A 118491-nucleotide genomic window follows, 5' to 3' on the forward strand; every position below is an offset into this window, starting at 1 on the left:
GATTTTGAGTTCTGCTTCGACTTAGTGATTTATTTAAGTTGCTTTGTCACTTAGAGAGAGGATTAGATTGGAATTATAACTATATTTTGGGGTTTCGGATTAATTTGGGTTCCAAACTATAAGGGTTTCGGCATCAGAGTACAAGTTCTTCGGTTTTGAGGACCGCTAGACTGCCAAGAGTGCAGCTAGTCAAGCCTAAGTGCTTGATAGACTTAGTATTTGGGTTTCAGAGTTCATTGGGTTTCGGAATACTCTAAGTTGGTTTGGAGCACAATTTAGTGTTGATTCTAAGTCCTAATTATACTTAAACATTGCTATAAACTACTCTCACGAGTATTGCATCTTTGAAAGCAAGATAGAGTTAAATAACTGTCTTTATTGACTGTTTCTGTGATTTTACTTAAGACTGCAAGAGTGCTTCTATCGTACTCAAAACAACCGACCTCAACTGTATTTGGTGATTGTATATTGAGTGGTTAGGCATTGATGATTGAGAGGTCATTCCTCATTCACTTCTCTTAGTCACTTAGCTGTTACCAAGCACATCAATGTGCTATTCATTCCTGGGTAATATTCCTTTACTTATTACTTTGTTGTCATCAGTCTATTTCTCTGTTCAATACCCATTTACTCAGATACCTTTCTTTGGGTCTCAGTTCTCTGTTCTAAAGCATGTACCATCAGTGCATCAATGGCTATGCATCTTTGATCAATGTGATCAGACTTGCTGATCATATTTCGATCGTAGTCTTTTTATTTTTAGCATGTCCTCTTGTAATAGTATTGGTGCATTTAGGGCCAAGTGCTGGGACCTCACATGCAGCCTAACCCCTCTGGTATTAGTCTGTTACTAGGCCATGCACTCTGCTTATTGTTACTTCAGTTTATTATTATGATAGCTAGGTTTCTGTGTGTTCTAATCCTATTTTCTGTTACATGCTTACTGGACTGGAATGCAGTCCATGTATTCGCAATTTTCACAATTTTACATGCCTGAACATGGAGAGGGTGTGTCATTGGGCTCAGAGAGAGTGAGAGTGCTAGGTTTCCAGAATGGAGGGTCAGGAGAGTCAACCAGAGTTCTGTTGTGAGTGGAGGTACTGGGGCTCTCTGAGCCCCTTCTCCAGTCTGCTGTATCTCATGCTTGGAGATACTGCCCAAAGAGGGTGTCCTCTCTGACTGCCTCATACTTGATTCATGTCTGCTCCTGGATGTACTCAGTAAGGGAATCAGTGTGTTGAACTTCATCCTCTGAGAGGAGGATTAGGTCAACAGAGTCAGCTGGTTGTGATACCTCTGATGGCATTTGTATACCTTCTGTTCTGTTTGACATGCTGCCAGCCCAGCAGTACTCCATTTGGTCAAAGGTGGCTGCTACAGCTTGCCAATATCTTTCTTCATCACTATCATCTGTGAAGAATATGTTGTCAGTTCTGATGACACTGGTCCTACCTCCCTTGCTGTTGGTGCTCTGGTTTCTGACATATAGCTCAGCAGGAAAACTCTCTCTGCTTCCTGTCAGTGTTGTGTATAATGAGTCATGGCCATCATTTGGAGAGGTACTTCTACTCCTTTGAGCCACTCTAGTGGCATCAAGAGAGTCTCTGGCATGGCATCCAATGCTAGGCTCAGAGGGTGCAGTTGAGGGGGTTGCCTTTGTCATATAGATGTGGGTGGAGATGTCTGTGTGCTTGATGCATGAGATGGGCATGTTGGATCACAGTCTTCAAAACCCTGTAGCCTAAGGGTTTGTATCATCTGAGACAATTGCCATCAGAGATCAGAGCAGGTATCTGTAGTCTGTTTCTTTCTCAGGATGCTGTATATGCATATTTTCAGGGTTGGTTTTGGATATGGTTCCTTCCATGGGCTGGAAGGACTGTTAGGTGGAGGGAGGGATGTCATGGAGGGGGAGGTTAAAGGTGACATTTTATAGAATTTAATGTATATGCTGAAATTCTTGATAATAATGAATGGCCCAGGCAGTGATTGATTAGCATCCATGGCACAGCTGTATAATCACCAATAATCCTAATAAAGTTCCAATGATAGACACAAGGAGTTCAAAGAACTCATGGGTGAAGCTCAGATCTGATGAGTTGATGATAGGGGGCATTCAGTTTCTCAGCACAATTGAATTGGGCTTGAGAAAGAGAAGCTAGAAGCTTTGAGCTAATTGTTAAGCCCAAATGACATATGATCTAAACACATGATAAACTGACACTGTCTTGCACTTTTGTCCAGTATCATTAAGCTACCTACAAAAGGGTATCATCTGTCATCCAGCAGTTACTGTCACATCAAAGAACAATGACTGACTATGCATGTTGTGATAACTAAGCTCTATCCTATGGTTCTAAGCACTGGTTTAAGTGCTATGACTAAGCAAAGATAGAGGTCAATTCCTCAAGGTAAAAGATAAAAATAAGGAAAAATCATAACAGCCTGATCACTGATGACAATTTGCTCCATTCCTTCTCTGGACCACTCAGAAAGGTGCTATCCTTCTATGAATATCTAAACTTGATGGAGCTGCTAGCTAATGATGCCATCCTCATCTAGTGTAAACCAGATCTCATGCAAAAGCCATATCTCTCCAAGAGACTCTCTGAAGACATCAACTGCTTTCTCACAGACTGCAAACAGTATTTCAAGGTCTATTCCACATACATGACTGCTAACATCTACCAGATCACCTTCACCATCTTCTATTTTGAGGACAAGGCAAAAACCTAGTGGACTTTGAAGAGCCAAGACCTCTACTCCATGATCCAGAGGTATCATTGACTGCTATTCTGGGACACCTTTAAGCAAATAGTACATGACAAGTTTACTGACCCTGCTATGTAAAAAATATACAAGAGCAAGATAAAGGAGTTATGCATAAGCAATCAGATGGCCAGCAAGTACTTTGATGAGCTGGAACAACTCACCAAGCTAGCTGGACTGATCAATGATATCAACAAAGATGGATGACTGGTTGAAGCCCTGAAGAGAGGAGTATCAGCTTTCTACACAAAGATCATTTTGAATATCAGCTTCAATAGTCTGAAGGGGTACAAGGAGTGGAAGGAATGAATCACTATGATGAACAAGGAATGACACTGACAGAAAGCAGAGAATGCTTATCAATGAGATGATCAAAAGCCCAACCATCAGGGCAAATCCAACAAAGTGGTGACCTCTGTCAAGACTGGCACCTCTTTCTTGATCTTGACCCCTTCCTATTCCATCCAGAAGACCAATACTGGTATTACCTATACAGGGCAAGAGAAACCTATGAACATTGACTGAATGAAGAAAGAAGGCAAGTGTTTCAATTGTGGGAAGAAGAATCACTTGTCATAGAACTATCTGAAGAAGAAATGAACCTGTAAAGACATCAGAGCACAGATTGCTAAACTCCAGAAAGAAGCTGATGGATTGAAGGAGAACATAAAGGACATGAAGATTGAGGAGGTAAAAGACAGAGCCAATGAGTGAGTGATTCCACTCAGTCAGCCAAAAGACTTAATAGTGTGTCTCACATAGCTGCTGGTCAGACTTATGATACTTCTGTAGTTATAAATAAGTTATCTGAGCATTCAAATATACCCCATCTCACTACAACTATGATACTACCATTAGAATTGCCAACTAAGACTCAACTGCCTACAGGCTGAACAGAGAGAGTGACTCCCACTGGATGGCTAAAGCCATTAAAAATGCCAAGACTGAGGAGGCAGCAAAGGCAGTGCTCAAGAATTGAATACACCAGACTAAAGCCAAAGAAGTGATTGACAAAATAGTTGAAGGAATGAGAAAGACCAAAAGGAACCAGGCTCTAGAGTGGCTTGATGAGTTGAGGGGGCCCAAGAAATACATCTAAAGGCAAAAAACTATGAGACAGTACTTGACCACAAAGGCTCAAATTGAAACTCTCACCATATGGTCAACATATGCAGTGATAGCTCTGATCAACAGCAGCTGCACTGAAAGCTCAATCAACTGTGCTTTCATCACTAAGCACCACCTCTTGATATGAGCTATGTTAAGCCTAAGCAACATGTGATCTAAACACATGATAAATAAGCACTGTATCGAGTTTGTATGGTCATACCCAAGTTCACTATATGTGCTTGTGTGATATTGTATCTCAAGGCCAAGTACAAGTCAGCTCAAGATAAAATAGTGAAGATAAACTTTAGCTTAAAGCTGAGTATCTACAGCAAGAGCTACATTATTTATATACTGTTTGTCTGTCAAGATAAATATATTACTACTAATTGTATCTGTTTGAGTTGTTATGCTCTTTGTCTTTGGGCATCATTACTATCTACAAAAGAGTTGTTGTCTATTGTTGAGGGGCATCATTGCATCAAAAGACAATAATAGACTCAGTCTTGTTGAATGACTAAGCCTGTCCCATGGTCCTAAGTGCTGGTATAGGCACTCTGACTAAGTATAAATAGAGGTTAAAACAAAGAAGAAAAAGGAAAAATCATAACATTACCTCCTCCTTAAGACCATCATCCTGATGGCTTAATTTAGGGATAGTTCATAGTCATAAATGGCATCTGCAGCAGACATTCACTTCTCATTGACCCACTGGTTAGATTCTGGGCTGTAGCCCTTTCAACTAACTAGGTAGTCAATCATCATTGTCATTCCTCCTCTACAGGTACAGACTTTGCAAAGGTGATGGTTCAGTATCTGATTGATTTTATATTGTTCCTCATCATCAATCAGATCAGATGGTGGTGGTGGCAGACATTCTTGATTGGAAAAAGCAGGAGTAATGAATGGGATAAGGAGGGTTTCATTAAAGATGTCATGGACTTTCCAATTAGCAGGGAGACAAAGTTTATATGCCAAGGCACCAACCTTTGCAATAGTCAGAAAAGGTCTGGTGCACTTGTTGGTAAGCTTCTGTTTAGATTATAGTAGGTGTAGGTTGGTCATGTCCAATCAGACTTTGTCACCAATATTGTATGTGCAGACAGGGGTGCATTGCTTGTCATATTGCTTTTTCATAGAGGACACCACTTTTTGAAGGGTGATATGAGTTTCTTCATGGATCTTGGATATAGTGTGTGCAAAATCAGAGGATGCAGATGTTGTGATGTGAGCACACTCTGTTTGGGATATATTAGGATATTATTCATAGTAAATGAAAAATAGTGTTTTTCCAGTGGCTGAGTAGACTTGGTTATTGTGCTGGAATGCCATAAGGGCAAGCCATTCCATCCAGTCATCCTGCTGGTAGTTAATGAATAATCAAAGGTATTTTTCAAACTTCTGATTAACTCATTCTATTTGTTCATCTGTTTGTGAATGATATACTGTTGATGTATTCTGCTGAATGTTTAGAAGCTTATATTGATCATTGAGGAACTTCAAGATGAATTGAGGTCCTCAATCAGATATCATGGCTTGAGGCATGCTATATTTGGTATAGACTTTGTCACAGAGAATTTTAGCCCATCCTTCAGAGGTCAATTCTGTCAAGCACACAATTAAAATGATTGCCTTTGAGAACCAGTTGATGATTACTATGATTGCATCATAGCTATTGCAGTCTGATAGGCCAGTGATCATATTGATGGAAATGTGCATCCAAGGTGATTGTGGTACTTCATTTGGATGAAGGCAGGCAGCCTTCAGTTGAGTTGTGGATTTTCCCCTTTGGCACATTTTGCATCCTTTTATGTAGTGTTTAATGTCTTGGCTCATCTTTGGCTACCAATATTTGTGGAGGATGAGTTCCTTAGTCTTCATGATTCCTGAGTGTCCTGCCATAGCATGATTATGGCACATAGCAATAATCTTGCCTCTAAGTTGTTGATCTCAGAGAATATAGATCTGTCTATCATAGCAGATTAGTCTCCCTTCTTTCACCATTTCTTGCTCATGGTTGAGTGATGGAGCCACTCATTGATTCTATTTACTGTTGTCCCTCATGATGCTTTTGATCCTTTCATGGATTTCCTCTTCTGTTGGCATTATCATTGCCCAAAAATGTTCAGGCTTTAATAATATCATGCTGTTGTTATTATTTTTCCTTTGATTGTGATCTGCTCTCTGACTGAGCAAGTCCACCTTCTTGTTTGCAGCTCTGACTTTGTAGTGAAGCATGTAGCTGTATTCAGAGAGTTCTGTTACCTATCTGGCCTGTCATCAATTAAGTTTCTGGGGTTGCCAGAAATACCAGAGATTTTAATGATTGGTCCAAACCTTGAAGGTCTGGATTGCTCTGATCAGGTAATGCCTCCATTCCTCTAGGGCTAATGTTATGGCAAAGAGTTCCTTGTCATAAATTTCATAGTTGCATTCTATTATTGTGAGGGCTTTGGATAAGAAGACTATGGGCTGCCATTTCTCACCTTGCTTCTGAGAGAGTATGGCTCTGATTGCCTCTTTACTCAAGTCTGCTTCTATCTGGAATTTTCTCTGTTGTATTGGTATAGCAAAGACTATGTCTTCAGCAAGACATCATTTGAGATCATTGAATGCTTCTTCTTGTGATGATCCCCAACCCCAAGGGGTATTGCTGGTGAGTTGGGTCATTGGTCAGACAATCTTGCTGTAATCTCATATGAACCATCAATAGAAGTTTATGAATCCTAGAAAGGATTGCAATTTCTTTTTCTTTATTGGTATCAGCCATTCTGTTACTCTGAGAACTTTGATCAGATCCATTCAGATGCTCTCTTTGCTGATGATTACTCTGAGATATTCTGTTTCCAAGACCTTAAATTCGCACTTCTCAGCTTTGAGAAAAAGCTTGTGTTTTCTCATCAATATGAGTACCTGGCAGACCAATTGTCAATGCTCTTTCTGATCTCAGGACATGATGAGGATGTCATTGAGGTATATGGTGACTTTTCTGATGGCAATGAGATCCTTGAAGATATCATTCATCATCCATTGGAAGGTAGCTGGAAAGTTTATTAGTCTGAAGAACATCACTATGGGCTTGAACAGCCCTTGGTTCATTCAGAAGGCTGCCTTCCACTCATTGCCTTTCTTAATCCATACATTGTTATAGCCCATTGAACATCCAGCTTAGTGTAATATTTTGCTCCTCATAGTTTATTGATCAGTTCAGAGATAAGTGAAAGCAGATAGCAATTCTTAATTGTCATTTTGTTTAGGTTCTGATAATCCTGTACTGGTCAGAGTTTGCCATCCTTCTTCTTAACAAAGAAGAATGGAGAAGCCATGAGAGACTTTAATGGTCTGATTCATCTGCTGGAAAGATTTTTGTCCAAGAACTTGTCAAGTTCTTATTGCTCATGATTGCTGAGAGGATAGATTTTACAGTTGAGATTTGCACTTGCATTGGAGATAAGCTCAATGGCATGATCTCAGGGTTTCAGCTCTGGTAGCTCATCAAAACTTTCTTTGTTGAATAGGTCTCAATAGTCTTGGGCCCACTCCAGAACCATTTCTTCAAATGTCTTCTCCTTCTTGTTGGTATTAGCATTGGCTGCCAGGTTGTTTGCATGATGTACAGCCTGAATATATAATGCCTGCTGTAGGTCTATAGTGAGAATGGTCTCACCATCCTCCATCTCTTCATTCCATCTGTCCTTAGGATCTTCATCAGATAACTCAAAGGGAATTTTTTGGTATTTGCACTGTGTGAATGTGATTCATCCAGTTTTCCGATTGACCAGGGGATTATGCTGAATGAGCCAATTGTGACCTAGAAACACTTCTTTGGTTCTTAGATCAGTGATGGCCAGGTCAATTCATTCTGAGTGGTTGCTAATAGTTAGGCATAGTTTGATAAATTCAGTTATCAACCTGGTCTGATTCTTGGTCTCATCCACATTGTAAACTGATATGGAGGCAGTCATTGTGCAAGTGAGGAGATTGTGCTTGTTGACAAAAGCATGATTTATAGAGCTGCCAGTACAACTGCTATCAATCAGAGCTGTTACTGCATGTGTTGATCGATTCATGAGGGTTTCAATCTGGGCTCTGATGGTCAGATCTCATCATGGGATCTTGGTTCTCCTGACATATCTCCTGGGGCTCTGGAGTTCATTGAGCCACTCTAATGCTCAGCATCACTCTGCTTTTCTCATGTCCTTGACTATTTCATTGATTACTTCTTCAGCCTGGGCCTTGTGTATCCAATTCTTGAGTACTGCCTTGGCTGCTTCTTGCATCAAGGCATCCTTGATGGCCCACCATGTCCACTCAGTATTGAATGGCTTGAGCCATCTGGTGGGAGTCTCTCCCTTTGTTTGGCCTGTAGGCACTTGAGTCTTTATTTTTGGCAATTCTTTTGTGGTATGCATAATGATGAGAGATTCAGGTATATTTGAATGCATGCATAATTTAGGCATAGAGGTAACTACAGAGACACTATTAGTCTGCCCAGCAGCTGTTTGTGGCACACCATAAAGTTCTTTGGCTGACCTAATGGAATTGCATACTAGTCAGCCCCATCTTTTACTTTCTTCACTTTCATGTCCTTGCTGAGTTCTTCTTCCTCCTTCTGGAGCTCAGCAATCTGTGCCCATATGTCTTCATGGGTTTGCTTCTTCTTCAGGCAGTCTTGCAATAGGTGCTTTTTCTGTCTACAATTGAAACATTTTCCTTTCTTCTTCAACTGATCTACATCCATCAGTTTCCCACTTCTCATATAGGTCATTCCTGTCTCAGTCTTCTGGATCCTGTATGAGAATATGCTGGTTGTAGTACTTGGTTTGATAGTGCCAGTCTGATTACCAGGCTTTGAGTTCTGCAGCTGGCTTGGTTTGCAGTACTTCTGTAGGTTGGATTGTTCTGCCTTTTGTCACTGCTGCTCCTTATACATGTTTGTAATTTATTCCTTCCATGCATTATAGCCTCTCAGCATGTTCATCCCAATGTCTGATACCATCTTGATGTAGGATGGTGGTGCCCCTCATTTGAGTGCTTTGACCATTCACCCATCATTGTTCATATCATTGCATATTCAAGCAAGCTTGGTGAGGTGCTCTAGTTTGTCAAAGTACTCAGTAGCCACCTTATCACTCATCTTGTACTCCTTGATCTTTGATTTATATACTTCTTGTACCACTAGATCAATGAACTTGTCATTGAACATCTGTTTAAACACTGGCCAGGATGGCAGTTGGTGGTGCTGCCTGATGATAGAGTAGAAGTTTGGGGAGATAAGGATCCACCAAGTCTTGGCTTTATCCTTGAGATACAAAGATGTGAAGGTGACTTTGTTCATGTCAGTTCCAAGATAAGTGATATAAACCTTGAAGTATTGCTTGCAGTCTATAAGGAACTGATCAATGTCATCCAATATGCCCTTGAAAGGGTGGGGCTTTCAGAGTAGGTCAGGCTTGCATTGGAGAATAGCAGCATTCTCCAGCAATACTTCCATTAGGTTGGGCTATTGGTTGAAGAGTGGGCACCATCATTCAGTTGGTGGGCCTGAAAATGAATGAAGAGAATTGTCATCCATGATGGAGCTTCCTGCTGGTGCAGCTTTCTTTCATATGATTACCTAATTTCAGACTATGAATCTGAGTTTGATGGCCTTGGGATTGTCCTTGATGAGGTTCTTCCTACTTCCTTCAGCTTTATCAGATAGAGGTTGTCCTCTGAGGAGTTGGCTTCCTTTGCTGGTCCAAGGGTTTCAGAACCTGGTGAGTCTTGTTGTCAGCTGGAGTCAGGATTGAATAAGCTGAGTTGCTAATATCTGGACTAAAGAGATGGAGTATGAATATTAGTTTGTTGTAGTTCATATGAATGGTGCCATGTAGATAGCACATCTCAGGATTACTGAAGAGGTCTATGGCATCAGTTTAAGGTTGTACTTAGACTGGTATGCCAGGAGTCCCCTAAGTTGGTCTTCTGGATGTCTCCTGTTATAGGTTAATATAGTGTGTTTGATGGCAGAATATTGTAAAATATCCTGCCATTCTGTATCATCTGCATAAATATACTTCCTTCCTATGTCTGATGCCAACCACCTGGCATCCTGCCATAGGAATGCTGTACCCTTCTGGTATAGCTTCTGAAACTCCTTTTCCCTATTCTGCTGTATTGCTTCTTCCAATGCCTCCTCATCTGTGTCTTCCTTTGTGTATTCTATGAACCTCTCCAGCTTAAGAGAGACATCCTTGTTGCTGTCCTCAGCCTCATTGTCCCCCTCATCCTTGCTGTCCTTGCTGAAGAAGCTCTTGGGCTGGTCATAAATGGATGGTGCAGGAGCTTTGACAGTTGCTGGTGAACTGGTTGTCATTTTTGTGCTTGGTCTGGCCTCATTGTTGTCAGTCTAAGAAGAAGACTGCTCAAGAGGTTGGCCAGCACCAATCTCCATGTCTCCTCAGTGACTGCCACATGCTCTCTGTTCCTCCAGCTCTCAGCAATAGATGCAGAAGTTTCAGTAGTATTAGGGGTTAAGGAAGAGTGCTGCAACTCTTTCTCCCAGAAATTGCCAGAGGCTGTAGTCAGGAATGTGAGCATTAAGAGGGACTTGAAGCCCATAGACATTGAATATAGATTTGGAGTGGGAGGGAATGGTATCAGTGTCAGCAATACTGGAAGTTCTGAGATGAGGAGGATATGTGGTGTGTCAGACAGTCTCACTAGCAGTAACAGCCTCAGCTGACTCTGCCCATATGTTGGTTTTGCTTCTGGCTGGAGTGCCAGGCTCCCTGAATGGAGAGTCCAGGGTTCCTTGGCTGTATCAGACTGGGAAACTGAATCTCCAAGTGGTGGCCTCCAGCTGGCACTGCTGTCAGCACCACTGCTGGTCATATCATTCTTCTTCATATTTAGCAAAAGCTCAGTTGACTGCTTCCTCTGTGGCTTCCCAGGCATTGATAGAGTCATTGCTGGTCTGTCTATCTGTGTTATAGTTCTGGAGACTTCTTTTTGGTCTGATGATGTGCTTGGTAATGGCTAAGTGACTAAAAGAGATGAATGAGGAATGAACTCTCAAACACAAACATCTAACCACTTAATACACAATCACCAAATACAGTTGAGGTCAGTTGTTTTGAGTATGATAGAAGCACTTTTGCAGTCTTAAGTAAAATCAAAGAAACAGTCAATAAAGACAGTTATTCAACTCTATCTTGCTTTCTAAGATGCAATACTCATGAGAGTAGTTTATAGCAATGTTTAAGTATAATTAGGACTTAGAATCAATGCACAATTGTGCTCTAAATCAACTTAGAATATTCCAAAACCCAATAAACTCCAAAACCCAAATACTAAGTCTCTCAAGCATTTAGACTTGACTAGCTGCACTCTTGGCTGGCTAGTGGTCCTCAAAACTGAAGAACTTGTATTCTGATGCCGAAACCCTTATAGTTTGGAACCCAAATTAATCCAAAACCCAAAATATAGTTATTATTCCAATCCAATCCTCTCTAAGTGATAAAGCAACTTAAATAAATCACTAAGTCGAAGCAGAACTCAAAATCCATTGTCCTATAGACTAGCTACAGTGGGCTAGAAGGCCTGAACATGGGAGTGGGTCGCTTCCTTGCTATTTCCCCCCATTCCCTTCTTTTATACATCAACAACAGGTACACAATCTATAAATAAAGCATTCAAAATAGTATTTCTCCTGTTTAAAGTGGAATCACACCATTATTCCAGAATGGTGGCACTCCTGGACTCCCCTAGGCTTGCCCAGACCTGCCTGGCCACCGCACAGCTTTATTTTAAGCTTACAGTGCCTGTGGGTATCTAACTCCTTTCTGTCTACTCAGAATTTTAATCTTCTGAGTTATTTTTAGTAGCTCAATTGATCAGGCCTGGTCAGGACTGGTCAACCGGTCCTATCTACTCTATTCCTCTCAATTCTATGTCTCTTAGATCACCTGATACCTAGGAAATTCGGACTTAGGCATTTGAGTCAAAACTTGGAGTGCTAGCTACAGATTATTGGGTCCCTCTTTTATTGCTTCTGGATGATGCTGTCTTTACTCAATACTCCACAACTGGCTATGGTATTACACTCCTAGCTGTCTTAGAATATACTTGTCTTAGTGGCATATAGAATTGGCTCTATTTGAGATACCATTTCCAAGTCCAACTTGGACTTAGTATTTTCCAAGGTGTGGTGCAGAACTTTTTTAAGTTCAAATCTGACTAGGATTTTCATCCTTAGATCATATTATTTTACAAAGTCCCTTTTGGACTTAGTATTGGTCACTAGTATGACTATCAGCTTGAAGCCTCAGCTATAGTCCTCTACTAGCTAATAGTTCTCAGTTACTAGCATATTCTAGTATGTTATGAAGAATTGGCAAATTATAGAGCTGGACATGTACTCTGCATATCATTGAGCTGAGCACAAAGTCTTTAGCTCAAGTCAATCCTGGCTGTGAGCCTTTCTTCCTATGGCTCTTATAGTTTCTCATTGTTCAACCAGAGATTGGTGGCTTCATGGCTACTATAGTCAGTATGGATTGATGAGATAAGACTTTTAGCTGGCATGGCATAGAGAGAGTTATGGCCTGAGTTTGATAATACACTTTAGGATCTTAAAGCCACCTGAGGGGTATTAAGAGAGTTCTGAGTGTGGTCTCCAATCTCAGATTCTCACAGAGTGGTGGAGGAGTCAGAGGATGGCTCATCATTGAAGAAGTTGTTGGGAAGGTTCTCATCTTTGTGATCTGGGACCAGAGGGAGGTGCATCAGAATCCACAGATTCCTGAAGTCTATAAGTGTTAGACCCAAATTGTATGTGATTATATTCACATGATAAACTGACATCACTTTGTGTTTGAGTGTTCCATCAGAGTTCACTTGGTGTGAATATTGATTGTTATACATCAAGGCCTTTGCTATTGGCTTGAGAGTAGAATGGTGTGAAAATAAACTTTAGCTCAAAGCTGAGTTTTTACCAGCAAGTGTTGCTATGTTCTACAAAAGGTTCTTTATGCATCATCAAGCATTGTTGTCATGTTGAGAGACAATGACCAACTAGGCTTATTGTGCTGACTAAGCCTGTCTCATAGTCTCAAGCACTGGTTTAGGTGCTCTGACTAAGCATAAATAGGAGTTTAAAAGAAGAGAAAGTGGAAAAATCATAACAGTAAGCTGATTGTCATTGTTTTGATTTGTTTGCTGGGATCTGGAGGGGTATTGGTGTCTCTCTTCTTCTAAAGAGCTCCTTAGATTTGAGCTGCTAGACCTGGCTTTGAGTATGGGTCCTGGCAGGAGCTGGAAGGAGACTCTGGCAGAGGGAGGGATATCATAGAAGGGGAGGTCAGAAGTGACATTTCATAAAATCTGTTAAATGTGTTAGAAAGCTTGATAGTGCCTGACTATCCAAGTAGTAACTGATTGTTATTCTTGATAAAGTTGAATGATCACTAATAAGCCTAAAAGTATTCTGATAATGGCTGCTAATAGCTTAAAGAAGTCATCTGTGAGATTGGGGGTTGTAGTCTGAGCAGGTGGCATTTGGTTTTCTTTGCACTTATTGTGCATAAGGAAAGAGAAGTAAAAGCTTCAAGCTAATTGTTAGACCCAAGTCACACATGATCAGAACATGTGATAAACTAGCACTGTATCATTTTCATACAGTCATGCTAGAGTCCACTATTTGTGTCCATTGACCAAATGCTTCAAGGCCTTTGCAGATTGGCTTGAGAGTGAAGTGGTATGGAATAAACTTTAGCTCAAAGCTAGAGATATACAGTGAGAGCTAGCCTACTTATATACTAATTATTCATTGAGATATAAATACTACTACTTATTGTATCTGTCTAAGTCATTGTGTTTTTTGTCCTTGAGCATTGTTACTATTTACATTGTGCATCATCCAGCAACATTATTACATCAAAAGACAATGATGAACTTAGTTTGTTGTGATGACTAAGCTTGTCCCATAATCCTAAGCACTAGTATAGGTGCTCTGACTAAGCATAAATAGGAGTTAAAATAAGAAAGAAAAAGGAAAAATCATAACAGAGCATAGATTTTATAAAGACAATGATTAAGGACTTGATCAATTTCATAGTGTTCTTCACCATCAATTAGTTCAGGTTTGGGCAGTGGAGGCTGTTTCTGGTTAGAAAACACTGGTGCAACATAAGGAGTAAAGAGGGTTTCATTGAAAACATCATGGATTTCCATGTGGCAGGAAGACAAAGCTTGTATGCAGAGGTGCTGACTTTGGTCAGGATTAGGAATAGTCTAATATGTTTGTTGGTGAGTTTTTGTTTTGGATGAGGGAGGTGAAGGTTGGTTGTGTCAAACCAAACCTTATCATTGATAGAATAGGTATGAGTGGGGGTATGATGTTTGTCATACTGTTTTTTCATAGTAGTCACCACTTTTTTAAGGGCAATTCAGATTTTGTCATGAATTTTGTTCATAGTCTGTGCAAAGTCAGAGAAAGCAGATGTTGTTGTATGGATGTGTTTCATGTGTTCTATGTTGGAGTGATGACTGTAGTTAATGAAGAAAGGAGTTTTTCCAGTGGCTGAATGAATGCAGTTGTTATGTTGAAACATGGCCAAAGCAAGCCACTTAATCCAGTTATCTTAGCAATAGTTGATAAACAGCTAAAGATATTTTTTGATCTTCTGGTTAATATGTTCCATTTGGCCATCAGTTTGAGGATCATATGCTATAGAGGTGTTTCTTCAGATATTTAGAAGTTGGTACAAGTAATCTAAGAATTTTGAAATAAATTGAGGTTCTTAATCAGAAATAACAACTTGTGACATGCTATACTTAGCATAAACTTTGTCATGCAGAATTTTGACCCATCCTTCTGATGTTAACTCTGTTGGGCATATGACTGGAATGATTACCTTAGAGAATCAATCAATAATAATGAGAATAGTATTATACCCATTATATTCAGATAGGCTAGTGATCATGTTGATGGAGATATAGGTCTATAGTGATTGAGGGACTTCATTTGGATGTAGTGGTGCCACATATAGCTGAATTGACATCTTTCCTTATTGGCATATTTTGCATCTCTTCACATACTGTTCTATATCTTGATCTATTTTTAGCCACTAATATTTCTGTAAAACCAATTCCTTGGTTTTCATGATCTCTGGGTGTCTGGCTATCATATGATCATAACAGGTGGCAATGATTTCACCCTTGAGTTGTTGGTCACATGAGATATAGATTTGTCCATTGTAATAGATCATTTCTCTCTCTTTCTTCATTCTCCATTCATGATTGAGGGATGGAGCTACTTGTTGGTCCAATTTACTGTTGTCCCTTGTGACACTCTTGATCTGCTTGTGGATCTCCTCCTCAGTTGGCATTATCATTGCCTGAAAATGTTCAGATTTTAATAAGACCATTCCTTTATTATTATTGCCACCCTGATTATAGTCTGCTTGATGACTTAGTAAGTCTGCCTTTTTGTTTGCTGCTCTAGCCTTGTGATGCAATGCATAGTCATATTTGGAGAGCTCTGTTACCCAATAGGCTTGCTGTCAGTGTTACACGCATGCCACCGGCCTCTGTGTCACCTCAACCAACTGCAAATCCAATCACACTACCCACTGGACTCTGACTGCTTCCCATTACCTACTAATTTCATTTCACCAGTATCATTTCACATCTGTATTTCACATTGTAATATCTAGACCCCGAACTCGGTAACGAATACCGACACTGAAACCCAATGGAACCCAACTTGGAATTAGCTACCATTAGTATATAAAGCCATGTACATCATCATAGCTACTCAGTTTGAATATCAACTTGGATAAGCCATCTACACTTCGCACTCACCTCAACTCCTCCCTATCTCATCCACCAGATTTCGCTCTGAAGGATACTCCTGCTCACTTCTCTGATGGAACTCCAGTCTGTCCATCCAGATCCTTGGGCTCTGACTCAAGGGTGATGTTGCCAATAGCTTTGTCAATGCCCATGCACTCTGCCAGACTCTGCGCATGCACTCAAGCCCACTCGATTGGCACATTCCTAACAGTATATTCAAACTCAAACCCTTGAGTTGAAAATTTTATCATCACCACATTTACCGAACCCACAGAAACCAATCCCAAACAAACCCAGCCCACTCATCCAAACATATTTTCCATGGAAGACAATCTGGCCTCTGCCTCAAAGGAACAACCAGGCCTTTTTGGATCAGCCTCCAGTAGAGGACAACCTTCCCATAAGGAAACCTACAATCACTCTAGCTTCACTGCCTGCCAACCTAATTATGATGAATCCCCTAACCCTTTCGATGCCACCAGCATTCCAACCAATGGGGCCTGATGGACCAGCCTGATGTATGGTGTCTGAACTGACCCCCCAACAGACTCCTTATCTCTGAGCAACAACCATAGGAATCCAGACAGCTCAGACTCAGAGGGCAAAGATGAAGACACCCCTACTCATACTCCCATCTGACAGGAACCAGCTGGCAATCCACCAAACCCTTTTCCAGGTGGACCAGGAGGTCCAGGTGGTCCCAATGGCCCAGGCAGCACCAACAGCCCCACAGGAAGTAACAATCCAAACCAGCAGGACATGTTCCTAGAATTTATGAACCTGTTATGAGGAGTCTCTGCCTCCTAAACCAGCCACTGTCCATACCAAGATCAAGGAACCAGAACCATTTGATGGCTCTGACCCTCGCAAACTGAAGGCTTTCATTGTCTCTCTTCAGTTGAACTTCAATGACAGACCTACTGCATTTGCAATAGATGCTAACAAAGTTAACTATGCCATTTCATTTCTGGCTGGCACCGCGCTCAACTGGTTCAAACCAGACATTCTTAACCCCAATCCATGAAATCCACCAGCCTGGCAATTCTCCTATGCAGCTTTTTTAGATGAGCTTCATAGCAACTTCAGCCCCTTTGATGCTATCAGAGATGCTGAAGATGCATTAGAACACCTTTGGATGCACGATAGTGATCAGATCATGAAGTATATGATCCAATTTAATCAGTACACTTCGCAAATTGGGTACAGAGATAACTCTCTCTGCCATGCCTTTTACTGTGGCCTCTGCACCCATATCAAGGATGACATGGCACACTATGGGAAGCCAAACAACCTTCATGATATGTGCTTCCTTGCCCAGAAACTTGATGCTCGCTACTGGACCCAGAAGACTGAAATTGCCTGTGAAAACTGGGACAATAAATTCCTCAACCCTAAATCCAAGGGGTCTAACACTTCTTCCTTGGACTCCAGCTCCACACCAAAATCTACCACCTCTAAGCCCTATGCTAACAAGCTAGGCAAAGATGGCCATCTTACTCAAGAAGAAAAAGACCACCGGCACCAGAACAACCTTTGCATGTTCTGTGGAGCCAAACACAAGACCAAGGACTGCAACAAGTGGAAGGCAGCAGTCTCCACCAAGAGGTGTGCAGCAGAGGTCGACACCACTCCCATGGAACCAGCCCCGACAGAGTCAGAAAACTAGGAAGCAACCCTGTTCCCTCCATGCAAGTTCAGGGTTGCATCGACTGTATTTGCACACTGGAGGTCATCACTCTCAATGCAATATCTCTTTCCAATCACTCCTTCCACATTCCCCTCTCAGCAGAATTGCTGACTACTATGGAACCTGATGGTTCCCCAACTTGTATCATCTTATGTTTTCTTGCCCTTATTGATTCTGGCTCTAGCCACTACTTTGTTGACACTAAGTATGTAGCTGCCAATGAAATCCCCATTAAAACCATCTCTAGTGTGCAACTTTGATTATTTGATGGCTCTATCGGAAGCTGTATATCTCAAATTGCAACCATCCCCATCTGTTTCCCATCTGGAGACACCTTTCCCATCAACTTCTATGTCACTCCTCTGGATTCGTCTTGCAATCTTGTCCTAGGATACAACTGGCTCTCCCGCTACAATCCACTGATTGACTGGGCTGAGAACAGTATCATTTTCTGTTCAAGCCACCAGGACCTCACTCCAACCAATTCCATGGCCTCCACTGCATCCCAGGGACTTCTGTGCCCACAGGACAACAGTTCACCCCTCTCTGAGCCTTTCAGCTCAAATCCAGGACTTCCATGCCCACCAGACTCCACCAGTCCAACTCCCGGGGCTTCACCCCATTCCAAATCAACTCCAGGTAACTGGTGGACTCCATTCCTGTATAAACCCATCTACTCCTATCCTTCCTCAGAGTTTTTTACTATGAAAGCATATCTAAAGATCTCCATCATGTCTACTGCTGCATTTGTCTGAGCCAGTGCAGAAGAAGGCACTCAGCAGTTCACACTGCAGCCTTCCTTGCCTAATATTGGAGCCAAAGCTGCATCTGCAGAACCAGCAGATCTTTCACCAGTGCCAGTAGAGTACCACAATTTTGCAGACATCTTCAGCAATACCCTCTCTGAAAAACTACCCAAACACAGGCTATATGACCTCAAAATCAACCTCAAGAAAGGAACCTCTCCACCGCTTGGACCCATTTATTCTCTCTCAGAATCTGAACTCAAGGCCCTATGAGAGTTTATTGATGATAATCTGTGCAATGGGTTCATTACTCCATCCTGCTCTCCACACAGGGCTCCAGTTCTATTTGTCAAGAAAAAGACCAGTGAACTCCGACTTTGCATTGACTACCATGGCCTAAACAAAATCTCCAAGAAGGATTGCTACCCTCTTCCTCTCATTTCTGATCTCCTTGAATCTGCCCACTCTGCACACATCTACACCAAGCTCGACCTTCGGCATGCCTACCATCTTGTTTGCATAGCTAAGGGGGATGAATGGAAAACAGCCTTCCAGACCCGTTATGGTTCCTTCGAATGGCACATCACATCTTTTGGCCTCACAAATGCTCCAGCAGCATTCCAATGATTTGTGAATGATATATTCTCTGACATGCTCAACATATCAGTAGTAGTCTACCTCGACGACATCCTCATATATTCTGACAACCCAGAAGATCACCAGAAACATGTTTGTGAGGTCCTATGCAGGCTTAAAGCTAATGGACTCTATTGCAAAGGTTCCAAATGCGAATTCAACTGGGATTCCATGGAATATCTAGGCTACATCCTATCACCTGAAGGACTTTGCATGTCTGAAGAAAAAGTCAAGGCCATTGTCAACTGGCTGGTGCCATGAAAAGTCAAGGACATCCAATCTTTTCTTGGCTTTGCCAACTTCTACCATCACTTCATACATGAATATAGTGATATCGTCCTCCCCCTTACATGACTCACCCGCAAGGGAACTCCATGGAAATTTGACAACAAATGCTTGGCCACTTTCAATGAGTTGAAACAGGCCTTTACACACCCCCCCATCCTTATCCACTGGGTTCCTGATCAAAAGATAGTGGTGGAAACTGATGCCTCCAACTATGCAATTGCAGCTATCCTCTCCATCTATCTTGAAGATGGCGAAATTCACCCTATCGCTTTCCACTCCTGGAGCCTCCACAATGCTGAACTCAATTATAACACCCATGACAAAGAGCTTCTAGCCATTTTTGAAGCCTTTAAACATTGGTGGCACTACCTTGAAGGCTCCATGGACTCCATCGATGTCATAACAGACCACAAGAACCTTGAATACTTCACCACCACTAAGATTCTAACCCGCTGACAGATCCGCTAGTCCAAATACCTATCCCAGTTCAACCTAGTAATCCAGTTCTGCCCTGGAAAACTTGGTGGGAAACCAGGTGCGCTCACTAGACGATGGGACATCTACCCTAAAGAGGGGGATAGCCAATATGCCCAAATCAACCCTCACAATTTCTGACCTGTATTCACCCAAGAACAACTCTCTGTGTCACTCTAAGCAACCTATCTCGAAGGCCCCACCCTATGGGCTAGTGCCATCATGGATATCGACAAACTCCACACTAATATCAGACAAGCACAATCCTCTGATGCTATATCCTCTGATGGCCTCTGCCAGGCCAAGGCTGCTTCCGAATCCTCTCCCTCTCAATGGTCCATTGATGAATCCAACATCCTTCACTTCGAAGGCTGCATCTATGTCTCAGACTCTGACGATCTCCATCTCCATATACTACAGAACAATCATGACCACATCTTGGCAGGTCACTTTAGTCAAAACCAGACATTAGAACTAGTCCAGCAGAACTACACCTGGCCAAAGATGCATGAATATGTCTGACACTATGTTAAATCCTGCACAGTTTGTGGATGCAACAAGGCACCCAGACACCACCCCTATGGGTTACTGAAACCTCTGCCAGTTTCTGAACGGCCATGGGATTCCATTTCTATGGACTTCATTGAACAACTATCAGACTCCAATGGATTCACCACCATCTTAGTAGTCATAGACCGAGGTAGCAAGCAAGCCATCTTCATTCCCACTCATGACACCATCAACTCTGTGGAGCTTGCCCAACTTTTCCTTATCCACATATTCTCCAAACATGGGGTATTCAGTCACATCACATCTGACTGCGGCTCTGAATTCATCTCCCAATTTACTCACACCTTAGCCATGGCTCTTGACATGGAACTCCACCTTACCTCTGGTTATCATCTGGAGGCTGATGGCCAAACTGAACAAGCAAACCAAACTCTGGAACAATACATCTGTATCTACTGCTCCTACCAGCAGGATAACTGAGACACCCTCTTACCCATTGCTGAATTCACCTACAATAATGCCCCTAATGTGTCTACCAGAATTTCCCCATTCTTTGCTAACAAGGGTTACCACTCCAATATCACCATTCACTCTGAAAGGGATATCACCTCTGCTTGGGCCCGAGATTTCATGGTCAACCTTGATGAACTCCATCAATTACTGAAGGATGAAATTTCTGAAGCCCAGTCTCACTACAAGATCCAAGCAGATAAGCATCAGATTCTGGCACCTCTGTTCACAGTGGGGAACAAGGTCTACCTCAGCTCCAAACATATCAAAACCACCTGCCTGACCAGAAAATTCTCAGAGAAATACCTTGGTCCTTTCAAAATCATAGCCCAACCTGGTACCCACTCCTTTACCCTGAGGCTTCCACCGGACCTCTGGTCCATTCACCCCATCTTCCATGTGTCACAATTGGAACCCATAGAAGAAAACACCATTCCTAACTGAATCCAACCACCACCACCTCTAGTCGAAGTTGATGGAGAAGAACATTTCAAAATAGCCCAAATCCTCGACTCTAAACTGGACCACCAGTTCCACTGCCCACTGCTGTACAAAATCCAGTGGCTAGGATATGAAGGTACCAACAAAGAATTTGCTTGGTTACTGGCCTCCGAGTTCTCCACTGATGAATTTATTGAAGAATTCCACCACTAATACCCAGACAAACCAGGATCCTTATCCAAAGTTATTCAAACATCCCATTCCTAATACAATGCTACACTGGACACCACCACCAATGCCCCACCTTACCATTTCAATTCTAACCACTAATTACCACCATTCAATCATCCTTCCTACACTTTCAAAGTCAAAAAATTTTTTGCATTTACATTTTTGTCCATCACCAACATCCGATGCCCTTTTCTATATACATTTTGTACAAAATATTTTACAAAGAAGCAGAATCCAATGAGCCTGCACCAGAACCCAAACTCTCCCTCTGCTCCTTCAACTCCTCTATATCCTCATCTAGCCTCTTCAACATCACCTCCTGAAGATCCTCCACCTTCTGATCCCTCTCATCCTTGAAAATCAGTCGGGCCTTCTTCCAGGCCTCCACCTTGGACTCTGAAAACAGCTCTGAAGGAGACGACATATCATCGGAACTGTAGTCATCTTGAAGACCTGCCACAGTATTGTGAACATCCGCCACCTCGTCTGCCAACTCATCCACATGATGCATCAACTTGCATATCAATTGTGAAAGTTGGTGGAGACCAGCGGAGACCTCCACACTGCTGATCATCTTGCTCACGGTGACCCTCTTGTTGAATGAACAGGTGGTTTTCTTGATCTTGCAGCGAGAGCAAGTCTGCCCTCAACCAGTGCCTTCGGTTACCAGGCATGCATAACACTGGGCACCATCTTGACAACAGCGCATACAACTCCCTAAAAACAAAAAAAAGCTAAGTTGAGCCATGAAAGAAAACCAAGACACTTACTTTCACCATCCAACAATTCCTCACCCCCTGCCAGTTCCGCCACTTCCAATCTTGCCTGCTTTTTGGGGCTAACAACCACCTCTGTCTCACTGCCATCCACTATGCTCTTCAACCTGAACTTGTGTTTATGGCCTTTCTCCACTGGACCTGCTGCCCTTCTCTTCCCCTTCCACACCCTCTTCCTCCTCTTCAGAGTCTCCTTGGATTTCTCGGACTCATCATCCCTCTCAGTCTCCTTGTCCTGTTCATCATCAGATTCTGAAGGCATAGGGTGAGTCACCTTCTTGAAGTGAAGACCAGAGCCAGAACCAAACCATTCTGCCAACACTCGACACAGCTGAAAATCAACAGCCTCCATGGGGGTCATTTGCAACTCATCCTCTGTAACCATCCCCTCCAGCTCCACCTCCTCAGCCTCAGCCCTCACTGCTGCCTCTGTGGCCTCCCTCTCCTCAGCTTCCCTCTGAGCTGCCTCTTTCAATGCCTCCTCTGTCTTCTTAGCCCGCCTCTCTGCAGCCTGCCAAACCTCCTCCCTCTTCCTCTCCAACTCCTCCTTCTGCTCCTTTTTCCATGCCTCTCAGGCCACATGGTCCGCTCAGACCCTTTCCTCCTGCTCCTGCTCCCCTTGCCATTCCAAATGGCTCTCCACAGCCTCTGTATATTCTTCCTCCATGGTTCGCCATTCCAGATGAAACAATTCCTTGGCCTCTTCAGGGCTATCAGAGGTGGATCCCCTCACCAAAGGCTTGGGAGTGCATGAGTGATGACATAAGTGAAGATGGTGGTTTCAGATCAAGCTGAAAAAACTCCCATGGCCACCAACAATCTTCCATGTGGCCCCACTGGCCATCAGGATCTGCACTCTTGAGGGCAAGAATGCTAAGAGGGGGATACTGTTATGCGCATGCCACTGGCCTCCATGTCACCTCAACCAACTGCAAATCCAATCACACTACCCACTGGACTCTGACCACTTCCCATTACCTATTAATTTCATTTCACCAGTATCATTTCATATCTGTATTTCACATTGTAATATCTAGACCCCGAACTCAGTAATGAATACCAACACCAGAACCCAATGGAACCCAACTTGGAATTAGCTACCATTAGTATATAAAGCCATGTACATCATCGTAGCTACTCAGTTCAAATATCAACTTGGATAAGCCATCTACACTTCGCACTCACCTCAACTCCTCCCTATCTCGTCCATCGGATTCTGCTCCGAAGGATACTCCTGCTCACTTCTCTGATGGAACTCCAGTCTGTCCATCCAGATCCTTGGGCTCTGACTCAAGGGTGACATTGCTAATAGCTTCGTCAATGCCCATGCACTCCACCAGACTCTGCATGTGCACTCAAGCCCACTCGATTGGCATGTTCCTAACAGTCAGTTGAGTTTCTGCAGGAGTCAGAAATAGCAAAGGTTCTGATGGTCAGTTCAGATCTTGAAGATTTGAACTGCTCTGATCAGATAATGTCACCATTCTGCAAGGGTCAACATGATTGCCAGAAGCTTCTTGTCATAGATCTCATAGTTCTGTTTAGTGACTATAAGTACCTTAGAGAGAAAGGCTACCAGTCACCATTTTCCATCTTGTTCTTGAGAGAGTATAGCCCCTATTGCCTCTTCACTTGAGTCAGCTTCTACTCTAAACTTTCTCTCTTGTGTCAGGATTGCTAGAATGATGTTTTCAGCAAGTTGTCATTTAAGATCTTTGAGAGAAGCCTGTTGGAAAAGTCTCCAGCTCTATGAGGCATTACCAGTCAACTGCATCATTGGATGGATGATCTTACTGTAGTTCTGAATAAACTAGAAATAGAAGTTGGTAAATCTCAGAAATGATTACAACTCCTTATTCTTTGTCAGCATCAGCCATTCTGTTACTCTGGCTACTTTTATTGGATCCATTCAAATGCTTCCTTCACTGATGATCACCCCAAGATACTCCATCTTTAAGACTTTGAATTCACACTTCTCCACCTTGAGAAAGAGTTTGTGCTTTCTCATCAACATGAGTACTGGTCAGACCAGGCATCAATGCTCTTTGTGATCTCATGATATGATGAGAATGTTGTTGAGATAGATGGTGACCTTCTCAGTGGTGATGAGATCTCTGAATATATTGTTCATCATCCACTGGAATGTCACTGGTGAGTTCATAAGTCCAAAGAACATGACTGCCAGCTTGAACAGTCCTTGGTTGGTTCTGAAGGCTGCCTTTCACTTGTTGCCCTCTTTGATTCATACATTGTTATATTCCCACCAGACATCTAGCTTAGTGTAGTACTGGGCCCCTCATAGCTTGTCCATGAGTTCTGAGATGAGTGGAAGTGGATAACAATTCTTGATTGTTGTTTTATTCAATTTCCAGTAGTCTTAAACTGGGTGAAGCTTTTCATCCTTCTTTTTGATGAAGAAGAAGGGGGAGGCCATGGAGGATTTAGAAGGTCAGATTCATCTACTAAAAAGATTCTCATTCAGAAACTTGTCAAGCTCCTGCTGTTTCAGATTCCTGAGGAGGTATGTTTTGTGGTCCAGATTAGCATTCACATTCAGAATCAGTTTGATTGCATAATCTCATAGCTTGGGCTCTGATAGCTTATTAAAGTTCTCTTTGCTGAATAGATCCTGATAGTCCTGAGCTCATTCAGGCACCATCTCTTTGAATGTCTTTTCTTCCTTCCCTGAATTGGCCTTTGCTACTAGATCATTGGCATGGTGTATCATCTGAATATGCAGGGCTTGTTGTATGTCCACTGTGAGAATAGTCTCACTATCCTTCATCTCCTCATCTCACTTGTCATCAGGATCTTCATCTGGCAATTCAAATGAAATTTTACAGCATCAACAATAGGTGAATGTAATCCTGCCAGTCTTCCAGTTGACAAGGCGGTTGTGCTGTATGAGCCAGTTATAGCCCAGAAAGATCTCCTTTATTCCTAGGTCCATGATGGCTAAGTCAATTCTTTCTGAGTGATCTCTGATGGTTAGTCAGAGTTCAACAAACTCATTAATAGAGCCTGCTTGGTTCTTGATTCTATCCACATTGTAGACTGGAATAGAGGCAGCTGTAGCTCTCATGGGTAATCTGTGTTTGATGATGAAAGCTTGGTTGATCAAGCTGCCAGTACAGCTGCTGTTGATCAGAGTGGTTACTGCATGCATCAAGTGAGATATGAGTGTCTCAATTTGTGCTTTGATGGTCAAGTCTCATTCTGACATTTTCATTTGTCAGATGTATTTCCAGGGTCCCCTGAGTTCATTGAGCCATTCTAAGGCTCAGCATTGCTTAGCCTTCTTCATCCCTTTGATCATCTCATTGATCACTTCTTTGACTTGTGTTTTGTGTACCCAATTCTTGAGTACCACTCTAGCCTCTTCTTCTGTCCTTGCATTCTTGATGGCATGCCAAGTCCATTTAGTATTGAAGGGCTTGAGCCATCTAGTGGAGGTTGCTCCCCCTTTTTGGCCTGTAGGTGATTGAGTTTTATGTTTTGGTGATTTATATGATGGTTGTGTGGTAATAGAGCAGGGTATATTTGAATGCACTGATAATGAAGGCATATTCATAACTACAGAGGTACTATCAGTCTGCCCAGCAGCTGTTCATGACACACCACTAAGTCCTTTGGCTGATCCAGCAGAATCACTCACTGGTCAGCCCTATCTTTTACTTTCTTGATTTTTGTCTCTTTTTCAAGTTCTTTGTCTTTCTTCTGCAGCTCAGCAATCTGCACCTGAATGTCTTCTGGAGTGCACTTCTTCTTTGGGCAATCCTTTGATAGGTGTCTCTTCTGACTGCAGTTGAAGCATTTGCCTTCCTTCTCAAGCTGATTGATGTCCATTGGTTTGCCCTGACTGATGTATGTAGTGCTGATTCCTATTTTTTGCACTCCATATGTGGGAGCATTGAAGAATGAGGTACTGGCCTTGGCAGGGCTCATCTGATTGCTAGATTTCATGTTTGTTGATTAAGAGGGCTTATGATTGCTCTGAAGATTCATTTGCTCAGCCTTCTGTTGCTGCTGCTCCTTGTACATCTTGGTTATCCTTTTATTCCATGCATTGTATCCTTTCAGAATATTCATCCTGATGTCTGAGATCATCTTGATATAGGAGAGAGGTGCCCCATGTTTGAGCATCTCAACCATCCTTCTGTTATTGGCAATGTCATCCTGAATCCCAGAAAGCTTGCCAAGTCATTCCAACTTATCAAAATACTCAGTGGCTAGCTTGTCTCTCATCTTGTATTCCTTTATCTTGCTTTTATGCACTTTCTGCATGGCCAGGTCAATGAATTTGTCATAAAGGAGTTGTTTAAACATCAGCCAGAACAGCAGGCAATGGTGCTGCCTGGTTGTTGATCAGAGACTAGAGAATAGCAAGGTCCACCAAACCTTGGCTTTGTCTTCAAGATAGGTGGAGGCAAAGGAGACTCAGTAAATGTCAAAGGAGAAGTACATGGAGTATACTTCAAAATACTATTCACAGTTGATAAGGAACTGATCAATATCATCAGATGTGCCTTTAAAAGGGCATGGTTTTCAAAGTAGATCAGGTCTACAGGTGATAGTGACAGCATCTGTAGGCAGTGCTCCTATTGGGTTTGAGTATTCATTGAATGGCAGTCATCACCATTCAGCAGGGGGTCTGGAGAATGAATATAAGGAATTATTGTCATGACTGGGGATCCTGTGGGCCCTGCAGTCTGTCATACAATTACCCTATCTCAGATCATGAATCTCAGTTGGATTGCCTTGGGATCATCTTTTACTGGATCCTTCCCACTGGATTCAGCCTTGTTCAGGGATGGCTGGCCACTGAGAAGGAGGCTTCTCTTGCTAGTCAAAGGGTTTTGGAATCCAGTGGTTTGAATATTCAGCTGAGGCCAGAATCATGCAAGCTGTATGACCAAACTTTGTGCTGATAGAGTGGAGTATGAATATTGGGTTCCAACACTTTGGATTGAAGGTGCCATATAGATGGCTTGTCTCAGCATGGTGGGAGGGGTCCCTGACATTGGATTGATTTTGTATTTTGACTGGTATACCAGTAGAGTCCCCTGCCTGTCCTTGGGGTGTGTCCTGTTATACATGTTAATAGCATGCTCTGTTGCAGTATATTGTAAAATGTCTCTTTTTTCAAGATCATATGCAGTAATATACTTCCTTCCTAGAGATGTTGCTAGCCAGTAGGTGTCTCTCCATAAGAATGTCATCCCCTCCTTGTACAACCTTAAGTATTCCTTCTCTCTTTTCTATTGAATTTCCTTCTCCAAGGCCTCTTTGTCAGTCTCTTTCTTGGTGTATTCCATAAATTGCCCTCACTTAAGAGAGACATTCTGCTCTGCTTCCTTGTCATTCCCTCTCTTATTATCCACCTCTTCCTTGCTGTTATCAGCAAGGAAGTTGTCAGACTGGTCATAAATAGATGAGAGGTTGGGCCTGATAGTTGTGGGTGAGCTGATCATTGTCCCTAGTGCTGAGTCTGACCTCATCAGTATTGGCTTTAGGAGAAGATTGCTTGAGAGGTTGGTCAGCACTGGTCTTGCTGTCTCCTTGGCAGCTGCCATATGCTCTTTGCTTCTCCAGTTCTCAGCAATACTGGCAGAAGTTTTGATAGAAGCATGAATTAAGGAAGAGTGCTGTGACTCTTTCTCTCAGGAACCACCAGAGGCCATAGTCAGAGACATATGCATTGAGATGCACTTGAGGTCCATAGGCATTGAGGATGGACTCAGCATGCAAGGGAATGGTATCAGTGTCAGTGATGCTGGATGTTCCAGAGGGAGGAGAATAAGCATTCCTCTGAGTAGCTTCTCTGGGAGTGACAGCTTCTGCAGACCCATTCTATAGGTTGGTTTCTGTTAGCATGCTGGGCTCCTGGAAGAGGGACTCTGAAGTTTTTGTTCAGAGGCCATACTGGATTGGAGATGTTGATCCTCAGATAGCAGCCTCAAGCTCTCACTGCTGGTGATGGTACTGACAGTCATACTGAGCTTCTTCATACTAGTTCTGAGCCTGAGCTGCTGCATACTCAGCAACATCCTGGACTCATTCTTCTGTCTTCTGTCTAGCCCACTCTGCATGAGTGGCAGTGGAATAGTTCTTGGATCAAATATGTTTGACATTCCTATAAGTATTATCATTGATGTTATTATACTGTGTGCCCTCACTGGGGCTAAGGCAGGCATGAAGCCTTTCACCCAAGTCAATTTCTGCTCAGAGTCTTAGTTCCCACTGCTCAGGTGGATCCTCATCATTTGTTCAGAGATCAGTGGTCCTATGACTATTATAGTCAGTGTAGACAGAAGAGGCTGGGCATTGGTCTGGAGTTGCATAGAGAGAGTCATTTCTGAAGTCTGGAGATGCATGTCAGAAGCCTGTAGCCATTCTAGTGGCATCAAGAGAGTCCTGAGCATGGTCTCCAATCCCATGCTCAATCAGAGTGGTGAAAGGGTCAGGAGAGGGCTCAGCATCAAAGAAGTCATTGGAGAGGTTCTCATCCTCATGGTTGGGGATGAGCAGGAAGTCCACCAGTACCCACAGATTTCTGAACCCTGTATGCTGATTGTTGCCATTTCTATTTGCTCTTTGAGAGAGATAGATGTGTTTTTCTTCTTCTTGATCATCCTGCATACTCAAACTGCTAGGCTGGGCTTCTGGTATGGCTCTGACCATGGGCTGGAAGGAGACTCAGGCAGAAGGAGGGATGTCATGGAAGGGGAGGTCAGGTATGACATTGCATAGAATTTGTTGTATCTGCTGCAAGGCTTGATAGTGCCTGACTATCCAAGCTGTTACTGATTGTCATCAATGGCAAAGTTGAATGATCACCAGTAAGCCTAAAAGCATTCCAATAATGGAAGCCAATAGTTTAAAGAAGTCATCAGTAAGGTCAGGGAATGAGATGTTTGATGGTGGCATTTGGTTTTCTTCATGCTATTGTGCATAAAGAAAGAGAAGCAGGAGCTTCAAGCTAATTGTTAAGCTCAAGTGACATATGACCTAAACATGTGATAAACAGGTGCTGTATTGAGTTCATACAGTCATGCTTGAGTTCACTATATATGCTATGTGATGTTATATTCCAAGGCCTTTGCAAGCAGCTCAAGGTAGAATGGTGAAGTATAAACTTTAGCTCAAAGCTGAGTATCTACAGTAAGAGCTATGCTACTTATATACTGTTCATCAAACAGATAAAAATATACCTACTAATTGTACATTTCTATATTATGGTGCTCTTTGTCCTTGAGTGTCACAACTACCTACAAAAGAGTGTTGTCTATTATTGAGGGTACTGTTGATGTTAAAGAACAATAGGAGACTCAGTCTATTACAGTGACTAAGCTGGTCCCATGGTCCTAAGCACTGGTATAGATGCTCTGACTAAGCATGAATAGAGATTAACTGAAAGGAAAAGAGGGAAAAATAGAGAAAAATCATAACAGAAGGCTGGTTCAAGTGAGTCTAGTCTGTATATCTCTGTATGGTGACTAATCTTCAAAGAGATGTAGCAGGATGTAGCTACAAAGATATGAGGCTCTGATTTGTTTACAGAGACTCACAGTATGTGCATGAACTTTCCTATAACAGGAATATCACATAAGGACCTGGGTACTGGGTGGTGCAGTCTATATGCAGTTCTAGTGGAGTTTAGAGAAATGGTTAGTCTTTTCCAGTTACCCTTTAAAGTCTTTTGTTAGATCTAGATAGTGTGAGGATGACATGCAAGAGCAACAGATCTCTTTTGTGTTTTTGAGAATGAAGCAAGACAAGGCAATATTTTATGAATTTATAAGTTCACTTAATGTTATATGCAAGCCTTATAGAGTTGTTGAGATACTATAGTGCTCTCAATCAATGAGTATTAACCTATAGGCAGTCTGTGTAGCTATTTCTATTAGAGGGGTGTTATACTGGTGTACAGTTTAGTATGAATGTCAAGTAGTCTTGGTCTTGCTTGTTTTTTCCTTCCTATATTTCTTTTGTACACTACTTATACTATCTTTTTATTAATACCAAATATGCTATATTCAAACAGCCTTTGTAACCACCATACTAGCTTAGTGAGCCTAGCAAAGTTTTTATTATATAAAGCCTTAAAGGCTATGAGGCTTTGAGTAAACATTGCATATTAAAAGTTTATATAGCCAATAGTATGCTAGCTCTTCTAACATTCCTTATGAATATCTACCCAAACACATAGTTAGTCCTCTGCAGCCAGCCTTGTACATGCATCACAATGGACATTGTGAGCAGCCTTAGGATGCTATGTGTATACTAATAATGATGTATGTCTGATTGGTTATTGTAGTGCCAACCATGCCTATGGCACTTATTATGGCATAGAAAGTTCACATGTTGTATGATTGATGAGAAAAGTTTGCAAGACTGAGAAAAATTTGCAGACAAATAGAAAGTTCATGTATGACATATAATCTTCATGCACAAGGGGATATCAGTGAATAATAAATAGTTCTTAATGAAATTACTACTATTGAATCTGAAATGATTGGTTTACTAAAAGCCTGCTAAAGAGCAGACATCAAAATTAATTACTGGAGCCTATGATTTCAGAGTGCACAGAGTCTAGAGATGCATCACTGTATGTTGTACCCACCTTCTCAAATCAGGAGAAGCCACCACCCTCTGACCCTGTTCTGATCAAGGATAAAGAACATCACAAAATCAAATAAATCTTGCATCACAAACTCCAGAAGGTCAGAGCCAGTGGCAGTAGCACTCACACAACAGTTGACTATCTCATTAGCTGGAAGGGCTTTATCCCTAATGACATGCTCTCTCCATGTTCAAATATGTAAATTTATGAAATCCAAGAATGCATGGACTATATTCCAGTCCACTAAGCATGTAACTGAAAATAGAGCTAGAGCTCAAAGAAACATAGCTGTTATGATGTTAAACTGAAGTAACAGTGAGCAGAGTGCATGGCCTAGTGATAGACTAATACCAGAGGGGTTAGGCTGTACATGAGGTCCCAGCACTTAGCCCAAAACATGCTAATACTATTACAAGAAGACATGCTAAAAATAAAAAGAATATGATTGAAATATGATTGGCAATTCTGATCACATTGATCAAGAATGCACATCTATTGATGCACTGATGGGACATGCTTTAGAACAGAGAACTGAGACCCAAAAAAAGGTATCTAAATAACTGGATGTTGAACAGAGAAATAGAATGATGGCAGCAAAGTAAGAGATAGAGAAATACTACTAAAGGATGGATAGCATGCTTAGCACTCAGAGACTTGCATATGTATCTATAGTGCCTTAGCAAGCATAACACTGTGAGGGACTCTGCATTATATCAAGGTATGGCATATAATCAGTGGATGGAGTAATTGATGTGCTCTAGACCAGAAGTGGTACATATTGTGAGTCAGACACTCAGAAAGAGAGCATAGCCATTGTGGCTGACTTCAGACATGAGAGATAACTTCAGGGAATCTGAGACAGTTCTCCAGTGTCAGAATGCCTCCACCAGAGAAATAAGAAAGTGAGCAGACCTGGCTAGACCAGCTAGCTGATGTCAGGCTGTGAGAAAACAGCAGGCTTAGTCCTGACCCAAAACAGAATAAGCATGGCAACTGCAATATGCACATGAATAATACCCACAGCATCCAGAACAAAGTCCTGTGCATTGAAAATACTATAGTAGGATTGTATTAGTAAGTACCACAGTAGATTATTTAAATACCTTATTGTATGGGTAGAATACAAGTTTCTGACCTCCCACAGTTATGGTGTATTAGGCACAGAAAGCCTTGCATTTCAGCTCTGGATTTGCATTTGTAACTTTAGATGAGAGAATTGACTTATTATTGATATCATTAAGAGAGAGCTGAGAATTATGTGAGACATTGAAGCTTATGCAGGACTCTAGTTTGAATTGATAAGAGATTTTGGATTGCACTCTAGTCTGAGAATAAGAGAGCAGTGTCTGAAGAGCACTATCTTGAGTTTTAAGGCATTTGTGATGGGAGGCACTACAGGTGGCAGAGATTTGAACTCTTTGGCTTGATTAGTGTTCACTTTTGGTTATTTCTGCTGATCAGCAGAGGTTCAAACCCTTTGAATCTGTTGGATGGGGTTATTTGTGATATTCTCACAGGTTGGCAAAGATTCAAACCCTTTAGCCTGTTGGACAGTGTTTTAATTGTGTTGTATCTCTGGATTGCATAAGTTTGAACCCTGTAGATCTATGATCAGTTTGAAAACTTGTGTGCAGAGATCTAAGCTCTTTGACACTTGTGGACATGTTTGTGATTGGTTTCTGCTTAGAGCATGAAGCTTTGAGTCATGTATTGTGTTTGTTAGGGATTTTGAGTTGATCTGAGCTGTGCTTGGAATCTTTGAGAGTATTGTGGGAGTGTTTTAATGTATTGTATTGAGCTATAGTATCTTTGCCTTGAGGCCCAGTAACATTCATTGCCACATCTTGTTTTGAAAGAAAAGCTTTGGGACTTAGAGAGACTTCAGACCATTGTATACATGCTATTACTCTTCATGTGCAGTGGATTCATTAGAGAAGACAATTACATTTGTTTTAACTGCTCTATCACATTATAATCCCCCCACAAACTAAGAGTTTTGTGGGTGTGTTGGTGTGGGTGTGATCAGTAGCTATTACCCTGCTGTATCTGATTTCACCTTGTGCACACACAGATTCTGTTCACTGAATCTAACCAATAGATCAATGAATGCAACCTCAATGCCAATGATGCAATATGAGACTATAAACTCTCTCTAGAATGATCTATCAGAATAATGATCTTAAAAAAGGGGTAATGTTATGATTTTTCTTGATTTCTTATTCTTTATCTTATCTTATCAGAGCATCTATCTAATCTCAGATACTTGTTGACAGGCATGAGAAGATTATACAATCACAGTAGGTAACTAGCACTATTATCCTTCAAATGACAATAAATGCTTCATCCATGGACAATATCTTATTGTCTCATTGTTAGACCTGCTTGGCACATGATCTTATACATATGACAAACTGATGCTGTATCATATTCATACAGTCACCTCAGAGTCCACTTTGTGTATTCAGCATATGTCAAGGCTTTTGAGATAGTTAAGCTTAAGAGAAGAGAAGTATAGGATAAACTTATAGCTTGAAGCTGGACTATTACAGCAAGAGCTATCCTACTTATATACTGTCTGGGTTGTAATAAATATAACTTCTGCCTATTGTTCTATCCTGCACTATACTACTTGTCCCATCTAGTCATCAAGGAGTAGACAATAAAGTGCTGTTTATGGACAAAGTGACTGAGTACAATGGTGCTATGTCTGTTGTAATTACATAATCTTTCTCATACTCATGGGTAGATGCTTGAGATAAGATAGACATCCTGATAAGATAAGAAGTAAAATAATAAGATAAAGAAAACTCATAACATCCATCCCTAATAACCAGAGGTAATAAGTACTATAGTGCAGGACTGCACAATTAGTAGAACTATTATTATCTCTGAATGAAATGTATATAAGTAGTATAGCTCTCACTGTAGATATCCAGCTTTGAGCTAAAGTTTATTCTATACCATTTCATCTTAAGCCAACTATCTTGGTCTTGAAATATTACAACTATATAAACACATATAGTGGACTCTGATGTGACTGTACAAACATGATATAGTGCCAGATTATCATGTGTTTAGATCACACAGAACTTGAGCCTAACACTACAGATGATGAAGATGGAAATTTCCAAAAATGCATCCAGAAAACAGAAGAAGAACAATACAAACCAGAGTGGTCAGTCCAAACATAGAAAGAAAATGATAACAACTGGAATGTAGTCAGATGTAGTAAAAAGCTGTAGTCAGCATACCACCTAAATATCATAGAATGTATTTCAATTCAACTGAGATCTTTTACTATCACTAAACTGATCTCAATGTGCCTCAAGCTTGACAGCAGAATCAAAGGTGAGTCTGAATAGATGTTATGATTTTTCCTTCTTTCTTTCCTTTTCTCTATGATTGACTTCTATTTATGCTTAGTCAGAGCACCTATATCAGTGCTTAGAACTATGGGAGAGGCTTAGTCATCACAAATGAGTTAATCTATCATTGTCCTCTGACATAGCAACCAGCCCTTAATGATGCACAATCAACCTTTTGTGGATAGTAATGACATCCAAGGACAATGGACACAAGGACTTGAAGACATACAATAAGTAGTCTTATAATTATCTCTGATATGTACAGTATATAAGGAGGCTCACTCTTGCTGGTAACCCTCAGCTTTGAGCTAAAGTTTATCTTCATACCATCCTACTCTTGGACCAAATATAAGGTCTTGTAGCATAACAATCAATATTCACATCAGTGGACTCTGATGAAACACTCAAATGCAAAGTGATGTCAGTTTATCATGTGTTTATAATCATGTGCAGCTTGGATCTAACAATTAGCTCAAAGCTTCCTTTTCTCTTTCTTCATGTATAATAATGCAGAGAAAACTGAATGCCATCTATTGATCACAACTCCCCAAACTTTGACCATGAATTCTTTGATCTTCTAGCTTTCATTATTGAAATGCTATTAGGATTATTGGTGATCATCCAACTTTGCTGAAGATGCCAATCAATCACCACTTGGGCAGTCAGGCACTACTAAGACTTTGAATAAATTTAATGCATCTTACAAAATGTAATATCTGACTTACCTCTATATGATATCTCCCATACTCCTTGACCCTCCTTCCAGCTCCTGACAGGAACCATACCTGAAGCCAGGCCTAGCAGCCCACATCTGGAAAATGTTCAAGAAGAGGAAGAGCATAGATACCCTCCTTGACTCTAATGACTAGACAGTAGAAGTAGCAACAATCATCTCATGGGCTTTCAGAATCCATAGATCCTGCTCTTCATCCCTAACCATGAGGATGAGGACCTCTCCAAGGACTTCTTTAATGACTCACTATCCTCTCATCCTTTCACTGCCATGAGAGCATCCAGCATTGGAGACCACACTAGGGACTCCCTTGATGCCCCTTGGGTGGCTCCAAGACCCTGCAATGTTTCACTGCACTCAAGACACAGCTCACTCTATGCCACTCTGATGAGAACTCCCTCTATCACACTCCCCCACAGCCATAGCAGCCTCAGGATGGGTGATGACTGAGAAGCCTGAGAGGAAGTCCAATATCAAGGAGAGATAGCCCAGGACAGAATTATTCAAAGGATATTCCCAGACTGGGATCTTAGGGTCTCTTTTAATTATGACACAGCAGTTCAACAGCAGCAGCAGTGACAGGAAGAGTGAGCTTGGGCAGACCCTGAGCAAGCCAGAGAAGAGCTTGCCAAGTATGCCAGGGTCCAAGTCCAGTGGCAGTATGAGGAGGAGCAAGAAGACAGAAGAAGGCAACAACAGGAGTGCAGACATGAAGCTGCCCATTTGGGCTCCACCTCTCTCAGCTGATATGGACTCCAGATGGAGTCCATGTGATCTTTATTCTGAGAATTCAGCATCTCATCTGATCCATGGGCAGGACCTTACAGCTCTGTCACCTTCAGTGAACCCACAAGGAGAGACAATCCTCTCTCTGCCAGTAATACCCCCAGCCCCAACACTCTCTCCTCAGATGCTAAGTCCATATTTAATGCCTATAGGCTTTGAGTATCTCTCAATGCCCATGTCTCTGATCACAACCTCTGGAGATTCCTCAGAGGGAGGATTGCTTGACAATTTCTCAACCTGAGGTTCTATGCAAACTTCAGAATCTATAGTGAGGAACTTGAGGTGGCATGAGTGCATGAAGGTACTCACTATCATTCTGACCCCAGAAACACCCTTTGACCAGTCATCCAAAACAATAACAACCACAAGGCAGGACCCAGCACTTGGAACAACAATCAGCTCTCCAGCAATCATCTGACTGGTTGAGGAGAGCATCTTTGATCAGCCTATTGATTCCCTCCTCAAGAAAGATATAGAGGAAGTGAATGAGGTCAACAAGATTGAGGATGAAGGTCCTTTTAGGATGGAGAAATTCATGAAATACACTAAAGAAGACACTGATGAAGAGGCTCTGAAAGAAGAGATATAGAGGAACTGAGTGGGAAAATATCAGGACCTCTATGAGGAAGGGGTAACATTTCTATGGCATGATGTCAAATGGCTTGCATCCTATATGAGACAATTATATATTAATGCAGAGCCACTGGAGCAGCAGGAAATTTTACAGTATTCAGCAATGATGCATGCAATCGACACCTATAACAAGAGACATCCAGAGAATCAGCTCACTGACCTGCCAGCCTACAAATCAAAGTTTGACATTCAGCCAATGCTGTAGATGCCATCCACAGCTCTGAAATGAGCCATATATATGGCTCCCTTGATCTGAACAAACTTGAGTTGCTTCTCATACTCTGCTCCTTCAGTACAGACTGCAGCAAGTCAACTATCCCAGCCATGACCATGGCCAATTGCTTGGCCCACTGGCACCAGGAATCCATGGACTGGCAGAGGAAGCTGGTTACTTAGCAGACAGCCACCATCTGATGAAGCCAAAGAGAGTGGAACAGGGAAGGAACTGGTCAAATACAACTCTGAGGCCATGCAACTAGGATTTACCATCAGGAATGAGGTGATTGTGTACAAAGAAGCCACCCCACAAGAGAGCTCCATCACAGACAACAACTCTCTTCACTTCTTCTCTGGACCTCTGACTGAATAGCATCATCTGCCATTTGATAAATACCTGAATCTGATGGGCACACTGCCTCAGAATGCTGCTATTCTCCAATATAAATCTGATCTACTCTGCACTCTCCACTCCTTCAAGGGCACATCTGATGATATCAATTGATTTCTGATTGATTGCAAATAATACTTCAAGATATATATCATTTACCTCAGAACCAATATGAACAAAATAGCCTTTGCAGCCTCTTACTTTGAGAGCAAAGCCAAGTGATAGTGGACTCTTATTTCCCTCACATTCTATTTCTCTATCTGACAACACCATCAATTTCCATCCTGGCCTATATTCAAGCAGATGGTATATGACAAGTTCATCAATCCAGCTGTTCAGAAAGTATACAAAAACAAAATGAAAAAATTACAGATGAGTGGCAATAAGATCATAAGTGAGTACTTCAGTGAGCTGGAGTGCTTGGGAACATTAGCTGGAGTACAGAACAGCATCAACAATGATGGAAGGATGGTTAAATACCTCAAACTGGGAGTGCCTATATCATACATAAAAATGATCTCTGACATAGAAACCAACATTCCAAAGGGGTATGATGCATGGAAGGACAGAATTACTGAAATAAACAAGGAGTGCCTCTGACAGAAAGCAGCAAATGCCAGCATTCAGCTTGACAAGAAGCCCAGTATGCCTTCCAATAGGAAGACCAGTGCCTTCTCGAAGCCTGGCACATCCACCATGCCACCCTCTTATACTGCACAGAAGACCAGAACTGGCACAACCTATACTAGGACCAGTAAACCTATGGACATTGATTGGTTAAAGAAGGAGGGGAAATGCTTCAACTGCAGACAAAAGAGACATATGTTGAAAGATTGCCTGAAGAAGAAGAGGACACAAGAAGACATCAGAGCACAAATAACCAAGCTTCAAAAGGAAGATGAAGCACTTGGAGCTGAGACAAAGATCAAAGAAGTAAAAGAGGAGGCCAATCAGTGAGCAATTCCACTGTATTGGCCAGAAAACATGACAGGACAGCCAACAAAGCCACAGGACAGACTAATAGTTCCTCTGTAGGTACCAATATGTCTAAACTATATGTGCATTTGAATATATCTGTTTCAACTACCATACACCCTGTCAATGAATCATCTAAAGAAAAAACTCAATTGCCTATAGGCTGAACAGAGTGAGAGACCCCTGATAAATAGCTCAAACCATTTGACACTGAATGAACCTGGTAAGCCATTAAAGAAGCATCCACAGAGGAGACAGCAAAAGCAGTACTCAAAAACTGGGTTCACTGAATCAGAGCTGAAGAAGTTATCAATGAAATGGTCAAAGGAATAAAGAAGACAGAATAGTGCTAAGCCTTAGAATAGCTCAATGAGCTCTATGGACCCTGAAGATATGTTCAATGAACCAAGACCCTGGGGCAAGGTTTAACCACCAAAGCCCAAGTTGAAACTTTAATCAACTGAACCACCCATGCTGTCACTGCTCTTATCAACAGCAGGTGCACTGGCAGTTTCATAATCCAAGCCTTCATTAACAGGTATCATCTCTCCACACAGGCCACAGCAGCCTCCATCCCCATATACAATGCTGACAGAACAAAGAATCAAGCTGGCTTGATCACTGAATTTGTTGAGCTATAGCTAATAATTAGCAATCACTCTGAATGGATCAACTTAGCTATCACTGAACTGGAGACTAAAGAAATATTCTTGGGCTATGACTGATTAATACACTACAATCCTCTTTGAATTACCAGATGAAGATCTGGAGGATCAATGAAATGAGAAAATGGAAGATGGAGAAACTATTTTTGCCATTGACATTCAGCAGACACTACATCTTTGCATCATACATCATGCCAATGATCTAGCAGCAAATGCAAATGCAACAAAGGAAGAGAAGATTTTTGAGAAGATGTGTTAAGCTCAAGTGACATGTGCTCTAAAACATGTGATAAAGAAGCACTGTATTGCACTTGTACAATCACACTTAAGTCCACTGGTGTGTTTATAGATGTTATATTCCAAGCTCAATGCAAGTAGTTGACTCAAGGTGAAGCAGTAGAATAAAGGATAATTTGAGACTAGAGATACATGTCATTAGCTATGCTACTTATATACTATTTGTCTCCTCGATAAATATAGTACTGCTAATTATAAGTGTCTGTGCTATAGTACTCACTGTCTTAGAGCATCATGGTTATCTACAATAGGTTGATTGTCTTGTGTCAGGGCTTCACTTCATATTTCAGATTGCAGAGGGCTGTGCTAATCCAAACATCCCCATGGTTCTAATGCTATCTCATGGTTCTAGACACTGGCATAGACACTCTGACTAAGCATAAATAGGAGTTAATACTGTGAAAAAAGAAATAAAAGATGGAGAAATCATAACATTACCTCCTCCTTAAGACCATCATCCTGATGGCTTAATTTAGAGATAAGTGGAGGCATCCTTGGACCAGTTAACCTGCTCTTCTTCTCAGAAGATTCATGAAGACATTAACCCATCATGTGGTCAATTTAGTGATAGTTTATAGTTGTGTATTGCATCAGCAATGTTTATGTGACATTCATTGACTCATTGGTTGGATTCTAGACCATAACTCTTCCAGCTGACCAGATAGTTGACTATAGTGGTCATACCACCACCATATTTATGTATCTATCATATTTTGTGATGGAGTATTTGATTGACCTTATAATGTTCTTCATTGTCAATTAGATCTGGTGGTGGTGGTGGTCTTTCTTGGTTTGAGAAGATGAGAATCATGAATGAAATAAGAAGAGTTTTGTTGAAGGTATTATGGATTCACCAATGTGATGGCAGTTTGAGTTTGTAGGCAGAGCTTCTGACTTTGGAGGTGATAGTGAAGGGGCCAGTATGCTTGGCATCAAGTTTTCATTTTAGATGTGGAAGGTGGAGATTTGTTGTATCAAGCCAGACTTTATCATTTATGTCATATGAATGTGCTGGTCATCAATGTTTGTCATATTGTATTTTTATGGCTTCAGTGGCCTTTTATAATGCTGTTTCTGTTTTGAGGTGAATTTTTGCCATCTTTGTGGCAAAATCAGTGGATGCAGTGACATGCCCTCTCTATGTTCAGGCATGTAAAATTGCAAAAATTGTGAATACATGGACTGCATTCCAGGCTAGTAAGCATGTAACAGAAAATAGGACTAGAGCACACAGAAACCTAGCTATCATAATGCTAAACTGAAGTAACAAGAAGTAGAGTGCATGGCCTAGTAGCAGACTAATACCAGAGGGGTTAGACTGCATGTGAGGTCCCAGCACTTGGCCCTAAATGCACCAATACTATTACAAGAAGGTATGCTAAAAATAAAAGAGATATGATCAAAATATGATTGGCAATCCTGATCACATTGATCAATGATACACTGAGAGAACATGCTTTAGAACAGGGAACTGAGACTGAAAGAAAGGTATCTGAATAACTGGGTGCTAAACAGAAAAATAACATGATAGCAACAAAGGAATAGATAGAGAAATACTACCCTCAGAGATGAATAGCATGTGTACTGCTCAGAGACTTGCACATATACTTACTGTGCCTTAGTGTGATTAACACAGTGAAGGACTCCACATCATATTATGGTATGACACATACCATATTAGATAAGTTAGTTAATGCATGTCAGGCCAAAAGTAGTGCAATTTATGAGTCAGAGAGAATGTTGAGACACTGGAGAAGAGAATATAACTATTGTGGCTGACTCCAGACATGGGAGAAAACTCTGGGAGCCTAGAACAGTTTACTACTGTCAGGAATGTGTCACTGAGAAAATAAGAAAGCAAGCAGACCTGGCAAGACCAGCTAGCTGATATCAGCTAGTAAAGAAACAGTGGACACAGTTCTTGCCTGAAAGAGAATAAGCACAGTGACTGTGATATGCATGCAAATAATACTCATGGGATCCAGCATGGAGTCCTGCACTTTAAGGATACCATAGTAGAATTGTATTAGTAAGTATCATAGTACATTATTTAAATATGGTATTGTATGAGTAGAGGACAAGTTTCCAACCCCCATAGTTGTAGTGTATTGGGCACAGAAAGCCTTGCACTCTAAGCTCTGAGTTTGTGTTAGTAACTTTGGGTGAGAGAATAAACATATTATTGAACATTCTTGAGAGAGCTGTGAGAACTAAGTGAGGCATTGAAGCTCATGAAGGACTTAAGCCCAGTTTGATAAAAGGTTTTGGATTGCACTGAAGAGGATCTGAGTGTGCACAAGGTGAAAATGGAGACAGCAGATCATTATCAACTGATCACACTCACACCAACACACACATAAAACTCTTAGTTTGTGGGGGATTATAATGTGATAAAAGTAGCAATCAACAAATATAATTGTCTTCTTCAATGAGATCACAGCATGCTGATATGCCCTCTCCATGTTCAGGTATGTAAAATTGCGAAAATTGCGAATACATGGACCACATTCCAGTCCAGTAAGCATGTAACAGAAAACAGGACTAGAGTGCACAGAAACCTAGCTATTATAATGATAAACTGAAGTAACAATAAGCAGAGTGCATGGTCTAGTAACAGACTAATATCAGAGGGGTTAGGCTGCATGTGAGGTCCCAGCACTTGGCCCTAAATGCACCAATACTATTACAAGAGGACATGCTAAAAATAAAAAGACTACGATTGAAATATGATCAGCAATTCTGATCACATTGATCAAAGATGCACAGCTATTGATGCCCTGATGGGACATGCCTTAGAACAGAGAACTGAGACCCAAAGAAAGGTATCTGAGTAATGGGTATTGAACAGAGAAATAGAATGATGATAACAAAGTAATAAGTAGAGGAATATTACCCCAGGAATGAATAGCATGGATACCACTCTGAGCCTTATGCACATACATATGGTGCCTTCACACATATAACACAGCAAGAGACTCCACATCATACCAAGAAATGGCACCTTTGGTGAGTCAGATGGAATGACTGATTGAACATAGGAAAGCAGAACATAGCCATGGTGGCTGGCTCCTGGCATGAGAGATAACTCTGTGGGTCTGGAACTGTTTACTGCTGTCAGAGATGTCACTGGGGAAATAAGAAAGCAAGCAGACCTGGTGAGGCTTGCTAGCCAATGTCAGCTAGCAAAGGAACAGTGGGCACAGTCATTGCCCAGAAGAGAATAAGTGCAGTGACTGCGATATGCATGTGAATAATACCTGTGGGATCCAGCATAGAGTTCTACACTTTAAGGATACTATAATAGGATTGTATTAGTAAGTACCATAGTAGAGTATTTAAATATGGTATTGTATGACTGAAAGAGGAGTTTTCTGACCCCCCACAGTTGTGGTGTATTGGGCACAGAAAGCCTTGCACTCTAGCTCTGGGTTTGTGTTAGTAACTCCAGGTGAGAGAATAAACTTATTATTGAATATCATTAAGAGTGCTGTGAGAACTAAGTGAGGCATCAAAGCTCGCGAAGGACTTGAGCCCAGTTTGATAAGAGGTTTTGGATTGCACTTTAACCTGAGAATAAGAGAGCAGTGTCTGAAGGGCATCATCTTGAGTTTTTGAGGTATTTGTGATGCATGGTGCTACAGGTGGCAGAGGTTCAAACCCTTTGGTCTGTCAGACAGGGTTTTATTGTGTTTGTGTCTCTGGATCACATAGGTTTAAATCCTGTGGGTCTATGATCGGTTTGGAAACTTGTGAACCAAGATCTGTACTCTTTGGCACTTGTCAATATGTTTGTGATTGGTTTTTGCTTAGAGCATGAAGCTTTGAGTCATATATTGTGTGTGTTGGGGATTTTGAGTTAATCTAAGCTATGCTTGGAACCATTTGAGAGTTTTGAAGGAGTGTTTTGATGTATTGTATTGAGTTGCAGTACTCTTTGCCTTGAGGCCTGGCAACACCAGTTGCCACCTCTTGTTTTGATAAAACAAAAAGCTTTGAGACTTAAGAGAGGCCTTGGACTGTTGTAAGCATGCTATTACTGTTCACATGCTCTGATCTCATTAAAGAAGACAATTATATTTGTTGATTGCTACTTTTATCATATTATAATCCCCCCACAAACTAAGAGTTTATGTGTGTGTTGGTGTGAGTGTGGACAGTGGATAATGCTCTACTGTATCTGTTTTCACCTTGTGCATGCTCAGATCCTCTTCAGCATTGTGTGATTTTCCCAGTGGTGTGAATACTTATTAAGAGTCAGAATAGCTGGAATCAACCAAACTTGAGAGCCAAGGATTAGAGCAGAGAAAGTGGCAAGTGGAATACATCTGCCACCAATTTACCCTCTTATCTCGTGATCATGGAGTCAGAATACTTTGGGAACAGAGCTCACTGCACAGGAACACAGGAGTGAAGCAGGATCACAGCCCATTTCAGTTTCTGATCCTGAGTTTAGTCTTTTTTGACATTGGATCAACCCCAGTGAAGATAACTCTTCAGAAACTGTACCATCCTCTACTTTGAACTCACAACCTAATTTAAACCAAAATCCAGATCTGACTATCTCAACTAATGCTGAGTTTGCAACCATAGCACTATCAATGCCAGGACCAAATGAAAAAGCTACACCATGCTTTGAGAGTTCCTCAGATCCCGAGAAACTTGAGCACTTCTTCTTGAGATTAGAAGACCTCTTTGACAAGTGTGTGGTCAATGATGATGAGGAGAAAAAGAAAGCAGCGATATCTTATACAGATATCAAGACAGAGCGCCAGTGGAAAGTGCTTTCTAGCTTTGCTGCTGGTGAAAAATATGATGACTTTAAATCTGAAGTACTAGACTGTTATGATGGTGTGCAGGACAGTGATAGAGATGCAATGTTAGAACTCAAAAGGCTAGTACATCATTATGATATAGCCCAGATTAATGATAAGAGTCAGTTCACAGCATTCAAAAGAGAATTCCAAGTACTTGCATCTGTGCTAAACAAAGTACTATCAAACAGAGAACTGGTGGATTCATTCCTTGCACCTATGTCTGATGAGCTGTACAGGTCCATTAAGCTACAGCTAGAGCAGTTACCACCATCCACAGGATTGACAAGATGAGATAATGCTGATCCCTACAAACTAAAAGAGATCATGGATGCTGGACTAACAGCACTGCAAGGTGTATTCTCATCTATGGACAAAAAGTGAGATGAGACATGAGGTATCTCAACCTCAATATCGATAGCACACAAACAGCATCAGTCAACTATAGCTGCACATAATTTACCTGTAGTAGAAGAGCATGGTGTGAAACAGGAAGAGATCAGGAGTGTGCTTGCTGTCATGAAGGATTTAATGGAACAGCAGACCTCTGCAAGTGATAAAAGGCTCATGAGCTTAGAAAAAGCTATGATGGAGAACCAGAAGAGTCTCATGATGTTCATGCAGCAGCAGGCTAACAGAATGCAAGCACCAGCATATAATTTAGGCCCAGAGGTGATGGGATATGGACAGAATTACTTGTGTGCATGCTTTTTCTGTTGAGATACAGATGGGCACTGCTTGAGTGAGTGCCTTATGAAAGCCTCATACATCAAGGCTGGAAAAATAGAGATGGTTGATGGAAGAGCATGACTACCAGATGGAGGAGAGGTACCCAAAGATATTAGAGAGCAATATGTGAAGGAGCACATTGATGAATACTATGCATGCATGAAAGCTGGCAAGTTGCAGAGCCAGAATATGGTGATAAATGCTACAGACACTCCAGAGCTGTTCCATGTCCCAGGGAGTTATAGTGTGCTATTGCAAGAAAAACAGGAACTGGAGTGCCAGGTGTTTGCAATGAGAATGCAGCAGACTCACAATAAGGGGCCACCACCTGATGAACCAGTGGAGCAAGAACCATCAGATGAGGACAGGGAGCAGGGTTTTTCTAGGTGTTCAATGAAGGAGGGCAGGAATCATACAATGACTCATGGAGTTTCCAGGTCAGATTCACCATCACCCCCAGAGGATGTAAGAAACAAAAAACAGAGAGGAGTGGCTAGAGCTGAGGTAGTAGAGGATACACCAGATGATTCTGAAGTAGAATTTCCATCAAAGACAATGAGCAAAAAGCAAGTGCGGCTGGATCCCATGCCCAAGACCATACTGACTGTGTGCAGTCTAACTCCAGAACCAGAGATGCCATATCTCAATGTTCCAGATATTATCAATGTGGATAGAAAGGGAGATCCATCAAGGAAATGGCCCAAGAAGACAGGGTTTGTGCTCTATGTGGCTGAGGAGAAATCGGCGGCTTACCAGTTGAAAGCACCAGTAGAAGAGCACATGAACTCACCTGAGGTATTGGAGCAACTCATGAAGTCCCTCATAGCCATGATGGTTGGAGAATTGCTTGCTCTGTCAAAGGTTGGCAGTGTGGTTAAAGAAGAGTTGACCATGAAACAAGTATCCCTAGGTAAATCCATGAAAAATGGCAAGCAACAGTTTGGGCTAGTCATAGAGGAAGAATCAGAGTCAGAGAGTGAAGACAGAGTCACCGAGGCCCTTCCTTTTGCAGAGACAACTGATGATAAGAGAACTGGATTACCAAAGGATGCAGTATACTTATCAGAGGTCCCATTTAAAGGAAACTTTGTGGTGACCACTGAGGTCAGCAATAGAGTTCCCAAAGGTGCAGTGGTCTGATAAGACCCTTTTGAGCAATATCTGAATGATGCCACAGAGAAAGGAGAAGTTCCAAAGCAGGTCTATATAGCTAAAGACTCACAGGCTTTGTGCTCTGTCTTTTCTTTTATAAATGGTGTAGAGCAGTTTGAAAGCTTGTATGATACAGGCTCACAGATTGTGTCAATGTTTAGCCGAGTAGCTGAGAGCCTGGGATTGATATATGACCCAGACAAAGTAATAAATATGCAATCTGCAAATAAGCAAGTAGAGAAGTCCCTTGGGATGGCAAAGAATATCCCATTCTTGTTCAGTGATATCACAGTATATCTACAAGTACATATCATCAAGGATCCTGCCTATGATGTATTGCTTGGTAGACCTTTTGATGCACTAACAACAAGTATGATATATAACACAGCAGATGGAGGACAGACTATTAAGATAAAGAATCCTAACTCCACATGATGTGCGATGGTATCAATATTCCCTAGAAGACAGAAGAAGTTTATGATGCACAAAGTAAGCAAGGGTTTTTAATGATTGATGATTTGATTAATGATCAAGGAGATTTAGCACTAATAATAGAACCTGATCAAGATAGTGATCTGATGATCAGCACATACACAAAATCCACTAAATCACATGTATTTGTGAAAGAAGAATTACAGGCAGTATATACTATCATGAGCTTGATGATGCATGGCAAGGATACAAAGGCATGTGGGACTTTATTCTTGTATTTTAGGGTGCTTAAAGAAATAGAAGACATGAAAAGACAGGACAGAGATGCAGAGACATGTGTGAGGGACATTGCATGGAATGTAAGCAAGGTACAATGCAAAGCGAGCTCTGAGCGATGCATGGAAGTTAAACTTTTTGATAAAGTCAGCATGGAGTATTCTCCACTAGCAGTAGGATCTGTAAAAGACGTCTTTGTGACAAAGAAATATAAGCCAGTAGCACAAAAGATATGACCTATTACAGGAGGATTACCATCAGAGTTCCACATTGTGCATGAAATCAGAGGAGACCCCTTAGTGAGCATGCCTCAATTGAGTACCCATCCACCAGAATATATACCAATAGAAAGGTACACCCAAGAGCACAAAGAGATAATCAACAGAGTCCACTCAGAAGACTTTCTGTGGCTGGAAGAGCACAAGCTTATGCATGAGTTTATGTGCCTGCAGAGCAAGGGATTTTCCTGGGATGATACTGAGCAAGGCCATTTTAAGGAGGAGTACTTTCTGCCAGTGACCATCCCAGCTGTAGAGCATACTCCTTGGATACAGAAGAACATACCGATTCCACCAGGAATATTTGATCAGGTATGCAAGATAATAAAAACCAAAATTGATGCTGGAGTGTATGAGCCATTGAACTCCTCTTATTGCTCATGTTGGTTTTGTGTGGTTAAGAAAGATGGAAAGAGCCTGAGGCTAGTCCATAGCCTGGAACCCTTGAATGCAGTCATGATCAAGCACTCAGGAGTGCCTCCAGTGACAGATAAGCTAGCAGAGCACTTTGCAGGACATTCCTGTGGAGGCACATTGGATCTCTATGTAGGATATGATAAGAGAACCTTAGATGAGAGATCTAGAGATCTTACCACATTCCAAACACCATTTGGCATGCTAAGACTTGTGACATTGCCTATGGGATGGACAAACTCAGTACCAATATTTCATGATGATGTGACTTATATATTGAAGGATGAAGTACCCCACATCACTATACCATATGTAGATGATATTCCAGTATGAGGACCAAAAACATACTATGAAATTAAAGATGAGGGATATGAAACTATCAAGGAAAACCGAGGTATTCGCAGATTTGTGTGGGAGCACTTCCAGAACATGAACCGTGTTGTACAGCGCATGAAATATGCTGGAGGAACTTTCTCTGGTCATAAAGCTGTCCTTTGTGCGTCAGAGATCATGGTTGTGGGACACCGTTGCACCTATGAAGGCAGAAAACCCGAAACAGACAGAGTAGGAGTGATAATGCGATGGGGACCATGTGAAGACTTAGGAGATGTGTGCTCTTTCCTGGGAACAGTGAGAGTACACAGGATGTTCATTAAAGATTATGCCAAGAAAGCAGATGCCTTGACAAGGTTAACTCGCTTAAAAGTACCATTTGAATTTGGAGATGAGCAGAGAGAATCAATGCAGATATTGAAGGATGCATTGCACTCTAGCCCATCTTTGATGCCAATTGATTATGAACTGGACACAGATGTGATATTGGGAGTAGACACATCATACCATGCAGTCAGATTCTATATCTGTCAAGTCAATCCAGATAACCCAAAGCAAAGGAGATATGCATGCTTTGGTTCCATTGTTTTAAATGAGCAGGAAGCACACTTTTCACAGCCAAAACGGGAGCTCTATGGGCTATTCAGAGCACTGCATGCTTACTGACATTGGCTCTTTAGAGTGAGAAAATTGATGGTAGAGACAGATGTGAAATATATTGCTGGAATGCTTAGAAACTCTGATGAGGTTCCTAATGCTGTGATAAACAGATGGATAGAGTCTATTCTGATGTTCCACTTCACATTGGTATATATCTCAGGTGAGAGACATGCACTAGATGGATTATCTAGGCATAGTTTCCAGCCAAGAGATGAAGAATACTCCAATCCAGAAGATGAATATAGTCCACCAGATGAGGAACCATGGGAATTCATCAATAAGACTGAAGATGAGGTAGAAGACATTGCAGAATTTAAAGAGAGAATTGACATCTGGCATGGCTTTGTAATAGTTACCAGAGCAGTAGATGACTTCCATGAAGACAAAGTAATACAGGAAGCCTTAGAGCATGGTGAAACACATGCCATACTATATAACATGAGACTACTGCTTTCTGAGGCTGCCAAGTACAGTGACATAGTGAGTTATGATGAATCATGAAGGAGCAGGTATGCAAAGATACTAGATAAGCAATTGCCACAGGTAATTCAGTGGTATGAGAACCCTACCATGTGGATATCTGGATTTAATGATAATCAATACCAGAACTTCATAAGGTATGCAAAGAACTTCATGGTGGATAAAGGAAAGCTATATAGATGAGATATAGAGCCAGAATATAAGCTAGTTATCTACCCAGAGAGGAGAATGTATATAATGAAAGCTGCACATAATCAGCTTGGACACCAAGATATATATGCAATGAAAATGTTGATTGAAGAGAGATTTTGGTGGCCAGAGATGGAGCAGGATATCTCATGGTTTGTTAGCACTTGCAACATATGCCAGGAGCACCAGAAGATCATCATCAAGGCACCCTCAACAGTGATCTTTACACTATCAATCTTTCAGGTATTACATGCAGACACAATGCACATGCCAGAGGCATCCAACTATCACAAGTATATTGTGCATGGGCATTGCATGCTAACTAGCTGGATAGAAGGATGAACCTTAGCAAGTGAAACTGCACAGGCAATCGCAGAGTGGTTATTTGAAGATATCATATGCTGGTGGGGCTGTATTTCCTTGATAATAACGGATAATAGCAAGCAATTCAAAGCTGCAGTGGCATATTTGGAATGGAAATATGGTATAAAGGGGATAAGGATATCTCCATACAACTCCCAGACCAATGGAAGGATAGAGTAACCACACTGGGATGTGTGGCAGAGCTTATTCAAAGCATGTGGTGGAAATGAGAAAAAGTGGCATTACTACTTCATGCTAGTGATGTGGGCTGATAGAATCACTGTCAGAAAACGGATGGGATGCTCTCCCTTCTTTGTGGTTACTAGTGCACATCCAATATTACCACTTGATGTGCTAGAAGCAACATGGCTAGTTGAGTATCCAAGGAGAATTATAGAGGATTGGGAACTCTGTGGATTGCATGCAATAGCACTAGAGAAACATGCAGATAAGGTAGCAGAGATGTGCAATCATATGGATGAGAAAAAGAAACAAGATACATTAAAGTATGCGACTATGCATGCAAATAAAATTAAGTCCTATAACTTCAAATGAGGGGATTTAGTTCTAATGCGCAATACACAGATTGAGAGCACACTGAATACAAAGATGAAACCATGGTATCTAGGTCCCTTAGTTGTACTGGACCACTCAAGTGCAGGAAACTACATCCTGGCAGAACTAGATGGTGCGCTAATTGGTTCAAAGATTGCAGCATTCCACATGATCCCATACCTCGCATGCAATTCTATAGAAATTGATGATAAGGTCATGCACTGGCTGTGCAAAGATTCAAAAGAATTGCAAAAGATATTAGAGTCACCAGAACTAAAAGACAGATGGCCATCGAACTTCACTGAAGAGTTCGAAGAATCACTAACTCTAAAAGTGTCAGACACAGTTAACTTAGATGAGGATTAGTGCAGAATACAGAAACACCTTCTGCAGGCATATAATTACTAAGTAATGACAGGATGTACAGCACTAGCTACTGTACTTGCGATGTGAGAAGATTTAAAAAGAGTGCTACATTGGAGTCAAAGACAGAAAAGGAGAATAAGAGATCATGACAAACCAGTAAGGGATGACCAGATGATGGATGAGTATCATAGATGTTGAGTACCACTACTGCCCTGGGATCAGGCAGATGGAGGCTCCATGTTAAATGAGGTGGAAGGAGTGGAAGGAGTCTTGGTCTCCACAGGAGCAGGATCTCCAGAGTCTGCTGGCACTGGAACTGAGGGATGAAGGGCAGACTGGATGTGCTCAAGTTCATCAAGGAGGAAAGCACACTGTTTCTTGGCAGTGTATAGAGTGTGCTGGAGCATGAGGACATCACCTATGAGGGCACTCTCAAGCTTGGCCAGATGCTCAGGTCTCTCCACCATGAAATGACCCATGGCCAATCCTTTATAACTCTCACACAAAGTATCAACACTAGGAGCAGCTCCCTCATTGTCAGCAACTGAAAATATGAAGAGCACAATTAAGAAATGACATAGCGAGCAATGAAAAAGAGATACATACAGGCACTAACAAGTCCAAGAGCTGAGACAGGATGCTGCTCTCTGATCCCATGAGAACCATGAGGGAAATACTCCCAGGCTGATAGAAGCAGGAATGATGGCTTAGTGCACTTGCAAGTGCAAGCACCATCTTTGCTGATAAACCTTTGGGAAGTTGCCTGAGCCACTTTACTGGTCAGAAACACAAGTGGTAGGTAAGAAAAGGAGACAACATACCTGACCCTTGTTGGAGCAATCAGCAAAAGAATGACTATTGGCACCACAATGCACACAGGAAGACAGCTCTTCCTAGAATTACAATCTCTTAAGTGAAGGGGACACCGATAACATGCAAATACTCTGACCTTGTAGGGTTCCTTAGGCTTGTCTTCAGTAACCACATTGCTAGACCTAGCCTTAGAAAACTTCAGAAACTGCCCAGCTCTGGAGGCCTCCTTATCAATGACTATCTTGAGGAGATTGGACATCAGATAGTCAAGCAGAGATCATAAAGACTAGGCATACTTTAATAGACTCAGTATCAGAATCAGAATAGACTGCTACCTTGTCTGGGTCATTCTCATCATCATCAGACTCAGTATCAATAGTGACATGAGAACAACGAATAGCATGGCCTTTGCCCTTATTGCATGCAATGACTCTGGCCTAGCAGAAGAAAATCAGTCAGAAGAACTATTAAACAGAGAAAATGATTACAAACTGACTTAGGGTCACAACAAGGGCCAGTCAGAATGGAAGGAGCACCTGGCCCACCATCTGCAAGCTGACCTCACTTGCTTTGAACTCATCCAGTGATGGTCTTGAGCACCTTATGGATAGGCTGTTTGGAAGCATTGGTATGGAATTCCTTTTCAATAGCAGTGCAAGCATGAAAAACTGACTCCTTGATGTCCTTATCCCTGGTGAGCTCACTTTTATAATGCTCAAGATGAGACTATCATGTAGAAGTCAGTAAAATAGCAGGAATAATGCACAAACACATATGGTATACTCCTGAAGTTGATCAAAATGATCATTCACAGTAGTAGCAGGATCCTTGCAGAGGGATATGATGACAGCCTTCACAACAATGAAAGTAGGGATCATTTTGACAGAGAATGGAGAAGAAATGGACAAGTAACAGTGAAAACAATAAGAGAGGTGGTGAGTGAGTGGAGTCAAAACAAGATGAAAAACCCTTAACCTTTATACCCATGTGATAATAATATTTGATCAGGAAAATAATAACAGAAAAAGAAATTCTGTGAGAAAGGACAGACATTAAGGGTGCTGAGCTCAGAAAACTAATGTTTGACATGTGCAGGACTCAAAAACCTGATCTGGCCTTATAAAATAAATGAATTGTCATTTGAATTATAACTGAAGACAGTTAGATGCTTTTGGTGTGGGGGATATAGTGGTATACCTAGGGTATTACCATAACAGAGACAGTAAATTTTGTGATTGCAAGCCCTGCTAGGCATAGAAACAGAAGAATGAAAAAGAAATAATGGAATAATGACAGAAAATCAAATTATTGATAGCAGTGACAGATCCAGACAGTTAAAGGAGAGTCAACATGCAATGATACTGACATTCCACCAAGGAAATAAGAAGAACAGGTTGAAAGAGAGCAATGGGACAGCTTATGAAATGACAGAAAAGGAGAAATAATGAATAAAGAATACCGATGTGTGAGACTCAGGTATGAGCCCAACATAGTAATCAAGGCTCTCATAAGCCAGAGAGATTGAAATATGAAACTCAGGCTCAGCCAAAATCAAAAAGAGTGCAACAAAAGAGATATATTGGTATACTAGAGCCCTACAGGCCTGCAAGAAAAAGAGTGCACAACATGACAATGAGCTATGAACAGAGCACTACTACTGGCTGCATCTAAAGACCCTGAGTGCTGCTATAAATAAAGAAGAACATCTACAAGAAAACATAGTGTGAAGAAAGGAAACAAAAAGAAGTACAAGCACTCAAGATGTGTTAAGAGAGGTACTGGGCTTTACTCAGTGTCAGAGCTAGACATCATGGCATCCCCATTGATAGATGCATCCTTAGAACCAGGACATACCAAGAAAGATTTGAGGAGATCAGAGACTTGTGCATAAGCTTTGATGATCTCAATATCATGCTCACAAGAAGCAATAGCATCAAGACCATCAGTAAGCTTGCCTACAACCTGCTGCCAGTCCTCATACAAGAGCTGAAGAGACCTCATGAGCAGCTTGATCTTGACCTTGATACACTTGATATGGTCAATGCCATGATGAATAGCTAAGAGCAAGACAATCAGGCAGACCAGAAATGAACAGAGAATGGAAAAGACATACCACTATCACCACTGAGAATGAGAGGATCCAATAAGGTAGTGGCATGACAGAGCTGATTGGCATCCCAGCATGCAGAGCAATGGCCATGACAAGTGGATCTACAGTGCATACAGATCTCCTCACCAACTCTACCCTCAAAAATGCACTCCTCAGGAAAACCAGCCAAAGTGCAGTTAAAGCATGGCCAGGAAAGCTAGTGAGTGAGGAAATAAGAACAGAATGAGGAATGGAAAAGACAAACATACCAAAGGAGAACAGACAAAATAAGGATTTTTATTGGAATGACAATGGTAGACATATTCCTGGCCACTGCACAATCATGCAGGTGGTCTATAAAGAAAATACAATCAGAATGTGAATGAAAAACGGAAAGAAAGGACTCACTTGGTCAAAGAGTCAGGAGTGACAGGAAGCATAGAAAGCTTCATGGATTCTAGGGCCTAGTGGGAAGGAGGTTCATGGAACTGGAGATCAATGGCCAGGTGAAAGACACATGCATAAATGGTATGGTCAACAGTTTCTCTTGCAGTCATATTGGCAGGAGCTTTGGAAACTGTGGGAATAGACTGCTGCATACACTGAGAGCAGAGAGGCTTTCCAGAGGCCACCAGAACTGTCATCCCTTTGCATTGAGAAGACACATGTGTAGGAGGAGGAGAAGCAGGTTTGGGAGGGGCTGGAAAGGCAAGATAAGTGATACCAGGGAAAGGCTCACTGGTCAGAGAATGATATGCATGAGGAGAAGGAGATAACAGGCTGTCTAGAGCTGAAGGAACAGCCTCCATGGGAGCACCTTCAGGACCCTCACTAGCAGGATCAGAGGTGCTGACTGAGCATGGAGAAGAGCCAGCAGGCCTATTGCTCTTCACAGCAGAAGGAGTACTGGTATCATGATCAATGGATAGAGCTGAAAGACAATATCAACCAGAGAATAAGGAAAACCTATAGAGAAGGAATGAAAGAACACACCAGATGGAACAGGGAATTCAAGAGAGCCAGGAATTGGCTTCCACTGGAAGGTGGTCTGGAAAACTGAGGAAAGAGGTACCAGAGGCTGTGTGCAAGACTGAGATGAGCTAGCCACACTAAGGGAAATGGAAGAGGAGGGGAATATGGCTGAAGATGGCTGAAGGCAATATAAACAATGTATGGGATAGGCTTGGCCCTCTTAGAGACAGGGGCAGGTACAGTCTAGGAAAAGAGAGAAGAAATGAGCACAGACAAAGAGGAATAAGGAAGATTGACCTACAGGAGCCAGGATTCCTGTCTCCTGCTGATATTTACAAACCACTGTGGCCCTCTGCAAAGGCAAAGATGATGAGAAGGTGAAAATCCAGATATGAAAAAGGGATAACCTACTGAGCCAGAACAGACAGCTGGAAGAACCATAGAGATAGTATTTTTAGTAACAGGAGGGAAACCTAGAAAAAGGAAAGAAGCTACAGTAAGAAGGAGAGAGACAGAGCACAACTTACTAGGTTCTCTTGAAATCTGGGGGGTCCTGATAGGTGTCAGCTGGGGGACTCTGCAAGTAGGGCAATAGTATGAGCTAACAGAGATACAGAAGAGCAACAAAGATCAAAACTCACCTAGATGAGCTAGTCTCAGGTTCTACAACTTTGGGGACTAAGGCAGTAGGGCCAATGACCACTGGAGCAGGGGGGGGAGAGATAGCATATGAAGAGAGCAGGAGCCGGTAGGGAATAGAGGATGGATTCCCATCCTTATAACCTGGCTCTTCAGGCAGAAGAAGAGAAGCGTCATAGTCCCACTAGCATGAGGGAAATATGAGTGAGTGAAGCAGGCTGAGAAATAAGGGGACATACTGAGGAATTCTTATGCTCCACCTCTGTAAGTGCCTAAGCTTTCCACTCCTTGCATTGGAGATGGGTAGGGATATGCTGAATGAGCTTGGCAAGCTCTAGATGAAAGGACACACCATAGTTGGAGTCATGCAGGTCAACATGCATAAGACTGACATGATATGCTGCCTACAGAGGCAAAGTAGGCATGAATGGTGAGTTAATGAGTGGAAAGTAAGCATGCACCAAGTAAGGAGTCACCTGGTTAACAGCAATGACAAGATCCTGTGGCTCCACAATATTCACAACAGAAGAATTGAAGTATGCAGCTGTGAAGGCATAGGCACCAATGAGATTAGCCATGAGAGTAGTCACAGGAATAGTGAGCAAAGAGACAAAGGTCATCATAGTAAGAGAAGCTAGAGAAACAGTGCAGAAGACATTGAAAGAGTGAAGTGGGAGGAAAGAAAGAAAGAAACGGCATGAGAATAGCATCTGTGCCTGATAAATTGTCAGATACAAGAATTTCTTACATAAGTATGACATGTACATGCCCAAACCAGGCCAGCATACCATTGAGAAGCAGCAAGTAAGCAGGTACACATGTGGACAACTCAGTTGGATGTTCCAGCATTGCTGAAGCTTGGGATCTGGTCCTGTGTGGACCAGGGGAGGTCCTATTGTCCAGTGATTGTGTCCATGACAGAACACAGTGAATTTAACATGATAATATTGAAATCCAGACATGGGTACCTACTGAAGGGACCATAGAAGGTCCAGATCTTAGTGGGGGGGATATGACATGCCCTCTCCATGTTCAGGTATGTAAAATTGCGAAAATTGCGAATACATGAACTGCATTCCAGGCCAGTAAGCATGTAACAGAAAACAGGACTAGAGTGCACAGAAACCTAGCTATCATAATGATAAACTGAAGTAACAATAAGCAGAGTGCATAGCCTAGTAACAGACTAATATCAGAGGGGTTAGGCTGCATGTGAGGTCCCAGCACTTGGCCCTAAATGCACCAATACTATTACAAGAGGACATGCTAAAAATAAAAAGACTACGATTGAAATATGATCAGCAATTCTGATCACATTGATCAAAGATGCACAGCTATTGATGCCCTGATGGGACATGCCTTAGAACAGAGAACTGAGACCCAAAGAAAGGTATCTGAGTAATGGGTATTGAATGGAGGAATAGATAGGTGACAACAAGCTAACAAGTAGAGGAATATTACTTCAGGAATGAATAGCACAGGTACCACCCTGAGCCTTGCACACATACATATGGTGCCTTAGCACATATAACACAGTGAGGGACTCCACATCATACCAAGAAATAGCACCTTTAGTGAGTCAGATGGAATGACTGGTTGGACACAGAGAAGCAGAACATAGCCATTGTAGCTGGCTCCTGGTATGAGAAATAACTCTGGGGGTCTGGGACAGTTTACCACTGTCAGAGATGTCACCAGAGAAATAAGAAAGTGAGCAGACCTGGCAAGGCCAGCTAGCTGATGTCAGCTAGTGAAGAAACAGCAAGCACAGTCATCACCCAGAAGAGAATAAGTGTGGTGACTGTGATATGCATGGAAATAATACCTGTGGGATCCAGCATAGAGTCCTGTGCTTTGAGGATACCATAGTAGGATTGTATTAGTAAGTATCCTAGTGGAGTATTTAAATACAGTATCATATGACTGGAGAGGGGAGTTTTCTGACCCCCCACAGTTGTGGTGTATTGGGCACAGAAAGCCTTGCACTCTAGCTCTGGGTTTGTGTTAGTAACTCCAGGCAAGAGAATAAACTGATTATTAATATTATTAAGAGCACTGTGAGAACTAAGTGAGGCATTGAAGCTCACAAAGGATTTGAGCCCAGTTTGATAAGAGGTTTTGGATTGCACTTTAACCTGAGAATAAGAGAATGGTGTCTGTAGGGTATCATCTTGAGTTTTTGAGGTATTTGTGATGTGTGGCACTACAGGTGGCAGAGGTTCAAACCCTTTGGTCTGTTGGACAGTGTTTTATTGTGTTTTCTGTCTCTGAATTGCATAGGTTTGAATTCTGTGGGTCTACAATCGGTTTAGAAGCTTGAAAACAGAGATCTGTGCTCTTTGGCACTTGTGAACATGTTTGTGATTGGTTTCTTTTGCTTAGAGCATGAAACTTTGAGTCATGTATTGTGTGTGTTAGAGATTTGAGTTGATCTGAGCTGTGCTTGGGACCATTTGAGAGTTTTGAAGGAGTGTTTTGATGTATTGTATTGAGTTGCAGTACCCTTTGCCTTGAGGTCCAGCAACACCTGTTGCCACCTCTTGTTTTGATAAAACAAAAAGCTTTGAGACTTAGAGAGACCTCAGATTGTTGTAAGCATGCTATTACTGTTTGCATGCTGTGATCTCATTAAAGAAGACAATTATATTTATTGATTGCTACTTTTATTGTATTATAATCCCCTCACAAACTAAGAGTTTTGTGTGTGTGTTGCTGTGAGTGTGGTTAGTGGATAATGCTCTGCTGTATCTGTTTTCATATTGCACATGCTCACATCCTCTTCAGCAGGAGTTGTCATATAGAGGCATGTTGTTTTAGCTACATTTGGATGTCAACTATAGTTAATAAAGAAAGGGGTTTTGCTGGTAGCAGAGTGGACATGGTTATTGTGCTGAACAGCTGTGAGTGCTAGCCACTCAGTCCAATCATTCTGTCAATAGTTGATAAACATGCACAAATATTTTTTGATTTCTTGGTTGGTGTGTTTGGTCTGTCTATCTGTTTGGAGATAATAGACTGTGGAGGCATTGCTGCAAATGTTAAGCAACCTATACAAGTTATCTATGAATTTTGAGATAAATTGTGATCTACAGTCCAAAATAATGACTTGGAGCATTCTGTATTTAGAATATACTTTGTCATAAAGTATCTTAGCCCACCCTTCTGAGGAAAGTTCTATTGGGCATGTGATCAGAATGATTGCCTTGGAGAATCAATCAATGATGACAATGATTGTGTTGTAACTGTTGCAGTTGGAAAGTCCAGTAGCCATATTGACCAAGATATGAGTCCAAGGTTGTGTTGGTATCTTGTTTGAGTGTAGCAGTGCTGTGCAGGCCCAGGTCAAGGACTTGGTCCTTTGACATGTCTTGCATCCCTTAATGTATTCTTTGATATTCTTTATCATCTTTGGCCACTCATACTCTCTCAGCACTAACTCTTTTGTTTTGGTGATTCCTAGATGATCAGCCATTACATGGTCATGGTTTATAGCTATGATCTCTCTTCTTAATGACTGATCCTGAGAGATATAGAGTCACTCATCATAGAAGAAAAGATCATTTCTTCAGAAAATACTGCCTTCATGGTTCAGAGATGTTGCTATGCCCTGATTCCATAGATTAGGCTGTTGTATGGTGCTCTGAATCCTGTTGTGTATCTCCTCCTCTGTCAGCATTATCATGGTCTGAAAATGTTCTGATTTGAGTAGCACCACTCTTTTGTTGTCCTCCCCCTCTTGATCATGATCAGCCCTTCAGCTGAGCAGGTTGGCCTTCTTGTTTGCTGATCCTGCCTTGTGATGGAGTGTATATTGATATTTGGATAACTTCATCACCCATCATGCTTGCTGACAGTTGAGTTTCTGAGAGAGTTGGAAGTATTGAAGGTTTTAGTGATCAGTCCATACTTCAAAAGTTTGAGTCACCCCAATGAGATAATGTCATCATTCACTCATCTCCTTTCTTAATCCTCATATTATTATATCCTCACCTGATGTTCAGCTTAGTATAGAATCAGGCTCCTTAGAGTTTATCCATTAATTTTAATATAAGAGAAAGTGGATATCAGTTTTTAATAGTCATCTTGTTGAGTTGCTAATAGTCCTGTATGAGTTGAAGTTTGCTATCTTTCTTCTTAACAAAGAAGAATGGTGATGCCATTGGAGAGTTTGATGGCTATATCTGTCTGCTTGAGAGATTCTCTTCCAAGAACTTGTCAAGCTCCTGTGGCTTAAAGTATCCTAGAGGGTACATCTTGCAGTCTAGGTTGGCATTAGCATTGGGCACCAATTCAATTGTGTGGTCCCAAGATTTAGAGGTGGGGAGCTCATCAAAACTTTTCTTGGTGAAGAGGTCATGATAATCCCAAGCCCATTTGGAGACCATTTTCTCAAACATCCTCTTCTCCTTCTCTTTGTTGGCCTTGGCTGCTAGATCATTGGCATGATGAATTGCCCACACTCACAGTGCCTCTTCAAGGTCTACTGCAAGAATCATTTCTCCATCTGTCATCTCCTCATCCCAGTTGTCCTCAGGGTCTGCATTGGGGAGTATGAATAGTGTTTTCTGACAATGACACTGGGTGAAAGTAATTCATCCAGTTTTTCAGTTAATGAGTGGGTTGTGTTGAATTAACCAATCATGTCCAAGAAATAGCTCTTTGGTTTCTAGTTCTGTGACAGCAAGGTCTATCCATTCCAAGTAATCTCTGATTGTTAGATAGAGTTCTATAAATTCAGTGATTGATCCAGCCTGATTCTTGCTGCCATCAGCATTATAGACTGGAATAGGAGCAGTGGTGGCTTTGGTGGACAGATGATGCTTGTTGATGAAGGCTCAGTTGATGGAACTTTCAGTACAGCCACTGTTGATCAGGGCTGTCACTATGAAATCTGCTTGATTGGTGAGGGTCTGGATTTGTGTCTTTGTTACAAGGTCCTGCCCATGAGCCTTCTGCTGCCAGATATACTTTCTTGGTCCTCAGAGTTCATCCAACCATTCTAAGGCCTTCTGTCTTTCTGCCTTTTATAGTCCCTCCACTAGTTCTTGATCTGCCTCAGTGATCCTGGTCTGATGCATTCAGTTCTTGAGAGTGGCCATCACTTCCCCTTCTCTTCCTTCTCATATGGCTTGCCAAGTCCATTCCATATCAAAGAGCTTGAGCCACTTAACAGGAGTCTCTCTCTCTGTTTGGCCCTTAGGCATTTGAGTCATGATAGTTTGTGATTCTTTAGAGGTGGTCATGGTTTGGGAGACTTAGGGTATATTCAAATGCATGTAAATAATCATATCTACAGAAGGCATATGAGTCCAACCTGTGGTTACTGTTTCCACACCTTTAAGTCCTTTGGCTGACTGAGTGAAATCACTCACTCATCAGCCTTATCTTTTACCTCCTATGCTTTCAGAGCCTGTTATAGCCCTTCTGCTTCCTTTTTCAGCTCAGCTATCTGCACTCTGATATCTTCTCTCATGCATTTCTTCTTCAGGCAATCTTTGAACATGTGATCTCTCTGGCCACAATTAAAACATTTGCCTTCCTTCTTAAGGCAATCAATGTCTATTGGTTTGCTGCTGCTGGTGTACATTGTTCCAGTCTCTGTCTTCTGCATGGTATAGGGGGGTGTTGGCATGGTTGAGGCAGTCTTAGCTGAGGTTGATCCACTGGCACTCTTTCCATTTCCCATATGAGAGGGCTTCCTCTGCTTGATCATGATCCCCACACTGGCTGCCTTCTATCACAACCTCTCCTTGTTTATTTCCATGATCTGGGCCTTCCAAGCATTGTAGCCCTTCAGAATGTTGGTTCCTATGTTAGAGATCATGCTGACATAGGAGAGAGATACCCCCATCTTGAGGTACTCAACTATTCATCTATCATCATCAACACTTTTTCATACTCCTGCCAGTGTTTCCAGTCATTCCAACTCATTGAAGTACACATTTGTGATCTTGTCACCCATTTGTAACTCCTTCATCTTGTTCTTGTGTACTTCTTGGACTGCTAGGTCAACAAACTTGTCACAGACCATTTGTTTGAGATAGCCTAGGACAGGTATCAGTAATATTGTCAGATGGTAGAGCATAAGATTGGAGCAATGAGAATCCACCAATGCTTAGCCTTGCTCTTAAAGTACAAGGCTGTGAATGTGATCTTATTCATGTCAGTGTTACAATTTTTTCTATTTTCTTTTCTTTTTTCCCTCAGAAATGACCTCTATCCTTGCTTAGTCAGGGCACTTAGGCCAGCACTTAGGACTGTGGGAATGCTTAGCTCAGCAACCCAGTTGGTCATTGTCTTAGCATGCTGCTGTATGCTGTGAAGGAAGAGACAATGCTCCTTTTGTCCCTCAACTGCAGTGCAGCAGTAACAGCACAACAGCAAGACAACAGCTTTTGTGGAGAGCCTGACAACAGCAGGGGTAACAGCTCTATAGCAGACAATATCTTTTGTGAACAGTTATTAATAGCCAGATAACAGAACAGTATTTAAGTAGCACTGTTTTCACTGTAATAGTCTCAGCGTTAAGCTAAAGTTTATTTTCCACTATCTACTCTCAAGCTCAAGCTTCTTGCCACACCTTGACCCACTGCTGCTATTACCTTGTGAACTCAGTCAGTCTAACCCGAAGTGTGAGGTTCTGAACTGTTTATCACATGTTGATAGTCATGTGGAATTTGGGCTTAACAGTCAGCCTCTAGATAGGCAGTGTAGACTTCAAAATACTGTTCACAATCAATTAGGAAGTGATCAATATCATCTGATGTGCCTTTGAAGGGGCAGGAGGTTCATATGAGGTCTGGCTTGCATTGTAGCATGGCTGCATTTAAGGGTAATGCCCCTATCAGATTGGAGTATTCATTGAATAGAGGTCATTTTCGTTCTGATAGAGGTCCTGGGAATGAATGGAGAGAATTGTCATCAGCAACAGGGCTCCCCTCCAGTGGTGCTTCCTTTTGCATAATATGTCTATCTCATATAGTGAATCCTAGTTAGATTGCTTTAGAGTCATCTCCTTTGGTAGTTTATCCAGCTCCAGTGAGTAGTCAGCTCCCCTTGCTGATCCAGGAGTTGTAGAAGCTGACAGGTTGAAGGGGTTCCTGAGTTTGTGGCCATCCAATCCAAGTGGTGGCTCTTCAGCTGGATATAGTACTTCATGATAGTTGAGAGCCAAGGGTTTGGATGGTCAGTGCCATATACTCAGCATGTCTTGGTGGAGTTGGTAGTATATTTGGCATTGGCTTGACTTTGTATTGAAAGGCTAATAAGACCTTCAGCCGATTCTTCAGGTGGGTACTGTTGTAAATGTAGATAGTACAGTCAGTCATGGCATACTGTAAAATATATCTTTTTTCTTTGTTATCAGTGGCTGAATACCTCCTTCCCAAGAGAGTCATCAGCCAGTTAACCTCTTTTCATAGAGTTGCTGTCTCTTTCCAGTATAATTCTTCAAACTCATCTTTTTATGTCTCCTGTATTGTTCTTTTCAGCTCTTCTTCATCCATCAGCCTAAACTCCAACCATGGGTCAATTTCAGGAGGAACATCATCCTTCTTGTCTCTGCTGTTCTCTTTGCCCACATCATCCATCTCCTCTCCTTTAAGCAGGACATTGGGTTGGCCATAGGTCATTGTCTTGAGGGCTCAAATGATCACTGGGCTGCTGCCTGTTCATTCAAGTAGTAGGCTGTTGGTTAGATCAGGAAGGCCCAGCTCTTCTGGCTTCATTACCTCTTCACCACTCTCTTTCTCTCTCCACTCCCTCACTATATCAGTGGAAGTCCTTATAGAAGTCCTTGTTGAGGAAAAGAGCAGTGATATGTCTGTGTAGAAATTATCAGAGGGCTTGGTCAATAATCCTGGCTTCAGGAGGAATCTGGATTCCATACCTGCTGAGTACAGAGCTGGCATCTGAGGGGAGAGAGCTTCCACTCCTGGTGCTTTCTTCATAGGTTGGAGATGGTGGCTCATAATCATCATTGAGGTTTCTGGCTTCATCTGCAGTGTATACCTTGGCATTGGCCCACCAATCAGCAGACCAGAGGTTGTCTTTGTTGTTGGATCTCCACTCTGGTCACTCTTGAGGCTCTTCAGGGCTGTCATCTGAGTTAGGTGGTGGGTCCATGACTCTGACTCTTTGGGCTTTATCAGTGGAGACTTCTGGAAATAGATCTTCTTTTTCTTCATAGTAAAAGTCTCCCTCTCTGCCTTTATAGAGTCTATAATACTCCAGTGGAGCTGGGCCCCACTCTGCTGCTTGTTCTTCTCTGAGTCACTGTCTGTGCTGTATGGTATAGTATCTCTCATTGTCCTTTCACTGCTGCTGATCAAGCTCTCTCTCTTTCTCACTTGCCAGCTTGTCAAGGATCCTTGGATCATAGAGATCACTGGAGGTTGAGGGGACTGGACTGGAGGCTGGGAGGCTTGGGCTTTCTTAGGGAGTGACATATCTGGAGCTGCTTTCTGCAAGTCTTGCAACCTCATAAATGAAGTCCCAGACATGGTCTCCAATACCAGGCTCATAAGGAGTGTGGAAGAGTCAGAGGATGGCCACTCTTCAAAGAAGTCATTGGAGAGGTCCTCATCCTCATGATCACAGACTGGAGAGAGGTGCAGTGGAACCTATGGGTTTCTGAATCCTGTGTTTGGATACTCATCACATCAGCTAGATGCTTAAGGAGGGTAGATGGGTCATTAGGATTTCTCCTCTTTCTGAATATCTCTTTCATCCAGATGACTAGATCTGGCTTTGGGTACAGTTCCAGCCTCAGACTGGAAGGAGGCTCTGGCAGAGAGAGGGATGTCATAGAGAGGGAGGTCAGAGATGACATTGCATAGTATCTGTGGTATTTGTTGGAAGGATTAGTAGTGCCTGACTACCCAAGCTGTGATCAATTGATGTCTATGGCAGAGGGTGATAATAGCTAATAAGCCTAAAAGGGTTCCTATAATTGAAGCTAGAAGCTTGAAGAATTTGTTAGTAAGATCAGTAGTTGTGATATTAATGGCAGGCATTCAGTTTCTTTCACTCATGATGGGCATAAAGAAAGAGAAATAGAAGTCTCAAACTAATTGTTAGACCTGAGTGACATATGCTCTAAAACATGTGGTAAAGAAGCACTGTATCATGTTTGTACAATCATGCTTAAGTCTACTGGTGTGTTTGTAGATATTATGTTCCAAGGTCAATACAAGTAGTTAACTCAAGGTGAAGTGGTAGAATAAAGGATAGTTTGAGACTAGAGATACATGTTGTTAGCTATACTACTTATATACTGTTTGTCTTCTTGATAAATATAGTACTGCTAATTGTAAGTGTCTGTGCTATAGTACTCATTGTCTTAGGGCATCATGGTTACCTACAATAGGCTGATTGTCTTGTGTCAGGGCATTGCTTCACATTTTAGATTGCAGAGGGTTGTACTGATCCAAACATCCCCATGGTCCTAGTGCTGTCTCATGATTCTAGGCACTGGCATAGGCACCCTGACTAAGCATAAATAGGGGTTAATACTATGAGAAAAGAAATAAAAGATGAAGAAATCATAACAAGATAGTGCCAAAATGGGCACAAGATTATCAAGATCTGTTTGACAAGGAGAACTTTGATGAACTACCAGAACCAAAGTCATAGGACCATATGATCAAGCTAGTCTCCAATGCCAATGCTAACCTCAACTGCAAAACCTACTCACTGGATCACTATGAACAGCAGGAGCTTGACAAGTTTCTGGAGGAGAACCTCTCCAGTGGATAAATCTGATCATCAAAATCACTGATGGCATCTCCCTTCTTTTTCATCAAAAAGAAGGATAGCAAACTCTAACCAGTACAGAATTATCAAAAGCTTGATGAGATGATGATCAAAAACTAATATCTGTTACCCCTGATCTCAGAACTGATGAACAAACTTCAAGGAGTGAAGTATTACACCAACCTTGATGTCTGATAGGAGTACAACAACATGCAAATCAAGGAGGGGGATGAGTGGAAGGCAGCATTCAGAACCAATCAGAGGCTCTTCAAACCCATCATCATATTCTTTCGATTGAAAAATTCTCTGGTGACCTTCCAATAGATGATGAATGATATCTTCAAGGACCTCATTGTCACTGGGAAGGTCACCATCAACCTCAATAACATCCTCATCATATCAAAGAATCACAGTGAACACTGATAGCTTATCTGACAGGTTCTCAAACTAATAAGGAAACATAAACTTTTTCTCAAAGCAGAGAAGTGTGAATTCAAGATGTTGGAAATAGAATATCTTGGGGTGATTATCAGTGAAGGAAGTATCCACATGGATCCAATAAAGGTTGCAGGAGTACCGAAATTGCCAGAGCCAACAAAGAAAAAGAAACTTCAGTCCTTTTTGGAATTCACCAACTTTTATTGATGGTTCATCTGAGACTATAGTAAAATAGTCTGATCAATGATGCAGCTGACTGGAAACACACTCTGAGCATGGGGGGAGTCTCAACAAACAGTGTTTGATGATTTGAAAAGACAGCTTGCTGAAGATATAGTCCTTGCAATTCTAACTCAGAAAGGGAGATTCTGCATAAAAGCTGACTCAAGTGAAGGAGCTATCAGAGCAGTGATCTCTGAAGAGCAAGATGGAAGGTGGCAACCAGTAGCCTTCTTATCAAAAGCCCTCACAGTGACTGAGCAAAACTACAAAATTTATGACAAGGAATTGCTCACTATCATGCTAGCCTTGGAGGAGTGGCAGCACTACCTAATCAGCACAGCTCAAACCTTCAAAATATAGATGGACCACCAGAACCTGTGGTATTTCTGACAGCTGCAAAAGCTAAATCATCAACAAGCTCAGTGGATGACTGAGCTAAGTCAGTATGAGTACATCTTACATCACAAGGCTGGCATGGCAAACAAGAAGGCAGATCTCCTCAGTCACTATATGGACCATGACCAGAGAGGAAATGATAATGAGGGAGTCACAATACTAAGGCCCAAACACTTCTGGACCATGATAATGCTGACAGAGGAGGAGATCCATGAGCAGATCAAGAGTGCAACAAGGGATGCCAGTAAATGGGACCAGTGCATAGCCCCATCACTAAATCATGAACATAGAGTGATGAAGAAGGAAGGACTAATCTACTATGACAGGTGGATCTATATTCTATGAGATCATGGACTTCATGGTGAGATTATTACTACCTGCCATGATCATGTAATTGCAGAACATCTTGAAATCACCAAAACAAAGAAACTTGTACTACAGGAATATTGGTAGCTCAAAATAGGCTAAGACATAGAACAATATGTCAAGAGGTGTGAAACCTGCCAATGAGGCAAGCCAACTACACAGCCACACATGGCACCCCTTTATCTGAATGAAATCCTCAACTCACCATAGACTCATATCTCTGTGGACATGGTCACAGGACTGCCAGGGTGTAATGGATATGATGCTATCATCATTATAGTTGATCACTTCTCCAAAGCAATCATTCTGATCACCTGCTTGACTGAGCTAACATCTGAAGGATGGGCAAAGATTCTATGTGATAAAGTATATGCTAAATATAAAATGCCACAAGTGGTCATCTCTAACTAAGGACCACAATTCATCTCTAAGTTCTTAGATGACTTATACTGCCTCCTCAACATTCAGCATAACACCTCTACTACCTATCATCCTCAAACTGATGGCCAGACAGAACAAGCCAACCAAGAGATCAAGAAATACCTCTGGCTGTTCATCAATTATCAACAGAATGATTGGATCGAATGGCTTGCTCTTGCAGCCTTTCAACATAACAACTGCATCCACTCTGCCACTGGCAAAACCCTATTCTTTATCAACACCAGTCAACATCCTCATGTCTCCCACACTGAATGCATTCATACCACAATACCTGCATCCTCCAACTTTACCATAATAATGGCAAAGATCTATAAAGAAACTCAAGCCATCCTCAAAAAAGCAGCAATATCAATAAAAAAACAGTATGATAAGCATTATGCTCTAGCTCATACATATTCAGTCAATAACAAGGTCTGGTTGGATATTACCAACCTTCACCTCCTGCAGCCAAAATAAAAGCTAGATGACAAGTGCACTAGACCCTTTCCTATTCTTGCCAAGATCAGCACCTCCATATATAAGCTATGACTCTCAGCCAGCTGGAGGGTGCACAATGTCTTTAACAAAACCCTTCTAATACCTTTCATCATGCTGGCCTTTTCCAACCAAGAATGCCCACCTCCACCACCTCCTGACCTGATTGATGATAAGGAACACTACAAAATCAATCAAATCCTCAATCATAAATTGCAAAAGGTCAAAGCATGTGGTGGAGGAACAATGGCTACCATTGACTACTTGGTTTGTTGGAAGGGCTATAGCCCTAAATTCAATCAATGGGTGAACAAAAAATGAATGAATGCTGACAATGCTATATGAGACTATGAATTATCTCTAAATTAAGCTATCAGGATGATGGTCTTAAGGAGGGGGTAATGTTATGATTTTTTCTTCTTTCTTCCCTTTTCTCTATGATTGACCTCTATCTATGCTTAGTCAGAGTGCCTAGATTAGTGCTTAGGACTGTGGGAGAGGCTTAGTCATCACAAATGAGCTAATCCATCATTATCCTCTGACATAGCAACCAGCCCTCAATGATGCATAATCAACCTTTTGTGAACAGTAATGACACCCAAGAACAATTGGCATAAGGACTTGGAGACATACAATAAGTAGTCTTATAATTATCTCTGATATATACAGTATATAAGGAGGCTCACTCTTGCTGATAACCCTCAGCTTTGAGCTAAAGTTTATCTTTATATCATCCTACTCTTGAGCCAAACATGAGGCCTTGTAGCATAACAATCAATATTCACATCAGTGGACTCTGACAGAACACTTGAACACAAAGTGACATCAGTTTATTACATGTTTATGATTATGTGCAGCTTGAGTCTAACAATAGATGAGAAGTAGATTAATTCTGAATTAACACTTATTGAAGCATCTCTCTGTTTTGATGTACTAGCAGCTTAATGGAGGTAAGTTGGACAAGCTGAGCAGAGAGAGGCAATACAACCAAACTCCAAAAAGAGGTTGATAGAACCACTACTATTTGGAAGACTTCTCTCTCACCAGGAAAATTCTTTCAAATAGATCCATCTTAGCAGGCTGCAGTTTAGAAAACTCAGTATGTGAATTCTACTGCACTAATAACTGTCTAGAATATAAGGAAACTTCTCACAATAAAATGAGTTTTTACAGTAATTGCTTTGCACTACTCAGTCAAGGCTCTGACATACCCACTGGTTATCCCTCCATGGAAGATAGTAGTGAAAGTAGTGACAGTGGAGAATCAGCATTGGCATTTCTGGAGGATGGTGAGGTTGATCAAACATTACCAGGTCTCTCTGATAATGATAGGAATATGCCAGCTGTAGCTCAAGCTGCATCATATGTAGACAGAGATAAAACCATGCAAGAAAACCTTGGTCAATGCTGATAACAAATAAACCCAAAGTATCAGTCAAGCATCTCAACAACCTCATGCAGCTCAAGTCCACCTATAGATGAGACACCAAATAGTGAGAGTAGTAATACTATGAGACAGAGGATAGAAGAGCCATGCCCTAGAACTCTGTACAGAGAGAGGGCCAGAAGCCACAATTTCAATGAGTACAAATGGCTGCAAGCCAGAATACAATCCCATTTAGGGAACATTCATTTAATAGATGCTAGCATTGAGAAGTGACTAGGAAAGAACTAAAGCAGCAATTATGATATCATACTTAAACATCAATAATTTCAGTTCAGCAGAAGATGAAGACAATATCTAAAACAGTAAATAGAGCTATTTCAACTGACTACTCTGCACATCAAGAACTAATATTCTCATAGTATCCAAAGCTTATCTTATAGAAAGGAGACAAAATGAGCTTAAAAACTTATTTTTACAAAGGATAAAAATTGTCTTCACAGAAAATCCAGAAAATCCAACTGGCAAAGAAGATGCAGCTACTGTTATCAACAAGAAATCAACAAACTGGCATAGTATACAGACAAAGATAGTGGTCCCAGAATGAGCCTTGCTGATGAAAATGAAATAGCACAGTGATAAAGATATTATAATCCTAGATGTCTATGCTCCAAATGTCTCACTGAGTGACTCTAGAGAAAGTGCAGAATTCTTCACAGCTCTACACAATTTCTTTGTTCAACATCCAGACTAGCACTCTGACTACATGGGAGAGGATATGAACTTTGTTGAGGACTCAATTGACTGTCTACCCACTCATGCAGATAATAAAGAAGTATGCTTCACTTTCAATAAACTCAAAGAATCACTTGGACTTCAAGATGGCTGGTATAGCATATTTCCAGATAAGCTAAACTTCACATATTCCTGCTCAAAGAATACACAAGTATCAGACACTAATGAAAACACAAACAGAACCTTCCAATTATATGTTAACCACATCTATATGACTAGCAGACTATTTGATCTGGCAAGATAATGGAAGATACAACCTGTAGATATCACAGGGGTTGACCATTATATGGTATCAGTTCAAGTAGCTCATGAAGAGGCCTCTCTAATAGGCAAAGGGTATTAGGCATACTCTGACTATATTTTGAAAAACAGAAAGCTAACAGAAAAATTAAAGGAACTAGGCTTATCAACTCAGGAAGAAATCAACAGAATTAAACATACCAACAGAATAGACATTGTGAATTGTCAGAGAACATACTATAATTTCATCACAGAGGTGATGAATATGGCAAGAGAGAGAGAGCACAAATTGAAATGTCAGGCCAAAAAAAAGGAAGCTGATCTAAACAAAGCAATCAGTAAAATATCAGAGAACCATGAACTCAATGATGTGACTCACTCTGAAAAGCTAGCAGGACTTAAAAAAGAACTTTGAGAAATCAAACAAGACAACCACCAGTGGACATGCTATTTCATAGCAGTGAAAGACTGCCTAGAAGAGGAAATAGTTTCAAAATACTACTTCTAATCCAACAAAGAATTGAAACCAAAAGATTTAATATGGATACTTGTGATCCCTGGATCTGATGAGACTAACCAAACATCCTCTCATACTATAGAAGTTACTCTCTCCCATCTAAATGAAGACACTTCTATACTATGACAATCTCAATATGAGAAATCCTTCATAAAAATAGCTGAGATGATAAGAGATTATCATGGCAAGACCCTCCAAAAAGATGGCCTTGATGTAGATACTGAAACAAGAGAGTCAATGATAAATTTAACCTTGAATAATCTAAATGCCATACTCTTGGAGAGAGATATAATCTAATTCTCTCTGAAAACAAAGAGAAATAAAGTACTTAAATCTCTAAACATGTCAAAAAATAATTCTGCCTCTGGAATAAATGGCACTACAAATAAATTCTACAAAGTCCTCAATGACAGACATATTGAGGATGAAAGAAAAAGACTCCCAAGCTTTGATATAGTAGGGGTCTTAACAGAAGTATTCAATGATATCAAAAGTCATAGCATAGATACCTCCACAAACTTCACTGAGGGCTGGATGTACCCTATCTACAAAAAAAACAATAGAAATTTGATATTGAACTACCACCTCAGAACCCTTCTAAGCTCTGAGTACAAGCTGTTCACAAAAGCCCTGTTCATTAGACTGGTAAATGTAGCATCAGAATTAATACACATTGACCAGGCAGATGAAATGCTGAGAAGTGGCACTAAATGAATCAACAATATGCAGGATGCACACCACCAAATCACTAACACCAAATCACAATGCAGTTCAAGGGAGGAATGGTAACACCTGGATTCTCAGTATATAGAGAATATAATGTTGATAGAGTGCAATAGAATGTAATTCAAGAGTATATATTGTGCAGTTTACTGGGACAAAGTTGTCTGTGTCATTGAACACAACAAAATCTATCTCAAATGGTCTGCCTGATGCAGTTTCTGGACTGATATAATGTGCCTGATTGTAACTTATACACAAATACTGGCTGTTCTGAACTGTCTCAGGTCTGTTCTGACTGTCTGACACAAACTTTTAGTTACTTTCTGAGATTCTTGCACAAAACAAAGTGACCTGGTCCCTGCAATGCTATTCAGATTGAGTCTACAACTCAAAGCTCTTAACCAAACACAACCCATACTATTCATCTGATAGCACCTTGAAGGGGGAGAGGAGAGTCAGAAACCTGCCTCTCCTTCTCATACACTCTGGTATTTATACTTCTAGCTACCCATGGCTGACTAACATAATCAACTACTGACTAATATACTTGCTGATGCAGCCAGAGAGGCTAAACTCATTTCCTGATGGATATGAGCATATATGCAGCTATCTGGTCAATTGATGAGGCTGGGATCTGGTCCTTGCCATCATGCTGACCATGCAGATCCCTGTTTCTGGCCCCAGCAACCTTGCATGTCACACAGAGAGGCCCACTAATGCTCTGGTCTCTGCTGATCATAGGGACACTACACTCAAGAGGACTACTCTTTTCAGATAATCACTTGCTTAATACATCTTACTGTGGTGGGTACAGAGTAGCTAACTGGGTAAAAGCAATAAATATATCCTCTTTTCTACCTGGTACAGTTACCTGGCACATCACAGGTTTCATACCTGAATGACAAATCTCAAACCAGACCAAACTCATTAGAATGATAATAGACCATACCAACTTAGCCCTTCAAAACAGCATGATTGTGGTACTCAACCAAGAAAAAGCATATGATAAAATCTGTCACAACTACCACTAGAGAGTACTAGAAGTGTTCCAGATCTCTTCACTGTTCATAAAGTCACTATATGAAAATGCATTTACAAGAGTAATAGTAAAAGGATGCCTCAGCTCACCATTCCAGATTATATGAGTAGTTCAACAGAGTGATCCACTGTTCTGCCTTCTATCTAATCTTGCAATAGAATCTCTTGTAGAAATGCTTTGAAAGTCTAACTTAAAAGGACTAGACATTTCAGGATCAGAAGAACATCTGATAGCCAAACTATTTGCAGACAATACTGCTACCTTTCTCTATGAAGAAGATTTCAAAGAACTGAAAAAGATTCTAGACAACTGGTGCATTGCTAGTGGAGCATACTTCAATGTCAAAAAAACTCAAATAATACCAATAAGTAGCAAAGAATTCTGTTTAAGAGTAGCAAATAAATGGAAGAGCAAAACAGAGTTCAGGCAGATCTCTGATAACATTCAAATCATTAAAGAATAAGAAGCAATTCACATCCTAGGTGCATGGTTCAGGAACAACATCTCAGAGGATATAGTGTGAGCTCTAATCATAGAGAAAATAGATAGCAGCCTTGCAAGATAGGAAATATCTCACCCCTCTATCCTGAGTCAACATATAATAATTCAAACTGTGATTGGAGAGCTGACCCAATATTTGATGATGGTACAAGATATGCCTAAACAAATTGAGAGCAAACTAGAAAAAAGAGAATGAAAGTTTATCTGAAAAGGCAGAACTAAAAACCTAATTGATCTTAAAACACTGAAATCCTTGAGAGAACAGAGAGGCCTAGACATCCTTGATCTACTAGCTCATAACAAAGCCATTGAGGCTATGTGGTTAAAGAAACTCTTCTCTGAGCAAAAGCCTACATGGACCTTCTATGCTTATGACAACATAGCACATGTAGACCTAAAATCAGAAAATAACATTGCTCAAAATGTGAAAATAAATATATTCTTACAGTCATTCAATACCAAAAAATAACAACTACCTCAAGACCTTCAGTGAATCATGTCAATAGCAAAAGAGACTGGAGTATGAGTGGAGGGCATAGCTTTCTCTGGAGAAATCCTACATGAATACCCAAGCTGGTTTCATTTATCAGCTGATTCTAAAATCCATCTTCTGACATGCTCACAAGCAAGTATACATCTCTGAGACAACCACAGACTTTGCCTAGTAGAAGAAGTGGAGGAAATTTCACAACCTCTAGATGATCCAAGCCACAATGCCTCAACCAGAGAAATGAGATGTGAATACCATATCTGTATAGCAATGAGGGACAATCTAGACTGTAGATACCTGAATGAATGTATGCTTTAAGTGAAGGAATTACTAGACACCCTACCTGAAAGTGGGACTCAAGATTCATGCTCTCTGAAGATTATGAAGATAGCCTAGAACAAATAGATGAGGGTTTCAAATTTGATTGGAGAGTGACAATCAAAGGCTCAATTATGAATATCTTCTGCATTTTCACAGAAGTAAGGTGTGCAATAAATTGCCAGACCTATGGTGAAGAGGTGGTTATATGCACAAGCTAGAAACTGACACAGCATAGAACTATATGCTGATCACACCCACACCAATACCCACACACAACACTCTTAGTTCATTGGAGATTATACTGCAAAAAGAGTAGTAACAGCCAATACAATTGTATCTTCAGCAATCCACTGCATGCAAATAGCAATAGTATGTGTATATATCCAAGATCTCTCCAAGTCTCAAAGCTTTTGTTTTAAATAAGAGGGGTGATGAATGTGGCCAGACCTCAAGGCAAGAGTACTGTATCACAACACAATATTTTAAACACTCCTACAGAACTCTCACAAAGTCCCAAGCACTGCTCAGACCAAACTCAAAGCCATAAACACACAATACATCATTTAAAGCCTCATGCTCTACACAGAAATCCTTCACAAACATGTCCACAAGAGCCACAGAGTTCAAACCTATGTGCTCAAGCTTCCAAACTGATTGTAGATCCACATGTTTCAAACATATGCAATTCAGAGACACAAAAACACAATAAAAACCCTATCTATAGATCTAAAGAATTTGAATCTCTGCCAATCTGGAGAAATAACCAAAAAGTGAGCACTAATCAAGCCAAAGAGTTCAAACCTCTGCTACCTGTAGTGCTTTGTGTAAAAAATACCTCAAAAACTCAAAAGAGTGCCCTTCAGATACTACTTCCTTATTCTCAGACTAGAGTGCAATTCAAAACCTTCTATTAAATCAGACAAGAGTCTCTCAGGAGCTTTGATTGTCTTGTGCAATACTCAAATCACTCATGATAATGTCAATATAGGTCTATTCTCTCATCTGAAGTTACAAACTAATCTCAGGAGCTGAAGCACAAGGCCTTCATGCCTTTACACTCCAACAGTAAGAGTCAGAAACTTCTATACTACTTTTTACATCACAATATTTAACTATTCTACAGTCACACTTTAATACAATCTAGTATAGTATTATTAACAGATAGAACTCCTACTTGGAGTCTTATGGTATTCATTTTTACTGCACATGCAGCTTCATGTATATGTTCTGCTCCAACTTGAGACTAGGTCCATGGTTTTCAAGCAATCCTGACATTGGCTAGCTTGGTTGTCTGATTTAGCCACAGGTCTCTTCACTTTCTTATCTTCTGAGGCAATTAAGCTATGTGCAGTATATATTCCAGACCTCCAGGTTTATTTCTCTGGTCATTACTTTTATATCATCCTCTTATTTCTCAGCCAACTGTCTGAATATTCAGGTTTATCTCATTGTGCATTGATCCTCTAGTCTAAAGTGTGTGTTTCAGCACCTCAATGTCTATGTGTCATTGATCAATATGATGCAAAGTCCTATGTAAAGTCCTGATCAGTTTGATCATGTTCTTTTTATTTTTAGCATGCCTTTCTGTGCCTGTATTAGCACATTTAGTGCCAAGTGCTGAGACCTCATGCACAATATAATCTCTCTGGCATCATCCTGCTACTAGGCCATGCACTCTATCAATCATCACTCAAGTTAGGTATCATATTAAGTCTTATTTTATTGCATGCTAGTCATAACAGCCTTTACATGCAAGTCATAGTGGCCTTTGTGCATGTAGTAGACTTGAATACACTTAATGTATCCTTAGATTTCCCAAAATTACACATGTGAACACATTGAGGGCATGTCAACAGCTGGACACTCCAACAGGAATCATCAACCATACCACAACAAGAGGATTATGCATCAACCCTACACACCTGATGCCAGAGCCAGCACTGGCTGCTTTATAAATGGAGAAAACAAATTGAAGTTAGCTATGAAATGCCTTCAACCAAACTCCAGACATCTCAAGCCAGAGAGGTGGTAGCAATAAAAGAACTATTGGCCAAAACCAATAAGAGGGTCATCCTTTATAACAAAAAAGGCTCAAAATATGTGCTCAACCACCTATCAAAAACCCTGAAAAGAATGAAAGACATGAGATACATAGGTGTTTCCAACAAAAAAATTCTTCAAGTGATGGTAGCCAGCTTTCAAAGCTGTAAACAGGTGACAATGATGAAGTGAACAAAGGGCTAGAATAAATATCATGGAATCTACAATGCAAGCAGATTAGCCAAGGAAGGGGCAGAACACAACCAAGATGATATGATTGACTTGGAAGTAGACCCAAAATTAAAGATCACCAGTGCATCCCTGAGCAAACTGATGCAGAGTCAAGCCTACAAGGCTTTTCAGGAAAGGAAGAACCAAAACCTCCCTCTTTCAGCAAAGACAAACACAAATATGAAACTAGCAAGCCAAGGAGTGAATGAATACTTCAGTATGCAAACAACATCAACAGCACTATGGAAGTCAATCTGTCACAAAGACATTGACTTGAATACAAGGTATTTCCTGTGGATGACAATGCACAATGCATATAGAATAGGAGAAAAATGGCCAAACTTCATCCCACAGTACCACAGCAGAGCCTACTGTGCCCACTGCAACAACAGTATAGAGAACATGGAACACATCCTAACAGAATGCTCCACACCTGGCCAAAATGAAGTCTGGGAGTTTACTAAGAACCTACTGGAACAATGAGATATCTCATGGCACCTTTCAAACCTATCCCACAAACCAGCATGCACATCACCAATCTTCAAATCACCAGGCAGACAGAGAGATTGAGGAAAGGAACACTTCTTCAAAATTTTAATCACATCTGCAGTACAAACTATCTGGAACACCCACTGTGAGAGAGTTATTCAATGAGAGAACTCAGCCTTCACACCAGAGGAAATCTGAAATGGATGGAGAAAGAAAATCAACATATGGCTAGAGTTAGATTGCATGACAATGCATGATCACTTTGGTAGGAAAGCAACTAGCAAAGGCCTTGTTTTACAAACATGGGCAGGCTCAATTCTAAACAAGCATCAGTTTCCAAAAGACTGGATGGAATCTGTCAGAGTTTTAGTGCATATTGGGTAACAATGATGGCTGGGTGGTGCAAGGTAAGTATGGAGGTGGTGCAAAATGGAGTAGATGTTAGTCTCAGCCAAGTTACAAGTCCTGAGTCCCACACTCTTCAGTGCATAAAAGCATTTCCCTGGGGTGAAAACTTAAGACACATTTATTCAATCTACTAACTATACTCTCTTGATTCTAATCTCTGGCAACAATTCTGGCTGCATGTAGAAAGTGACTGTGTCACCAGACTACCTCTGTGATAGCCTTTCAGTGCCAAAAAAAAAAAAGAAAAAAAAAGTGTGTATCCAAGTGTCAGCCAGATTTAAGCAATGAATCAGTCAGGGTCCAAGTTCGTTCTAGCTGATGACACAATAAGTTCATTTTTGGCAATTTCATCTATCACATACAGCCAATTTCCACTTCTCTGCTGAATACCAATATAATCAGACAATACCACCACTGGACAACTGCATCACATTTCAATGACAGAATCCACAAGTTACAACATTGTCAGCCTTAGTTCTGGATTCAACAACCACATTTGAGCAATCGTCTTGAGAAGCCACATTGCCATTTGCAAAGTTGCCTTTGGGAACAATCCATTCACCTGCAATTTGTATTCAGTATCTTCAACAATGTGGTGGAAACTTGAGCAATTACCTCATTGACTTTGTCAATATACTGAGAATGTCATCATCATGTAAAAGATGGCTGTACAGCAGTGGTACTATGTATCTCATCAAATGCTTGCATCTGAATTGAACTCAGAATGGAACATCATAGAAAGTCAAAATTGGGAATACTAACAATTTGTTCACTCTGGATGGTATCTTAGAATGAAGATCAGGGTGCTAGGTTGAATACAGAATAGATGTTACACTGACCTGGGCAAAGTACTTTCCAAACACATCATCAAATGAAAAATCTTCATGTAAGGCCTTGAGATGCTACAAGAAAAAGGGCATCAGAACAGCACTGCCATGATCTAGAAAGAAATCTACCATCTCTATGAAACCTTTGACTTCTGTGTCCATGTCAATGTTAAACATTCAATCCAAATACCATACATCAACCTTGAAGGGGCAATAGGGTTCACTAAGAAGCATTTCCAGAGCATACTCTCTATCATATTCCCCTGCTCTACCCACACAGTCATTGGATAGGCCAGTGATTTTTCTGCTTGAAGGATCCAAGTCTTCAGTTTCAAAATTGTTGATATAGTATTGAATAGGAAAGTGAGATTGAAATGGCCCAGTGACATCAGTTTCTGTATCCTCAGCAGGCTCTCTCCGACCTCCTAGGAAGTTGAAAAGAATATTATCGCTATCAAGATCCTAGGAATTCATAAGTTCCATATAGACCACCACTGGAGGGATGTGTACAAGATGTGCAATCAAGTTGTCATGACAGAACTTGACACCCTGGCAAAAAATAAAAAAGTGCATTCAATGATACAGCGGAGTGCCTCAATAGATGCCACACCTTGAATATCTGCACCAGATAGTCCAGGATCTCATCCACATTGTAGAACCACAGAATGTCCCCAATGGAAAGCAGAGGGAAAATGATGAATCTGAGTCTGTTGAATTCAAGTTCATTCAAGAGAGGAAGGGTGTAGTTATCTCCCCAAAAAGCAGTCTGTCCTTTGCAGAGCCACTGGATGGCTTTATAGTGCTCATCTCCTGTAGCATCAATGAATGAGAACATCCTGATTGTGTATGGTGTGTGCAGCACAGTGGATGTTTTTCCAAATGATTGGCAATGAGCAGACTGAACTGAAAAAATACAAAAACTAAAATGTACGAGTTGGCCAAAGTTTGATTAAAGATCTGTCATCAATTAAATTGCTGGAAGCCTATTCAGATTGTCGTTGAATGTCTATGAGAACAAAGGTCATACATGGATCACAGGATGTTGCAAATGACTACTTTAATGAGCCACTTTAGATGTCTGCTATGGTGCTGCATACCTCTTCCAAGGTAATTACGTGATCTACAACTTGCAAGACATCTGAAATGTTGCATGTGCTGCTAGTGTCAGTGTCATAGTTGTGCGAAATTAGCAAACAGTATCCTAGTGTATCCACGACGTTTTGGTTAATTTAAACAGTATACCAGGGAGAAGATGAGTGGAGTGAGATCGTGATTCGGTGGCAATAAATAAGTATGTGATTAGGCAGGAAAGCATGGAATACAGCAGACTCAGACAATATCAAGGCAGTACAAGTAATTTCGACATGTTAAGTAGTCCCGTGAGGTGTTTACTTTGGAGGAGGATCGGTCATAGCTGTCCCAGCAGGTCTGTACACTGTAATATCAAGTCCACTTCGTTCTGTTACAAGCATCGAGACTTACGCATAAACACAAGCAGTGGTGGGGCAGCTAAATAAATTGCCAAAGCGAAACCGGAGAGTATAATACCAAATATTATTGAACTAGAAGCTGGTTGAGTAGGTTAAAACCTGAGGGAGAGATGTACGACTGACCACAAATGTCTTTCTGTTCACCCTCTCTCCGACGTATTGGAGGCCGTCAGTGTGTGTGTAAATAATATTAACCATCACGGTATAGCGAGAACGGGAGCAAAGGTACTAAAGCTATGACTGGCTCTTTTCGAGTGAAGAGACTGATGGGGAAGTAACAAGACGCCCTACCATAATGGCATTTATACGGTTTCGACCTGGCAGCAAGCTCGAAGATCCGAACGACTGCATATTGTTAATAAAGGTTTTGCAGAAAGAGTCAGAGCGGTCTCTAAATCGATAAGGATTTCACATCAGCTCCGAAACCAATCGTTACTGGTGCCTACTGTGTCATTCGAGGCTCGAGCGTTGGGTGGTCAGGGCCATCAGACAGGGGGTCAATATATAAATCGACTCAGAACTGATCCCAATCGGCTGTGACATTCATCCGGCCCATTTGCAGTTCGAATAACGCTGCGTTGTGCAACGATGAGATGCGTTAGTTCGCAGTTGAGGGAAAATACCGCCATCATGATGTTTGTTAGGAGCCCAGATACCTGTCGCCCTCCAGGCACCCTGTCACCAGTATTACCAGTTGAAGACTTCGATCTAGCACAATCTGACACCTCTTGAAAATCAAGATCTAACAGGCAATGGCAGGGGTCGAACTTCCAGCGATCCTTAGGACAGTTCCGGTCCCTGGAAGGAAGTCACCTCCTGCTGCGAGATCATTTCATGAACAAATTGCGGAGTTCGTATTCCTTCCCCCAATCGTAAAAACTCGGAGTTTCAATATTTGAAAGGTGCAACGCCGAACGTTCAAGTTCATTTGTGGCCATCTTTAGTCACCGCCTCACTCGTACTGCCTCACTCGTGTGCGCTATCCATGACAGTTGATTTCGAATGGCCCAAGACAATACCAGAATGGCGTAACAGATGTTGGGAACCTGAGGGCAGTCGACCATACGACCTCTGGAAACCTGAGCCACTCCAGAATTTCTTTCAAGAACATGGTTACACATTGTGGATATCAATGTATGAACAGGGCTTGGGAGATAATGTAGAACTTCTTCCACCGAACGGCGAACCTCGTCGACCTGATGGTTTCACCTTTTTGACGCGTTATCAATGTGAGCCCGGCATCGTGATTTATAAATCGAACTTTTCCCACGTCGTACGGGCGATTTTGTTGGCTTTTTTTCCCCCATTGCTCATTAAAATTTCAGAATAACATCCACTGTCCGGCGCGCACCATTCATAATCAGGATGTTCTCATTCGTCTAGTCAGTATTGACGGCGATGTCACAGCGGACGAGCACTATGAAGCCATCCAAAGACTCTCCGCAGGACAGTCTGCTTTTCGGGGAGATAACTACACGCTTCCTCTCTTGAACGAACTTGAATTCAATGGACTTAAATTCGTCGTTTTCCCTCTGCTTTCCCTCGGCGCCGCGTACATGCCATGGTTCTACAACGTAGCCGAGATACTGGATTATTTGATGCAGGTATTCAAGGTGCGACGTCTATCGAGGCACTCCGCAGTATAAGTGAACCCACCCCCTGCTCTTTTTTTCCAGGGCGTCAAGTTCTGTCATGACAACTTGATTGCACATCTCGTACGCATCCCTCCAGTGGCGGTCTATATGGAACTTACGAATTCCTAGGATCTTGATAGCGATAATATTCTTTATAACTTTGCAGGAGCTAGAATGCAGCCTAATGAGGTTGTAGAATCAAATGTTACTGGGCCATTTCGATCTCACTTCCCTATTCGATATTATATTACGGACTTCGAAATGGCCGTCTGCTTCGATAAAGACTCTGATCCTGCGAGCAGGAAAATCACCGGCCTACCCAATGACCGTGTGGGTAGAGCAGGGGAATATGATAGAGAGTATGCTCCGGAAATGCTTCTTAGCGAACCCTATTGCCCCTTCAAGGTCGACGTATGGTATTTGGGTCGAATGCTTAACATCGACATGGACACAGAAGTCAAAGGTTTCATAGAGACGGTAGATTTCTTTCTAGATCATGGCAGTGCTGTTCTGATGCCCTTTTCCTTGTAGCATCTCAAGGCCTTACACGAAGATTTTTCATTTGATGACGTGTTCGGAAAGTACTTTGCCCAGGTCGGTGTAACATCTATTCTGTATTCAGCCTGACGACTGAGCTCCGTCTAGGATATCATCCAGAGTGAACAAATTGTTCGTATTCCCAATTTTGATTTTCTACGATGTTCCGTTCTGACCTCAATTCAGATGCAAGCGTTCGATGAGGTGCGTAGTACTACCACTGTACAGCTGTCTTTTACATGAAGATAATTTCAGTACATAGACAAGATCAACGAGGTAATTGCCTATGTTTCAGCGCTATCGAAGATGCTGAACACAAATTGCAGGTGAACGGATCGTTCCCGAAGGCAACTTTGCGAATGGCAATGTGGCTCCTCACGACGATTGCTCAAATGCGATTGTCGAATCCGGAATTAAGGCCGACGATGTCACAGCTTGTGGATTCTGTCATTGAAATGCAACGCAGTTGTCCGGTGGCGGTATTGTCTGATTATATCGGTACTCAGCGGAGGGCGGTAGAGTGGGAGAAATGGTAGACCTCGCTCTATGCAATTGCAAGCTACCAGAATGGACTCATTCGTTACTCCAAAAATCTTAGTTGCTTTGGACCTTTTTACCTTGCTTTCCCGCTGCGTTGCGAAAACAGAATAAATACTATTTATCCAAAGTTTACTTGCTGTCCACCCCCTTTGTGACTGCAAATCTTTTGTTTTTCTTCCCGTCATTCACATCTCCATGCGGCGCCCTGGCTGCCTGGCACATGAGCACATTTAAGTAGACCATGAGGCTTCTCCGGTCAATATACCTCTGACCGGCTCTGCGCAATGGTTCACATGGTGGCCATGGGATAGGACCCACGACGTAGGCTCTTGTTGGTCCGTCAATCACGGTGAACCATGCCAAGCTGATGACGAAAGCACTAACTCATTGCCTAGAAACATTGTTCATCCAGAAAAGTCTGTATGCTCCAAGTCGATGTGTACACTAGGCAATACGAGGACATCTCCGCCACACAGGTGACATTCTCACAGGGGTCCAGTCAGTTCCAGACATAAGCAGTGAAATCCTGTCATACCCGTCCCCCTTATCTCTACGGATCAATAAATGATGGTACTGCGGTTTAAATTATCCCGAGGCGCTAATAAACATATTTTATCATATTGTTATTTGGCGTCGGATAACCATTCGATGACCAGCTAATACTTTGGATAAGACGTCAAGTCTGGGCCCCTCAGTCGAACTGACAATGCTTCCTTTGATCAGGCGGAGACGAAAGGAAAGTTTACCTTTTCATCAATACACATGTCACTATGGTTACCGTGTGGAGCTACTATCCCCGGCCCCCACAGCCAAATAACAAGCGCCCAGTTGCTATTGAGGATGGATTCCATGAGTAGCACACACGTTCCCTTTATTATCATCTAAATCCTTCGCACTCCCCGCTCGTTCGAAGTTCATTTCTTGGCGAAGTCCAGACATTTGACTCTCCTGACTACAGATAGAGGATGACAAGTAAATGAAATTTTTCCAAAGAAGAACTTTGAAGAAGGCTGGTATCCTTTCAAGTCACCTGTCTTCAACAGGGATAAGTACATATGTTTGGACAAAACTTCATGGAATCCATTCCACCTCTCCATCAGGGATACCTGAATTAATCGGTTTGGGCACTGGAAAAAGAGTGAGCAGCCGGCCCAATACCCTGCACTCATGTTACAACTTGAGCTGTAATGCAGATAAAGGTTAGGAATTCTATCATTGACTGTTGATAATGTCACAGCCAAAGATGGAACACACCTTACACGTGTCTCGTGAGAAGAGCCAAACCCATGGAGTTATCAACTTGTAGTTCATGTAGTTGATTACCAAGTTCCAAGAAGTACTATATCCTTTAGTATAACATATGATATGTGTACAGTGTTCCAAAGTTTAAGACGCAAGCGCTTACTGTGGGTTGCGCGGATGATCCGAAGGTTAACCATCTGAGTTCGTTCTGTAAAAGAAATGGTTGCTGCTAGTCCAAGCCAATTTGTTGAGTCGCAGTTCGTGTAGTTTTCACCGTTCGCATCAGGTGAGATTGTATCTATATTCGAGATATGAAGACAAATATCCACAGCTCCATCATGGAAAAATGTGAGCAAATTATTTTGAAAAGATCCAACTCATCGCACTTGGAAAGCATAACGGCGTCGGGTTTACTAAGGTGCATTCCTACCCCAATAACCAGGTTCCTTTAATCAAATGAATCGTCATTGAAATCAAGGTTATCTGATCTTTCTTATTGATCAGAAGGCCAGGGTGACTTGAAGTTGGAAGTGGTGGGAACCCCTAAGATTACGGTTCCTCGAATCAAGCATGGATATGAACGCCTTGAAACGCTCTGAAGGCCGGGAATTCCATTTCACTTCTAGTCCTATTAATAACCTCCAGACTGCGCATTGTAGACGCATTAAGCGCTGCACACTGGTTCGTACCGATCTCCAGAGGTGATAGTCCGTAGTGGAACACATACAGCCAGCTGCATATAATCAAGCAAGACCTATTTCCGATGAAATATTTCATGATCCAGTAGGAACGCGAAGGGCCGAGCCACCTCTGGAAAGAGAGAGCTATATCTTTCTGTCCAGATCAGGGCTACATTCCAAATTATTCGAGATCAATGTCATATAACTGAAATACCTTACCTTGTTCTGACTGCGGATGGATGTTTTGATTACCTAAACAATGTCTGCCAGCCATCCTTCAGATACACAATAACACCCGGAGCCAATTTAGATTCTTTGTATGTTAGCTCGATTGGAAGGCTGGGCGTGAGGTCGGGTGGTCGTCGTCGTCGGGTGCAAAATCCAAATCAAGACTGGTAGCCGCCGGCAGCCGGTGAGTCACCAAATGATCGGAGTCGATCTAAATATGGCATGCAGGTGCTTGTTGGTCCGCTTCATATAGCAATCATACTGCATGATCTCCCCCAGGAAAGGAATATCATTCTACCACACTTTTGTAGACGGATGGATACATGTGGAAAAGATATTCCCTCTTACATTATGCTGGAATTGCCAGTGGCCATCATGTACATGGAGTCGGTTGAGTCACTGATATCTGAGTCAGGTCAAATTTGCTACTTTTTCTCATCAAGAAACATGACATGCTAGGCTATTTCCCTGGTCCAACTGAATTTCAAGCCACAAACATATCAATATCTTCCAAATTGAAGGTGGTCGGTGTATTTTCAATCGACATTTTCTGAAATGGACGAGGTGAAAATCATTCTAGTGATTTCAACTCTGCACCTCAATGAAGATGCTCAGGTATGACCTTATGGCTCGCTATGCTCAAATTCTCTCATCATAGAAATTTCAACAGTTCACATGTACTACCTGAATCTGCAGTTCAACAGACGCGGCTTGCAAGATTCCAGAGGCCGTTGCATATCTATGTGCCTACCCGTCCCTGGTTACGGCATTAGTACGTTCGATTACAGTCTTTGGCTCCTAATGAATATCTAGACTATTACACCTGCCGCGGCCTCTATTTTGACCAGAATTTTACCGGAATATTTTAATGGGCCGCTTCGGGTAGAATATCAAGTCTCTTCCGGAAAGATCTATCGCCTTCAAATGATGTAAGGGTTTGGGGGGTTCCTTCGACTTCGTCACGATTTGTCACTTAATTGTTTCGTCGCACGATCCCACATAATTGTTCTGACAGCCTTGTCAGGAAGACCTGGATCCTCATCTGTCCGATGCTCTCTCTGCTAGACCTTTCATTTTGTCGTCTCAAGTTTCGCAGAATCGCAGTTCCGCTGAGGACATCGCGCAGCATCTGATCAAAGATAGAATACAGGCTTTCGTAGTATTGAGCCTTCGTCAATGGGTAAGATAATAAGCAAAGTAAATCGTCGTCGACAGGAATCCACAAGCTTCACACAAAGAGTGTATCCAACCGTCGGTCTCATTTAAGGGACGAAGAAGTCAGGGTCAAGTCCGGTCTAGCTGATGACACAATAAGCTCATTGTTGGCAATTTCATCTATGACATACAGCCAATTTCTACCACTTCTCCCACTCTACCGCCCTCCGCTGAATACCGATATAATCAGACAATACCGCCACCGGACAACTGCGTCGCATTTCAACGACAGAATCCACAAGCTGCGACATCGTCGGCCTTAGTTCCGGATTCGACGACCGCATTTGAGCAACCATCGTGAGGAGCCACATTGCCATTCGCAAAGTTGCCTTCGGGAACGATCCGTTCACCTGCAATTTATGTTCAGCATCTTCGACAACGGGGTGGAAACTTGAGCAATTACCTCGTTGATTTTCCCGATGTACTGAAATTATCGTCATGTAAAAGACAGCTGTACAGTAGTGGTACTACGCACCTCATCGAACGCTTGCATCTGAATTGAAGTCAGAATGGAATGTCGTAGAAAGTCAAAATTGGGAATACTAACAATTTGTTGGCTCTGGATGCCATCCTAGAACGAAGATCAGGGTGCTAGGTTGAATACAGAATAGATGTTACGCCAACCTGGGCAAAGTACTTTCCGAACACGCCATCGAACGAAAAATCTTCGTCAAAGGCCTTGAGATGCTACACGGAAAACGGCGTCAGAACAGCACTGCCATGATCTAGAAAGAAGCATACCTTCTCCAAGAATCCTTTGACTTCCCTATCCATGTCAGTGTTAAGCATCCGACCTAAATACCACACGTCTGCCTTAAAGGGACAATACGGATCGCCAACGAGCATTTCCGGCGCGTATTGTCTACCATATTCCCCGATCCTACCTACTCGGACATTCGGTAGGCCGGTAATTCTCCTGCTCGAAGGATCCGAACCTTCATCGAAACAAACTGCGGTCTCGAAATCGTTGATATAGTATCGAATAGGGAAGTGAGATCGAAATGGCCCAGTGACATCAGTTTCTGTAGTCCCGGCAGGCCGCTTTCGACGCCCTAGGAAGTTGAAAAGAATATTATCACTATCAAGATCCTAGGGTTTCATCAGCAAAGTACAGACCACCACGTCAAAGTGCGTACGAGATGTGCAATCAAGTTGTCATGACAGAACTTGACGCCCTGGAAAAAGAAAACGGGATTCAGGTAACTACAGAATGTCTCGATGGACACCGTACCTTGAATACCTGTACGAGATAGTCCAGGATCTCGTCCACGTTGTAAAACCACGGAATGTACCAGCCGTCAGAAAGCAGAGGGAAAACGACGAATCTGAGTCCGTTGAATTCAAGTTCGTTCAAGAGAGGAAGGGTGTAGTTATCTCCTCGAAAAGCGGTCTGTCCTTTGCAGAGCCGCCGGATGGCTTTATAGTGCTCGTCTCCTGTGGCGTCGCCATCGATACTGATTAGACGAATGACAACGTCCTGATTGTGTATGGTGCGCGCAGCACAATGGATGTTTTTCTACATGATTGGTAATGAGCAGACTGAACTGAAAAAATACAAAAACTCAAACGTACGAGTTGGCCAAAGTCCGGTTCACGAATGGCGATGCCGGGCTCACAGTCATAGCGAGTCAAGAAAGTATATCCGTCGGGTCGGCGAGGTTCGTCGCTTGCTGGAGTAAGCGATACTCGGTGGTGGTCCCAGTCCCCCAAGCCACGTTCATACATAGTTACCCACAAGGTGTAACCGTGTTCTTGGAAGAATATTTGAAGTGGCTCACGCTTCCAGAGGTCATATGGCCAACTGCCCTCCGGCTTCCAGCATCTTTCGCGCCATTCGTGTAATGTCTTGGGCCATTCGATCAGCGTCATGGTGTGGATGGGCTAGGTGGTGAATAAAGATGGTCACGAATGGAACTGGTCAACTTTGCACCTGTAAAGGATTAAAACTCCGCCTTGTACTCGATTGATGTGATATTGATGAACCGAACTTGAACCGATCTCACTTGGATGTGAATTCCTTCCGGAACTGCCAGCCGCCAGACATTGGGGTCATTCATGACTGTTAGACTAAAGTATTTTTTTCGGGAGGAGCCAGACCTCCGACTGTCAAGCTGACGAGCGCTGATGGGACCCTGAGCCTGCAGGCTGACACTGAAGCGCTGCTTCAGATCTCAATTTCAGAGATGGCCGGGAATAGTGATTGTAGGAGTGCCGTAGACTCGGTATTCGAACTCGGGCTGCAAATAACTGAGCCCGCTTCGTTCGATTGGTAACTAGTCTTCCAATCATAGGGTTCGATTACTGAAGCGCCCAAAACACTCAAGCCCAATGGCGTAGTCTATCTCGGACTCGGGCACTTCAGTTATCGCAACCCTTGAAAGTCACAGGAGGCACTATGACAGGTTCCAATGTGAAAACCATTATTTAGAAACTTCCGTTGCAAAACTTTTATAAAAAATTGAGGTCATTCGGATCCTTTTGGAGGATGGTTATGCCGCCCGAAAACATATAAATACCACCATAGGACGTCTTATTACTCTCACATCAGTCTCTTCATTCAAACAGAGCCAGTCAGAGCAGCGTCTCCCTCATCCTCATGTCAGAAATTCAAGTATACAACCACACCGATGGTAAGGTATACGTCGGTACACGGCTAAACCGCTTCACCACAATGGTCAGTCTCATCATCTCTACCTCATGTTTGACCTACCTGAAAGTTGACTAACATCTAGATCAATGGAGTGGGCTATTATATCCTTCAGTTTTCCGATAAACGGACTTTTCGCTGCCCCATCACCGATTGTAGAGATGCGTAAGTGTCGATGTTGTGAGCGAGCAAAGTAGATCTGGGCTCACAGTGTATTTGTAGGCCTGCTGGGACGCCTTTAACCACTCGCCTAAACTAGACGCCTCCAGTCATGGAACTACTTAACACGCTAACTTTGCTTTTACCTTTCTTTTGATCGAAGCTGCTATGTCCCATACTTTCCTATGTAGTCCTCTTTGTTTGTTCTTACCGAATCACGATTTCACCCTACTCAATTTCTTGTATGCTGATTAAGTTAACGGAAGTGTCATGGACGCGCCAGAATACTATGCTCTAGTTTCGTCTTCTGCTATGATACTAAAATTAGCAGTGCAATATTGCAGATGACTTTTGGACATCGTAAACGTGGTAATTACCTTGGAAGAACTATGCAGCACGATAGCTGATATCTGAAGCGGCTCATTAAACAAGTCATTTGCAACATCCTGCGATCTGTGTATGACCTTATTCTCATAGACATTCAACAACAATCTGAATAGGCTTCCAGCAATTAATTGACCAGAGATCTTGAATCGAACTATCCGGAGACCACGGCATAATCGGTGGTCTCTGTCGAGCTGTATCAGAGAACATCTGGATATCGTACATGTCGGACATGGCGCAGCATCTAATCAACGATAGAATAAAGGCTTTTGCGGTACTGAGTGTTCGTCTGGCAAGATAACAAGAAAAGTATATCTTCATCCACAGGAATCCAGAAGCTTTACACAAAGAGTGTATCCGAGTCTCGGCCTGATTTAAGCGATGAATCAGTCGGGTCCAAGTTATTTCTAGCTGATGACGCAATAAGCTCATTGTCGGCAATTCCGTCTATGATATGCAGCCAATTTCTACCACTTCTACCACTCTACCGCCCTCCGCTGAGTACCGATATAATCAGACAATATCGCCGCCGGACAACTGTGTCGCATTTCAGTGACAGTGTCCACAAGCTGCGACATCGTCGGCCTTTGTTCTGGATTCGACGACCGCATTTGAGCAACCATCGTGAGGAGCCACATTGCCATTCGCAAAGTTGCCTTCAGGAGCAAGGATGATCCGCCGGCTACATAGTTACGCATGTATGCTCTGATCCTCGAGCATCAAACACACTATATTTTTACAGGATCAGACTCGTCGCAGCGCAGCAGTGCACCCTCAGCGAGGCCACGACCCCCATCTCCAAATCCAAATCAAAGTCGCGCCCAGAGCTCTCAGACCCCATCGATCATCCGTCGAGAACACTAGTGCCGACTAGGTCGACAGTCTATCGGACAAATTCACGGCAGTAACTCCCCACAGGAAAACTTCTTCATTACTACGGGATGGGGGATCCAGGTCCGCGCCTTCGTATGTGCGAAAGATGAAGCCAGTGTGAATCGCAGGGGTGTAAGCAGATGGCAGCCGTAGACATTCTTCGGGACTTTCGAGGACATGAAGGCGCTTACCGGAGGAGACCATGGAAACAGTATAGTTGTCGATGAAAATGTAGGTCTGTCATTTAAGGCTGCGTCGGACCAGGTCCTAAGAGAAATACGTGAGCAAACTGTGATTTTCTCCACATATAAGGCGAGATATCGGAGTTTGGAGTGCACTTGGGGAAGTTTGCGAGCTACGTCGATCGTCGTTAGCTGCAGAGTTTGCCGTTCTGAAGGAACTTGAGCATGGAGAATCAGAAATAGTACATTTTCGAAATCCTGAAGGACGACAAATTATTTATCATTTAAGGGAGTGCTTCTATCCATTATCACTTGCTTTAACGAGTAGCCAAAGACAGGGCATTTTTTGTCCAGACAACTCTAGTCACCAGGAGGAGCTCTGAGACAGGAAAGGCACACAATTTTGGTCTCTGCAAGGTGGTGGAGTTGAAGTAGTGGGAGTCGACGATTGCGCTCTTTTAAATTCTATACACTCTGATGAGATGCAAATTAGACATAAAACGGACGAGTTGGCACGTTTGAGACGCCAGGACGCGCTGTATCCGAACTGGGGGTTCACTCGCCGCCTGTGTATCGGAACGCCATCAGTCATACAGAAAGCCTTGAGATCTCATAGCTCTATCCATGCCTGGCCACACGAGTACAGACCACAGACGAACTGGGGGCCATGATCATCCTTGGCAAAATCATAACAGTCAGAGAATCACTGCACGGAAGACGGATCCAGTGGCGGCGGAACGAACCTAAGCCATTTACCGACCCCTCAAGGGATTAGAGCCCTGCATGAACCCAGGAGTATTTTCTGGCGATATAGAGGCATTTTGAGACCAACAGCCGATGAGATGAGCCTACGAGAACAATGAGAATCAGCACAGAGCCGTGCTTAGCATAGGCATCATCCGCACCTTTGACGATCTTTTCATACATTAGCATGTGCGCCTATCGCTCCTTCCGAACGTCGATGATAGCTTTCCCGAGTCCAAGCTGAACCTCGGCAGAGAGCAGAGCAAAGTTTTTTGAGTTAAAGTGCCGGCGTATTTCCTTGTTCAATGCTCCTCGTAACAGCAATTAACATCGGTAGCACGTCACATCTAGCTCTGTCGGTGCCCCTTGGTTGACGGGAAGAAAGAAGAAGGGCAGTGATGGTGATGGTAAGAAGCTGAAAGTCGGCCGATCATTTTCCCTCTTACCACCATCATCCAGCTCCGCCTCTGTACGGTCCTTGGCGACTGATTAACATCGTCTCCTTGTCGAACCTCAGTTTATCTTGGATGAAACGCGTTCGGAACACCACAAAGTCAGCATGGAATTCGGGGTAAGGCGGCGTTTATCTCGTCATCCACTGACGCTGACTTCTTTTAAGATCCCGTCACCGGATATCGAACGTAGGATACTTTCGTGTCATCTGCTGCAGAAAAATGGTCGCCGGTCTAGTCACTACCGCCCACACTACCCAATCTGAAGCCAATTGTATGCGCATGGATAGCGGACGGCCCACCTCTCATCGCTGTAGGGAACCCATGAGGATACGCCGCAGACCTTTCCTCTGTGTTGGTATAAGATCCGGTTTGGATGCAGAGACGGATTGGAGGGTGCGCGTTTTGAAAGTCTGTCGCTATTTTGGCACTCACTGTCCCTGTAGGAGACTGGGGGCGACATTTCCTCGCTGCAAATCATCGCTACCACCAGTTACGAGCTCCATCGATGCCTCAGTCACAGGCTCACCTTGAACCGTGAGCAATATCCTAAATGTGTCGAACATCATACGAGACAGGCATTACAGGCTCTCTTTGTACTTGCCGGAACCATACGTAACGCATACAATATCATTACCGCCACCCTTACATATCGTTCCGTACACATTTCGGCTGCATTCAAGAGTTTTGTCACCCGCATTTGGTCCACGTTGGTAGGATGCCTGGCAAAGGGACTAGCTGGTGAAGATGAGGAATGGTTCGACCCCGTCTGTCCAAAAAATGGTTCATTGCTATTGCTGGCGATCGTTGTAATACTTGGGGAATGTCTCTCTGAAGAGGAACATAACTGTGGTAGAGTCAATCCTCCGTTTACAGCTCTTTCCAGCTGACCCTGCCACAAGGTCCCCACGCGACGTTGGCAGAGTCTGGCGACCTTTATCCGGCTTCTACATCCCTCCCTGCTTCTCGTTATGTAAGATCGCGCTGCGCAGCTGGTCCTGCCATTCTTTACAGAGAGCAGCTGGCGGCCATCTGATAGTCGGTAGGTTCTATTTATACTACGCAACGCAGTCTTCAGTGACTGATAATCATAGATCTCATTTGGCCCAGCATGACGCGTCATCTCAACGTTGCAGTGACCGATATCCCCGGCCCTCCCAAGTATCGGTCATTTGTCGGACCAAACGGTTTCGTACCACGATAAATATAGGACGTGCTCAAATCTAGATGCAATAGTTGCCGCCGTTCTCTAACAGAGAAAGCACGTCCTTTAATTATCGGGACGACCCGGAAGAGAAAACTCACAGACAAGATGGAGATGCTCCATCCAAGAGCGACTGAACATACAGTTAGAGTATCGGCCAAAGCTATGGACCTTACGCAGGAGGGACTTTTGCATGCCTTCCTGTACCTTTGAGTCATCAGGAACGCATAGGCGAAAGATTCATCAGGCGACGACCACATCACCTTCTAGACACTCGACACGGATTTTTGGCGAGTAATCAAGAGGTTCCCGCTCTGAATAGTTATTAAGTCCGGGTCAATATGGTTTCTACGTTACTCCTTTTTTTAGCACTGAAACAACTCACACGTTCCTCTTAGAATTTGTACTGCCGTTTTCCTCCGTGGTTAATCCAGCACAGTCCCTCTCGCCGGTATATAAGCCTGTACATGTCGAGGTCAAAGCAGCATTCGTTGTCTGCTTTCCCTCCTTTATATCTTGCACAAGATGTTCGGGCACGCCTTCTACCAATTCGTCTTTGCTGCCGCCATGCTCGCGCTTGTGTCGGCTATTCCGACTAGGGAGCTGGAGGAGCGCACCAGCTGTACTATCTCTTCTGTTTCCACGGCGTCGTCCATCTCCACCTGTTCGACTGTCACTATTGAGGCCTTCACCGTAGCTAGCGGAAGTATGTATATGTCTCCCTTCTATGAAGGACCTTGCTAACGACTATACTTCCTAGGTACCTTGAGCCTCTCCGTACGTGGCTGATTTTACCTTTAACACATGTGTCATTTTATACACAACACTAGCCGATGTCGGGTGCAACTATCACCATGGCTGGCGATATCACCTTCGCCAAAACCACCAGTGCGTATCTTCTGCAGTAATCATTTTGGTTAGGTCCTTATTGAATTTATTACCAGGTGATGGCCCGTTATTTACCATCGACGGTGACGACATCACTTTCAATGGCGCTGGATATACATTTGATGTGATCAGCGTCAACTCATTTCTTGCCCTGCGGTAGTTAACCCCATCTCGCAGGGAAATGGCGCTGATTATTGGGATGGTGAAGGCACAGACGGTGGTGTCGACAAGCCTCATCCCCTCTTGAAGTAGGTTCTTTTCGTTTTATCGAGGCGTTCGTGGTCTGATGCTTTCATTAGATTCAAAGGCTCCGGCACATACTCCGATTTCACGGTGAGCCAGTCGCTCTTTCCTCCAGAATGCCGCTGAACGGGGAACAATAGGTCTTGAATACCCCCGCGCAGGCTATTTCCATCGGCAACAGTGACGGTCTCGTCTTTGACAGTATTACTGTATTCTAATATTTCTTGTGCGCATCCTATCAGGCTTACAAGTGCTTTCTAGGTCGACAACAGTGCCGGTGATACCGATGACCTCGGTCACAACACCGATGTGAGTAGAGGTAATGATCTTGTTGCGGAAAAAAAAAACCGATGGTCTGCAGGGTTTCGATGTTTCCGCGGACGACGTGACTATCAAAAATTCGGTCGTGAAGAACCAGGACGATTGTATTGCTATTAACTCAGGCTCGACTATCGTGTACGCTACGTCATTCCATCTGTCAAACTGGTTTCTCATTGCGTCCATTAGGTTTGAGAATAACAAGTGCTCTGGGGGGCATGGTATCTCCATCGGTTCTATTGCCAGTGACGCGACCGTCTCCGACGTTACTATCTCTGGAAACACCGTTACCGACTCTATGTACGGATTCAGGTAAGGCCTTTCGTTGTCAGTTGTACCCGATTCCTGAGTGACACTCGCTATGCGCAGAATCAAGGTTGATGCCACGGCCACAGATGCCTCGGTGTCCGGTATCACATACTCTGGGTGAGGACTGCTCAATCTCTCACGACTTGGCAGAAAGCCAAAACCTAGTTTTTAAAGTAACACCCTTAGCGGCATCGACGAATACGGTGTTCTGATCACCCAGTCGTACCCCGATAATGATGGTACTCCCGGAACTGGCGGACCCATTTCGTGAGTCAGCTTCATTCAAGGAATCTGAGACCATGTTTGATGTCATTGATAGGGATATTAACTTTACTGGAAGCGCTACTACTATCGCGTGAGTCTCGTGCTGTGGATTCCTTCGGTCGCGTGTTCATGTGTTTCTTCTTATCTGCAGGGTTGGAGACGACGCTGAACGATTGGTCGTCGACTGTGGTGCCTGCTCTGGGTGAGCTTTGTGTTTGTGTCGCCTTCTCGCAGGAGTGTTGATGATATGACGCGATAGAACCTGGGATTTCGATGAGTTGACGATAACTGGTGGTTCGGAAGGAAATGTTTCCAGTAATGATGCTACTGTACGGTTTTTTGTTCTCGCCTCTTCTTAATACTAATGCTACCATTAGATCTCCGGTGGATCGTATTAGGGTGAGGAATTTAGGATCCATTCAGTATTTTGTCAATTGAAATGTGTCATAGCATGTCTATACATCCCTATTACTCGGAAACAATTAATATTACTCGAAGAGGATGTGCATCTTGCGCATGTTTCCCGTTGTTTGTATCCTGGCTTGTCCTCCCACCGGGAACCGACTTGGTAAGCATCGTGCATCGTCATCGATAGGAAGTTCCTGGTCGATTTGGTATAGTCTTTATGGTAGGTGCCCTTCCACAAAAGTTTGTCGGTTGGTAGGTCTCTACCGAGGTGGAGCGCTGCGTGTCTGGCTTTATCTAGATTTATCAACATACGGCGTCGTTGTATCTGTCTAGATTGTGCTTTGGTTCGTTTTCTCGCTTACTTAGTGAGCGTGCTGTTGTTACGCGTTTCTTCGTGGTCACATTCTTGCTCATTTATGCTTACATACTGTAATTTATTAGGTAGTCCCTTGAACCCACACTCACTCCCCAGACGTCACTGAGTGGAGCTCTGGTACCAGTTCGAACCAGTCATCCTATCCCAAGTCGTCGAAGCTACGCTCGATCTGTCCCATATATGACAGGCATCAACTACAATAGGAATCAACCCACCCAGAAAGATAGAATACCTGCGACCAAGTCCGCCATAGGCTTCGCGACTTCTTGAGGGCCACCAAGAAGGCCACTGGCCGGAAGATTTACTGTGATGGATCGCTTAAATGTCCCTCCAATACCATCAGAATTGAGATGGAGTATCAGGAAGATCCAATGGTGCCCGTTTGTCAAGGCGCCGCGCAAAGTCTTTCCTAAAGAAAAATGAGTGGTGAGTACAACAGAAGATGTAGGACATACTTCAATAACTTCGCGCATCCATACATCTCAGCAACTGCTTGCGCTGCATGGCCCCTGAGGTCACCAGGCTTGGCTGCAGTCACAAAGAACCCAGTTGGCAAAACTTGATCCTTGGAGCTCAGATCAGTATGGTGAAGTTGATCTGTTCAGCATGATCACCAGTGACAAGTCATAGCTCAACAAACTCCATGATTGACCTGGCCTGGTTTTGGGTCCTGCCAGCATTATAAACTGGAATGGGAGCAGCAGTTGCTTTGGTTGGAAGGTGGTTTTGGATGATGAAGTTGTGATTGATTGAACTCCCCATACAGCAACTGTCAATCAGGGCTGTGGCTACATAGATGGCACAGCTTTCCAGTGTTTCAATCTGGGTTTTAACTAATAGGTCTCACCTCTGAGTCTTTTGTCACTGGATTTATTGTCTGAGCTTGCACAGCTCATCAAGCTATTCAAGCACTTGACTTCATTTGGCCCTTCTCATTCCTTCTATCATCTCTTCAACTACTTTCTTGGCTCATGCTTTGTGTATCCAGTTCTTGAATACCATCTTGGCTTCTTCTGTTTTGGCATTTTTGATCATGCACCAAGTCCACTCAGTTTTGAATGGTTTGAGCCATCCTGAGGTTGATATTTTGGGAGTCTTCCTCTCTATTTGGCCTGTAGGCATTTGAGCTGTTCAAGTTGGGTTTTTTAGTATTTGCAATTTTTTAGATGGAGCTGGTGCTGAGGTTGAAGCAGATATATTTGAATGCATATTTAAGTTACATGTATCTACAGATGTGGAATAAGTCTGACCAGCAGCTACTAGGGGTGCATCATTTAGTCCTTGGGCTGAATAAGTGAAATCACTCACTTGTCAGTCTTATCTTTTACCTCTTCAATTTTTGTCTCCTTGTTGTTTGGTTCTTCTATAGCATCTGCTTCTTCTGCAACTTTTCAATTTGGGCATTTATCTCCTCACATGTCCTCTTCTTCTTTGGGAAATTCTTTGCCAAGTGTCTCTTCTCCCTCTAGTTGAAACACTTCTCCTTCTTTATCCAGTCAATATCCATTGGCCTTCTCTGTTAGGTCCAGTTGACACATGATAATATCCATGTGATAAACAGATGCTGTATTGTGTTTATACAATCACATCTGAGTTAACTATTTATAGATGCTGATCATGTGTCTTCAAGGTCAATATTAGTTGACTTGAGATAGGATGATAGAATAAAGGATAGTTCAAGACTAGAGATACATGGCATCAACTATGCTACTTATATACTATTCATCTCTTAGATAAATATAATGTTACTAATTGTAGGTGTTCATACTATAGTACTCATTGTCTTGAGATGTTGTGGTTACCTACAAAAGAATGATTGTCTTGTTGTCAGAGTGTCACTACATGTTGCAGAACAATGGTTGTTATGCTGACTAAGACTGTCCCACAGTTCTAAGTGCTGGTCTAGGTGCTCTGACTAAGCATGAATAGAGGTAAAAGAAGAGAAAAAGGGAGAAAAACTATAATATTACCCTCTTCTTAAGACCATCATCCCAATGGCTTAATTTAAGAATAATTTATAGTCATATATGGCTGTGTCTGCATTCATTCATTTCTTGTTTACCCATTGGTTCAACTTGGGTCTGTATCCTTTCCAACTGACCAAGTGGTCAATGGTCATTGTTATGCCCTCTTCTCATACCTTGACTTTGCATAATTTATAGTCAAGGATTTGGTTAATTTCATAGTGCTCCTCATCATCAATGAGGTCAGAGGGTGGTGGTAGTGGTGGTCATTCTTGATTTAGAAAGGCAGGGGTAACATATAGGGGTTAAGAGCAATTCATTGAATGTGTCATGAATGCACTATGAGGTTGGAAGACTGAGTTTATAGGTGGAGGCATCTATCTTTGCTAATACAGGAAAGAGGCCAGTGCATTTATCAGTGAGTTTCTTCTTGCAGTGAGGTAGATATAGGTTAATGGTGTTGAGCCATACTTTATTGTTGATGGCATAGATAGGCACTGTATGATAGTGTTTGTTATACTGGATCTTCATAGTGGCAGCAGCTTTATCAAGGGCAGTTTATGTTTTGAGATATATCTTTGCTATTTCAGTAATGAAGTCTAGGGAGGCTGGTGTGGATGTGTGGAATTATATGGTAGCAGCAATTTTGGGATGTTGTCTGTAGTTGATGAAGAAGAGGGTCTTCCCAGTTGCTGAGTGAACATGGTTGTTGTGCTGAAAACTCATGAGTGTTAGCCATTCCATCCAGTCATCTTGCCTGTGGTTGATGAACATGTATAAGTACTTTTTGAGTTCTTGGTTGATGCACTCTGTCTGCCTGTTGGTCTGAGGGTGATAGGCAGTAGATGCATTGCTTTGAATTCTGAGCAGCTGGTATAGATTATCCAGGAATTTGGAGATGAATTGTGATCTTCAGTCTAAAATGATGACCTGTGGCATGCCATATTTAGAATAGATCTTGTCTCTAAGGATTTTGGCCCACCTCTCAGATGATAGCTCAGTAGTGCAGGTGATCAGGATGATCACTTTAGAGAACTGGTTGATGATAATAATAATTGCATTATAATCATTATAGTCAGATAATTTGGTGATCATATCAACAGAGATATGCATCCAAGAGGTTGTAGGAACCTCATTTGGGTGAAGTGGGACTGCTTGGGCCTATATAGAAGACTTAGTCCTCTGGCAGGTCTCACAGCCCTTCATATACTTGTCAACATCTTATCCTAGTTTCAGCCACCAATACTCTTTCAACACTAATTCCTTTATCTTTGAGATTTCTGAGTGTCTGGCAGTTGCATGGTCATGTGATATAGCAATAATTTCTCCCTGCAGTGTTGATTGCTGGGGAATATAAATGCATCTGTCATAGTAAAGTAGGTCATCATGCTTCATGATGCCCCTTTCATGGTTTAGTGATGTTGTGATCCTTTGATCCTATAAGCTTGGCTGTCATGTTGCACTCTATATCTTGGTGTGAATCTTCTCCTCTGTTAGCATTATCATCATCTGGAAGTGTTCCAGTTTCAGCAGTACCACCCCACTATTGTCTTTCTCTTCTTGGTCATGATCAGCCTGTTGGCTAAGAAGGTCAGCCTTCTTATTGGCTATCTCTGCCTTGTGGTGTAGAGTGTAGTCATACTCAGCAACCTCTATTATCTATTGAGCTTGTCATTAGTTGAGTTTTTGGAGAAGATAGAAATATCATAAGTTTTGATGGTCTATCCAGACCTTGAATGTCTGTGCCACCCTGATCAGATAATGATGCCATTCTGCTAGTACTAACATGATGGCCAGCAGTTTCTTGTCATATATTTTGTAGTTTCTTTCTGTGGCTAATAAGGCCTTGGAGAGGAATGCTACTGGATACCACCTCCCCTCTTGTTTCTGTGAGAGTACAGTGACACACTCTCTCCATGTTCAGATATGTAAAATTGCAAAAATTGAGAATACATGGACTGCATTCCAGTCCAGTAAGCATGTAACTGAGAATAGGATAAGAGCATGCAGAAACCTAGCCATCATAAGGCTAAACTGAAGTAACAATGAGCAGAGTGCATGGCCTAGTAGCAGACTAATACCAGAGAGGTTAGACTGCATGTGAGGTCCCAGTGCTTGGCCCTAAATGTGCCAATACCATTACAAGAGGGCATGCTAAAGATAAAAAGAATATGATCAAAATATGATCAGCAATCCTGATCACATTGATCAAGGATGCACAGTCATTGATGCACTGATGGGACATGCCTTAGAACAGAGAACTGAGACCCAAAGTAAGGTATCTGAATAACTGGGTGCTGAATGGAGAAATAAAATGATGGCAACAAAGGAATAGATGGAGGAATACTACCCTCAGAGATGAATAACACATATACTGCTCAGAGACTCACATGCATACTTACAGTGTCTTAGCACACTTAACACAGTGAGGGACTCCACATCATACCAAGATATAACACATATCATATTGGATGAATTAATTGGTGCATGTCAGGCCAGAAGTGGTGCATTTTGTGAGCTGGAGGGAATGTTGAGACACTGGAAAAGAGAACATAACTATTATGGCTGACTCCAGACATGGAAGATAACCTCAGGGGCCTAGAACAGTTTACCACTGTCAGGAATGTGTTACTGGGGAAATAAAAAAGCAAGCAGACCTGACTAGGCCAGCTAGCTGATATCAGCTAGCAAGAAAACCATGGGCAGTCTTAGCCCAGAAGAGAATAAGCATAGCAACTGCAATATGCACATGAATAATACTCATAGAATCTGGCATTGAGTCCCATGCTTTGAAGACACTATAGTAGGATTGTATTAGTAAGTACCACAGTAGAGTATTTAAATACAGTATTGTATGAGTAGAATACAAGTATCTGACCACCACAGTTGCAGTGTATTGGGCACAGAAAGCCTTGCACTCTAGCTCTGGATTTGTGTTTGTAACTTCAAGTGAGAGAATAAACTCATTATTGAATATCATTGAGAGAGCATTGAGAACTGAGCAAGGCATCAAAGCTTGTGAAGGACTTGAACCCAGTTTGATAAGAGGTTTTGAATCATGCTCTAACCTTGAGAATAAGAGAGTGGTGTCTGAAGGGCATCATCTCGAGTTTTTGAGGTATTTGTGATGTGTGGCACTACAGATGGCAGAGGTTCAAACCCTTTGGTCTGTCAGATGGTGTTTTATTGTGTTTTGTGTCTCTGGATCACATAGGTTTGAATCCTGTGGGTCTATGATCAGTTTGGAAACTTGTGAACAGAGATCTGTGCTTTTTGGCACTTGTGGATGTGTTTATGATTGGTTTCTGCTTAGAGCATGAAGCTTTGAGTCATGTGTTGTGTGTGTTAGAGAGTTTGAGGTGATCTGAGCTGTGCTTAGGATATTTTGAGGGTTTTGTGGGAGTGTTTTGACATATTGTATTGAGCTGCAGTACCCTTTGCCTTGAGGCCCAGCAACACCTGTTGCCACCTCTTGTTTTGATAAAATGAAAAGCTTTGAGACTTAGAGAGACCTTAGACTGTTGTAAGCACACTATTACTGTTTGCATGCTGTGATCTCATTGAAGAAGACAATTATATTTGTTGATTACTACTTTTATCACATTATAATCTCTCTACAAACTAAGAGTTTTGTGTGTGTGTTGGTGTGAGTGTGATCAGTGGATAGCACTCTGCTATATCCATTTTCACCTTGCATGCACTCAGATCCTCTTCACCACAGCTACTTGTGATACACCAGTAAGTCCTTTGGCTGATCTAGCAGAATTGCTTGCTAGTCAGCCTCATCTTTTATCTCCTCAACCTAGGCCTCTGTTTTCAGATCCTCAAGTCCTTCTTCTTCCTTCTGTAACTCTGCAATCTGTGCTTGGATGTCTTCTTGAGTATGTTTCTTTCTTGGGCAGTCTCTGGACATGTGACTTTTCTGCCCACAGCTAAAGCATTTACCTTCCTTTTTGAGATGGTCAATGTCCATTGGTTTCTCACTATCCATGTACATAGTCTCTGTTCCAGTTTTCTGGGTGGTATGGGAAGAGATTGACATCATACTGGTCTTTGATGATGATCCTCCACCAGTATTCTTTTCATTACTGGCTGGGTGAGGCTTCTTTGACTTGTTTATGATTCCTAGATTAGCTGCCTTCTGCTGCAGCCTTTCCTTGTTCATCTCTATGATCCTGGCCTTCCATATGTTGTACTCCTTCAGAATGTTGATGTCTATATTAGAGATCATGCTGATGTAAGACAGGAGTACTCCTATCTTAAGGTACTCAACCATTCTTCTATCATTGTTGGTACTCTCCTATACCCCAGCTAATGTCCTGAGTCATTCTAACTCATTGAAGTATTCACTGGCAATCTTGTCTCCCATTCAGAGTTCCTTCATCTTGTTTTTGTGTACTTCTTGGATGGCAGAATTAATGAATTTGTCCTGGACCATCTGCTTGAAGATAGATCAGGACAGATATTAGTAGTGTTGTCAGGTGGTCAAGCAGAATATCAGAGCAATAAGGATCTACCATCACTTTGCCTTACTTTAAAAGTAGAACACAGCAAAGGCTACCTTATTCATGTCAGAGCTAAGATATGTGATATAGACCTCAAAGTACTGTTCACAATCCATCAGAAAGCAGTCAATGTTGTCAGATGCTCTCTTGAATGGTTGGAGAGTGTGAAGGAGGTCAGGTTTGCATTGTAACATGGCAGCATTCTGAGGGAGTGTCCCTCTCAGATTGGGGTACTCATTGAAGGATGGTTATTTCTATTCAGTCAGAGATCCAGAGAATGAGTGTAGAGAGTTGTCATTTATGACAGGACTCCTGTCAGAAGGTGCTTCCTTTCACACAATATGCTCATTTTGTATTGTAAATCCAAGTCACATAGCTTTGGGGTTCTGATCAGCAGATGGTTGGGCTCTGAGTAGTTGACTTCCTGTGCTAGTCTATGGATTTTGGAATCTGACCAGCCACAAGAGTTCTTAAGATTTGGGCTGAGTGGCCTAGAAGATAGCATCTCAGCTTGAGGTTACATGATGAGATAGTTGGATGCTGGTGGTTTGGATAGAGGATGCTATGAACATGGCACATCTCAGGGAAACTGGCAGTGTGTTCAGCATTGGTTGGATTTTGTATTTGAAGGCCAGTAGAGCCTTCAATTGATCCTCAGGATGTGTTCTGTTGTAAATATAAATTGTGCAGTCAGTAGCTGCATATTGTAAAGTCTGTCCTTTCTCATTATCATCTGCCTTTAGGTACCTTTGGCCTAAGGGTGTCATCAACCAGCTAACATCTCTCCATAGTAGGGCCATTCCCTCCCAGTACAGCCTTTTGAATTCTTTCTGTTGACTCTTGTTTATTTTTTCTTCAAGTGCCTCATTATCAGTGTCTCTATACTGGACCCAAGGATCAACCTCTACTGGGACATCTATGTCCTCATTGTCCACCTCACTCTTTTTGGTCTCTTCATCCTCCTTGAGGTAGTCAGCAGGTAGATCATAACTGGGCAGCTTGGGTGCTCTGACTATTGCTGGAGAGCTCTCAGTTGGTTGGGAATCTTGACCCTGAGTCACTGGTTCAAGTAGAAGGCTCTCAATGAGGTCTGGAAGACCCAACCCCTTAGTCTGTCTCTTGTGCTCTTTCTCTCTCCATTCTCTCACTATATTGGTGAAAGTCATCATAGAACTGCTCATTGAGGAAGAGGGCAGTGATATATCCATATAGAAGTCATTGGAGGACTCTGTTGGAGATTCTAGCTTCTGAGAGTACCCAGATTCTGTAGCCTCTGAGTATTGAGCTGGTGTCAGAGGGGAGGGAATTGTTGCTGGTACTTTTTTTGTAAGTAGAGGGAGAGAGCTTGTAGTCATTGTTGATCTGATGGATCTCATCCATGGTGATGATATGAGCTGGTTTGGACCAAAGGTCATCTTCATTATCTGGACCCCACTCACAGGGTCTGCTGTTATTGCTGTCAGTGGGACTGAGGGATGGAGAGTCTATGACTCTGATTTGCTGGGCTTCCTCAGCAGGAATTCCAGAGAATAAGTTTCCTTCATCCTCTGAATATAATCTATAATATCTGAATGAGACTGAGCTTCACTCTGCTGCTTGTTCTTCTCTTGTGTGCCACCTATACTATGCATCATAGTATTCTTCATTGGCTTCCTGCTGCTGACAGTCAAGCTCTTTTTCCTCTGTGTCCAGTTGATCAAAGATCCCTGGATCATTGAAGTCATACTCTTTCACCTCAAACTCCCTTCTTGCAAGTACATTGAAGTCATGCTCATAAAGGTCACTGGGGGTTGAGAGGAGAGGACTGGAGGTTGGAGGAATTGGGCTTTCTCAGAGAGTGATGTATCTGGACCCTCTGCCTGCAAGTCTTTCAACCTCTATAATAGAGTCTCTGGTATGGTCTCCAATGCCAGGCTCATGGAGAGCAGTGAAAGGGTCAGAGGATGGCAACTCCTCAAAGAAGTTGTTGGAGAGATCCTTGTCCTCATGGTTTGGGATGTGCAGTGGGACCCAAGAGTTTCTGAATCCTGTGTTCTGATGCTCATGATGTCTACTAGTTGTTTCAGAGGGTCCATCTGATTGTCTGGATTCTTCTTCTTCTTCAAAATGCCTCTCATCTGAGTGATTATGCCTGGTCTTAGGTATGGTTCTGAATGTGGGCTGGAAGGAGGTTCTGGTAGAGAGAGAGATGTCATAGAGGGAGAGGTCAGAGGTGACATTGCATAGTATCTGTTGAATCTGTCTGAAAGACTGGTAGTGCCTGACTACCAATGCTGTGATTGATTGGTGTCCTCAGCAAAGCTGGATGATAGTGAGCAAGTCTAAAAGTGTTCCAATGATGGAAGCTAATAGCTTAAAAAAGTCATCTGTGAGATTGATCATTGTGATGTTGATTGATGGCATTCAGTTTCCTTCACTCTCAGTGGGTGTAAGAAAAGAGAAGTAGAAGTCTCAAACTAATTGTTAGGTCCAGTTGACATATGATGATATCCATGTGATAAACAGATGCTGTATCATGTTTGTACAATCATATCTGAGTTCACTATTTATAGACACTAATCATGTGTCTTTAAGGTCAATGCTAGTTGACTCAAGATAGGATGATAGAATAAAGGATAGTTCAAGACTAGAGATACATGGCATCAACTATGCTACTTATATACTATTCATCTCCTAGATAAATATAATGTTACTAATTGTAGGTGTTCATACTATAGTACTCATTGTCCTGAGATATTGTGGTTACCTACAAAAGAATGATTGTCTTGTTGTTGGGGCATCATTACATGTCACAGGATAATGGTCATTGTGCTGACTAAGACTGTCCCACAGTCCTAAGCACTGGTTTAGGTGCTCTGACTAAGCATGAATGGAGGTAAAAGAAGAAAAAAAGGGAGAAAAATTGTAACATTCTCTGGCCTCTGAAGATGGTATCAGTTTCTATCATTTTGTTGCTAGAAGTGGAGAAATTGGCAGATTTGCTTCCTAGAGCAGTGGACTCTTTCTTCTTTTCTCCCAGGGTTTGGAACTTGGTATGTAGATCCCAGCATCCTGCACCTGCTTGTGCTGGCACTCTCAATCTATGGTCTGAACCCATTCCTTCCACTGATCATATCCCTTCAGCATAAGGATGCTGATAGCACTGATCATCCAAATGTGGCTCTAATGAGGATCCTGTTTAAGAGTGGTTATCAGATATCCTCTGTTGGCTTTATCATATAACAAGCTAGCTAGCTTAGCCTCACACTTGAGGTCTTGAAAGTATTTGGTCACTGTTTGCAACTCTTGTCAAAGTCCATACATTTTTTTTTGTAGATGTTAGTGACAGCTGGATCAGCAAACTTATCACAAAGTTCTTTCTGGAACTTCCTCCAGGAGGGAAATTGATGATTCCCTTGACTGTGGCTGAACTACTCTGTCTGTTAGAGTATCCACCAGTCCTTGGCCTTTCTTTTGAAGTGGGAGACTTAAGCTTCTCTGATTTGGTGACCTTTCTCTTCACACTATACTTGTACTTCATCATATTCTTCCTGGTCTTAGTAGTATCTCTAAAGATTGAGCTTAGTGGATCAGTGGATTTATCAGTCATACTTGTCCATACCTTCAGTGGTAGCAAGAATGCAGATGAGAGTAGTTGGTGTTGGGCTCACAGCTTATAAATAGAGGGTGTGGAATATAGGGGTTCAGTCAAGACTGTCAAACTATAGTGAATCATCATTAGCATGTCTGTTGAACTCTTGTTCCAGTTCATAGTATAGGTCCAGCTCTTATTCCAGTTCAAGCTCTTATTATTGGTAGGCTTCTGGCTGGTTTCTGTTACAATTTTCTCTTCTTTTTATTCAATTAACCCCTATCCTTCACTTAGTCAAGGCATCTAATCAAGTGCCTGAACAGTGAAAAATACTTATGCAATCATAATAGGTGAGCTCTATCTATTGTCTATCAACACCAGGCAATCTCTCAATGATGCAATAATACTCTTTTGTAATAGTCACAACTTGTAAGAATAATAGACACCATCATGTAGAAACATATAATAAGTAGTTATATATTTATCTTGAGAACAGACCAGTATATAAGTAGGCTAGCTCTTGCTGTAGAAACCCAGCTTCAAGCTAAAGTTTATTCTATACTATTTTCACTCAAGCTGATTTGTCTTTGGTCTTGTATCACTCTGTCTGTATAGCACATCAAGTGGACTCAGACATGATTGTACAAACTTGATACAGCATCTGTTTATCATGTGTTCAGGTCATGTGTAACTTGAGTTTAACAATTAGCTCAAAGCTTCTAGCTTCTCTTTCCTTACACCATCATCAGATGAAGAAAACTGAATGTCTACTTCAACTATCAACATCACTCTTCTTTTCTTCAAACTCTTGAGTGCCATCATTGGCACTCTGCTCAGACTTTTTGTCATTATCCAGCTTTATCATGGAAATCAGTCTGTAACCATCTGGATTATCCAGTATTACCAGGCTCTCAGAACCTTCTATTGTATTTGTCAAAATGTCTCATCCATCCTCCCTTTTCATGACCCCTCAGCAAACCCTGCCCAAGGAGCTGATGAGCCCTTGGCAGGAACCATACATGAAGCCACCCAGCAAGATCAGAAATCTCCTGAAGTTGGGCAAAAAGAAGCAGCCAGCTGAAACTGTTATGATTTTTTCTCATTTCTTATAATTAACCCCTATCCATACTTAGTCAGAGTGGCTAACCAAGTGCTTAGGACCATGAGATCTGCTTAGTCACTATAATAGACAGAGTCAGTCATTGTTCTTCAATACACAATAATGCCCTCAACAATAGACAATACTCTTTTATGGACAATAGTGACACTCAAGGACAAAGAGCACAGTAGTATAGAAACACACAATTAGTAGTTATATTTTTACTTACTCAATAAATAGTATATAAGTAGCATAGCTCTCATTGTAGATACTCAGCTTTGAGCTAAAGTTTATTTTCACCATTCTATCTCAAGTCAATTAGCTTTTGATCTTGAGACACAAACCTGCTATACACATATAGTGGACTCAGATATGACTATACAAACTTGATACAGCATCTGTTTATCATATGTTATTGGTCACATATTGCTTGGATTTAACAGAAACAGTATTCACCAGTACCCTCTCTGATCCTGAGACAGCATTTCTTTGGAGCAGCAAAGGCACTGCTTCAATTGAATCCTGCTGAACTTCCCTCCAGTCCTGACTGGACTTACTAAGGATCTCCCCAACAACTTCTTTGATGCTGTACCATCTTCTGGCCCTTCTGATACCAACAGGGTTGAAAACAGTACTCAAAGTCTCTCTAATTGACCCATCAGAATAGTGACTGCCTCCAGCTCCACTTATGGGACTGCCTCAGAGACTCTGAGCATCTAGCACTTGGTCAGGTTTGAGCTCAATCCAGTAGAGGCAGGCTTACTCAGGCCAGATGATTTTGATTACCACAACTGTTTTAAGCATCCTGACCATTACCTACCATAGAGCTATCCAGACACCACATTCTGGGCCTCCAATGATCTCTGATGATTTGGTCTTGATGAGTTTGGAGAAACTATCAGACTTTTCTGAGAGCCCAGTTGGGCTGACTCAGCTGAGCCCACCACAGCTGAAGCAGCCAAGAACAGAACCCCAAATCCACTTGTCCCTTGACCTATCACTTTCAGGCTCAGAACCCTGATCATTCTCTCAGAAATCAGACCCTCTGAAGCTGCCCACCTTAGTGATGCTCAAATCTGAAGATTCCTCTGATCCAAAGTGGGTCAATTACTCAACAGCAATGAATTTGTCTGCTGACATCATGTATGGTTGGCAGCAGATACAGCAGATACAGCAGAAGAGCAGAGGGAACAACCTATTGCTGGACCCTCCCACCTCTCTAATGATCCTGGACCTAGCATCCAAGGATGACTCTCCAGCAACAGTGAAGCTGGACAAGTATGCTGCAAAGTTCAAGAGCAGCACATTCATGGTTAAGAAAGAAGAAACTGATGAGAAGGCACTGGCAGAGGATATTCAGCAGCAGTGAGAGAAGGAGTTTAACTAAATTTACAGAATATAGATAATGGCAATCTCTGAGGATGTCACATGAAGAGTGACACCCATAGGAGAAAGATATTTAGTAGCAGATGACTCTGAAAAAATTGACATTTTGCAGTATAATATGACCAAACAGGCTATTTATATTTATAACAAGATCTACCCAGAAGAACCAATGCTGAAACTCCTGGCATATCAGCCCTGATACAATATATAATTCATGCTGGTATATCCACCTGTTCAGTCACAACAGGCTATTTATATGGCACCAACAATCCAAACAGTACTGACTATCCAAACCCCCTCTTCAACCTGATCATTCTCCTCAGCATTTCAGCCACTGTTTTCTCATTCCAAATTGGTTGCCTCTATACCACTGCTAAAGACATAGGCTCAGAGGATACAACTTAAAGTTAAATAGCCACCACCAGTGACATGCCTGCTGCATGTCCAGGCATATAATTTGCAAATTATAACAATACATGGACTGTATCACAGTCTACTATGCATGCAATAAAGAATATGGCTAGAGCACAGTGAAATAGGATATATATAACAGCTGGCTTGAGTGATGATGAGTAGAGAGCATGGCCTAGCAGTAGGATGATACCAAAGGGAGTCATACTGTACATGAGGTCTCAGCACTTGACACTAATTGCACTAATACAAGTATAGAAAGACTCACTAAAAATAAAGAGCATCTGATCAAAATACAATTAGGACTCTGCACTCAACTTTGCATCACATTGATCAATGATGCATAGGTATTAAATTGCCAAGGAACATGTTCTAGAACAGAGCATTAGTGCACAATGAGATAAACCTGAACATTGGAGAGATTGGCCAAGAAATGAGCAGATTTGATGAAAGAAATGACCAGAAATGATCTCAGAAATCTAGAATGACTCCTGTAGATGGATTAATTGCCCCAGGGAGATAAGAAAGCAAAGAGACCAGTGGCCAGACCACTAACAGAGATAACCAGTGTCAGATTGCATAGAAACAAAAGACAGTCCTGATCTGGAGCAGAATATGCATGTCAGACTGTGACATGCATGCAAGTGATATGTCAGGGACTTCATTCTGAAGTCTCACACTTTGGAGTTACTATATTTAGTGTGTCTTAGTAAGTACAGTAGTAGACTATTTAAGTATCACATTGTAAGAGTAGTAGATAAGTTTCTGACCCCCTACAGTTGTAGTGTATTGAGTGCAGAAAGCCTTGCACTATAAGCTCTGGATTGTGTTTGATACTTCAGGCAAGAGAATAGACAAATTGTTGATATCATTGAGAGAGATTTGAGAACTAAGTGAGACACAGAAGCTTGACAAGAGACTTGAGTTTGATTTAATAAGAGGTTTTGAACTGCACTCTAACCTGAGAATAAGAGAGCAATGTCTGAAGGGCACTATCTTGAGTTTTTGAGGTGTTTGTGACATGTGGCACTACAGGTGGCAGAGGTTTGAATCCTTTAGCTTGATTAGTGTGTGATTTTTGGTTATTTCCACAGGTTGGCAGAGGTTCAAACCCTTTGGTCTGTGGATGGGATTATTTGTGATATTTCCACAGATCAGCAGAGGTTCAAACTCTTTGGGTCTGTCAGACTGTGTTTTATTGTATTTTATGGCTCTGGATTATATAGATTGGAATCCTGTGAATCTACAATTGGTTTGGAAGCTTATATGCAGAGGTTTGAACCCTTTGGCACTTGTGGACATGTTTGTGATTAGTTTCTGCTTAGAGCACAAAGCATTGAATTGTGTAGTATGTGTTTAGAGAGTTTGTGATTGATCTGAGCTGTGCTTAGAACTATTTTGAGAGTTTTGTGAGAGTGTTTTAACATATTGTATTAAGCTGCAGTACCCTTTGCCTTGAGGCCCAGCAACATCTGTTGCCACCTCTTGTTTTGATAAAATGAAAAGCTTTGAGACTTAGAGAGATCTGAGACAGTAGTACACATGTAATTGCTATTTGCATGCAGTAGATTCATTGAGGAAGACAATTATATTTGCTGTTGCTACTTTTATCACATTATAATTCCCTCATGAACTAAGAGTATTGTGTGTGTATGTGTGGGTGTGATTGTGATCAGTGGATAGCACTCTGCTGTGACAGTTTTCATCCTGTATGCATGCAAAACCTCTTCACTGGATGAAGCTGATGAAGAGCTCATGCATGCATGCAAGGTGAAAATGGATACTGCAGAGTGCTATCCACTGATCACAATCACACCCACACATACACACACAATACTCTTAGTTCATGAGGGAATTATAATGTGATAAAAGTAGCAACAGCAAATATAATTGTCTTCCTCAATGAATCTACTGCATGCAAATAGCAATTACATGTGTACTACTGTCTCAGATCTCTCTAAGTCTCAAAGCTTTTCATTTTATCAAAACAAGAGGTGGCAACAGATGTTGCTGGGCCTCAAGGCAAAGGGTACTGCAGCTTAATACAATATGTTAAAACACTCTCACAAAACTCTCAAAATAGTTCTAAGCACAGCTCAGATCAATCACAAACTCTCTAAACACATACTACACAATTCAATGCTTTGTGCTCTAAGCAGAAACTAATCACAAACATGTCCACAAGTGCCAAAGGGTTCAAACCTCTGCATATAAGCTTCCAAACCAATTGTAGATTCACAGGATTCCAATCTATATAATCCAGAGCCATAAAATACAATAAAACACAGTCTGACAGACCCAAAGAGTTTGAACCTCTGCTGATCTGTGGAAATATCACAAATAATCCCATCCACAGACCAAAGGGTTTGAACCTCTGCCAACCTGTGGAAATAACCAAAAATCACACACTAATCAAGCTAAAGGATTCAAACCTCTGCCACCTGTAGTGCCACATGTCACAAACACCTCAAAAACTCAAGATAGTGCCCTTCAGACATTGCTCTCTTATTCTCAGGTTAGAGTGCAGTTCAAAACCTCTTATTAAATCAAACTCAAGTCTCTTGTCAAGCTTCTGTGTCTCACTTAGTTCTCAAATCTCTCTCAATGATATCAACAATTTGTCTATTCTCTTGCCTGAAGTATCAAACACAATCCAGAGCTTATAGTGCAAGACTTTCTGTGTCCAATACATCACAATAGTAGAGAGTCAAAAACTTTTTTTCTACTCATACAACACAGTATTTAAATACTCTACTGTGGTACTTACTAATATAACTCTATTATAGTGTCTTCAAAGCATGAGACTCTATCTCAGATCCCATGGTTATTATTCATGCATGTATCACAGTTACTGCACTTATTCTATTCTGAGCCAGGATTGTGCCCATTGTTCTATCACCAGCTGACATCAGTTAGCTGGCCTAGCCAGGTCTGCTTGCTTTCTTATTTCTCCAGTGATGCATTCTGACACTAGAGAAATGCTTCAGACCTCTGGAGTTATCTCTCATGTTTAGAGTCAGCCACAATACTTAGGTTCTCTTTCTCAGTGTCCAAACAGTCCATCTGCCTCACAATATATGCTATTTCTTATCTGGCATGCCTCAATTTATCACTCAATGGTTATATGTCATATCTCAGTATGATGCAGAGTCTTTCACTGTGTTATGCACACTATTCACTCCTTGATAGTATTTCTCTATTTATTACTTTGTTGTCATCATTCTATTTCTCCATTCAACAACCAGTTATTCAGATACCTTTCTTTAGGTCTCAATTCTCTGTTCTAAAGGATGTCCCATCAGTACATCAATGGCTGTGTATCCTTGATCAATGTGATCAGAATTGCTGATCATATTTTGATCACTCTCTCTTTATTTTTAGCATGTCTTCTCATAATGATATTAGTGCATTTAGGGCCAAGTGCTGGAACCTCACATGCAGTCTAACCCCTCTGGTATTAGTCTATCACTTAGGCCATGCACTCCACCTATTGTTACAGCAGTTTAGCATCATAATAGCTATATTTCTATGCATGCTAGCTCTATTTTCAGTTACATGCTTAGTGGACTGAAATACAGACCATGTATTCTTAGATTTTGAAATTTTACACATCTGAACATTGGGAAGATGTGTCACTGGTACAAGTGGACAAGCAGAGGGGGATGATCCTGAAGCCACTAAATTAGGCTTCACCATCAAAGATGAAAGAATTGTTAGGAAAGAAGCTGCACCTATAGGGAGTCTAGTCACAGACAGTGAGTCACTCCACTCCTTTCCAGAACCTCCTGCTGAATAGAAACACCTGCTCTTTAGAGGATACCTGAACCCTATAGGATCTCTGGCCGTAGATGCACTATTAAGTCAATGCAAGCCAGACTTGTTGAGAAAGCTATGCCCCTTCAAAGGGGCATCTGATGATATATATTGCTTCATTATAGACTGCAAACAGTATTTCAAAGTCTACTCAGCCTACTTTATAGCCAATATCTATCAGATTGTATTTGCTGCTTCATATCTTGAAGACAAGGTGAAAATGTGGTGGACCCTGAAATCTGTTGACTTCTATTCTACTCCACAATCTGGGGGCATCATTGCCTGCTGGCCTGGCCCACCTTTAAACAAATGTTCCATGACAAGTTCATTGACCCTGCTGTACAGGAAGTACACAAGAATAAGATGAAGGAGTTATGAATAGGTGACAAGATCACCAGTAAATACTTTGATGAACTGGAACACCTTACCAAGCTGGCCAGCATAGAGGATGATATCAATGATGATGGGCACATAGTGGAGATGCTGAAACTGGGAGTACCACCAATATACACTAAGATGATCTCAGATATAGGTGTTAATATCCTAAAAGAATACAAGAAGTGGAATGCTCAGATCATAGAGATGAACAAGGAATGGCAGAGGCAGAAGGCAGCTAATGCTTATCAGCATGACAATCAGAAGCCCAATCCATCTCTGAAGAATGACAAACCCTCAACCAGCCTGAAGCCAGACACTTCTCCTTCTACCAGAACCTCCTACACTGCCCAGAAGACTGGTACCAGAACTATGTATACTGGAACTGGTGAACCAATAGACACTGACCAGATAAAGAAAGAGGGCAAATGCTTCAACTGCAGAGAGAAGGGGTATTTATCAAGAAATTGCCTAAAGAAGAAGCAAACTTGTGAAGACATTCAAGCACAAATCCTGGAGTTGCAGAAGGAGGCCAATGGACTTGAGAACCTTGGAAAGGATACAAAAGTAGAGGATGTAAAAGACAGAGTCAACCAGTGAGTGATTCCACTGAATCAGCCAAAGGACTTTCTGATGTGTCTCTCATAGCTGCTGGACAGACTTATAGTACTTCTGTAGTTATACCTAAATTATGCATGCATTCAAATATACCCTGATCCACCACTACAAGACCATCAAAAGAATCACCAAAAACTGCAACTCAAATGCCTATAGGCTGAACAAGGGGAGAGATCTCTACCATGTGGCTTAAACTCTTTGAAACTGAATGGATCTGATGTGCAGTCAGAAACACAAGGACTGAAGCAGAAGCCAAGGCTATACTCAAGAACTGGGTATATCAGACATGAGCTGAAGAAGTCATTGACAAGATGATTGAGGAAATAAGGAAGGCCAAATGATGGTGGGCTTTAGAATGGCTGAATGAGCTGAGAGGACTGAAGAAGTACATTTGATGGCAGAAGACCTATGGCCAGGATCTAACAGTAAAGGCCCAAATAGAGACTCTCACTAACAGAGTCATTTTTGCTGCAACAGCTCTGACCAACAGTGGCTGTATCAGAAGTTCAATAAACTATGCTTTTGTCACCAAGCATAATCTTCTGACCAGAGCAATAGCAGCACCTATTTCAGTATATAATGCCAACAGAACAAAGAACCAAGCTGGCTCAATTACCAAATTTGTCAAGCTGCATCTAACAATCAGAGACTATGCTGAACAAATCAACTTGGCAGTCATAGAGCTTGGCACTAAGGAGGTCTTTCTCAGTCATGATTGGCTAATCTGGCACAATTCTCTGGTGAATTGAAAAACCAGGAGGATCATCTTTGCTCAATGCTGATGCCACAAGATACCATTTGAACTCTCTGATGAGGATCCAGAAGACTGATGGGATAAGAAGATGAAAGATAGAGAAATCATACTTGCCATGAACATGGAACCAGCCATACACCTCTAGACCATGCACCATGCCAATGACCTGGCTGCTAAGGCTAATGCCATCAAGAAGAAGAAGATATTTGAAGAGATGGTATCTGAATGAGCATGAGATTACTGAGACCTATTCAACAAAGAGAACTTTGATGAGTTACTGGAACTAAAATCATGGGATCATGCTATCAAGTTAATTCCCAACTCAAATGCCAACTTAGACTGCAAAGTCTACTCTCTCAGCCACCCAGAACAATAGAAGCTCAACAAGTTTCTAGCTGAGAATCTGTCCAGCAGCCATATTCAACCATCTAAGTCACTAATAGTGTCTCTATTCTTCTTCATCAAGAAGAAAGATAAAAAACTCTGACCAGTTTAAGACTATAACAAACTAAATAAAATGACAATCAAAAACCAATATTCACTCCCTCTGATCTCCAAGTTGATGGACACATTATAGGGAGTCTGATACTATTCTAAGCTGGATGTTAGATGGAGATATAATAATATGCAGATTAAAGAGGGCAACAAATGAAAGGTGGCCTTTAGAACCAATCAAGAGCTTTTTAAACCAACAGTGATGAGTCTCTAGACTCTGTGCACTCTGAAATCACAGGTCTCAATAATTATTTTTGACTTCTGCCCTTAAGCAGGCTTTCAGTAAACCAATCATTTTGGGTTTAACAGCAGTAATTTCATCAAGAACTATCCATTATTCACTGATATCCCCTTGTGTGTGAAGATTATATGTTATACATGAACTTTTCCTTTGTCTGTGAACTTTTCTTGACCTTGCAAACTTTCCCCATTAACCTTCATAGTGCATGAACTTTTAATTATAATAAGCACTATAGGCCTGGCCAGGCATCACAATCCCCAATCATATAAGATATACATGATTGTTAGTATATATGTGACACTTTAATGCAGCCCACAAGGTCTATCACAACATGTATACAAAGCTAGCTGTGAATGTATAAGCTTTTCACAGCTAGCATGTAGAAGGGTAATAGGCTGCAGAGGACTAACTCTGTTTTTGGTTAGATGTGTAAGGAATATCAGAAGGATCAGCATACTATTGGCTATGCAAACTTTTAAATATGCAATGTTTACTAAAAGCTTTACAGCCTTTAAGGCTTCACATAATAAAAACTTTGCTAGGCTCACTAAGCCAGTACTGTGGTTACAAAGGCTGTTTAATGTAGCATACTTAGTATTAGTAAAAAGATAGTATAAGTAGTATATAAAATAACACAAGAAAAAAAAAGCAATACTGAGACTACTCAACATCCATACTAAACTGTACACTAGTACAACACCTCTCTAATAGAACCAGCTACACAGACTGCCTATAGGTCAACACCCATTGACTGAAAGCACTATAGCATTGTGACAACTCTACAAGGCTTAGATACAACAATAAGCAAACTTATAAAATTCATAAAATATTGCCTTGTCTTGCTTCATTCCCAAAAACATGAAAGGGATCTATCACCCTTGCATGTAATTCTCACACTGCCAAGACTTAACAAAACACTTTGAAAGATAATTGGAAAACACTAGTCATTTCTCTAGACCCTATCAGAACTGCATATAGAATTCTGACAATAAAAGTTTGCATCACATATAGACTGCACCATCTAGTATCCAGATTCTTATGTGATATTCCTGTTATTGGAAAGTTCACACACATACTGTGAGTCCCTGTAAATAAACCAGAGCCTCATATCTTTGTAGCTATACTCTGCTATATCTCTTGAGAGATTAGTCACTGTATGGAGGTACACAGACTAGACTTGCTTGAACCAGCCTTCTGATTCTGCATCTTGGCTTCACTTACCACAAGAGGTTTTGTATTTCCTGCCCACAGAGAGTCTCTGGCTAAACAACTTCTGGTTCATCAACAGTCATGTTTTTTGGTCTAACTCTCTGGCAACCTTCCAGTGGATGATGAATGACATCTTTAAGAATCTCATCACCACTGAAAAGGTAACCATCTAGTTGAATGACATATTAATCATGTCCAAGGATCAGGATGAACACTAAAGGCTGGTTTGACAGGTTCTCAACCTCATGAAGAAACACAAACTGTTCCTTAAGGCTGAGAAGTGCAAGTTCAAGGTACTTGAGACAGAGTATCTTAGAGTCATTATCAGTGAAGGAAGCATACAGATGGATCTGATGAAGATAGCCAGAGTAATGGAATGGTCTGAACTGACCAAGAAGAAGGAACTACAATCCTTCCTAAGATTCACCAACTTCTATTGATGCTTCATCTAAGATTACAGTAGGGTCATATAACTCATGACTCAATTAACAAGCAATGCCTCCTGGTTGTGGAGACCTTCTCAGCAAGCAGCATTCAGTGACCTCAAGAGGCAATTGGCAGAGAACATCATATTGGCTATACCAACATAGAAGGGAAAATTCTAGGTGGAGGCCAACTTGAGTGAAGGGACCATTGGCACAGTCCTATCACAGAAACAGGAGAGAAAGTGGTGATCAGTAGCCTTTCTCTCTAAGATGCTAACAGTCACAGAATGGAACTATGAGATTTACAACAAGGAACTCATAGCAATTATGCTAGCCCTGTCAGAGTGGTACACTACTTGATTGGCATCACCTATGCCTTTGAGATCTGGACCAATCACCAGAATCTCTGATATTTCTGATCACTCCAGAAACTTAACCAATAGCAAGTGTGCTGGGTCACAGAGCTATCCAAATATCAGTACACACTCCATCATAAAGCTGAGATGGCCAACAAGAAGGCTGACCTTTGTAGCCAATGGGCTGACCATGATCAAGGAGAGGAAGACAATGATGGAGTTACATTATTAAAGCCCAAACACTTTCAGACAATGATTATACCAACAGAGAAAGAGATACACAAGCAGATCAAGAGCATGACTTGATGATGTGCTTGGTAACAGCTAAGTGACTAAGAGAGGTGAATGAGGAATAAACTCTCAAACACCAACATCTAACCACTCAATACACAATCACCAAATACAATTGAGGTTGGTTGTTTTGAGTACAGTAGAAGCACTCTTGCAGTCTTAAATAAAATCAAAGAAACAGTCAATAAAGACAGTTATTTAACTCTATCTGGCTTTCAAAGATGCAATACTCATGAGAGTAGTTTATTGCAATGTTTAAGTACAATTAGGACTTAGAATCAATGCACAATTGTGCTCTAAATCAACTTAGAATATTCTGAAACCCAATGAACTCTGAAACCCAAATACTAAGTCTATCAAGCACTTGGGCTTGACTAGCTGCACTCTTGGCTGGCTAGCAGTCTTCAAAACCAAAAAACTTGTATTCTGATGCTGAAACCCTTATAGTTTGAAACCCATATTAATCTGAAACCCAAAATACAGTTAATATTCCAATCCAATCCTTTCCAAGTGATAAAGCAACTTAAATAAATCACTAAGTTGAAGCAGAACTCAAAATTTGTTGTCCCAGAGACTAACTACAGTGGGCTAGAAGGCCTGAATATGGAGGTGGGTCGCTTGCTTGCTATTTCTCTCCCTTCCTTACTTTTATACATTAAAAACAGATGCAAAATCTATAAACAAAGTGTTCAAAATAATATTTCTCCTGTTTAAAGCGGAATCATGCCATTATTCTGGAATGGCAGCACTCCTGGACTCCCCTAGGCTTGCTCAGACCTGCCTAGCCACCACACAGCTTTATTTTAAGCTTACAGGGCCTGTGGGTATCTAACTCCTTTCTGTCTATCCAGAGTTTTAATCCTCTGAGCTATTCTTAGTAGCTTGATTGATCAGACCTGATTATGCCTAACTGACTAATCCTATCCACTCTATTCCTCTCAATTCTAAGTCCCTTAGGTCACCTGACATCTAGAAATTCTGACTTAGGCATTTGAATCAAAACTTGGAGTGCTAGCCACAGATCATTGAATTCCACTTCCTATTGCTTCTGGATGGTGCTGTCTTTACTCAATACTCCACAGCTGGCTATAGTATTATACTCTTAGCTATCTTAGAATATACTTGTCTTAGTGGCATATAGAATTGGCTCTATTTGAGATATTGTTTCTAAGTCCAACTTGGACTCTCAACTTAGGACTTTTATCCTTATGCTGTGCTATTTTACAAAGTCTCTTTTGGACTTAGTATTAGTGACTAGCATGACTATCAGCTTGGAGCCTCAGCTATAGTCCTCTACTAGCTAATAGTCCTCAGTTACTATCATATTCTAGTGTGTTATACAGAATTTGCAAATTATAGGGCTGAATATATACCCAGCATATTATTGCATTGATGAGCCTCTAGGCTCTATGCACTCTGAAATTGCAGGCCTCAATAATTATTTTTGACTTCTGCTCTTAGACAGACTTTCAGTAAACCAATCATTCTGAGTTCAACAGCAGTAATTTCATTGAGAACTATTCATTATTCACAGACATCCTCTTGTGCACAAAGATTATATGTTACATATGGACTTTTCTCTTGTCTGTGAACTTTTCTCAATCTTGTAGACTTTTTCCCATTAACCTTCATGATATGCAAATTTTTGATTTAATAATAAGCACTATAGGCACTATCAGGCACTATAATATCCAATCATATAAGGCATATATTATTATAAGTATACATGTGGCACTCTGACATAGCTTAAGATCCATCACAATGCATATACAAGGCTGGCTGTAGATGGCTAAGCTTTTTACAGCTGGCATGTAGAATACTAGTAGGTGGCAGAGGACTAACCATGTGTTTAGTTAGATATTTGTAAGGAATATTAGAAGAGCTAATATACTATTGGCTATGCAAACCTTTAAATACACTATGTTTACTACAAGTCTCACAGCCTTAAAGGCTTCATGTAATAAAAAGTTTGCTATACTCACTAAGCTTAGTACTGCAGTTACAAAGGCTGTTTAAATGTAGCATACTTAGTATTAGTAAAAGAGTAGTATAAGTAGTATATAAAAGAGGGAGGAATACTCTACACATAAGTGACACAGAGAGTACTTGACATTCATACTGAACTGTACACTCATGCAACACCTCTCTAATAGAATCAGTTACACAGACCACATATAGGTCAATACCTCTCAACTGAGAGCACTATAGCATCTTGACAATCTTGTGTCCTGCCTGAAGGCTGGCATACAACACTAATGAACTTATTAATTCATGAAATATTGACTTGTCTTGCTTTATTTCCAAAAACATGAAAGAGATCTGCTACTCTTGCATGTCATCTTTATACCTCTTAGACCTAACAGAAGACCTTGAAGGGTAACTGTAGATAGTATTCTGCACCTTTAACTTCAGACACTATAACTTACTGTTCCTGCTTAGAGGAATAACACAAATAATTTTTCCTAGACCCCACTAGGACTGCATATAGGATTCTGACATTAAAAGTTTGCATCATATATAGATTGCACCATTCAGTACCCAGATCCATATATGACATTTCTGTTATAGAAAAGTTCACATATATATCATGAGTCACAATTCAGAGTCTCACATCTCTGTAGCTATCTCTTGCTACACCCCTTTAGAGATTAGTCACCATATGGAAGTACACAACTAGAGTCACTTGGGCCAGCCTTCAGATTCTGTGTCTTGGTTTCACTTATCAATATAGATTTTGTGGTTTCTGTCTGCAGAGAGTATTATCAAACAATTTCTAGTTTATCAGTGTGCAAGCTCCTATGCTTGCAATTCTGAGAAAGTATTATCTTTGTTAGGGAGAGGGAATATCCATGTGTAACTTATACAATCATCAACAAAGTTCATAATATATTTATTGCCAGTTCAAGAAGTAACAGCATGCAGTCCTGACAGATCTATCTATACAATCTCCAGCTTTCTAGTTGCTCTGTGACTCTCTTTCTGTTTCTTCAGTACTGGTGTTTTGGTCTGCTTTTCAAAAATACATGATTGGTACTTGAATGATACAGAGGATAGATCAACAGGCATACCTTCAGCAGCATCAACTTGGATTATTTTGGCAATGGCTGAGTAGTTTAGATGGTCAAGTCATCTATATCAGATTTTAAGAGTTGGTTGATGCTTAGTCATAATGAGTACATGTTTGACTTTAGATGCTGAAAGGTTGAGATTGTAGAGATTTCAGGATTTACTGAGAATGTCTCAGATTTTATTTGTCAGCCAGCATGAGACATCATTGAAATGCATCACAATGTTGGAATGTTGAGCTAGTGTGGGAATTGACATAAGGTGGACAGTCACACTAGGAATGTACAGCACATTATGCAAGGTGATGGTCACACTCTTTGTGTTATGATTTTTCCTATTTTCTTTTCTTTTTCCTTAGAAATGACCCCTATCTCTGCTTAGTCAGAGTGCTTAGGCTAGCACTTAGGACCATGGGAATGCTTAGCTCAGCAACCCAGTCAGTCACTCTCCTATCACATTGCTGTGTGCTGTGAAGGGAGAGACAATGTCCCTTTTGTCCTCCAACTGCAGTGCAGCAGTAACAGCACAACCACAAGACAACAGCTTTTGTGG

The 118491-nt window shown here is 41.7% G+C and overlaps 20 protein-coding genes across 20 annotated transcripts; 11 read left to right on the top strand and 9 right to left on the bottom strand.

Moving 5' to 3' along the window:
• Window positions 1-43295: 43295 nt before the first annotated feature.
• BT62DRAFT_921587 (uncharacterized protein) lies at window positions 43296-44706 on the top strand (the record flags this gene model as incomplete). The annotated part of the gene is made up of 5 exons (XM_043184320.1): window positions 43296-43526; window positions 43554-43629; window positions 43978-44208; window positions 44326-44613; window positions 44675-44706. 5 exons carry the CDS (start codon window positions 43296-43298, stop codon window positions 44704-44706), a joined length of 858 nt encoding a protein of 285 aa, XP_043037439.1.
• Window positions 44707-52215: 7509 nt separating this feature from the next.
• BT62DRAFT_921588 (uncharacterized protein) lies at window positions 52216-54826 on the bottom strand (the record flags this gene model as incomplete). The annotated part of the gene is made up of 15 exons (XM_043184321.1): window positions 52216-52254; window positions 52403-52605; window positions 52662-52713; window positions 52785-52854; window positions 52907-52991; window positions 53377-53568; window positions 53631-53715; window positions 53748-53852; window positions 53911-53961; window positions 54021-54082; window positions 54137-54186; window positions 54251-54432; window positions 54488-54510; window positions 54601-54652; window positions 54725-54826. The coding sequence occupies 15 exons, from the start codon at window positions 54824-54826 to the stop codon at window positions 52216-52218; spliced, it is 1353 nt and encodes a 450-aa protein (XP_043037440.1).
• Window positions 54827-61918: 7092 nt separating this feature from the next.
• Window positions 61919-63078, bottom strand: BT62DRAFT_921589 (uncharacterized protein; the record flags this gene model as incomplete). Its single annotated transcript, XM_043184322.1, has 3 exons — window positions 61919-62013; window positions 62137-62847; window positions 62901-63078. The coding sequence occupies 3 exons, from the start codon at window positions 63076-63078 to the stop codon at window positions 61919-61921; spliced, it is 984 nt and encodes a 327-aa protein (XP_043037441.1).
• Window positions 63079-68134: 5056 nt separating this feature from the next.
• Window positions 68135-68329, top strand: BT62DRAFT_901289 (uncharacterized protein; the record flags this gene model as incomplete). Its single annotated transcript, XM_043183453.1, has 1 exon — window positions 68135-68329. A coding segment is annotated over one exon (195 nt), but the record flags the coding sequence as incomplete, so codon positions are not given.
• Window positions 68330-71217: 2888 nt separating this feature from the next.
• Window positions 71218-71499, top strand: BT62DRAFT_901588 (uncharacterized protein; the record flags this gene model as incomplete). Its single annotated transcript, XM_043183463.1, has 1 exon — window positions 71218-71499. A coding segment is annotated over one exon (282 nt), but the record flags the coding sequence as incomplete, so codon positions are not given.
• Window positions 71500-71853: 354 nt separating this feature from the next.
• BT62DRAFT_901189 (uncharacterized protein) lies at window positions 71854-72006 on the top strand (the record flags this gene model as incomplete). The annotated part of the gene is made up of 1 exon (XM_043183449.1): window positions 71854-72006. The coding sequence occupies one exon, from the start codon at window positions 71854-71856 to the stop codon at window positions 72004-72006; it is 153 nt and encodes a 50-aa protein (XP_043037444.1).
• A 368-nt stretch (window positions 72007-72374) lies between these two features.
• On the top strand, window positions 72375-72566 carry BT62DRAFT_901268 (uncharacterized protein; the record flags this gene model as incomplete). Its single annotated transcript, XM_043183452.1, has 1 exon — window positions 72375-72566. A coding segment is annotated over one exon (192 nt), but the record flags the coding sequence as incomplete, so codon positions are not given.
• Window positions 72567-74334: 1768 nt separating this feature from the next.
• On the top strand, window positions 74335-75102 carry BT62DRAFT_901672 (uncharacterized protein; the record flags this gene model as incomplete). Its single annotated transcript, XM_043183470.1, has 2 exons — window positions 74335-74562; window positions 74593-75102. The coding sequence occupies 2 exons, from the start codon at window positions 74335-74337 to the stop codon at window positions 75100-75102; spliced, it is 738 nt and encodes a 245-aa protein (XP_043037446.1).
• Window positions 75103-75306: 204 nt separating this feature from the next.
• BT62DRAFT_901407 (uncharacterized protein) lies at window positions 75307-75492 on the top strand (the record flags this gene model as incomplete). Its single annotated transcript, XM_043183457.1, has 1 exon — window positions 75307-75492. A coding segment is annotated over one exon (186 nt), but the record flags the coding sequence as incomplete, so codon positions are not given.
• A 1028-nt stretch (window positions 75493-76520) lies between these two features.
• Window positions 76521-77178, bottom strand: BT62DRAFT_1032743 (uncharacterized protein; the record flags this gene model as incomplete). The annotated part of the gene is made up of 3 exons (XM_043178348.1): window positions 76521-76805; window positions 76854-76892; window positions 76954-77178. The coding sequence occupies 3 exons, from the start codon at window positions 77176-77178 to the stop codon at window positions 76521-76523; spliced, it is 549 nt and encodes a 182-aa protein (XP_043037448.1).
• A 1557-nt stretch (window positions 77179-78735) lies between these two features.
• Window positions 78736-80365, top strand: BT62DRAFT_305933 (uncharacterized protein). The gene is made up of 8 exons (XM_043180446.1): window positions 78736-79106; window positions 79159-79446; window positions 79510-79548; window positions 79597-79944; window positions 79999-80061; window positions 80113-80136; window positions 80191-80280; window positions 80331-80365. Exons 1-7 carry the CDS (start codon window positions 78819-78821, stop codon window positions 80245-80247), a joined length of 1107 nt encoding a protein of 368 aa, XP_043037449.1. The 5' UTR covers window positions 78736-78818; the 3' UTR covers window positions 80248-80280; window positions 80331-80365.
• A 1093-nt stretch (window positions 80366-81458) lies between these two features.
• BT62DRAFT_921592 (uncharacterized protein) lies at window positions 81459-82563 on the bottom strand (the record flags this gene model as incomplete). The annotated part of the gene is made up of 7 exons (XM_043184323.1): window positions 81459-81496; window positions 81575-81650; window positions 81799-81890; window positions 81950-82084; window positions 82340-82414; window positions 82476-82519; window positions 82541-82563. The coding sequence occupies 7 exons, from the start codon at window positions 82561-82563 to the stop codon at window positions 81459-81461; spliced, it is 483 nt and encodes a 160-aa protein (XP_043037450.1).
• A 1366-nt stretch (window positions 82564-83929) lies between these two features.
• BT62DRAFT_934523 (uncharacterized protein) lies at window positions 83930-84402 on the bottom strand (the record flags this gene model as incomplete). The annotated part of the gene is made up of 3 exons (XM_043186748.1): window positions 83930-84259; window positions 84313-84333; window positions 84385-84402. 3 exons carry the CDS (start codon window positions 84400-84402, stop codon window positions 84050-84052), a joined length of 249 nt encoding a protein of 82 aa, XP_043037451.1. The 3' UTR covers window positions 83930-84049.
• BT62DRAFT_306010 (uncharacterized protein) lies at window positions 84363-85896 on the bottom strand. Its single transcript, XM_043180447.1, has 6 exons — window positions 85482-85896; window positions 85141-85425; window positions 85046-85084; window positions 84651-84998; window positions 84457-84596; window positions 84363-84402 (listed from the first exon to the last, which is right to left on the bottom strand). Exons 1-5 carry the CDS (start codon window positions 85776-85778, stop codon window positions 84501-84503), a joined length of 1065 nt encoding a protein of 354 aa, XP_043037452.1. The 5' UTR covers window positions 85779-85896; the 3' UTR covers window positions 84363-84402; window positions 84457-84500.
• A 578-nt stretch (window positions 85897-86474) lies between these two features.
• Window positions 86475-86842, top strand: BT62DRAFT_1078126 (uncharacterized protein). The gene is made up of 3 exons (XM_043179360.1): window positions 86475-86583; window positions 86642-86721; window positions 86779-86842. Exons 1-3 carry the CDS (start codon window positions 86506-86508, stop codon window positions 86813-86815), a joined length of 195 nt encoding a protein of 64 aa, XP_043037453.1. The 5' UTR covers window positions 86475-86505; the 3' UTR covers window positions 86816-86842.
• A 666-nt stretch (window positions 86843-87508) lies between these two features.
• Window positions 87509-87885, bottom strand: BT62DRAFT_934525 (uncharacterized protein). Its single transcript, XM_043186749.1, has one exon. The coding sequence runs from the start codon at window positions 87795-87797 to the stop codon at window positions 87576-87578; it is 222 nt and encodes a 73-aa protein (XP_043037454.1). The 5' UTR covers window positions 87798-87885; the 3' UTR covers window positions 87509-87575.
• Window positions 87886-90461: 2576 nt separating this feature from the next.
• Window positions 90462-90691, top strand: BT62DRAFT_1008639 (uncharacterized protein; the record flags this gene model as incomplete). Its single annotated transcript, XM_043177465.1, has 2 exons — window positions 90462-90542; window positions 90587-90691. The coding sequence occupies 2 exons, from the start codon at window positions 90462-90464 to the stop codon at window positions 90689-90691; spliced, it is 186 nt and encodes a 61-aa protein (XP_043037455.1).
• Window positions 90692-91121: 430 nt separating this feature from the next.
• BT62DRAFT_981873 (polygalacturonase) lies at window positions 91122-92974 on the top strand (the record flags this gene model as incomplete). The annotated part of the gene is made up of 16 exons (XM_043189639.1): window positions 91122-91260; window positions 91315-91331; window positions 91385-91442; window positions 91499-91566; window positions 91620-91690; window positions 91742-91775; window positions 91826-91894; window positions 91947-91994; window positions 92047-92141; window positions 92193-92315; window positions 92373-92429; window positions 92487-92579; window positions 92632-92667; window positions 92728-92778; window positions 92836-92905; window positions 92954-92974. 16 exons carry the CDS (start codon window positions 91122-91124, stop codon window positions 92972-92974), a joined length of 1050 nt encoding a protein of 349 aa, XP_043037456.1.
• Window positions 92972-93434, bottom strand: BT62DRAFT_306137 (uncharacterized protein). Its single transcript, XM_043180448.1, has one exon. It carries the CDS (start codon window positions 93292-93294, stop codon window positions 93007-93009), a length of 288 nt encoding a protein of 95 aa, XP_043037457.1. The 5' UTR covers window positions 93295-93434; the 3' UTR covers window positions 92972-93006.
• Window positions 93435-117810: 24376 nt separating this feature from the next.
• BT62DRAFT_901707 (uncharacterized protein) lies at window positions 117811-117999 on the bottom strand (the record flags this gene model as incomplete). Its single annotated transcript, XM_043183472.1, has 1 exon — window positions 117811-117999. A coding segment is annotated over one exon (189 nt), but the record flags the coding sequence as incomplete, so codon positions are not given.
• Between the last annotated feature and the right edge of the window lie 492 nt (window positions 118000-118491).

Source organism: Guyanagaster necrorhizus (genome assembly GCF_019112545.1).
Source record: "Guyanagaster necrorhizus MCA 3950 unplaced genomic scaffold BT62scaffold_20, whole genome shotgun sequence".
Lineage (NCBI taxonomy): Eukaryota > Fungi > Basidiomycota > Agaricomycetes > Agaricales > Physalacriaceae > Guyanagaster > Guyanagaster necrorhizus.

Excerpts from the sequence above, each read along its gene's own strand:
- BT62DRAFT_934525 (XM_043186749.1), bottom strand. The coding sequence starts at position 87,797 with ATGCGTAACTATGTAGCCGGCGGATCATCCTTGCTCCTGAAGGCAACT.
- BT62DRAFT_1078126 (XM_043179360.1), top strand. The coding sequence starts at position 86,506 with ATGTCAGAAATTCAAGTATACAACCACACCGATGGTAAGGTATACGTC. Across the intron at positions 86,584-86,641 it reads TAAACCGCTTCACCACAATG|ATCAATGGAGTGGGCTATTA; the intron begins GTCAGTCTCATC and ends ACTAACATCTAG. Across the intron at positions 86,722-86,778 it reads ATCACCGATTGTAGAGATGC|GCCTGCTGGGACGCCTTTAA; the intron begins GTAAGTGTCGAT and ends GTGTATTTGTAG.
- BT62DRAFT_306137 (XM_043180448.1), bottom strand. The coding sequence starts at position 93,294 with ATGTTGATAAATCTAGATAAAGCCAGACACGCAGCGCTCCACCTCGGT.
- BT62DRAFT_305933 (XM_043180446.1), top strand. The coding sequence starts at position 78,819 with ATGACAGTTGATTTCGAATGGCCCAAGACAATACCAGAATGGCGTAAC. Across the intron at positions 80,062-80,112 it reads TCGGAAAGTACTTTGCCCAG|GATATCATCCAGAGTGAACA; the intron begins GTCGGTGTAACA and ends AGCTCCGTCTAG. Across the intron at positions 80,137-80,190 it reads TCATCCAGAGTGAACAAATT|ATGCAAGCGTTCGATGAGGT; the intron begins GTTCGTATTCCC and ends ACCTCAATTCAG.
- BT62DRAFT_306010 (XM_043180447.1), bottom strand. The coding sequence starts at position 85,778 with ATGACGCTGATCGAATGGCCCAAGACATTACACGAATGGCGCGAAAGA. Across the intron at positions 84,999-85,045 it reads ACAACTTGATTGCACATCTC|GATCTTGATAGTGATAATAT; the intron begins GTACGCACTTTG and ends ATGAAACCCTAG. Across the intron at positions 84,597-84,650 it reads TCAAAGGATTCTTGGAGAAG|CATCTCAAGGCCTTTGACGA; the intron begins GTATGCTTCTTT and ends TTTTCCGTGTAG.